This window comes from Megalops cyprinoides, chromosome 14 (genome assembly GCF_013368585.1).
Source record: "Megalops cyprinoides isolate fMegCyp1 chromosome 14, fMegCyp1.pri, whole genome shotgun sequence".
NCBI lineage: Eukaryota > Metazoa > Chordata > Actinopteri > Elopiformes > Megalopidae > Megalops > Megalops cyprinoides.
Window position 1 is genome coordinate 24411941 of NC_050596.1, and position 130790 is coordinate 24542730.

At 43.2% G+C, this 130790-nt stretch overlaps 1 protein-coding gene across 3 annotated transcripts; it reads right to left on the reverse strand.

Annotated features, from left to right (window-relative positions):
* Window positions 1-1049: 1049 nt before the first annotated feature.
* On the reverse strand, window positions 1050-91144 carry LOC118789065 (diacylglycerol kinase beta). Of its 3 annotated transcripts, XM_036545368.1 has the most exons (27): window positions 90636-91144; window positions 68604-68925; window positions 65312-65388; window positions 63093-63113; window positions 61637-61787; window positions 58199-58261; window positions 57347-57607; window positions 56256-56408; window positions 55410-55459; window positions 54438-54512; window positions 53862-53981; window positions 52862-52979; window positions 52024-52112; window positions 48542-48658; window positions 46496-46594; window positions 45015-45122; window positions 44526-44599; window positions 43276-43350; window positions 40030-40115; window positions 38575-38664; window positions 36689-36849; window positions 26952-27016; window positions 18306-18396; window positions 15852-16053; window positions 4481-4601; window positions 3578-3638; window positions 1050-2728 (listed from the first exon to the last, which is right to left on the reverse strand). In XM_036545368.1, the coding sequence occupies exons 2-27, from the start codon at window positions 68668-68670 to the stop codon at window positions 2630-2632; spliced, it is 2694 nt and encodes an 897-aa protein (XP_036401261.1). In that variant the 5' UTR covers window positions 68671-68925; window positions 90636-91144; the 3' UTR covers window positions 1050-2629. The 3 variants fall into 3 exon arrangements, with proteins under 3 accessions (XP_036401261.1, XP_036401262.1, XP_036401263.1); XM_036545369.1 differs by lacking the exon at window positions 63093-63113; XM_036545370.1 differs by lacking the exon at window positions 58199-58261.
* Window positions 91145-130790: the final 39646 nt, after the last annotated feature.

Genomic DNA, 130790 nt, shown 5'->3' on the forward strand with positions numbered 1-130790 from the left:
ATATACACATACTTATTTGAAATCATTCTATCCATAATTGCAAAGTAATTGTAAACATGCACTCTTGTCACTGAACCGCCTCTTCTCGGCACCAAGGACTATAAAAATGTAGGACTAGGCTACAACACAGGTCAGATTATATTATGACCCAACTTCAGGACCAAAATCAGAAGAACGTACGAGAATGTAGAGAATGGGAGGGACACTGCTATCTTTGATGGAAACTGAGCAGTCCGCTCTTGCGTCTGCTGCTACTGGTGGGGGTGATATTATGAGCGGCCTTCTGGTCAGTCCCAAAGGCAGGTCATTGGACAATCTGACCAATTATTCTTTTATAGTTCTTGTCTAACGCTTCCAGTTCAGTGTGGTTAAAGGGAACCAGGGAGAAGTGTTCAAGGCCTTACCCTGTGCACTATACATACTTTCATCATATACAAATATTGTGTTTCCACATATATGATTTATCATTGGACAATATGTTCTACAGTCTATTGTAAATCCTTTTTGTGGGTAAATGTTTTTATCTTGCTACTTTTGCCCTTTCTAGTTTCCAGCCCACGTAATTGGTAAATAAACTCTCAAAAGGTTGACTGTATTTCGAAATATTGCCTTGTCAAATTTTTAAGATACCATGATGTTTACATCTGCACCAAAGACCTTTTTAGAGCCAGTATTCAGCTGCTCCTGCCTGTCTGTTTTAATGTTGGGTAGACCGGTGAAACAAAACGACTGCGTTGCGTCTTCTTATCGAGACCACCTTTTTTCGGTCCTGACTGCTGACTAGAATTTGCAAACCCATGTCTGACGTGGTAATTAGGGGCTATGTTTCATGGGAAGCAGCCTCCCTTAAAATACCGTGTTAAAATTAGATCTTCTCTACGCTATGGTAAATCAGGCGGTGTACTCTGTTCTGACAAACTGCGGCTGGGAGGCACAGTGCAATGCTCAGCTTTGGTGGGTCATTTTCATTGCTTTCGAACCTAGCTAAATTTGTCCAACCACTAAGGCTAATCTAGAATAGGATTACAGATTTATTTGACAAGGGCTGCTAGTAGTCGTCAGAGACAGTGCTGCTTGATTCAACCAACTAAAAAAAACTGCTCATTGCCTTTCATGTTATTGGTCAGCATAAAAGAAGACCAATGTTCTGAAGCCTAGCAATGACAGTTTCTGTAGCTGAGTGCTGGTACCAAATTCATATTGTTTTTGTCACTGTTAAAAATGGGGGACTGGCAAAGACTGTTTGTGATTGAAGAGCACGCTCATCCCTCCTTTCCTGAAACTCGACATTATGCCACGGCCCTTGCCTGTCAGGCCACCCTAGGAGGGAAGCAAGCAAAGCCCAAAGCCATCTGGTGTTTCTCCTCGACCCCGGGCGTGACTCAGCTGGACCGGTTCTCTCCACCAGCAGAACAGCCGAGCGGGACAGGTGGGTTCTTTGGCAATCGGACCCAAACGTGTCCGCGGCCTCCTGGGCAGTGCCCACCTGTCCCAGTGTGATAAAGGAGACATCAGCGAGAGGGACGGCATTGTCTGCTGGAGCCACCTCTGAACACCGCGAGGGGAAACTTGAGCCGGATGTCAGATGCGCGGTGATTCAGCGCATGTGACGGCCCGGCCACTCTTCCGGTTCCTCCTTGCCTCTGAGTTGTGAAACTGGCTTTCAGTTCAACAGAGCTGGTGGGGTAAAAGCAGTGACTTTGGACGCTTTCTATGTGACGTGGCCTTGGGCAGACACTGGACAGGCTAGATTTTATAAACAAATGGTAGTGCCTACTTCCACACCCCTGCCCCCACACCCACAACAAAACCCTCAATAATGGATGGGTTTTCTGGTTGGGGAGTGTGCCGGGGCTCTGAAGAGGAACTGCAATGAATACTCTGATCCATTATTTATTATATTCTTTATAGAGAAGAGCTTCTTCCCTGGTCTCAGTAGGCCAAAACTAGACACAGTACTCTTAACCTCTCTCTCCCTGATCTATATAGTTCCCCTCCCTCATTAAGAACATCATCCACAGCACACATCTCCTGCACTCCCTCTTTCCCTCTCTTTCTGCCTAATAGCTCCTCATCTCTGGGTACTTGAGTGTCCGAGTCTCAGACCTTGCTCTATTCCCTCTGGTTGGTATTTGCTCCGAGAGTGGTCAGAGTGCTTTGAAAGACTATGGCAGTTTCCACTGGTGTACCCATTCTAGCTCTTGATGGTTCTTCTTCAGTGGGTGGGGAGGGCATGTTGTGGCCCAGGCAGTGCGGCACTGGCGGGGCAAGAGGGCTCACTGCATTTGAGGGCCAACAGCAGGTAAAAGGTCACAGGTTACAGGTCACAGTTCAAGGGGAAATTAGGGGGCATTCAGGAAGTGGTCAAAATACTGAGAGTCAATGGGGACAGAGCCCCACCTGTTGGGGTCACGGGAGTTATTGTGGGAGATGTAGTCATTGTCTCTGCAGCAGGTTGCTCCACTGTCCTCCCAAAAAATTATGACCTCTGTTAAACCAAACAAGTTCTATCCCAGCTCTCCACCCCCAACCCTCAGCTCCCCCTTCTGTGGGCCTGCACCAATCAGCTACCAGAGCTGTGGATGACAGGGGGAGGGGTGGGGTGTTTTTTTGCGCTCTCCTTTCTCCTCTAGTCTCGACTCCTGTTGCGCTTCTTGAAAAAGAAGAAGGGGTTCTTCTGCGGGGGTCCTAAAAGCATGGGCACCTGGTTCTTGTGTGTGATTCGGATCTAAGGAGGAAAGGAGAAAAAAAAATCAAGATTATCCAAGAGGAACAGAGGTAACTTGCCAAAGTGAATCTGGCTGCCATCAAGTTCCCCCCTTTTATGCAGTACTTCATTCATTTATGAGGGTGAAGAAATATACACTCACGAGGAGTCTGGATAAATGTAACAGCCAATCCAAATAATTTGTCAAGAACAGGTGTGCTTCTCCCCCTCTAGAACGACTTTCTCCTCCAACAGTGAAATGACCATGAAAAATAGGGCTAGCCAATAGAGTGCAGTAAGAATACCACTCCGGGACATCTCTGCACCACAATGTACTTCATCACACAGAAACGATACATTGAAGTTGTACCATCTATAGTTTCACCTTGTAGTATGAGGAGCTCTGTCCATCTTCATATTTACACTAGAGTAAGACCCTTCATTTCCATTTGGAAAAACCGTTGGATATCACTGGATATCTAGATGTTTGTGCTTAAACCCCAATACACTAGAATTGACCCTGATATCTTAATAACTTGCAACATTGTATTGCAAACACATTAATAAACCTTGCGGATAATGGCGCCAGAGACTGATTGCGACTTCTGAATGGTAATAAACTTTTAATGAAGCTCCAGACAACACTAAAAACTATATATAGAAGAGATGATTGTTTCTTTTTATGTGTGTGAATGGATTTGTGTATGCATTTCCTCCTCCGAAATGACAATCAGTCAGATGCGGAGCACAGCATGACAGTGCCGTGATTAACTGTGCTGCCACAGTGTAGGCTGGAGGAGAGAGAGGGAGACAGGAGGGGGGTAGAGAGGGCTGGGGGGCAGGGTGGGGGGGACACCCCCCTCTCCTCACCGTGCAAGGGGGCTGCATCCAAGGCTCCCCATCGATCTGCATGGGCATGAGACGGGACGTCCTGCAGAGGGAGACAAGGACGGAGGTCAGAACGCGCCTGGAACGGGGCATGAGACTCCTCATGGCCATATCCCGGGACCGAACACTGCGCCCTTTGTTCCCACGGGCCCATTCCCAGGCGGGCCTCCCTCTCTAAACTCACAAAACACACACCCCTCTATCCCCTTGCTCCCAAAGTTAGTTTAAGCCATTCAGTCATGTAACTCCAGCAAAGGAAACAGAGTATGGGGGAATAATAATATGAAGAAATATGCTTTAATTTGGTTTGGAAAGTATTAAGGGGCCGAACAGGTGAGGGAAAACTTTTGGTTGCAGTGAAAAGTTTGGACAGCTTTTTTGGAATGGGCAATGGGGTTCATTGCTAGACATATTATGAATGCTTAATAGACCATGCCCTGCAAGAGAAACAAAAACAGCTGAGCTTATGGCTAAAACAAATATGCTTGTCCCGTATTTAAACAGAAATGATAACAGTACATTATTTGCTTGCTTGGCAGATGCTCTTATCCAGGGCAATTTATGTTGCTTAGCCTTTAAACATTCTTACACCTGCTTTTCCAAGGGTACTTTCATATCCAAGGGTACCTGTCTTTCCAAGTAATCAAAAATTATTTTTCTTCATAATGAGTGCAGTGCCTCTTGCTCGAACCAGCCAATGTGCCTGGGGGTAAAAGTTCAAATGTATCCAAAAACATTTTGAGTTATCAGAGGCTGATTTCAGAGTGGATGGCAAATAGGGGAAGGGAGGGGAGAACCTCTGAGTCTGGGTGACTAAGCTCACTGGTGAAGGTGATGAGAGGGTGTAGGGATATTAGCGAGAGGAGGGGTAGAGGCGATAGCAACCTGATGGTGACACTGGCACACTGTGCCAGCCTGCGGCCGGCACTCTTCAGGCCAGTGTAGATCTGCCCCATCTCGATGGCTCCCTCCAGCCCCACAACCTCCAGCAGCTGGTCACTCAAGTCTGATCAGAGGAGAGAGAGAGAAAGAAAGAGAGAGAGAGAGAGAGAGAGAGAGAGAGAGAGAGAGCGGGCACGTGAGACAAAAAGGGCATGAGAGAGAGGGAGAGAGAGGGAGAGAGAGGGAGGGCACAGGTTAACACTGGCTGGGAGGCAAGGGCATTGTAGCAGCAAGGGAAACTGTGAAGGGGAGGATAGAATGACATCAGAATGAAACGATTCTCTTGAATAGAGAGGCCTCATTCTGGCACATAGAGCTCTGCATAATCTCTTCTCACACACACACACGCACACACACACACAGACACACACACACACGCACATACACAATATGGCCAAATGTATGTGGACACCTGACCATCACACCTATATGAGGTTATTGGACATCCCATTCCCAAACCATGGGCATTAATATGCAGTTGCCCACCCCCCTTTGCAGCTATAACAGCCTCCACTCTTCTGGGAAGGCTTTCCACAAGATTTTGGAGTGTGTCTGTGGGAATTTGTGCCCATTCAGCCAAAAGAACATTTGTGAGGTCAGGCACTGATGTTGGACTAGAAGGCCTGGCTCGCAACTGCCGTTCTAATTCATCCCAAAGGTGTTCAATGGGGTTGAGCTCAGGGCTCTGTGGCCCCTGGAGTTCCTCCACACCAAACTTATCAAACCACGTCTTTATGGACGTTGCTTTGTGCACAGGGGCACAGTCATGCTGGAACAGGAAAGGGCCTTCTCCAAACTGTTGCCACAAAGTTGGAAGCATACAATTGTCTAAAATGCCTTTGTATGCTGTAGCATTAATGTTACCCTTCACTGGAACTAAGGGGCCTAGCCCAAACCCTGAAAAACAGCCTCAGACCATTATCCCTCCTCCACCGAACTTTACAGTAGGCACTGTGCATTCCGGTAGGTAGCACTCTCCTGGCATCTGCCAAACCCAGATTCGTCCATCAGACTGCCAGATAGTGAAGCGTGATTCATCACTCCAGAGAACGTGTTTCTACTGCTCCAGAGTCCAGTGGCGGCGTGCTTTGCACCACTCTAGCCGTTGCTTGGCATTGAGCATAGTGATGTTGGGCTTGTGTGCAGCTGCTCGGCCATGGAAACCCATTTCATGAAGCTCCCGATGCACAGTTCTTGCACTGATGTTGCAGCCTGGGACAGTTTGGAACTCTGTGGTGGGTGATTCAACAGAGGATAGGCGGTTTTAACGTGCTACACACTTCAGCACCCGGCGGCCCTGAGTGGTCTACCGCTTCGTGGCTGAGCCGTTGTTGCTCCTAGATGCTACCACTTGACAATAATAGCACTTACAGTTGACTGGGGCAGATCTAGCAGGGCAGAAATTTCGCAAACTGACTTGTGGAAAAAATGGCATCCTATGACAGTGCCACGTTTAAAGTCACTGAGCGCTCCAGCACGACCCATTCTACTTCCAAGGTTTGTCTATGGTGATTGCATGGCTATGTGCTTGATTTTATGCACCTGTTAACAATCCGTGTGGCTGAAACACCTGAAGTCAATAATTAGTAGGCGTGTCCACTTTTGGCCATATAGTGTATACACAGCCAGACAAATAAGCGGAGACGTCAACCGACAGAAACAATGACAACTACACACAGAAATCATAGCAGAAGTTTTGTCTTCAGAGAAGCAAATTTATATTATACATTTTTATTTAAAGACAATTTTTCTAATGACATATGTTTTACTTAAAATATTTTGTAGTGGAAGAGGCAAGAGATCCTCTCTGAAATACAGTTGCACGTTCACTAAGAAAAACATTTTATTACTAGTACAGTATCTCTCACAACAGCTACTGGATTTACTGGCAATCCTAAATTCTGGAGATAAAGTGTACCAAACATGCAGCGCTGGTTACATATACTATGATAACAAAGTATTATTTTAATATGCTATCTGTGCCACATTCCTTTCTGCACACTGCCTGTGTTCTGCATTCTGCCTTTACGCTATTTGCAGCTTCTTTCATGCAAAATAATATTGATCTATGAGTGCTTTAACAGCACATTATACCACACCACTGCTTTCCACACAGATCATTTGTTTGTCCCATCGCATTACCCCAATTTCCAGCTAAGTGTGACGAGTCCTACTGTGTGTGTGTGTGTGTGTGTGTGTGTGTGTGTCAGATGTAAGTCTAATATAAAATTGATTCTTATCGAAATGTGTGTGAATGACATGCTCATGCCTTTATCGCACTGCTCTTCTAGTTTTTGCGTGTTAACTGAATTGCCTACTACAGCTCTGCACATGCTGAAACATGTATTTTCAAATTGTCTCATTAACTAAAACAAAATGAATTGCATCACTTCTGTCTCCATGGCACGTGCCCCTGATGCTTTGTCCATCCTAGTCTGCGTTACAGGGGGCTGTAATTGCGTTGCACGCCGACCAGCCACTGTAACACGACCCTTCTCTCTCTCGTGCTTTCTCTCCTCGCGATGCGTGACCCGTATTCTGGGCTAATCAGCCGCATTAGGCTCCGCAGAACTGCGCAGCTGTTCTAGCCAGCCATGCATGCAGCTGCACGCCTCCACATCCACCCTGAGCGTTCATTACCACAAACCCCCCCCCCCCCCCCCCAAAAAAAAACAAAGCGTGCCTTCCTGCATTAATTAATCACAAAGCTGGTCGATCTTCAGACCGACTGCATGTGAAATGGAGGCTAATAATGTTAGTGCCCCCAACCCCAACCCCCCCACCGCTGAAAAAAAAAGGGGCTGGGTTTGTGCAAGCAAGCATGAACAGTGCAGGCTTACTGTTCAGTCTGGGCCAGTGTGCCGCAATTTAAGCACTGTTAATAATTTTACAGTGTCATCTGACCCTGTTTGTGTTCTCAGCATGAATAGGAAACAGATGTGTTTTTTTTAAAAAAAAAAAGAACAGACAGCTTGCGCAAGCAAGGTGATGCAATTCTACGCTCTCGATAAGGCTCAGTGATACCCAATTGACCTTTCCTGCTGACCAGTTGGAAGTGTACACAAACGATATGATTAACATTGGGTTTCAACATTTCAATGTTTATCCAGCAGAAAGGAAAACTACAGCAAAAAATGAAAGCAAGGCCATGCTTCTTGAAGTAGTGCTATAATGTGACATTATGTATTATTACACAACCAACACCTTGATCCTGGGAGTCTTGCAATACAGACACACACATCTCACATGTTCCGGAATCCCACTGTTCATCCCCACAACCCTCGGGTGTGCAGTCTCTTGCTCTGAGCGCAACACTCCTACTGCTTACATGAAACACCACACTATTGCGTGGCATAGGAGGCTCTGGCATCAGCTTTCTCTGCATCTGCCAGCTTCAACCAACAATCCCTCTGAAAGTAATTGCAAATGAGATGCTGAATTGAGGTGAAGCTGGAAGTGATATTCAGTGAAACCTGAAGCTGATTCTCTGAAGCTTATGAGGCTTCTCCTGCTGTCAGGTGTGTTACCAAAGAGATGAGGTGTTTAAATAAACTTGATTTTGCAGAAGGACCTTAACAAAGGAGGGCATTGCCAACCTGGCTTCCTCACAAATGAAAACATTATACTTCTGTGTGTAAACAGTGTGGCAGTTTGTGAAACAAATGTCCAGGTGTCAAACTATCCATGTTAGCTTTGAAAAATGAACAAATGTCTGGTATGAAGTTACACGCAACGAACGCAGCAAAGCCATGAATATTACATACTTAGGTAAGTAAGTTAGTGAGTCATTTGGTTTTAATATTTAAGCGGGCAAGTCTCACAGTGTATATCACAGTACAGGGCTGCAGAAAAACATTTGCAGTCTCTGAGCCCAGAGGCACGCACAAGACTGGCAATATGACTTTTACTGCACAGCTTTTTTGGTCCATTGTAAGCCTTTATTAGGTAAAATGTACATATGAGGCTATAGGGAGAGCACACAGGTGACATTGGAAGCATTACACCCACGCCTTTGGATACACATGGAGAGAATTCACTGATATGAAAAACACAAGGCCCGTTGTTAGTTTAAAAGCAGTAGCCTGCAGCTGGGTATGACTCATCCAGCCGTGCCACGACCTCGTCACCACGCCTGGCGAAAGTCGCGTCATGTGACCAGTGTGGCTCTTGTACACACAGTAATGCCAGGAGTGCTCATCGAAGGCAAAGAGGGCCAGCCAGAGGGCTCACAGGATTATATACCACAGACTGACCTAATGTTTGCCCACCACTCTGTGACCACACAAACCTCCATATATCAGGTATTCATATCAGGTCTTAAAGAGTTAGTAGAGTATACGTGGATCATTACTAAAATTATTTAGTGGAAGGTGTGTAAATGTACTGTAATACTATGACATTAGATCCAATCTCAGTAAAGAGAAATCAACAGTTAACAGCTGAGACGTATTTAAAATGGCATGCTATTTTACATTACTTTGTGCAAACAAAAGCAGATCCAGGATCATCAACTAAAGGCAGCTTATTTACCTCTCTTGGATAATTGTACCCCACCACCTGAACCTGGTAAGAAACTAAAAAAGCTGTGATGAACACCACTCACTGCGGCTAACTGATGGTGTCTGCATAGAGATAAATCTACACAACACCCAAACCTGCGAAGGTCAACAAAAGAGATGAAAGCATCCAAAAAATGTGTCTGCAGCCAACATATGCCAGAAAGCTGGTCAAAGCAGACATTATGTTACCAGAGCCCACTCTTATTTGCCGAGGTGTTCACTATATTAGTATGTTTATTACATATTTAACCTGCTAATATTTGTGTTCGTTTTCAGAGCATCGCTTATCAATATCTGCGAACATGGACACAAAGCAAGTGGTGAAAGATGAAATTGGAGCCAAACACTATCCGCTACCTTGCATGTTTGGAGATGCAGTCCAATTGTTCAGCTCTACTTCCCTGCTCCATCTTCTCTCTCTCACACAACCACCCACCCACACACATATACACGCGCACACACACACACACACACACAAACACGCGCACACACACGCACACACACACACACACACACACACACACACACACACATACACATAAACACACGCACACTCCACACCCACACGCCAACACAAACACAATCCCATTTCACACCGACAAGGGTTAAGAATAGATTCGTCTTATATTGTTCCTTATAACCTAATGACAAGCGCATTTGCCAGCAAATTGCAGCTCCAGCTTTGGAAACATTCTCTGCTTCTCCATCAGATCTCTGCTCCGCACTGTTTGTCTCAGTGAGGCAGCACTATTAATAGACTCCAAACGGCCTCTTACATAATCCTACCAGGACGCTTTCTGGTGCCTTTTGCAGGCCTCGCCGAACAATGCTCTGCTCCTACTGTGCCACCGGCAGTCCAACGGGCAGCTGCCAAACAGGGAAGGCAGCAGAATCTGCCTGCGAAGCAGGGACAGGCCTCCTTTGAAACGCTTACTGAGCTGGAGGAGAGGGAGAGAGAGTGAGGGAGAACGGGTGGTATTCAGATAAAGATGAACCGATTCATCGATCAAAGACAAATGCTGCGCTGGGCATGAAAAGCGAGAGATTAAAGTGGCGCCGTGCCGCAGAACCACCCGAAGGTGAGGCTTTAAGAGGGCCTACCCCCGCCGCGCTGGGTTTTTACTTTCTGGAGAAAGAGGGAGTGATGTCACCATTACTGATGCGTCAGTGGGGCTTCGGAATAGACCCTGGAGAGCTTTCACGTTCGAGTGCTTTTTTTTTTCGACATTTTCCCTCAGAGCTCAAAGCCCACTGACGCAGCTCCGAGTTCCTGCAAATGGAACCACCCCTACTGAACCCTGGCCAGCACGTGGCGCTCCGGCAACTTGGTTTGCGAGGTTGCAGCCACGCTAACCCCCTCAATACAACGCTAGAGTTGTTGTGAAAATATCTGAGGCTTGAATTTAATGCTGAGAGGCATTATTCCTCCCCTGCACCTCTGCCGGTGCCGCTGTCAGGGTCGGCGTGATAGAGTGGTGACAGATGGTCCACAGGGACTGGACTGAGCCCTGAGGAAGAGCTGTGGGGGAGGCCTCCTCTGGCACACTAACAATGCACGAGGACCTTGGCACACACACACACACGGATCTTGATAATGGCACACACAGACACACACAGACACACACACACATGCACACACGCACGCACACACACAGACACACACACACACATGCACACACGCACACACACACACTCACAAGGATCTTGATAATGGCACACACACACACACACAAGGATCTTGATAATGGCACACACAGACACATACACGCACGCACGCGCACACACACACATACACACATACACAAACACAAGGACCTTGATGATGGTACATACATGCACGCATGCACACACAAACGCATTCCCCTGGACACACACACCACACACACACACACACACACACACACACACACACACACATATACACACACTAGGCACCTACTATGAGTGTGACTGTTCTGCAGTTTGAGGAGTCATGGCCAAACAGCTTACAAAGGAGCCGTCAGAGGTGTAAACGCGTAGACCGCCCCTATTTCTTCTTCCTCCCTGCACCGCTGCTCCCCAGAAACATTTCCGTTTCTCCTTTATGTCACACGCCCTCCGTTCACCCAAAAACTCATGGGCTCTGTTCTAATGTCACTCACAGAGTATTCAATCAAATCTGCCACTTCTGAGGCAACGACTCACTGCGTTTATCCTGACCCAGATCATGGGAAAAGCACATTTCACGGCATCATCTTAACAATGTGGCAATTAAGCTATATTAGGGAGCCACATCTCTTTGGGTTTTAAAGCTTTTGTGCTCTCCTAAAAATCACAAACATCCTCGCTAACGCGGGACTGAGACTGTTTTGGATCATTTTGTCTGAAGTTAGAACCATTAGCATATGCCAACTGTGCACACCCTTCCGAAACGCAAATTTAATGCATTTGTCTCCCAACTGCCTTTTTGTCAATAGTGGAATTTCATTCTGTTATGTGAGAGAGGGAAATAAAACAAACCCATTTGAGTTTTTTTAATATGCAACACTAACAAGCCCCTTGCTGACAGGGCCCTGAAATAGACCTTGTGGCGTCATGTTGTGACGCAGGTCTATTGTCAGAGGGCAGTTTAATTATTGCACAGGCGAGCGACAGAAAAAGGCAAGCGGTTTGGGAAGCCAGCCAGCCGGGTCGCCAAGCTCTTCCTTAACTTTCTTTGAAGGCGTCGAGGTCCGGGGAAGTGGGGTGAATCGGAAGGGCTCGTCATGTACTGGTCATTGTGGGTTTTCCCAGCCTTCATCCCTCTGTTCCCCGCTCTCACAAGTTCAAAGTTCAACTACTGCTGCTGTATTATCTGGAAGACCCCAGTGGAATGCTTTGAGTTTCATTTTTTTTTCACAAGCTGCTTTAATGTTCTTCTACGCTGCTGCGACTCAGCTGATTCCTCAGAGACTGGCGCAGAATGGCCTGAATGTCATCCACAATCATTAGCTGCTGCAGGGTTCGTGCTTGATCAAAGTCCAGGATGCTTGATTGCATTAAGAGCAGCAGGTACAATTAAACACGTGGTCTTATCGCCGCACTGCAAACAACTGTCGTGACCAATTAGCGAGGTGATCAGTGACAGAGGTCTGACGAACGACAAACCCCCTTCTCTCCTTGCCTGTCTTTCTCTCTCGCTCTCCGTCTTGCTCTAATTGACTTTCCTTCTCTCTCTTTTCTTTGAAATCAGATATGCCCTTCTTTCCACTCTTCTTTCCGAATGGGATTAGAGAGAGGAGAGCTAATTTAATAAAGATTAAATCCCAACCAGACAACTACCACGGCAGCACATTCCCCCACATGCACGAACGCAGGCAGGCACTCTGAATCAATGACACGGTTCATCACATCGATGCGGACACAGCCAGTGCTACACTGACCTTAATGAAAACACACATGAATACAAACATGTGTCTGCACACGCTTGCACACAGAAGCATGCACGCAATATAACACGCCATTCCCTATTTTTAGGGTAAAAAGATGGCACAATGGATGTGGCTTCCAGTGTACTGCCCTTGGTAGGGAGCAGTAATATCATTGTATTGTCCTCTCAGAACTGTTATTTAGTTGTGTGGCTGAGACACTAGCTAAGAAATACATAGCTGGCTGGCAACAAGGCGAAACGTTTGGAAAATAAAACTCTGGGTTTTCTTCTTCTTCTTTTTAGGCAGACTAGATGCTACACTAGCTCTGTTTTTTGTAAAAATGGCAGTCACAAGGTTTTAGTTGGATTTATTGGCCACGATATTCCCACCCCCAGCCCCTGACGTAGCGGTTCCTTGTTCTAGACCAGCAAAGAGTTGGTGCCGTTCTTGAACCAGTTTTCCTTGCCGAGAGCCGGTTCTTTGGCTGTCGAAACACGAAGAACTGGTTCGAGATTAGGCACCGGCTCCGAACCGGCCCTCGAAATGCATTGGTAGAAAAGGGGCATGTGAGAGTGCTGGGGCTAGTAGCAGGGGATGCCACCAAAATGACAGAGATAGAGAGGTCAGGGGGGGACCAAGAGGAACTGTGTTAAACAGAAGAGGAACTGGGCATTGGATTTTTGAACATTATTGCAGTCAGGTTCTCCAGTGGCCACTGCAGTTTAGTACAGCATAAACAGCTAATCAGACAAATGTTTTCTCAAAAAACACACCCCACTGATTTCCTATGTTATTTCCCAAAACACAAACAATTATCCTGTGCCAAAGATTAAACACAACTGTGCTGATGTCACAACCAGCTTTCCCCTGCACACTTTTGCGAGCATTTGGACCTTCTGTAAGGGATGAGAACAGAGGAGGGGGGAGCTGTTTTTAAGGTACGTGGAAGGAGAGGAAGGTGAGAGGGGGAGCCTGGATGGGGTTATCATTACAACCGCCCAAGGGGGGTGGTCTATGACAACCCTCTTCTATGTTTTTTTTTTGGTTATTAATAGCCCCGTCCGTGGACGGAATGTCCTCTTGTGGTTTAATTCTGTGCTGAGTTGCTTTGCAGAGGCACCCTGCAAAGTAATGATTGGAAGAGAATGAGAGTGCATGCTGGGAAATGTGAGAGTGGGCTTGCTGGGCATTTTGTGTATTGCCGTATAGTTGCCTGGAGGGCAGTTAAGGATTACAGATATGAGTCACACAACTGGCAGTTGCCTTTCTCTCCCTCTCTTTTTTTTTTTTTTTTTGCTCCGGCTCTTTTTCTAGTTCAGTAGGACCTAGAGGTCTCCATGGAAACCGGATTCAGCCGAGTTCATGCTGCAGAGCACTGACAAGAAAGGAGGAGGGAGGTGGGGTGTCAGAGAGAGGTGTCAATGAGAGGGAAAATGAATAAAAGAGTGAGAGAGACAGAGACAGGGATGAGGGGACTAACAGAGCGTTTACACAGGCATGGATGCAGCAACACTTTGAATGCGGCTGTGTCTACATTACAATCTACATTACATCCAGCTTTACGCCGTTCCAACCTGGGACCACTTTCTGAAGGCTCGCTGTCCAATACAAAACCCTTACACCGATAAAGTAGGCTGTGGGGAATCAGAACTTTTTGGGAACTTTTTTGTGAAGTGAGAAGCCCGGATTTTTTTTTTTTGGCATATCCCATACAAAAAAAACAGCGCAGCAGGAAAGTGTCTGTATTGTTTCATTGTGTTACTGTGAGACACCTTACAAAATGAGATAAACATATAGAAAACCTTATGAATTACACTATGTATTATTTCAGAGACCTACTGTAATGAATCAGGCTTCCAAAATCCATGCGAGAGCTCCTTAATCAGCTGCTGCAGCTATATTTGGTGGAGGTGATTCAGCCCTACAATAGGTGTGCAGCTATAGCAGTCTGAGAACTGAGCTGCAAATGGATGTAGCTGATTTCCTGCCATCACAGGGCAGATTTAAACTAATTTCAAACCAACCTATTATTGTAGGTGTATGCAAATTTTTTTATTGAACTTGAACGCCAATTACATGATTTCTATGCTGCCAACATAACTAAATAGAATTACGTGTGATGTGTATGAGGCAGAAATAAAACTTATAACTCCAGCTGGTTAAGTGTCCATGTTTCTGTCTTTTTAAAGCTGCATGGAAAAATGGAAAAATGGGGCAGCTGACCTCTGCTGCTCCTGGAAGTGTCTCAGGTCAGGTGTCCTGACTAAAATTCAACAAATTCAAACAGCCATTTTGAATGCCTCCCAGCTTCTATGGTACAAAATGACGTATGCTTGAGCTTAGGTAATGAGATGACAGCCTAACAGAAACCCTATCATGTCTGCAGGTTTTTACCAATGAACAGAAGGCACTGAAAACAAGGTGATGTATTCTTTAAATAAAAACGTTCTGCTCTTCCACCAGTCCCTCGTCATCACTACCTATGGGTGAGGGGAGACAAGCTCCTCTTCCATAAAAGGAGAGAGCAGGGTATGATGGAGAGCATGATGGGAAAGCACTTGGTTGTCAGGGCAATCCAGAGAGGGTTCAGGTTCTTCCTCCCCTCACCCCTCCCCTCTCTATTTGCAATACAGTAAAACAAGCCGCAAGCCCTGTCCCTCATTCAGAGTAAACCCCCGGCTCAGCGGCATTCTGGGTTAAGCAACGGTCCACAGGAACAGCTGCTTGTAAAAGACCTTGGGTTCAATTCCCACATATGCTGCACCCACCAATGACATTTGGGACACAGTCACTAATGACGGGCCGCTAGGTAAAGACCAGGGTGTTTTCGTCTAATGGTGACATTCACCCTTTTGGGGACTTTCAGCAAAACTGTTTGAGTTTGGAGGCATTCTCATCCAGAGCGTAAAAGTCATATTCCCTCATAAGAGTTTCAGGTCATTTGCAAGTTTAAATTCTGGGGAAATTCCAAACCATGACCACTGCCTAGTGGTTCATCATAAACAAATACAGGGCTATATAAATGTTATTAATGATTAACCAATCCTGGTTCTGCCTCAATAACTGGGCTCGATTCGCTCATGTCAAACTTATCAGATTACGAAAAACAGTCTATCTTTGTTTGATTTATCTGGAAAGTTGTGTGGAGGTGTCTATAGACTATATGTGAACATATTTATTCCAGTCAACAGGCACTGGCATCGGACAATTCACACTGAAACTTCTAACAGCATTCCACAACTGATAGCCGTACTACACAACATACGCAATTTCTGAGGGAAATGACCATGAGACCTGGAGGGGAACATGCTCTCATGACAACATAGTTTTGAGCAGTGGCTCAAAGGACCGCAGTCAGGGACTCACCTTGGACGCAGAATTTCAGCTCCTTGGCATCAGTGACAGTGCTTGCCGGGGCTCTCTCTGGTACTTTCTTGCTCATGCGGTTGTAGTTTCGCCTCTTCTTGGTCTCGCCCCACAGGTTGGATCCACCGTGCATGCTGGGAATGTTGAGGACGGCTATGCCCTCCAGGGAGGTGCTGCTGAGGTCCAGGATGATACCGTCACACTGAGGAAGAGGACAGAAGCCAAAGAAAACAGCACATTGTTAAAAATTTTCCCCTTTTCCGCCATTTATAAATCGGCGATTGGACGTTTTAGGCTCATCTTCACTGCAACATCCTCTTGGGTGGGGCGCAGTGAATGCAATCCTCTAATACACATGTATGCCAACAAAATGACTAGTTTTCACAGTGCACCAGAGAGCAAATGCTGAAGCACATCTCCCTGACATCATTTACGTGACTCATGAGTGCTGGGTTGTTATTCGGCACCAAGAGCCATGTACATCTGAAATTCTCTCATGCTCCTGTAAATATCAATTCATTCCTAAATATCCTATATATACTACTATAATTTCAGGCTGTGTGAGAGAAAAACCTTTTTTTTCTTCAATTGATCTACTGAATGTGATTCATGGCGATTCATCATTCGAATGTACCTCCTTAATACAGGTTGGTCAACAGCAAAAACAACACAGGAAAATGTACTCAAAGAACTCCACAGGTTTTGTGGTGCGAAGCCCGACATAAAGCAAAATTATACAAATAACTCCCAAGCCGACCACTCTGCTGGGAAATGGCAAGTTGCAGTATCCAATAAAGATGCCACCACGCAAATGAAAAAATCTGTATTGTGAGCTCATTGCTAAAGAAGAATAGACCTTATAAAACAGACTGCCTATAACACTGCATAAATCCCAGAATCAATCTGAGATCCAAGAACTAATATTAACAGCAAAGGATACAAAACTCTCAAACTTATTTCCCTGGTAAAACACTCACATTACGTGCCAACTGTGCAAGACAGAGACACAGAACTTAGAATTGTATGTGTCGTGACAGCTTAAGCAGTTCTGAATGGTGAGTACAATTATGGTTTTCTTATTTTAGGTGTTATAATCCTGACTACACTGCAGTTTATGTTAGGAGATGCTGTGTAGGAGGGCTTCTCTGCCCAAAGTACAATTAAGAATTCTGTGAGCAGCAACCTCCAAGTCTCAACAATAGAGAGATGGACACTTCTGTGAGAGGCTCGACACTTCTGACACCACCGATCCAAACATTTCTCGGCAGCTCTCCAGATAGCAATCTAGGAGAACAAAATATAAAATCGGTCTTTGTTGGTTAACAGCTGTATTCTGTAACTAATAAAAAGAATGCTTAGTGTGCTCCTAAACAGTTCAACATAAGAGCTTTTTCTCCCAGCTATTAGCTCATCCAGAATGATCTACCAAGAACTGGCATATTTATGACATTCTCAGATGCCAAAGCATAAGGGAAAAAAAGCAAAGGAACATTATTCTGGGAACACATAGCGTGTCTGACATAACAAGCTGTCTGGAAATGGTTTCTGCTGTCAGTTTATTTTTTGATGAGCTTTAAATACTCTCCTTTAATTAGATATAATGAATAAATTGTATACGGTGAATTCAGCTTCACCACATGTCGTAACTCAGAAAACCCATGTGAAATTTGCAAGCCAATGACATTTGGCTTACACGTTTGGCACACTTTGAACACACTAAGAAATGAGAGGGCATTTTGCAGACTCTGACAGAATCTTAACAAGAACACTGGCTAGATGGAAGTTGTAGTCCTAAATTAAAGCTAATTAGCATCTGTGAATCACCACCTCTGAGGTCTTTTTATGGCAGACAGTTTATTTTGCACATATACTTCCTTGTGACTTCTACGGTCATTTTATGGTACGATGCATAAAAATGTGCATATCATTTATCATTTTCATTCTTCAACATGAACTGGCATGCCACACCTACATCTTGACAATACAGTCAAGACAGAGCAGATTTTTACTGACAGAGTATTTCTAGTACGCAGCTCTGACATGTTTCAGCGCAGAGTCAGCGGCTGGAACAGTGAAATGTATTTTGAGGTTTGGTGGAGGATTTGTTGGAAGCTAAGAATAGCTTGATGGAGACGACTTGCACAGACTTCATAAGCGTATTGTGTTTTATTTTCGAAAAGGACCTTTGAATCGCCCCTCGGCTCCAGAATGCAATTTGGAACATGAGGACCTACAGAGACATTTACGAGAAGTAGAAATTCTTATAAAAAGGTAGCAGCATTTCATATTTGCACATTCACCCTATAGATAAGGCCTTATGAAAAGATCACTCATGTCTTTTCATTTTAGAGAGACAAGTTCTGAAGAAAGGAGGATTGTGGCCTGTGAAAGCCCGATGGATTTGTCCTCCTGCAGAACAGTCCTGAGCCCCCAGGCCTGCGGCCCCGCCCTCACCTCCACCTCCAGACTCTCATTCAGCTTCTTGCAGGTGGCTGCGATGGTCTCCGAAGTGCCGAACTCAAAGTACCACAGCTTGTTCTTCATCCTGCAAACACACAGAGGGCGGTAACAATGGGCAGGCCGGGGGCGAGAAAGAGCAGCAGAGCCCTGGAGTCCGGTTGCAAGCTGTTGAATGGTGGAGCTCAGCCTGCCCTGGCAGCTGCAAATGATTGAGCCAAAATGGAAAGTCGGCACACAATGGGTTCAGCACCAAAGGACAAACAGTGCAAGTGGAACACTGTCAACAGAGTGGGTCTTGAAATGTCGAAAGAAAAAAAAAAACTTTGTGTCTGCAACCTTTTTTAAATGAACAGGTTGAGATATTTAAACATAGACGTGACAGACTGGTTTATCACATACAACAAACTTGATACCAACAGCACAATGAACAATGGGCTTCTTCTGCTTGCTGCAGTACTAAAGGAAGTAGTGTCTGCTTCATGATCGGTGGCAAGGTCCTTTGATAAAACTAAGATGCGGTCGTCTTTTTTCACTGCCGGTACACAGACTCTCACTGTCCCAAGCCCGCAGGTTAACAGCGGGGCAGGTGGAAAGGAGTAGGGGAGATATCTGGCTTAGATTGAGTTATCATCGGTTCCCCACTCCTGCCTATCACCTTACAATCACCTGGCACTCACCCACATCTTCACTTCCACCCTGCATGTTCTGCAAGGGCAAGGCCAGCTACCCTCCCCCAACCCCATCCCCCCCCCCCCCCCCCCCCCCCACCCCTTCCCATCCCCTGCTGAAATATTGATAGCTGCCACAGTAATCTCAGTCTAACAGGTGTCGAGAACCTTGTTTTCCATGGACTGTACACCAGCCAGCTCTCTGCTGAGGGGAACCTGACCCCTGTTCAGGGACTTCTGCTCTGATTCTAGGAGTCTGACTTCTCAGGGACTTCTGCTCTGAGTCTGCTCTGAGTCTGATTCTGCGAGCTGTTGATGTTTACGTGTGCATTTGCCTTGAACTGTTGTTGAATGTAGAGTGCAGTATAGTCAATATTCTTGAAGAGTAACTGGATTGGGACTGAAGAAACAGCAATATTCATCCATGTGGTACTTCCAATGATGGTCTATTTGCCTTTGGTAGTGACTACTGATCACTATCCTATACCTTTAATCCACTATTTTTCATAACATGTCCTTCGGCCTTTCAGACTTTCAGATTACTACTGCTGTCATTTACCACTCTCCTCCATCTACACATTATTCAGTGTGAATCCCTGCCAATCCACATCAGATAGGGCTCACAGCCTGCCAGAGATGGATTATGCATGGTGATCACACCCCAGACCGAGCAGCTAACGACAAGAAGACAGAGAATTAGAATATCTTGGGTGAATACTGACAGTTGAGCCTTTACAGTAACTTAAAGGGGTATTACAAATTGCAAAGAGCTCTTTCTGACATCATGATTATTAATGCAACAGGTTATAAATCATGCATGCGGGCTTATATGTTTGCAGCTTGTCAGCTTTGCATAAAAAATATGCTGGAGCATGCACACACGCACACACACACATGTACGAGGGGTCTAGACTTTTAGGACACAATATGTTCCAGGAAACTCCATTGTAAACCAAATCGTTAGCAACAGAATCCTATCTTCCCACAGACACAATGTTCTAAAAAAGGAGTTAAGTCAAAGAACACAGGTTACAATCAAAGTTTTCACAAAAAAAAAATCCAAAAATATGAATAATGTATATATATTTGCATTTTTAAACTAATAATTAATGCGTATACTGGATAAATATTCAGTACTGTGGCATGCCCTGCATTTTGGTTGAGGAATAACAGGACGTGGAGAACAACATAGTACAAATCATAGACACAGTCACAGTCTATGCATTTACTGAATGAGCCAGACAAAAAAAAGAAACAAATTCCTCTGACCATCTTGTGGTTGTAATAGTCTAAGTTTTCCTGTGTTTTTCCCATGCAAATCCTATTGTTAGCAGCATGCAAAGATAAATTTGTCGGAAGTGCCCCATGGATTCACTGAATTCACTGTACAAAAAAATGTACTAAATGAGGAAACATAACACGACAAATTGATGCAGTCTTTCTAAATAAACCGCGGTAAGGGGTCACAGCATTAAGATCACAATTAGGCACATAGCTGTTTTAAATGGGGTGAACTGTCTGCGCTTGTTAGCTACAATAGCTGGAGCGTAGGACCTTTTAACAGTTCTTGTTTCCTTCGCATTCATATTGTCTGCGGGGAAGGAGCCAGTTTCAAATCACTGAATCCATTGAATCCTTTAAAAAAAAAATCCAAACTGGAGGAAGTCGTAAAGGTTGTTTCATCTTCCACATCAGTGGCCTGCATACACAAACATTGTGTTTCTCTGAGGCTCTGAGCTCAGCTGATAAGGCTGGTTCACAAAATTTTAAAGGAATTCCATGACAAAAGGTGAAACACTAGACATGGGCCCCCTGGCACCTGATTGGGGGGTGATAGGTTCAAACTGTGAACAGAACCCTACTACTGCAGCCCCAGGCTGGGCGCTTACCCCCCCAAAAACATTGCTATGAAGCTGGAGAATCATTGTGAGAACGTTATGTGTTACCAGAGATGGGGCTCCAGAATGGGAGGATTTTGGAAAGGTTCCTGTGGTCTCCCACCCCCAGGCTGTCCCCCTCCCTCAGTCCCCTTCAGTCTCTTTGCACAGAGATAACCATCTCCCATCAGCCCATCTCCAAAGAGCCCAGCAGCCTACTGACCTTTCTACTTTACACCCCTTTTTTTCTGTCTCTTGGAATACACCCCGTCTCTGTCTGGACAGATATACCCTTCTATGACAAAGCAAGCAAAGCAAACTGCTCCACTGTACTAAAGCCATGATGAGAGGGACAACCATCAACCCCATACAGAGAAGGTCTAAAGGGGAATATGCCTCCAGATGTATGGTCTGGGAGAGGCAACCTAGTCACATGATGTAGCTTAAGAAAAGGTGAGAGAAAGGCTTCAAGCAGGAAGCCTCGGGACTCTGGAAACGGATGGTGCTGTTGGTACATTCATCTATTTGTTCTGCGGGCACTGCGCAGAAAAAGTATGGCCAGCTACCAGTTCGGCCTTGCCACCTTTCAAGCTTGCTTCTTGACACACAGTATATACTGTGACCTACATTACCTTACATTGGATTGCATGCATTTAGCAGACCCTCTTAACCAGACTGACCTCCACCACAACAGAACATAAGTGCATCAATCCAAGAATGGACATAAAGAGTAATGAAATGCAAAAAAACCTACACGTGAGGCAGACACGGGGACGAGTCCATTCCTTCTCTGTGCCTCTACTACAGTTATGCATTTTCTCACAGCTCCCTCTCTGCCTCCTCAATTCAGCTCAGGGCCCTGTTTACTTCCTCAGCTGAAAATGATGCCGAGATCTTTCCCTCCCTAGGGCTTGTAATGGTCAATTTGCACATCTATACAAAGGGCTGGGGGGGGGGGGTGGGAGACTGGGTTATGAATCTAGTTCATTTTTTTTCGTTATTTCACTGTTTCTAATTCACTCTTCAGAAAATTTTAAGAATAGTAAAAACAGTCTGTGTCTGTGCCTTGCATTTGTTGGTCTGGGGGGGGGGGGGGGGTAATTTGCTCCAGCTGCAGCATTACAACAGTGCAGACAGCATAGCATTAGCTGCAAAAGCGTGCTTTACTGTCTGCATGCTTTGGATTTTTATTCATCTTCTTTCTTGTGGGTTAGTTGTGAAGTGAGGCACGATGTTCCACTCCATTCCCGTCAATGTGGTGAAGTGAAAAAAAAAACATCCAGGCTATCAGTGTTGTTCTCCTCGACAAAATCAGTGGTCTTCTGATGATGAAGCATGTGGTCCCCTTCATTTGCATTGCCCAGCTAAAATCAGAGCTCCGAATAAGGCAAACAAGGAATTTTGACTTTTTTTTTCAAGCAGAGGAGGGGTGAAAGGGCAAAGCTGGGTATACCTCCCGGGGAACTGCAGTGACAATTAACCAGACTCAGGTTGGCCGTGGCAGTCAGTAATACAGCTTCACACTGACAGCAGAGACAGTAAAGACACTCTGGAGTGACTCACACCCAGACAAATGCTGTTCATAGCTTGTGAAAATGAAGCCGTTTCGCAAAGCATTAAAATGTTACGTAACAGCAAAGCCAAACTGATCACGCGGCAATTCAGCATGATGGTCTCTCCGCTGCCTCTAATACAGGATGTCTTGCCATGTGCGACGGGGGGAAATTTGAGCCCTTTCAAAATATCCGAGGTAACGAGTACAGTAGCGTTAAGGGCATTTCAAATTTAGACCAACTGTCAATCACCTTCAGAGCGACATGCTGCTGGACTCTCTGGTGTGTCATGAAAAAGCTTTTGAAACATTTTTTGTTCAGAATGAGTCATCCTCAGCCTTAATTGCACTATGCATGTGGCCTGTTTGTCCCACTTGACTTGGCCTCAAGGATCTCCACTGACTAAAACTAAGACCAATTGTCATTGTAATCAAATCAACAATGCTGCATTTGTGTTTTTGGTGGCAGGACCATTTGACACCTCCTGATACAAAACTTCCTCTCCCATCCTCCAGGCCTTTGGGGGGGGGGGGTGACTACACACCTTTGCCCATTGTCACTCAGATCTGCTGTCATTAGCACATTTGCTACTGAATCCCCCCCCCCCCCAATCTCACCACTGGGACACTCATGCAGATGTAGCTCTGCTGATGAGGCATTGGGACAGACGTCTCTCCCCCCCGCCATTGTCCCATGAGGTGTGGGGGTGGGATGGGGGTACACACCAGGGCATCACAATACCCCCTTTGGTGGACAAAGAAGGAGTCATTGGGCCACCGGGCCACTCATACACCCAGCAGGCACCCTGTCAGAATTCACACATCTGGGACAAAGCCTTCCAGCACCCTCCCCCTACAGTTCTTTGTCCAATGGCTGGTCCCGAGAAAAGGTGAGAATAACACCAAGGTTGTTGCGGGAAAGGTATCAATGGGCTCTTTCAGTCAGTAAAGAGCCCATGGAACTGGAACCCCCCCCCCTAATCACATACACACACACACACAGACACACCCTCCCTTCTTCTTCCCATTTGCAAAGTAGTATCTGCCCAGGTATGAATACAAAACGTAAATCATATCACATACATTTCTCATATGTGTCACATGTGCATGCTAGAATACATGGATACAATTACAAACATAAAAAGGGATGTGCCAATAAGTGATCCATGTGCAATGTATGAGATTTTGATACACTATATCTTTAAATATAGTCCTCCTTAAATTTTATTTCACACTTGAATGTACATATTACTTCTTAGGGGCTTGCAGTGTTAGCAATGCAGTGTTGCCTGGATCAATGAAGCTATTTTTGTTAAGGTCAGGATAAAGGGGAGGAGCACTGCGTTGCCCTAGGGAGAACAGACAGATTGTGTCCCCACTTCAAAAGCCTCATGACACTTCGATGGGGTGATCATGTTGGGGTTTTGGTGCAAACAGATCCCCCTTCGAGCATGCTTCAGTGTCACAGTAGTTTATCTGGCTGAGTTTCAGGGCAATCCCTTGCCTGACTCACAGACCAAGACTGCAACTTCTGCATAACTACACTACATTACTTAATTGCTTAGCAGATACCCTTTTCCAGGGAGAATTATTGTAATATGCTGAGAAATATGTCATTCAGTCCAAGAATATTTTGGAATAAACTCTAGAAATATATTGCAAAATACAAAAATGGCAATAACTTACATATTTTAGATTATTTACTGAACTAGAAATATATTCTAAGAACTATAGTGTCAATATATAATTTTATTGGAGGTCTCAATTCATATGATACAATCTGTGATAACCGTCACTAATTAGCAGTAAGGAGTGCAGCGCATGCAGATTACATTTCCCACAGCGGAGCTTACATTCTGCATTTTGAGAGGTGGCGGTGTAAGGTCCTCTTTGAAGTGGATGACTCACTGGCCGATCTAAGCGGTCGGATGAACCTTGAGGATCGCCCTCCTTCTACCCCTCCTTTCCGGCTCTTTGTCTCGGCCAGTCCCCTCCCTGTGTCTTTTCTGTCCACCAGTTTGCCTAGGCCACTGGGAAAATTCGCCTTCACGCGTTCAGTTGAAATTATCACGTGCCGAGACAACATAAACAAAAATCTCCATGTTTACATCAATCTGTTGCCATCTGGGTCTAGTCTGAAGTTTTCCAAATCTAGGGCTGACGCTAGCGACTCATGAATTAATTATGAAGTCCCAAACCATAAACAAGCTAACAGCCTTCAATCGCTCCCCCCCACCCCCCACCCAACATTAATCTTTCCCTATCTCTTATTTTAGTCCTGTTCTCATCAAGACTAATTAGCACAAATAACTGAGAAAGCTGCAGTATTTCTTCCACTGGAACAAAAACAACATTAAAGGTAATGTATAAACACAAGCCTGTATGAGAAACCCAGTCTTGAATAAACACCAGCACAGATGCGAGACATCCTCTCCTGTCCCTGTGCTTCCACTCGGAGCGCCACAGGCCCATTCGTGCGGTAGGCTGCCACCACAGCGAACACCGATGCCTGGCCTACTTTCTACGCCCGATTCTTGCTTTGCATGTCCCGGTGGACGTTCGGATCCACTCCAACACACCGCCACTGTCACAAATCAGCTTCCACACGCTCCCCCAGGTGACAGGAGTACACAGGTACAGCATTAGTGTGTTAGCCAGGCTCCGTTCACCTCACCTGAACCAACTAAAGGACAGCTCCAGGTAGTTTCTGATATGTGCATGTTGAAACCAAAGAGGATGTGATCCTACCTGGGCACAGCTCCCTACAATCCCAAACACTCTGCTGAAGGCAATATGTTCTGTAACTCAGAACATATCTCACTCAGGGGGGAAACCAGTAGTGATAAACTTCAAACAATCGATGGGGTATGATAAAGATCAGATTGGCGTTTTTAAAGCCTGCTCACAAGAATGTAAACGGGGGTTAAACGTCAAGGTTTTAATGTATTATAGAAGGAATTTTTTCCTCGCACATACTGTGGTGGAGTGCCACTGCTGTCGGGTGCCACTTGAGTCTATGCAGCTTAATTGCCAGATAGTCGTTCTCTCATCAAACTGGGCCATTGTAAGACATAATCTACAGCCGCAGACACGGGACCTGAAAGTCTCTATGGACCTGGTTTGTTAATACATGATAAAGGCTTTGTCTGCGTCATTGTGGCCCCCGTGCCCTGACAGGGGGCCCGTTGCATAATATTTAATTAGGATGTTTCATTCATCGTGAGCTTGCTGTTTCTGTCCCCCTCCCATCTCTCTCTCTCTATTTCACTCTCCCTGTCTGTCTCTCTCTCTCTCCCTCTCTCTCTTGCTCTCTTTCACTCCCTTCCTCTATCCTGTAAAGGACAAAAACATAAAAGGGTGCTTATGACCTACTTTGCGTCAGTCTGACATTGCAATCTTTTCAGAACGCATCAATCATAAAAAAAGAAAAACTTTCTGATTCACTGAGGTTGCTTCAGCCAATAAATGCACTGTCCACAGAAATCACATAAGTGCTTGCAGTGCTAAACTTTCATTACTGCCACAAAACGTTGTTTCCATTGTCTACAATTAAATAGAAATGCTCGGACACTATATATATTACAGCATTGTGAATTTATATTACAGATTATTCCTTTCGAGACAAAGCCTTGTTTCCCAAATGTACGGCTCAAGACCAAGGTTTCAAAACATCCACAGTCCATGGTCCTTCATAAATACTTGCTACAATGGCCCTGCCAAACACATTTACACAGCGCAACTTAAGGGTACAAAATTCTAATGTGATTCCAGTTTATGTAAACAGCAGTATCTCAAAGTATATTCGGTTTTGCTTGACAGACACTTGTACTTAAAATAACTCAGTATGACTTAGAATAGTAAATGAAATATTTATGCAAAAAATATCCACATCAGAAACCTTTCCAATCTGGGATACTAGTTCACAGGCACTGGATATTTTACTGACTCCACTCAGGACATATTTATGCCAGTAAGACATTGAAAAATCTCTAAACCTTGTTTTCACAGTAAATGTGGAGCTGGATTTAGTTGCTTAAGTTTTTTTCTTTTCATTATAAATCTGTTCTCTTCACAGCGTGTAGCCGAGCAACGTTAATCGGTCAACTGTCAAGCAAGCATATTTGCTCAGTCATTGATTTTTGAACCTTTGTACTTTTGCTTTGTAAGTCACTCTGGATAAGAGTGTCTGCCAAATGAATAAATGTAAATGGGAAATGTAAATGAACCTTAGAGGCTGGCAGAAACTTGGTGTTGCTGGGAAGCACAATATCATTGTTGTGTTTTCAATGAAGTTTACAGTCTGTTCTTTCTTGCCTTTCCAGCCACTGAGTGCCAATGTTAACGTTCAAAGTTGTTCTAATTTGGTTGAGAGGAATGGACTCTCAACTGCTTGATAAAGAGAAGGGATAAGCACCTGCGCTATGGTTGCCATAGATACATTGTATTAGTCAGAACAGACAACCCAAATTCGGCCTGCATCACAGAACTGTAGCCTCCCGCCACTCCTTCTGTGCTCCCATTTTTCTCTCTCTCTCTCTCTTACCTGCTGTTGAACTTTTCTGGATGTTTCTCCCTCATGAGGTGGAACCGATGAGCGATGGATGCATCCTGAAAGGGGGCGACAGAGATGGGTGTTACTGCACAAGAGTCACATGGCCGCCGCTCCTCCCATTCTCAGCCCCTTTTCCACGCTGTCCGCATGTGCCAGACCCAACTAGACATCCACAGAGTGATTAAGCGCAGCTATGACCAGGCCCCACAATGTTAGCTTGACCCAAATTCTTAATCACGCATGTAATGGCATGGTTTGGGGTAATTATCCAAAAGGGCCACCCAGAAAATGGTATTCAGAGACTGATGTGTTACAGGCATCCCAAAGGGCAGGGCCACAGAAATGCAGCTATACCCTCTGGGCGAGATCCTTCACTCTGATAGCCTCAGTAGATGAAGAACAGCTGTGGACGAAGCCTGCTCTGTTTATTGACTGTGCTGCACTGGATAAAGGCACTAAGATGAAAAACTGATCTTATCTACAGGATTGTGACTTTCCAGGGCCTGTGGGCCAATAACGAACAAAATCAGACACTGTACTCTGTCACTGGTCAGTGGGTTCAATACCAAACGAACAAAGCCCACCACTTCTGTCAGGCAACAGTGTCACAAATCGCAAGGCAGTAACTACAGAGGGAGGCATCATTATAGTCTTCTGCAGCCTCACAGAAGGAAGCTCTGGTACTCTGAACAAGGCTGGGTGTGGTATGGTGTTCTCAATACTATACGGCCTAACAGATCACTGCTGTTTAAACCACACATGAAGGAGCTGTTTTGCACACACTGAAGAAGTTCCAGTTGGGCAGGTTGAATGTTTGCATCAGAAAAGGGAGGATAAACACACTGGCCTTTCACCTTTATTTCCACATAGCCGACACCAAAACCATTAGCAGTGGTGGGGACCCATGCAAAAAACCCAACAGGGCAGGCTAATTTACCACAACCTTCAGCACCTCCATGTAACATTTCAGCATGAGCTCTGCTTACGTCTACCCATCAGCCACCAAAAGAGTTTGTTTCACACAGGTTGTCACGGCTCACAGTTCACTGAGTGTGCAAGCCATCCCGGTGTTTAGGAAACATTGCTAGAACAAAAAGTAGGCTGTGTGTACAAACTGAGCATGGCTAAAATCAGAATATTCATGAATCAGACATTTGTCTATACCTATTTTTAGAGAGGGAGGAACATAGAGTGCGGATCTGCAGGCAGCATGCGCCCACCACATCCTACATGTTTGTTCTTTGTCTAGTGCACCATAGCGCTAAGCACTCTGAAAGGAGGAAGCTGGGGCAGACTACTATGCATGCCGGCGTGGCTGTTGGGAGGCAGTGTGGTGGCCGTGCACACAGGCTTGCACGATTGCGGCATCTGATTGGACGGGCGATTGTGTCACCTGGCGCGGCTTCCTGCCAGTGAGCAGGTGCTGCGGCAGCCGCCCCAGAGAAGACAGGAAGTTGGGGAGGCAGTTTGATTCGCATGCTGCGCTTTTTCGTGCCTTCAAGCCCCCCTCCCTCCGAGTCAGCCCGGTCCCCCCGTGTTATCTGGTACCCGCTGACGGGTCTTAAAACAAACCGCAAGGCGAGCTGGGACACCTGTCTGTTACGCCCACCTACTGTGGGAAAACGGATCAATCTCTGCCATCATAACAGAGTAAGAACTTAAAGGAAAAAAAAAGTAAAAAGAATTACCTGAATGCCTCTATTCATAGTAAAATGCATGCAAGATCATAAACAATGGGACAGAATCAGAATTTAGGTTCAGATCTAAGCTACAGTGACCTCTGTGAATGTCAGATAGCTTTTCATTTAGAGCACGTCCATCCACAATGCCACCCTGTATTGGACAGTCATGCATAAACTAAAACAGACCTTCCAATCTAGTGATTTTGTTTCTGTGTTTTGCAACCAAACACTAAAGACTGAGCTCCTCCTGTGCTGGTGTAACACAATACAGTGCAATCCACTGTCATTCAGCATGAGCTCTGGGCCGGAGCCATTACCACTGAAGGTTAAAGTGACCAGGAGTGCTCATACTTTCGAGAATTAATATAAACTGAAGCCATATCGACCTTGCTGAACTTGCATCATTGAAAATCTGAAATGTCTCACCCACGAAACATTATCTGAAGCACACAAAGAATACTGGGTTGAGTTCAGGGCAAGAGCCCACGCTCACAAGACAGCAAACTGCTAATGGTGCCAGGAGCTCATTTTGCAATTAGCGGATGGATCTTGTGTGCGTGAGGGAGCGAGTTTTCATTGAATTAAAGCTTTTGTTACGGGGAAGCGTGTGACACGCTGTATCTGGAGCAGAAGGAGCGCATGAGGGCCAAGGCTTCCAAAACAACCACAGGACAAAGCACCACAGCAGTGCCTTCCAGCCAGCACACTGCCACTGACAATACATGACATTTGCAGCCACCTCATCACTGCCACAGTGATGAAGGGTGTTTTGATCTTGCCGTTTGAACTTTTGCACATAAGGGGAGGGGGGAGGAGGGGGTGGGGGGGTAGGGGGGGGGAGTCGGGCGGTGGACAAACAAACTGCCTGAAAATGTCACCTCCAGTCCAACGCTTCTGCGATTCCCGGGAAGAGGAAAAGATTGTCCCCTTTCGCTCGCTGGCCTTTCAGAGCGGTGCTGACTAGCCTGGCATCAAAGCGTGTGGCGGTGATGTCATCACTGGCCTCTCCAGGCGACCTCAGCACCTTCTGAGAGTCACAGTGATCAGAGTGACAACGGTGTCCTGGAACTTAGGCTTGGGCACTGTCAGCGGGACCGGTCTAACGAATGGATCAGTATTACGACCATTACATCTTTCTTCACCAACAACCTCAAAGTATTGTTTGACCAACCAATCTGAGCTGGCTGTGACCTTTTCTTTGACATCCCTGAATGTAGAAACTCTTAATATAAGCCATTTCTTTCAAGCATCGCAATCTTCTTACACTGAGATTATTTTTTTTTCTTTGCAAACACTCTTATTCAGAGCAATTAACACATAAATGATATCTACATACAGTATGGCTGGATATTTACTGGGGCTATTTCAGGTTAAGCATTTAGCTCAAGTGTACAGGAGTGCTGCCTCTCCTGGAAATTACAACTTTGAGGTTACAAGCCCAGCTCCTTAACCACTACACTGCTGCCCTGAGATGGGGTGTAACTTGCCTCTTTCAACACAAATATGTACTTCCAACATGGGTGATGCATTCTGTACCAGAGCTCTCAGCTCACAACATATACATTAAATTACGTTACATTACGTTATGTTACAGTTGCAAGGGGGAAAGGCAGGGCAGTAGTGAACACACTAAACTGGGAAGGGCACAGGTGGCGAAATGGGCACAGATTTGAAAGTCAACCAGGGCAAAAGAGTGAATGTATGATTAAATGAATGAGTGAGGGAAAGGAGGCTAAATGAACCTCGCAGGTGTGAGATGCACATTGAGATTGCTTGAGAAATCCAGACACAGACAGACACAGATGTACACAGGAGCACAGGGTAAAATCAGGAGGCTTACAACAGACTGCTCTGTCTAACACTGTCCCTCTGTCCCTCTGTCCCTCTGGCCTGACTGGACAGCAGGCTGGGAAAAAGCATGGAAAGGGGCAAGAGGGTGCTGTTTTTCCTGGTCCATCTTTAAGTCTGGCCAGGTGTCACTCAGCACGGTCATTCATTACCGCGGTAACCCAGTCCGAGCCTGGCAGCCATGGACTTCCTGTCACTGATACTTCCCCTGACCTTCAGCCTGTGCCAGCTCATAACCCCCCTCGCTGTCCCTCACCCCCCACCCCCCACCTTTTTTTCACCACCACCCCCCATTGGCTAAAAACAGCCGAGCAGAGTGACCACAGCCCTGCTTTTCCCTGAGCCAGCACTGCACTGTAATCGCCCATCCAGAGTCCACACTCTGCTGGCTCTCCAAATCTGGACCCCATTAATAAGTCATTGACATCTGAGACAAAACATCTCGGTCAAGCCAGCACTAATGCACAACAAGTCCCGCCCCCTGCCCCACCACCCTCCCCCCGCCCCACCCTCCGACAGTAAAGATCAGGCCAATGAGAAGATGCCCTGCTGACTGTAGGAAAGTCAGTCCCATTTCACTCTCAGGGCTCCTGGGGAGATCACCTTCCTCACGAATCTGTCATGGCTGCTGACACCAGAACTCCTTTGCTTGTACACTGTATATGTGCATGTGTGAGAAGCTGGTCGGGACTAAAGCCCTGCAACCCGACCCAAACCTCACGGGACCCAACAAAACACTGTGGGTTCTGACTGGTTCAGGCCTATAACTGATTGACATCACTCGAGTTCAGATTGGGTCAGACTCTATGTTTCTGGTTGTCAGGTTTTGAAAGCACTGCTGTCTAAAATCTAGGCTAAAATCTTATTTTGAATGAAAGACATATACACAATGGGAATTAACATTTTTAAGGCTTCCAAACATATCAGGCTTGAAAGGAGGATTAATTTATTAACTTATTTACTTTGACAGGAATAACTTATTTTTACCTAAGAGTACTCAGTTTTCTCAAAAAGAACTGTTTGTACTGTTGAGTTGTTGAGCTGAATTCTTCTGTATTTGTACAGACTTTATTCACTGCATAGTGCACTATTTTCCCAGCAAGGAAGGGCTGTATTGGGTTAAGCTGCTGGAGGTTGCATAGCCTACTGTGATCTTATATTTTTTGTATTGTCCTTTATTCACTGAATGTGCTATATTTTACCAAAAATGAGAGGTTTTGATACTTTTGATTACTGTCAACACCTCTGAATGTGATTTTATTTTATTCTTAATAGTGAGTGGCTGATTTGGTAATTACTAACCTGTGACTGCTCCTCCCCTCTCTCAGTTCAGGTTTGGGGTGGTTCGGGAAAATGGATGAAGTAATCATCTTTGGGCCGGGTTCGGTTCGGGTATTAAAGTGCAGGTTGGGTTAGGGTTTCGGTTTCAGGCCCGCGCAGACCTTTAGTCAGGAGATATCTCAGGGATCAGGGACTGTGGAAAAGGACTGAAACCTGATGCAACCGCACTAAGGTCCGTGTCCTTTCCGATCTGCTGGACTTGTTTACAGCTCAGAGCTGCTCTTTGGCTCTCTGGTGTGAAACGTATATGTCCAAAAAAGCCCCCTCCTCACTCGTTAATGGTTTACTTTCCATTCAAGCTGATACAGTTGACTTGAAGAAAGCGCTGAGACTTAAATTAAAATGAGCACTTATTGACAATTTGAGAGGACTGGCCAATGCAATAAAAAGCTTCACATAAAAAGCTAAAAAGTTCAGGACTGAGGAATTAATCCAGAAATGATGATTTAACACAAAATATTAGCTCTTAAGTGTACTATTCATCTCTGGATGAAAGGATGTTGTGTGCATCTGGCTGCTGCTTCTCACCAATGTTACTGCCGTTTGTCAATTCATCTGTGTTTAACGTTTGTTTAAATTTCCTATGGTAACCTTCTGGCACCTGGATTAAGATTTTTCTGTCAATTACTGCAGTCTTAATATGTGTAAGTGTATTAATTTTCATTAAAATTAAAATGGAGAAAATATTTAAAAGAACAATGAAGGATCTTAAAAGTGTAAATCTTAAAAAATACAAAATTAAAACCTGAATCACATAAAAAGCCACTTTACGGTTTAGGCTACAAAGAGATCACAGTCTGCCCACCCAAAGCTGCCTTAATATTGGCTGATTAATAACCCATTATAAAGCTGCAGGTGTGGAGCATTTACAAACCACCCAATTATAACACTCGCAGACTGTACAACAAGCATAATGATGTGCTAACAGGATAGTCTGAGTAATGGTAATTAAAATCTAGGTGCAGCCTGCTAAACATTTCATGAATTCAATACGCCGTGTTTGAACACTGTCAATACAATATTTAGGCCGTGGGCACGCCAACCTATTTTGTCAACAACAGGTGAAGTAGTCCTTCAGAGGAAACTGAACACTTAATTACAGCAAATCATCAATTTATAAAGGGCATCAATTATTAAAAGCTGTGCTAAATAGTGTGAACTCGTTCTGACATGAAATCATTCAATCTGCAAGTTCAACAGAAATGGTAAAAAGAATTTCGTAATTTCAAATCAATCTTCCTCAGATGTTATTCCTACCGTATTGAATGTTTAGTACTCTGTCTCGTTAATGACTAAAAAGCAAACACGATACGAACACGCAGTGTCGGTGAGTGAGAGGACACAGCAGTGCCTCTGTCAGCATTAGCTGGCTCTGTGACACGCTATACAGGGGCCAGCAATCAGTCTCCAGATACATCGACCCGAAGCATTATTTTAAAATAGGCCTAGAGCAGAAATGAATGACTCAGCTTCAGAACACTCGTTCCCTAAACTGCTGCTGTGAAAGTGCCATGGCAACCAAAGCCCTGTGAAGACCTGAAACCGATTGAAATCGGAACAGTTAGAATATTTAGCCTGATTCAATGTTACTGATTACCTCATCACGAACATGAGTCACTGTCCTAATTTACACGGGAGTCTTCGTCATTCGAAACGTGTGACCATCTGTCTCTTATCTAGAGTCAGGGCAAGAGTGTCACTCTCTCCTTGCAACAACAATCTCAATTAAAGGGCACCTGAAGTATTTATCGAAAAAAGCAATCAATAGCTCGCCCCACTATAATCATTTAAATCTGCATTGAACAGTACATATTTAAAGTTCCTTGAAGCAATTAAAACTAGTGCAAATGTGTGTGTATATATATATATATATATGCGCATATAGGTGACATTTCATACATACGTTTCATGCCATCTGATATTTCTCTGAGAAAAGCGTAGGTGTACTTTAAGTCTGCCATGGGCACCATGTGTTCCAATGGCAACAGCAGTAACATCCCCTCCTGACACTAGCTCCCCTCCCCACACAAAAACACCACTCTGTTGTCACCACAAACCAGGCATTGTCCTGTTTCTCCAACTTATTTCTCTCCCCAAACACCCCCCCCCCCCCCCCCCGCCTGCCCCATTCCTGTTTATCTACAGATCTACAGAGAGAAGCAAGCACAAGCTGCTGTGAATGCTGCCCATTGTCAATTATGCACACCCACCAAGCGAAGTGCCGCCGCAGCGTTACTCTAACGTTGCGACAGCGTTGCGGCAAGATTAGCATTGCATCAGCTGGGCACTTGCCGGTGGTGGAAGGCAATGGAGCCAGTGTAAGGAGTCAGTGGGAGGTGAGATTATATAATGTCACTGCGGTGTGCTGCATTCCAACAAGTGAATGCAACTGCGCCTCCAATCCTTCCTGTGTCTTCCTCCCCCATTGTACACTCCCACCAAGATGTCAGATGGCCTACTTAAGGCACTACATGTATTTTTGGGCCTTTTCAAAGCGTTCCCTGACGTTCCTGGCAGAGAATAATGACTGAAAGCAATGTCTCTTATTAACCTGTGAAATCAATGAAATAAACGCGTGGTCCACAAACACAAGTGGAAACATATTTATAGCAGCCCCACTGTAACAAAAAAAGATTTGTCACGTACGCAATCCAAATTAATTTTCTTGAAAGATATGCTGTGTGTATCAGATGCAGGATTTTGATGATTCAATAGCTGTGGGAGCGATTGTAGAATAATATCCAGAGCGGGTTTACTGCGACAAAGACAAAACTAAGAGTTAACAAACATTAAAGAAACTGTTCTTGCAACCCTTTGACTCTGTGTAATATTCGCACATAATTAAAACAGGGTGAAGAGAAGGCAATGTGAGAACAAATCCTCGTCATCATTATTGTGTGCAACGAAACACACAGTGAACCGTGCAATGTACAGGCACACCGCTGCAAGGTCATACATGTCCTAATCCCTACGCGCTCAGTACACTTGAACACACGCACCAGTAATGCGACCCACAGCGTGGTGTCAAAGGTCATGGGGGGAGGGTGTCACATGGCCCTTGGGCAGGAGCAGAGGCCGGCATTCCAGAGCTTTCCGGCTTTCCTGGTCAGGACCCGGACAGCCAGCGGCCGGGAGGGAGGGGAGGAGGAGGAAGAGGAGAGAGAAATCGGAGCTGGCCCTCCGTCTCTCCCGAGCTGTCACCCCGTCCGCCCCAGCTGTCAGGGATAACAGCTCCGGCACGCTGGGCGTCCAGCGGACAGCTCTCACTATGGGATCTCATCCGCAGCCACAGGGACACCTCCGAACAGCCTCCCACCTCCCCCCCCCAGGTTAAGCACCTCTTTTGGATAAGGGGGTTCCATATCGATTGCAGGCACCTGGTTAAGATCCGTTCCCTCTCACAGAAGGGCTGTGTCTTTAAACAGACCTCTGCTTTGCACAGGATGAGAGCTCTCTGCTCTCAACTAAATCCACCATTTTTAATATACATAGCAGGCCTTCATCTTTTGATCCTACTAAAGACACACATGCTACTGCTTGGTTTATTTGCAATATGGTGTTTATGTATCCTGGTTTTGTCTTTTTTTCTGCATATTAATATCACGATCTACCTGATCGTGCTACACACTATTATGCAGCTACTATGCCTGTTTATTTATTATAATTTATTTATCATTTATTGTCCTTTATTTAACCAGGAAATAGTCTCACTGAGATTTAAAATAAAAAGAGTCCTGACCAAGAAGCAGCACACATATACACATATGCACAGCACACACATATGCACACATACATCTGCTTCCACATAAAAATATAAAAATCCATATAAAAACCCTCAGCTTTGTTTTGGCCAATGCCACGGCCCACTCAGACTATTGAAAAGTTAAATTAGGAAGGTAAATTACCCATAGAGATAGTTCTGCTTGACCTCATCCTGTTTCGCTCCAGCTAAATGTATGTGTCCATTGTAGTTATTGCATTAGAAGGAGAAATAAAGGGTTGCCAAGCAACCGCAAAGTGGCTATTCAGAAGCTTTTCTCTGTTAAAGGAGAATTGCAATAATTAAATTGCCAGTGTGTAATGGGTGGCCTTGGATTTGCCTGATGAATCTGCAAATTGCTTTACTTGAGCCAGCAGGTGTCTGCATTACAGCAAACCCATTTAAGCTGTTACCAGTCCGCGCAATAGCAAACGGAATACAGTAATACTGAAACCCGGCAGTCTGACTAACAGATCCCAGATCCTCAGAACTACATGAGAGATGTGGGCAACATTCCAGAGGTAATGTCACATAAGCAGACCTGCCTAGCTGAACAGCAGGACCCCCACAGCTTTGTACATCTGTCATCCACTGGCCAGACTGCTTGGTCATTGTATTCGGTATATTCAAATCACCAATTGTTTGGCTCAAATTGCCTGCAGTGTGGACAGTCACCTGCTTTATCCTTTCCATTTACATTTACATTTACATTTATATATTATTTTATCCAAAGCAACTTACAAAAGTGCATACAGCAAGTACAGCGACAGTACGGGGACAGGATGTGTACAGTTCCACAATGAGACAGTTCTCAGCTGAGAGCAAGGTCTGTTTGAGGACACATTACTATTAGATTTGTACAATTACAGCCTATAGGGCAACTAATACGATACACTTTCAAACGGCGGACTTCAACAACTTCAAACGGCGCAATGAGTGTCAGGGTAAAGGCGGCAACAAGAAACAATTTAAAAAGCACAATTTAGAAAGCACAGCAATTTACGACAGCACTGATGCATTTAATCACAGTTACACTGAATTTTACATGAAAATTGATACAGAGAGCTGGGCTGGATGCAGCGAAAGCAGGCCCTCACCACTCCGATGGAGAAGTAATTGTTGACGATGCTGTAGGGGACCGGGTCACCCTTCTCCTCCTTGTCATCGGGGATGATGTCAATGTTCCAACGGTCCAGCACCACCTCTGTGCTGTGCTCAATGTCCCGCAGGAACTTAAGCAGGTTCCCACCCTCATACCCTGCAGGAGACAGAGCAGACTTTCAGACACAGAGGACACAGTGGAAGGGCCCACTGTAGCTACTGACGCAATGCCTGGCAATCCATGTCAGGTCCCATGGGCTGGGCCCCCTTGCCGTTGCTCGGCTGGGTGATTAACCCAACTTCTCTGAAGAGCTGAACAATTTTCTCCATATTTGATGGTGCTGTTTTCATCTCTGACACCAGCTGAGCTTAGTAAATTTTCTACAGTAAAAATTTGCAGACTTGCAAATAACTCTACGCTGCGACAAGGCTGTGACCAGCCATGTAAATCACCCAACCATCAGTTGCATAAATCATCCAATCAGCAAGGGTTCCCAGTGTGTGGAACAGAAATCTGTTATCAGATGCGCAGTCATGGCCCTAACCAAATGCTGACCCCCTGACCCCTGACATATGGTCACAGGCCGAGGAAGTAAAGGAGTCAGAGAGCATGCCAGAACTCTCTCCAGTGTAACCCCATGCGAGGGTGTATTACTCACACACCCGCCAGGAGCCTACATGCTCACTTTTAAGAAATTGATGTGTTTCAGGTAGCAGCTAATGGGTGCCACAGTCAGGTTCATGTTGCCATGGCGCTGAACTGCGTGACCTCTGGGAATGTGCCACGGCTCGGCACTCTTCAGGCTCGGAGACAGCTCCTCCAGGCCAGCGCAGCAGGCCCCCGGGAGCAGGAGCTGTAATTACTTTAATGAACCCTGGGGCTGGGTGACATCATCGACTCGGGCTCATTATCAGCTAACGAGGGCTGTCACACTGAGAACCTTGGGGACACCAACACCAGCACTGACACTCACAAAGGAACTTGTGTGTAATGACATCATTTGTTCCCCCTGGTTTGCACAAACACACGCACACACACACATACACACACACACACACACACACACACACACACACACACACACACACATGCACACATACACAAGCATTTATACACACACACACACACACACACACACACACACAAAACACAGCAATGAAAGACTCCCATTATATAACTCCATTAAAAGACATTGGAGTTTCCAGATTTCAGCTCATTCAATGACGCAATATGTTCACACCACCTTTCTCTGCTGTAGTGGATTAACTATTCTTCAACCTACAATGTCAGAACAACTTTGGCAGACTGTTACATATCTGATAAACATGATACAGCTGTGAATAACATTATTATATGATAATACAAATATTACAGTACACATAAAATAAAACACTGAATACTCCAGGTTCTAGATCCATGATCGCAAGATCACGAGAAGCATAAAATGGCTCTCTGAGAATTCTGGCACTCTGTAAGGATTTCCACAAATGTAATTTATGTGAGTGGCTCTCTGCGAACGGTCTGTATATTTTCAAACATTCTAATCCAGGGTAAGTGCTTTGGTTGGCCTCCGCCATAGCACAGGTCAAGCTGGCATAATCTGGATTTTCACTGCTGGCTCAACAAACGCGTCCAGCGCATAGCGGTTGTGTATAACCCAGGTAACACACACTGTTCTCTCAACATTGCTGCTAGAGTGTAGAAAGTGTAGAAATACCAGAAGGGTGCTCCAAGGGGATTCTGAATGGAAAGATTTTGAACTTGGAAAGGCCCTTGACTGATAAGATGAGAAAACCATCTGAGAACCCCAACTCTCCAAGCCCGAAGGGGTACAGGACCCCCAGATCTCTCTCGAGGCCACACCCCGACCCTGTCTCTCACCTCCGCCCCAGCGTAGGCAGCGGGCGAGGTCGTTCCCGGTCCCCAGGGGTAAGATGGCGACAGGAGGGTGTTTGGAGAAGTTAGCCTTGTCTGCAGAGAGTGAGAAAGCACAGAGTGGCGGTCAGAACTGCACAGCACTTGGTCTATAGTCCAGAGTTTTTCTTGCCTTTCAGTAAGCAGGAGTGAGCTGTGTCAGCCACTGACTGCTAACAAAACACAGCCCAGCTGCTACAGGCAGCACAGTGGGTTTTTTTTTTTTTTACATAAAGGCAACATCAAGCAAATCAATGAGTCATTCAGCCTGGCAATAACCATTTCTAGTCTATTAAAACACAAGTGTACAGAATGTAAGAACTGAGTGGGCATGTCAGATAGTACAGAATGAGGAAATCCTTTCACATTTAAATGTAATTATATCTCAATCCATTTCCCCTATGTTCAGTGTGGGGACAGAACATCAGACAGCTACTCTCCCTGTGCATGGTATACCCAAATGCAACAGGGAGCAGCGTAATGCATATCAAGTGCATGCAATCCATCAGCATCGTAACATGAGATGCATGTTTATTACTCTGGTATTATTAATGATATCACAATAGCTCTGGAACACACATCTTCTGAAAGGCATGTTCATCCTATTTGTATCAACCAAGCAAATGGAGAGTGGCAATCAACAGAGCGCAGTGCACAGTATTAGCAAACACGGCTCAGTATTTTCCGCCTTCCTGTTGTTAGCATCCTCCTGCGTTTAGTTGCTGCGCGGGGCAAAAAGCCACTGGGGTCAGATCTGATGCAGTAGGTCTGCGCTGTGTGGTTTACTGTGGCTGTAATCTTCCCAGCTGACACCCGGCCATTGTGCACCACCTGCCACGGCCTGCGTGGGCAGTGCAGTGTGGAGCTCAGCATGGCCCCCATCCCCCTTGCCAGCACTGCCGCTCGAACAGCTCCAGCCAGGGAAATGCGAGGGCCATTACCATCAATCTTTTCCACAGACAGGGGAAAATAAAAAATGAAAATGGAAAAAAAAAAAAAAAAAAAAAAAAAGAGGTCATGACTGCACACGACCTGAGCACGGAATCAACCTACTGCATTGCTAAAAAAAAATGCACGCTCCTTACACGTGAGATACTGCTGGTCCTGGAACACGGAGTGTGGCTTTGGCTTCCCTGGGTCTTACGCTCAAACGTGGGAAAATGTGGCAGGCATTTCACTGGCAGCACCATTTCATATATGATTAGGACCATCGCCATACAACCAACAAGTGAATGATAATAATTGCTTCTAATATTGTTGACTCCTTATATGGCTTTTAGCTTGTGTTGTACTCTGCCTCACCTGTAAGTTGTCTTGGATAAAAGCATCTGCCAAATTAATAAATGTAAATGTAATGTAAAGTCTAATAAATTGTACTGCTGGCAACTGTGTTCAGTTCAGTAACTGATAGGGACTGGTTACCGATGCAATCTAGGATCCAGCCAACAGTTCCATCCCCGCCACACGCCAACACTCGGAAATCGGGGACATCGTGGAAGAAGTTGAGCCTGAGGAGAGAGGTGACAGACAGGCAGGGGGATCACGTGCTGGTTAGCGCAGGCTGTTCAGCCCTCACATTGCAGGGTGTCGTTTGTCCTCGTTTGTCCCTGTGGTAACGCCGTTCCCCCTGCCTGGCCCTTCAAAAGTGTCAACTTCAAAGGACCTTTCATCTGTGGGGGACAGAGGCGGGGATCGAGCCTTTCATCCACCCCAGGCACAAAAGCCTGTGGTTGCCCCTGCAGGGGTGCAATTGCAGCAGAGGCTGCCCTCTGCTGGCGGTGGAGGAGAACTGCACAAGAAATGCGGTCTTAACCCAATGAATGGACTACAGGGGAAAAATACACTACTGTTAAAAACAGGATAAACAATGCAACCATAATTCAGGGGGATGCTGCTGCCTTATCCTGACAATTTTAAAGGCCTCCTTAGTAATAGCCAAGGGAGAAAATTTAAGACAAGATGATCATACTTTGATTAATATAATAATATTCAATACAGCATCTGATCGCATACAGGAAACAAATAATCCAGTTTTCCTCCAGGTGTTTAGTTGGAGAACCCTAAAATGTTGCTTCAATGTTCAGGGAAACTGACCTGGTATATCAATGTAGAATTGGATTAATCCATCTGGGATGCTTTTGTGTATTTCACTTTAATGGCAGAGCTGAATCCTAACCCCAGGTCAGAAATCATCAGGGATTACAGGGCTTGCTGGTAATTCCAATCCTGGTTTTGAAATGCAGAAACTGTGAAAATCACAGGCCTCCAGCTACTGGCTAAAGCTGGAGACATACCTGTGGGATAGTGATTAAGGCTTTTGTGTACAGTAGCTTAAAGCACAGACATCAGCAGGAACTGCATCTTTCCCACAGGGCTGCTATCAAGGGTTAGTGGGTTGAGAATATTCCCTGACCAGGAAACCAGATCCCCAGGTGACCTGGGTAACTAACTCCTGGTGAGCACACTGGAACAGGTGTTTGTAGCAGCGCCTGTTTCTCTGTACCTGTGTTCGTCACTATGTGTCTATGCGCTCCCCCGGCCGTGGATGCTTGCAAGGGCAGAGCTACACTGGGAAAGAACATGTGACCAGCGGGGTTTTCCTTTTAAGGCCATGAAGAGGGCTGCTCACACACGTCAAGACACGGCATAACCTCTACCTCCCCCCCTCTCTTCACCAACTTTCTTTCTCTCCTCCTCCCTACCACTCTCTACCTCCTCTGGCTCTCCTTTCTGTCTAGCTCTCCTTCACCCCCACCCCCCCTTCAATTTTTACCCATTCAGACTCAAACAGCTTGTACTGGCATAAAAAATGTGTTGCCAGGGCAACAGTACTTTGGGACTTAAGTGGGTGCTAATATTAAATACAATGTAGAAAGCAAAACATGAGAGCACTGCTATTAGTTGTAATAATAATCCATCAAATAATCAAAAGTAATTAAAACAAAGTCTTGTTTTAGTCCAGCCCTCCTGCTCTCCTTCAGGAGTTTCCCTTGCATCATTGACTTTCCCATCTCCCTCCACTCCTTGTCTCTTTCTGCCAGCTCCCTCTTTTCCCCTCATCACTCCATCTCTTTTTCACTCACTCACTCTGTATCTCTGTCTGTTGTTCAAAGGTGTGCTGGTCCCTCCCTCCCCAATCTCCCCCCCCCCCCCCCCCCCCCGTCCTCTGTTCCCCTCTCTCCTGCCTCTCTCTCTCTCTCTTAGGACCATGTTCAATAGGCTCTTGAGGCTGAGTGTTGTTCCTGTCGCGATTGTGGCGGTGTGGAGTCTGTGCTGCGAGTAGGTTGGGCACTCTCATGGGAAACGCCACACCTGTTATTCTGAGTTTTTTTTTTCTGAATGAAATGTTCCACTCCACATCTCTGCCAATAGATGTTTGTTACAAATAAGCAGTACATGACATCTTTTATAAACTGAAAAGATAAGGCATTAAATTCAGGCAAATAAGAATAAAAGCAAATAAGAATTAATGCCAACGTGTTCTACAGATGTTAGTCCATATAACAGTCTAAATCTATATATATATATCTATATATTATATATTTTTTTCACTTATAAAAGACATCAGCACTTTTGAAAAAGAAAGTGATGGCACTAATCCCTCAACACCACTTCCAGCAACAACCAGGTCTTTCCCTGAAGGTCGCCCATTCAGGTACTAACCAAGCACATTCCTGCTTAACTTCATCCATCAAACAGAAGAACGTGGCAGGGTTGTATGACTTTGGGCCATAATAATGCAAAAACACCATCCCCCACAGCTGATTGGCTACACAATTCCCTGCATCCTCTACCCTTCCTGTTTACCCTGACTGAAATCTGAAACGAGTGTTCAGTTGACCTGCGTGGATGAAATAGATAAAGCAGAAAAAAAAATGCAAATGTCTAATGAATGCAACTCTCTGTGATATGTAATTCCCATGATGTGTTTTATTCATGAAGGCCTGTATATGATAAACGCATTAGGTTTTTACTACATCTAATGGCAAACAAATATTCCACGTCGCTTCCATTGATCAGTCGCTAACTCAGAGATGACTTTGGAACGTAAGAAAGTGAGACCCCTGATTTTGGCCCAGACACAAAGAAACAATAAGGTTAATATGCATGGTGCATAAAATACAACCTTTGTGTCTCTTCCTGATTCAAAACACTGCTTGTTTTTGCTGTGAGCGTTTACCCCTTTGCCATGTGGGACTGTTGTGGATTGGCTGCTGTAGTAGAGACAATTCTCTGAGGAGACTTTACCACCTCAACGCTAACCGCAGATGTGAAAAGGTGAGAGAGGGAGAGACAGGAAGACAAAGTAGTAGTGATGGAGAGCCTCTTTCTCTGCCTCTATCTCTGCATGGCCTTGAGGAAGCTCTTGGTCACTGACCTCTCTTGTCTGGTCTGAGGCTGTGAGGCTAAAGACTCTACAGGGAAAGAGAGGGGAACCCTAAACATGGACTAACACAGGAATGAACCTGGGGGGAAGTCCATATAAAGAGCCATTCATAGGCCACCAGTACCTCGAGAGATTTAGAGAAAGATACAGACCTGTGGGGGGGGGGACATACACATCATTCTGGGATGCTTACTGCATATACAGGCAACAGTGTAGGTGACCTGTCAGGGGGTCACACCAGTCAAGGAGATATCGGTGTGAGGGGAGGGCATGTGACTTACCCAGCCATGGGTCCGCCCCGGTCCAAACTGTACACCTGCCTCGGGTTTAGCAGGTATTGGAACTTCCTCAAAACCCTACACACACACACACACACATACACACACACACACAAACACACAAATACAGTAACTTCCTCTGTCCTTGACAAGTGCAGCCTGCATTCTATGATGAATGGAGACTCTACAATGCACTTCTGTGAGGCCTTGTACATAGTATTGTGTTCAATTCCGATACATACGCTGCACACAGTAACTGTGGAAATAGTGTCACAAAAAAATAAAGAAATTAATGTTCTGAAACACGTCAGATGGAAACCTTTCAGTCCGGAACCTGGCTCATTACGTAGGGGGATAATTCTGGCTATTAAGACATAATTGACTGAAAGTAGAAGTTTCCATCTTCGGATGAAGTGTGAAGGTCTACTTCCGTAGTCATGTTCTTTTGGGATCAAAGGTTTGCTTTGTCTGTATTTGGCATTTCACACGTGCATTTAATAAAACAAATCTATTAATAGTGAAGGATGAGTCATTTAATGGTATTTTAACGTGTTGCTATAGTGATTCCTTGGCCAAAAGACAAATCTCAGCCTGCAAAGAGAATAAATGCTGACAGTAAAACTTGGCAGACTTTCCTACTTCTCCTCTTCATTATCAAGCACACAGTACCAGTCAAAAGTTTGGACACAGCTACTCATAGAAGGGTTTTTCTTTCATTTTACTATTTTCCACATTTTAAAATAATAGTTAAGACATCAAAACTCTGAAATAACACAAATGGAATTATGCAGTGACCAAAAGTGTTAAACAAATTAACACTGTCTTATATTTTAGATTCTTCACGGTAGCGAATAAATATTTTGAAAAAATTTTTGGACAGAAATTCATACATAGGCATCAACTTCACTGTTTATATTTGTCTAAGAAACAAATTCAAGCATTAAGCATAAGTCTTTAGATCAAAATGTCTTTGAATACATGTTTCCTATTATCTTAATCAGGTATGTCCACACTTTTGACTGATACTGTATGTAGACTCCGTAGCATTATCAATCATATTATCAAGCATATGTAGCCTCATATTAGATGTACGCTGACATCAAAATGCTTTGATTTGTTTTTTATACCCAGCTGTTCTACAGCATTCTTGCTATTTTTCCCAAACTCTGTAACAGTGTGATTTCACTATACAGTAACATCACAGGAAGGTGGTTTTACATGAGTCCCTTGCATTTTAGAGGTGAAACACTAACCTTTCACCCTGCCTCCCACCACTCTTTGGGTTGACCAGGACCAAGAGTGGGTGAGTTCCTGGCAAAGGTGTGATCTGCACAGGAGAGTGGAATCAGAGCAGTATCTCTCTCTCTCTCTCCCTCTCTCTCTCTCTGTCTCTCTCTCTCGCTCACACACACACAGAGCACACTGATTTCCACGCATTCACAGAGGCAATCCAAGACAATCAAGAAAGACCACACTTTCACTCTCAAATGTGGCTCTGCCACTGAATTCCAAAAAGCAAAATGCCATATTACATAATACTTACATAAACTACTTGTACCTTACCAACATGTGCACTCACACTTGGGAGCCCATACATATATGGTTGTAAAATTTGTAGAAACAGCCACAAGCATACACATAGCAAAAGAACACTGGAAGAACCAAACCTACTCAGTGTTTGACTACTTCTGTCTGGTCATGAACTGGCCTTCCTCTGTGCTTGATTACACTGTTCTGCTCACCTGCAGCCCTTGTCCATCACCAGTGAACTTGAAGGTCTGGCTTATATCATCAGGGCTTGTGCTAGGGGGAGACTCTCCCTCACCACGCTTCACCACGGACTGACGGTCCTATAGACAAACAGACAGACAGGCAGACACACACACACACACGCACACAGTTATGTAGTGGTTATGTAACTGACATCAGTAACGTGAGCGACTGTGTGAACGCCTGCTCCAGAAAGTAAAATCACCCCCTAGGGGCAGAGCAAGGCTATAATTTGCTGCCTTTGGCCCAGCAGTCTTTTAGAAGCAGACCAGCTCCATGTTAGAACTGAGGGTCCTGACTCCTGACTACATACGAATCCTTAATTATCCATTTATACAACTGGATACTAAAAATATTACAGTTATTATTATATGTATTACAGTACCATGGATGAAGGTACAACAGTAGTGTTCCACCAGGATTTGCTGCCTGACATATCCAATAAAATAGAAATTTCATGATGAAACTGAAGTCCCAAGAGCATGCTACAACTTAAACCTTGAAAATGTTCCTTTAGCTAGGACTGAAGATGACTGTAATTTCACAAACTTACAATAACACACATCAACCCCCAAATCAGAAAAATCCACAAAGTGAAATAAACCAAACTCAACCAACTTCTATTTACAATTTTGGGACAGTGAAACCAAAACACAAATTAGATTAGATTAACTGCTGCAGGAGACACGGTGAAACAGTGAAAAGGGCAATACTCAAAAAATAAGCAGCTCCACATCTCCATTTCTTACAAAAGACTGACACAAACAAGCTGTCCTGTCATCTTGAGGGTGGAGGGATCCAGAGCTCCGGTAGCTACCTGCCTCAGCCTGACACTTCTCCCAAACCAAAACGTGTCTGCAACAATTCATTTAGCCGTGATGGGAAAGTCTGAGAGGATTCTGAGTGTATTACTACCCTGGCAGGATAGAGGTCAACAATGACAGTACAGACTCAGACTGGATGATGGCACAGATGAGAACTCAGAGTGGGGACAGCGGGGGTGACGCAGAACACTGTTGACTTCAGTGGTATGTGACGATTTTTTTTTTAACTGCAAAAATGGTACATTGGTGTGGGAGGAGCCCTCTGCATTGAGATGGAAAAAAGTGGGAGCTGTCTGAACCAGAACAGTCATTGTGCTGTTTTTGCTGCTACAGTTATTATGACAATTAAAAAAAATAATAATATATCAGTAACCACCACTGTTGCTGTTACTTATGATATAATTACCATCATCAAAACAATTTAACTAATTATTTAACTTGCTTTGGAAATACAACTGTTTCGGCCAGTAAAACACCTTTGAGCAGAAGTGAATATGATTTAGTAAAATTTAAACCGCCTAGCATCCGGTACCTTCAATAAGCATAATGTCTATTGAACAGATGAAGGGAGTGGAGAAGGGGAGAGAGGGGGAGAGAGAGAGAGAGAGAGAGAGAGAGGGAGAGCTCACCAGCACCACAGGGCAGATGTATGAGGGCAGCAGGGTGTGGTCCCTCAGGGCCCCTCCGTCACAGTCGGGCCTCATGTTGGATGCGCACTTGTTATGGAGCTGACGAAAGGAGGAGAAAGATGACAGTCAGCACACCTGCGTGATTCAATACCTGCATACACTGTGCCTTCAATCTCACACCTGTCAGGACAGCACGTGTTCCGGTGGACTCTGTGCAAACCTCATGAAAATGACAGCTTTCACGGCATAATTTTGGCTTCGGAAATACCATCTCATTCAATGCTGATTCCTGCAAAACTGTCGCCTGGTGTAGTATTAGTGGGCAACATGTAACTTTTCACCATGCCCTGACCATTACTATCATAAGGGGATATGGACAGTTGCTAATGGCAATTTAAAGAAAAACAGCAACCATATTTCTAAAAGAGGAGACATGTTCCATTGATTTCTCACAATCAATTGACGTAATAGCTGTGTTATATTTGGCCGTTTCTGAGCAACTGGGATCTGAATAAACTGCCATCCATCATGTTTTGGGTTCATGCGGCATACCCAATAACCATACAGCACCAAGAGTTAGGCCCATCTTTTAGAGATGTCCCATGAAAAAAAGCCCAATCACCCTGAGGTCCGACTCTTGCCAAACACTTACTGCCACTGTCTAAAATCATTTCACCATGGATTTTTTTTAGTTTGATAAAATTAAACAAACAGCTAGTCAGTTGTTGTGTAGTTCATTTGTGTAGTTCATGTTTTATTTGTTTGATTGTAATAACGTTTATATAAAAATGACCAACTATACTTAAGTGATCTAAATGACAAAATAGTACAGTACATCTAATCATCATTCAATATCTATGCAAAATGAAACTGAAAAAAGACAATCAACCTAGACATTACATTTACTCAGTGAAAATCCTTTGACCAGGATGCAATTTATAATGACAAAAGCTAGAGACATTGAACTACATTTTAATAAACATAAAAGAGTCTGCCAAGTTAATGTAACAATGTAAGACCAGACTATGCATAAAACAATGGTTATAACAAAATGCAATACAAACTTCAGTCAGAACATCTAATGTGCAATGTTTAATGCTTGCCATTAGAGGGCAGTGTAGACCTTTAGAAGACAGGAGATCTGATTAGGCTGTGTGAGCCCATAATTTGTGGGCTGTTAGAAAATTCAATTGTGCTTTTTGGCAATTTCTCATTTCTTTAATTTATTCTACATTCAATATGAAAAGATTGGAAGTACTGTGCTGTGCAGTATGGGAGTGTTTCAAGACAGCTGAAAAAGGACTCAAGGTACACAACCTACCAAGGCACCCACACATTTCATGCAGCTAGTAATTAAAATATAATTCAGCTGTAATTCTAAATGAGTTAAGTTGTTTCTCACCTTTACTATTTATAAGTAATGAAAAAGAGCTCATTTCAAATTCTTTTTAGTTTCCTGACCAACTATGGTAATCAAAGTGTCATACAAACTCCAGAATGCACTTCACATTCCAATAGAGAGAACAGGCTCAAATGATTTCTCTAATGCTGTTAAGGACTGGAGATTGAGAGCAGGAAAGAGCAAGAGATCACTGTCTGTTTCAAATGAAATTCTACAGAACAGAAGGTTCCCTGTAAAACTGAATAGACTAATTTGTCTGTTACAGCCACCCAAACATGCTTTGAAGACTCCTATTCGTTACATTACATAACATTTATTTACTCTCATCCAGACTGACTTCTCATCCAGACTGACACTCTCATCCAGACTGACTTCCACACAAAAGAACAGAAGTGTATCCATTCGAGTTTAGTGAGCAACAGTGTCAGACCAGGCTAACAACACTCCCAGACGGGGGAGTGTGAGCATAAGACAAGCCCTCACAAAAAAGGGAACCACAATTGCATCTGTTGTCCATCCGACTAAAGGCTACCTAATGCTCTTACAGTGATGTGACACCAAGCGTGTTCAACGTTCAACAAGTGACCCGCTACCATATGCAGTCTATTTTCGGTGTTCGCCACTAGAGGGCAGTGTATACTCACAGTGATCTGGCACCACACGCAATGCAGGCCCGTCAGGCCCTGATAACATTTGATACTCCTGTGACAGCGATCGCATTTTGTGGGAGAGTTTCCCTCCATCCACACGTGCTGCATGGCCTGGAAAAGGATACAGACAAAGGGCAGAGTGTGAGAATGCAGTAGGACTCACAGAATACAGAATATTTAAAGTTAAATTCCGCATGCACAGTGTTTGCTTAAAAAAACTTTAAGCATTTTATACACAGCTGAAACTGGACATTTCCTGTAGCAACTCCACAGCATTGCTTAAGAGCACAACAGCAATCCCGTCTTTGGACTTGAACCTGCAAAGCCCCACTTTGCAAGAGGAGTTCCAAAAACGCTATGTTTATACTGTTGTAATGGAGAGAACCTTTCTTTCATTCAATATAATAACAGGAGAACAAACCACAGCCCTCCTTCCATTGTTAGACCTGAGTGGTCAGAAATGGTCAGCACAGATGAAAACAGCTGCAAACAGCAATCAGGTATCATGCAAACGCTTTGTATTTGATCTTAAGGATGCCTAGGTATAAATCCTTGAAAATTATCATCACTCAACATTTATATATGTAAACTACAAATCGACAGGTGTAAAAGGTCTGCGTTCTGGTGTTCACACCAGGAAACATCCACACCTTTCACTGTGGTTCACCTTATGGCCATAGATTTTTCTAGGAAACACCATATAATCTCTATATATGGATTATTTGTTCAATGATAACTGAGGGCAACTTCAGGCATTTTTTTTAGACAACCACACATTATGCCCTTTAAGGTGATTTGATTCACAGTTACATATGTTAGTTTGCACAGTAACTAGCATTGTGGTGGACAAAATTTTGGGGGAGAAAATAAATCATAAAGATAGAAATATAGAGGACAAATTGGAATATCTGCTGAATACATTAAGGCTAATGTGCTTTTATATGTCCATATTTTTATATGGGTTTCTAAATGTATATTTTACATACACAAAATTTAACTGATTTCCTTTATTTTACATTTTGCATTAAACACAGAGAATATTATATTAAGATACTTGAAGTGCAACCTGGATTTAGAGATAAATTTAAAACCTCCAGAATTTTTTTGGGACACACAACTTTCTACCTGTGTTAAATGGACCCTATCACACATGAACATTGACAATGTACATTTTTCATTTCTAACAGTTTTAAAACATGCGTTCACTTCAAGTGAATAATGCTTTGATAATGAAAATAACAGTCAGTGTCCAAGGCTATCTTCACTTCTAAATACAGCTCACAGGTAGCTGGCTAATCTAGCAACAAAATAAGAAAGTTCACAGTTGGATTTGGATAAGAAAGCTTTTCAAGCATGTGATTCGTTTAAGAATCAAGTCTGAATATATAAATTCAAATCAATTCCAATGCAGTGTAACTGCTTAAGTGTTGTTATAGGCTATGCAAATCGCATACGTTAACACATTGTGAATACATTTAGTTGTGGGGCAGATTAATTTTTGTGCATTGTCTAAATAATTTGGCTGCACAACAAAAATGACAAAACCCAGACATAGATCACAGCTAGACAGACACATGACAGGAAACCAAATTACAGCTACTGCACATCACATATCTATACAACACTACTGTGTTTAAATGATAAAGCATAATTCTAAGAGTAAATAAAAACATCACAGATGGTATGTTATGAGTAACATTTTAAAATGACATTTGAACAGGAAATTGCACACAATATTCAGTTGATGCTGTACAAAAATGTGCAGGTGCAGAATAATGTTGCAGCATTATTGCAACTGGACCACAAAACCTTAACATTAAAGCAAATACAAAACACTCTGCATTTTGGTGAAAGTGGTTTACCCATTCTGAAAGAGAATCACTTCATTATATGAGACTGTATATTATTATATATTATTGAGAACAATTATTGCAATTACAGAGACCCATCTATAATGCAAAAAGTATAACAATTCACAACAAACTGGTTTTATGTCTTAAAAAACAACTGATATAGGTTTTGTTATAGATTCAAGTTAATATGAATAATAAGTTAAAGTTCATTCAAAATTTCAAGGTGTGAGAATAAATGAAGAATTTGATTTCGCTACCAAAGCTGATTATGTCAGAACAAATGCAACAGATAAACAGGTCAAATGATGGCAAATCAAATGAGTGGAAAAACAAAAACTTCTTCTAAGTAAAAAAGAAAAATGGCAAGAAGAAAGAGGTATCAGGAGCATGCTGAAAGACAGGAATGTGACACAGGACGAGTGAGCTTTTGTAAATACATATACTGAATCAATGATCATACAAAATGTTTTATAGCAACACTGAAACTAATTTAAAATAGACATTGCTGTAAACTAGACATGGTGCACATTGGACACTAATAAAATGAAGAAGGTATTCAATGTTGCATTAATCTACACAAAGTAATTTATCTAATTTATTTAATTTATCCATTTCAGAGAAGCCCTTAACTGCACTAGACTAGGCAAATCCACTGTCTTACCAAAAAGATCAAATTCACGACACCATCAAGCCACCTCAAGGCGAAAGAGCCGGGCGTTTCCAGCACATCCATTTGGAAACAGAGGTATTGAAAACAGAAGCATCACAAAGCGAAACTCCTGTCTGAGAGAGAGTGTTTCAGGTGCTGAGCCGCAGAGATCATTCCAGAGTGGCCTTAATTGAATTACAGTTTAAATATACTCTCACTGACAACATGCTTAGAGCGAGATGAGTACAGTCCTCTCATGCTGTACGTGACCGTCCATAATGACGCTGTGTCTGCGCAGATGCAGGAAACCTCCTCTCGGCATTACAGAAATGTTGGCAGGACTTTAAATGTCAGCCAAGGAGCTCTAGGGATCCAACAGGCTGAAATCTTATTTCAGTGCTAAGTGCTAGAAGCAATTTAAAAATTCTACATGTGAAACTGGCCAAAATTCTATGGGACCTGGTGCTTGTCAGTCTACACAGTGCAATTTAAATTCATACCCCTGATTATACAAGGACATAAACATCATAACAAATGTACCTTTATTACATGTTTTTTTTTCTTGTTTAACAGACATTTTAAATTATACTTTAATCTTAATAGGGTTACACAAAGCAAAGCCATATTGTTCACAAATAAGAATATTTAATGAGGGTCACATTTGCTCACACCTCATAGCATTTTATAAATTCCTCTCTAGCATAGACTGCACTGACAAGATTCTTCTTGTAGTTTATGAAGTTCCAGCACTTCTGAGGGAGGACTTTTTTTTTACCATTGTTCCCTTTGTAACAGCTCTACATCCTTCAGAACCATAAATGCCCACTTGGATTGAGGTTTGAAAATTGAAATGGCCAGTAGAGAGCATTTATTTTGTGCTCAGTTAACGATTTCTTTACACGGTACATGTTCTTGAATCACTGAACACACACACACAAAGGCACGCTATATGTTAATTGGTATATATAACTTACGTTAGTGTGTCGGCGGGACTTGGCGTAGGTGCTGATGCAGGCAGCAATGTCTTTGGACACACAGCGTTCGTGGACTGTGTACTTGCATACTAGAGTGTGTAGAGGGAGAGAGGGTTAGGAAGAGGTGCAGGGCCACCACAGGGCAAACCGTCTCTGTGAATGATAGGTGTCCCAATACAGCTGGATTAACGCTGTCCTTTATATATCTGTTTGTAAGTCACAGCAGACATGTTCATATAAATGTACAGCTGTATATGTAATTTTAAGTTTATAAATAAAATGCATATTAGTATGAAAATTTGTCTTAATCCTACACTGTACACTAACACTGTGCTAATCTATTATAGGCCTTTTCATAAAATTTTCATACACATAAAATTATTTCTCAGTATACATTATTTATGAAGACTTCTGAACAGGTCCCATAATGCATTGCTAGCTTTCCCTTTAGATAGCACGTGCTGTATTTCTGAGGACAGCAAGACATTTGTAATAGCTGGTTAACAAAAGCAACAGGCATACCACAATAAATCTCAGCTAGAAACACCCAGACAGACAAACTGGCATTCAGGCAGACACATAGACAGATATTCAGACAGAAACAGGCAGACAAACCCACAGACAGACAGGCAAAAAGACCCTGACAGGCTCTCAGATCAGCACACAGATGGAAAAACAGATGCAGACAGACAGACGTTCAGACAGACAGATACGCAGACACATACTCAGCCACACAGCCAGTCTCTCAGACCGAGCAAGCAGGCATGAGCAAAAAGACAGACACAAACGGACATTTTGACAGAAAGGGGCAGATGGATGGACAGACAGAATGACTCACGGGAACAGCACAGGCCCTGTTTGCGCACTCCCAGAAGCATGGTGTGGCAGTAGTTGCAGTAGGCTGGCTTGTTGAAGTGCTTCAGTCTCCACACATGCTGCCCATCCTCCTGCATGTTCTGTAGAAGAAAAACAACCAGTCACAGCCTGGTCACCCAGCACTGTAATATCATTACAAAGTGTTACAAACGGCAATAAAACGCCAGTAAAAAACTCTATCGATGACCTTACCATTATCAGTGTATTAGGCATCATAAGCTCTATTTTGACTGACTTTTACAAACCGTGTAATAGTAAATGGTGTGTGATTCAACTTGTCGAGGGTCAGAGTCCTACAGGCTTCAGAGATGCATTTGAATTAGCATCTCGTTTAGATACTGAGTGTAGTACCCTCATATTCAAATAATGACTTCAAATGAAAAATTAAGCTGAGATGGAATGACAACCAGCAGACACTGGTGCTCCGGGACTATATTTGCATCCCACCCGTCAAAGATGAATATTCTGTATTTTACAGGAAAAAAGCTTAATTAAGTTATGCCTAAAAAGCACATTAGAGTTGAATGAAACTGACAATAGAGGGTGGGGTTACACCAGATGCTTGACAGGAATTCTGTTTGGGCCCATACATAATAGGTTTAGACTTCATCATGACAGCGGTCCTGGTCTAGAGCAATGCCTGAATAGGTCAACCTCCATTCAATCCACAAATAGGCTATTGCCATGCAACAATCGTTGGGGACAAACCCAGAGAGCGGTGGCAGAGAGCCACTTGAACAGAGATCATGAGATATTAAAATCAGTAATTCAATGACAATGACTCAATACTGAAATTCTCCTGGTTGGCATCACCTGTCTTCACCTGTTTGCTCCAACAGTGTTGAAAATATGAATTACCCCAAAAAAAAAAAGAAGTGCTACTGATGTCATTGTTTTTGCTCAGCAGATGTGTCCACAGCCCCCTTTGCTGGTGGGGAATGGGCAGCGACTGTCCCACTCACCGTCTCCATGCCAAGCAGCACCAGGAGAGGAATGGTGGTCATGCCCCCTCGGATCCACTCCTCCAGGGTCACCGTGCCATCCCGGTCATAATCGATCTCCTCCATCATCTCCTTCAGGATCTACAGAAACAGAGAGAGAGAAACGCAGACACAAGCAAACAGAGGCCTGTCAGGTTTCCAGTCGCTGTCTCGCTCACTGACTCTTATGGTGTGCTGTGGAAACTGCAGACTCGATGTAGAGCCACTATGGCTCCCACCCTTAGCACAGGGCCACCATATGCTTTTCATCTTGCATGCAGGCACTGTATATGCAGTATTCTGCATAAACCGCACCTTCAGTCCCCCACCACTACCACCCACACCATACATACACACACATATATGCAAGCACACACAGATAAAGACATTGCTCTTGTAACCACACACGTGCACTTGTACCCACACACACACACACACACACACACACACACACACACACACACAAACGCATGCACACACACACGCACACAAACACACACACAAACACACGCACACACACACGCACACAAACACACACGTCCCTCCAGTGGTCCATACCGGCCGCAGCTCTGTGGAGTCCCACTCCAGGTACTCCGCCACATGCACCATCTGATTGATGATGCGGTCCAGCTCCTGGAAACACAGGAAGGTCGTCACCACCACACCTCGGTGTCTTTTTTTATTAAAGGGCTGGTTCTCCTAGCCAGACAGTCATGGACCTTAAGTTATCTATGCAAACAAGTAATTGGACTCTGCCCATGACATTGCTAAACCAAGCATCCCCTCATTAGCACTCCTTAACAGTGGATCTTCTTAACTCCTCAAACTCAACTTAAATAGCAACAGGAGCTCATCGTGCCATCCAGGAAGTTATTCAGAAAGCAGAAAGCAAAGCCTCCCCTGTGATTAACAGTTTCTGGTGAGGCACCTCACTGTGGCAATGATGCCCAGACTCCGCTGACACAATGACATCACTGCTACCAATGATCCCATACACACATCAGAGCAATAATTCTGCACTGTACCCTGAAGCAAATCAATGGAGCTTTTATGGGTGCAGAGACCTAATGATCTAGCAGCGCAGTTTTTGTTCAAAAGGCTGAGAAAAGCTCTTAACCAATATCATCCTACACATAACGTTTACTAAACACGAGGACGGCATGCTGATGTTGGAGAGGGCCTATAGATGAATTTCTTTCCAAAAAAATAATTAATTTAAAACAATGTTTTTTAGATACTTTTAAGAATCTAAAATGTAAGATAGTTTTGATTTGTGTAACACTTTTGTGGTCACTGTATAATTCCATTTGTGTTATTTCATAGTTTTTATGTCTTTACTATTATTCTAAAATGTGGAAAATATTAAAAATAAAGAAAACACCTCTATGAGTAAGTGTGTCCAAGCTTTTTACTGGTACTGTATGCATCAGCTGACCTTTTATCCACTTTGGTCATACAGTTTGGCCTGGAGCCGCTAATTGGACGGACTTCAGCTTAGCATTAAGGAGACAGAGATCTGGGAGGACTTACCGAGCTGTCCAACAACCCGTTGCCGTCCGTGTCGTACAGTCGGAACATGACTGAAGGGGAGCAGGAGAAGAGAGACCCCGTCATTCAGCGCCCACTGGCCCCCACACACATGACGGTCATACCTGGATCTCTCCAGGAGGGGGCAGTGTGAGAGTGTCTGAGAACCCCTGATGGCATATTTGACCGCAGGAGTTAAAACGGAGGATTAGCACATTAAGTGTGTGGATATAGCAGGCTGAGAAAGTGATTGGACGCCGAGGATCAGGCCATCAGGGCTTCACCCTGCTAATGAGAGCAGACGCTGAGCTAGACCGAGTCGTCTGGGGACAGCTTCCCGACGGCACCGGCAGGCCACTCTCACTGACAGAGTGACTCCAGGTGGCATCGGGTGATTCACAGAGCAACAATCCCTACCATGAACCTAACCTCAACACCTGACCTTGTGGTGATTAGGGTCACTTCTGTGAGAAGCAAAACATGACATGGGGTACTTTTGATGAAGGAGCAGCTAATCTTAACCCTAAGTACTAGATGGGAAAATAAGACACTACACCAGGGTCACTGCACTGAGACCATGAAAGTTTTTACAAAATATCCACACTTACTTAAAATACAACATATTGAAACATGTTTTTAAAGGATGTGTCAGATATTACACTTTAACGCAAACCTATAACACATGCCATTTTCTAATATATATGGAAGTATATTACATCCTTATATTACATCCTTAATTTAATGAACAAAGTCAATACATAACTGATCAACAATGAACACAATACAGAACTATACTGTCAAAAGCATTAACGCCCCCCTCAGTGCCCCCCTCTCCCCTATGTCTCTCACACTCCAATTTGTCCTCTGGGGTCCCCCTCTCCAACAGGGACAGGTAGCACACAATGTCCTTCAGAAAGACCACCTGGGGTGACGGCAGGGGGGCCCCCTTCTGCGGAGACGGGCTCCGGCGCAGCGACGTGCGCTTCTCTGCGCTGTTTCGATCTGCGGATCAGAAACACACACGCAGCCGCAGTGGCAGATTACAGCACAGGTCAAGGACATGACTACCGGAGCGTGACGCAGAGGGCACGGAGAGGTCAAATTGAGCTCGTATTTAACAGCACCATGGCTTGCTCAATGAGAAAATAAAACCCATGGAGAGGATTGGTTGGAGCAGCCAAGCGTTATATAATCAGACTTATGGGAGCCATTTAGTAGATGCGCGCTTGACTCTGTTCACAGCTAAACAGGTTGTGAACCTCTCCTGGGGTTCATGTTCAAAAATTAACTGACTTTTTTAACAGGATGCATCAATGTAACTTCAACCTCTAATTTGCTGTAACTGAATGACAATAATATGGTGCACTACTAATGTTTTTTCAAACACCAACTCCATGTGACCTGTCAATTATTGGATATTTTGCCAGTCACCTTAAATGCTCATTAGGTTTGTGTAGCAGCTCATTTGTGGAACAGTGGCTGGTGTACTGGTGTTACGGAGAAAAGAAACAAGGAGCAAGACAAAAAATAAAATCAATACATCAGTCGTTTAAAAAGCAACCTTCTTTCTGGCGTGTTAATAAGCGTGGCAGGATCAATACAAATGAGTCACTCCACAAATCATTATTTCTACTGAAAACAGTGTGCATAAATCATATTCTCTAGAGCCACCGGGTACAATGAAGTCAATACCGAGGCCTTATATTAGCAAGGCTTGTTTGCATTAATCGATAGAAGGCCCAGAACAGCTGTATCAAAACTCCCATTCGTCCTGATGAAAAAAAAATTCTAAAGAAGATATTCAATACGAGTGTGAAGCTTCCTCTTCATTTTGAATTTCCATAACATAGAGGGATACATTTTCCATGGGTGTTCAGAGTTGCATGGTGGTCTATTTGAACATGCAGCTGTGTAAAATCCAGCAGCCCATTCAGTCTTACCTGGGGACTGGGGCATGAGGCGAGGAGAGGCGGGGGACTTTGAGAGGGCCAAGGCATTGTTCCCACCGCCTGAGGGTTTGGGTTGGGCACAGGGTGACCGGTGGGCACCGGCTGGCGTGTGGCCCCCCGTCCCTGAGCGCTGGGAGGAGGAGCGGGAGGAGCAGGGGGAGGTGGTAGCTCCCGAACCCGACGCCATGACTGCGGCGGCCTGCTCCGGTGTGTGGCGGCTCATGGCTGTCAGGATGCTCTTACCGTTCATTCCTGGGGAGAACAACGGGGGGAGGAGACGATCAGAGAGAGAGAGAGAAAGAGAGAGAGAGAGAGAGAGAGAGAGAGAGAGAGAGAGAGAGAGAGAGAGGCACCAACACAACACGGGAGAAGAGAGAACATCGGGTAGAGGATATTTTCACTGGAATGTTACAGTCAAAAGAGGACGCACTTTAAAGTGGGTATTACACTCTCACAGTAATGTGTGAAAGAGAGAGGGGCACAGTGCCAGCGCTTCACTACAGACAAATAGGAGAGAAAGGGAGGGAGAAAGAGAGATCTTTGTCTGCACACAATGGCTTGACCACATGATTCACAGCATTGCTGGAAAGGAAATTACTATTAGGTTTTAGCAGCGTACACACAGGTATAGGATACCGAAATAAAATAAACCACATTACATGAAACCATGAACCACAAGAGTATTCCTAAACTACTGGCATAGACTATTCATATCACTTACACACAACTTTTACTTCACAACAACACACACAAAAAAGGCTCTCAAGGAAATGATGCCAGACCACAGTGACAGGAGAAAGCTTGTCCTTTCTAAGATGATGTCACACTACAATTGTGTGGTACCTGTTATAGGGGCACAGGCCACTTCTGTCTGTATAGAGATGCCAGCATCGATCGACCTAGGCTCTGCAGACAGAGAAGGTTGAAAGACAGAGAATGGGCGTGAGGGAGGGAGAGGGAGAAGAGGGAGGAAGGGGGGGGGGTGAAAGAGTGTGAAAGAATGAGGAGGAAATAGGTACAGTATGCAAGTGGCAAGATGAGTGTATTGCACACAGTTCCATAATGATTATTGACAGGACCCACAGCAGAGACTGCAGTCGTTCCTCCACCAGTCTCTCTAACATTTTCAGTTTAGTGATATTTGTGGAGGCTACAAATTCAGTGTGCTTGGCACAGTTAAACCAGTAGGGAGCTAGGGACCTCTGCGATAAGGATTACTACACATCAAAATAAACCCATCTGCACTAATTAGACCCAAAGGGAGAGGGAGCAGCTATAGAGTGTGATCTGTACAGCAAAACTCCTGAATGCAGTGCTCTGAAAATTCTGATTTCCAAATTCCAAACTGGAGCAATCCGCATGACTTGGACAGGAACATAGCAATACACAAAAGTGTTACCATGGTAAGTGGGACCAATGGGAAAACAGCTCTTGGGGGGGTATGGTCATCCTTTTTCACATAGCAGTGAAAGCAAACCTGGGAGGACTACACTGAGGCCATAGAGGAAGGACAAAGGAAGTCTTGGATCAAGTCTATGAGGGGGACTCATTCAAATACAGGGAGAAATGAGAACTGCATACAACTCAGCCTTTTTTGTCTCAGGTAACATAGAAATGAGAGGGTACCGATCAGACCACTCTTTCACACTCGCTTTCTGTGTCCCTGAATTCCTTTGCATCAGTGTCAGAATGTTGACCAGTTTTAACCCATACACAAATTAAATAATTTGGATTGAATCTCAATGCAAACAAAAAAATAAATAAATAAAATAAAATAAAAAGCAAAGAACTTCTGCATTGGTAGTAAACTTATCAACAGTTTAAAGGCAAAAGAAAGTGTTCATTTTTATCCCTTCCATGGGTGTGTTTTAGTGCCCACAGTAAACACAGCTCTGTGATGCCCTGATTCAATCCCCTTCGGAATACACGTAATTAAAATAAATTAGCAGTCAGCTTGAAAGTAGTCTGATTGTTGTTACTGGATAAACACAAAACTGGGTCAGCATATCCATGGAACGTACACAGCAGTGTGGTATACTGGTTAGGAACAGGGCCCTTGTTAACCTAAACGTTGCTGGTTCAGTTCCCTGGTGGGCACTGCTGTTGTACCCTGGGACAAGGTGCTTAACCCAAACTGTCTCAGTAAATATCCAGCCGTACAAACAGACAACACATAAACACTGAAGGGATAGTAGTGTCTGCTGTGCAGCTGTAATATAATATATTCAGGAAAAAATGATACTCTGAATTGTTCTTCTTATGGTCATGGAAATATACATAACCAAGGAAATCACATGTACCATGAGAGATCATACTTTCATGTCAGGCACTCACAATTTAAAAACTAAAGACAAATCGATACTAAAACATAACTGCAAAAATAAACAATAACCTGTACACACTTGCTTTGTTCAGTTTCGGCACTAGATGGAGACACAGACCATACTAATCAACAGTGCCTCTCTGCATCACTATGGACACCATGTAAAGAGCAACAGCAGGGAAATGCAATATATAAGGCCATTGTGTCCGCTCAGATGGCCATGTGCTGGGATGGAAACCACGCAGCGCCTTTTTATATCAAAGAGTACGACTCTTCCCATCTGTCTCCTCCTTCACCTGCTTTATGGCGGGCTGCGGGCAGCCTGCTTTGCAATGGGTGCCGTGCCAGGGCCCGAACGGGACTATAGATAAACCCATATGGCTTTGGAGGAGATCCAGAGGCTGCATTTGCAACTGACAAGCTGCGGGCTCAGGCGGCATTGATGGAACTAACCACCAAAAAACTTGGCAGGGGGCACCCACTTTATTAAAATCATGATGCTTAGAATAAGTGGTGGGAGGACTAGGGAGGGATATGACTGGATATGGCCAGCCTGGAGGTACTGTTGTAGTAAGTGGCCTTCTGAATTTGGTTTGCATCTGAGAGTCATACGTTACAACATGCTGTTGCAGTGCAGTTGTGATGCCTCACACGAAGACAGACCAATTCTGGCCATGCTGTACATCCTAGCAGGAAATTAGGAGCAGCACCAGCAAGGGAAGATGGAACTTTTACACACTTTCTCATTCATACTGTTCTGTCGTATTTGGCAACCAGCCCAAACTCTTCTCTTCCATTCCTTGGTCTTGTTTGTAAAGAGAACAGAGGTGTTTCCACTATCAGCGCTATCAGGCAGGGGGAACCATGGCCTATGGGCCACAAAGCTGGCTGGGCTCCCAGTCAAATTTCCATTGCATCCCTTTCCAAAGAGCCGCTCCGGGTGACCACTCGTCCAGAGATATTAAATTTCTTAAGATAGGGGACAGTCTCCGGGTACAGTGAGCAGGAGGGTAAATAGTCGATATACTGCCCACACTGAGGCTGATAACAGTATGAAGTGTTTGTTTTTGATCTATTCTCAGATTATATGTACTCATAGCTAGAATTAAAATAATAAAATAGCAGTTAGATACAGAGTTCCCACTGCCTGTGTTAAAACTCCCCTTTTCCTCAGGCGGTGACTCATTGTTGAAAAAAAAGCTCTTGCTCCACTGGCTAAACTTAATGTTGGCTGAGTGACTACGCCAAATAATGCCGAACTTTTAAGCAAACTGCTATTTTAATATTCTAGAGAGCTATCAGTACATATTTAAGAGGTCTAATCAGATGATAAATCAGAGATAAAGTACTTTAAGTTTCTCAGCGTTTAATCAACCTAAGAGGAGATCAATCAGATAAATAACAGCCTTTTGATTCTCTGCCTCTCACCTGATTGGCTGTGTCTTGACAGAGGGTGCAGAAATGACACCCTTGGTTTGCAGTTCCTGTTCATTAGTACTAACTGACTTTACGGTCTTTTGTTCAAAGTTAGCATGACCAGCTCAGCATGAGTGGGAAAAGCTGGAGGGACCACTGCTCTAGTTTGTGGTTTCTGGTTCCAGAAAAGCAGAAAAGCAGAAAAATTAAGGACTGAGCTCAGGACCAGTTAGGTGGGCGGGGGTGTGCATAGTGGCAGCAGTGTAGCATAGTGCTTAAGGAGCAGAACTCGTGACCGAAAGGTTTCGCGTTCGATTCCCTGCTGGGGCACTGCTGCTGTACCCTTGGGCAAGGTACTTAACCCACAGGTGCCTCAGTAAATATCCAGATGCATAAATGGATAACATTGTAAAAAACTGTAACTGATGTAAGTCGTTATGGATAAGAGCGTCTGCTAAATGCCAATAATGCAATGTGATGTGTGCAGGTATAGGCAGGAGCAGTCAGGTGGGCAGGGGTGTGCAGGTATGGGCAGCTCATACCTAACAGCCCTGCCCCTGCGCGTGGCACACCGGGTGAGCTCTCCCCCGTCTTGCTCTTGAAGGAGGTGAAGAGGTGCTGGCACAGCTCCTCGGGAATGTCGTTCTCCAGGTAGGTCTTCATGAAGAGCTGGAAGCCCTCGTAATCGATGGGCTGCGAGAGACAGACAGACGGGGGGAAGGACTGTGAGGAACCGTCAGGTGGAGTCAAGAGGAGCGAGTGACACCAGCGGTGAACTGGGGGCTTGTCTCTCCATAAATGTTACTCTGTATCTGTGGAAAATGGAGGCAAAAGAGACAGCAGTATGGAGTGGCGATTGGGGCACTGAACCTCGGGGGTCCAACCTTGGGCCTTGGGTGGGGGGCGAAGCTGTGGTACCACTCAGCGAGGTGGTGTGAGTAGTGTAGATGGGCTTTAGAAGTGGGGCGACTGGTAAGCAAATGAATAATGTTAAAATATTTGTTAGTTTTTCATGTAGGCGAAACATACAATACAATGTTCAATGTCAACATCTATATCTATGTAAACAGTACAGTTAGCTTCTTTAAAGCCAAGGGATCTTACGTGAGGATGACAATTGAAATAAAATGACATTCAGATAAAAATCAACATAATCTGCTCACTCAGGCAAAGTAATAATTAGGGGGTTCTACTATGAAGTAATAGCTACTGATTTAGAATAAACTAGAATAAACAAATAGCTACTAATTTTCCTAGACAGAGAAATAGAAAAAAATGGTAGGTAGTCTCAAAGACAAAAAAACTGAGATCCACCCACATTTTTTCCACACAGTCACACATGTCCACATATAGTACTGCTGTATTTTATCCGTTTAATTTACGGCATCACATGTATAGTGTAAAAGAGATATTCTCTAAAGACAGGCTGCTTTAAACAAAATGGCAAAACAGAATTTGTGATGAACGCGAGACTAAAATTTCTATGATACAACAAGGAGGTGCAGAACATTCAGATCCATTTGTTATTTAGACACCTTCCCCAACAGAAAGGACAGCCTCCCTTTGGCCTGTTTGCACTAGTGCATCTTCCCAAGGGTGCCGGAATTATGTGGGTTAAAATCCATCTTTTGCGTTACATAGACTGGATGTCAAGTGGACATGGCCAAAGATTGATAAATAAAACAAATAAACGAAAGGAAAATCTGACTACCCAGTTAACGCGTAATACTCTCACAAAGTTGCTGGGATGTCACAGCAACGTGTTCGCAAGGGGGGGGGGGGGGGGTGAGTCCCAAGGAGGCCGAGAGGAGCACAAGGACACATGGCTGACACACATAAGCGCCGGTGGCTGGACATTCGGTGACCTCTGACGCGACCAAGAGAAGCTTTCTCTTCCAAAGGACAACATGGGAAAAAAATGAGCAGGGTCACGTCAGGGCATGCAGTCTGTAGACACAGAAATCACAGGGCATGCAATCCCACACAGTGGTGGCTTACTTGGCTGAGAACGTCTTGCTTCTGTTTGGCAGTTGGGGGATGGGGGTGGAGAGGGAAAGAGGGGGTTAAATCCGAGCGGTCAGGGGAAAGAGGGGGTTGGGAGAGGGGGTGGGGGTAAAGAAGTTATACCTCAGTTCTCATGGCCCGCTGCATGGCCCCTCATGAATCATTCTTCTTGTTTTTTGAAAAAATATTTCAGAAAGTTAAAGTTTACAGGCTAGTGTATATTGTGTCATGTACAATCATGTCGCCAAATAATTACATACAAACAATTTCGTGTAATAATGATGTTAACAACCAAAAGTAAGTATCCAAACAGATTCATATTTGTCAAATGCACTAGTACTTGTTATAACATCTACTGTAAGATCCATGTGTTTATAAGCATGTTACTAACGATTTATTAGTCAATTGTGAAGTGCAATAATTATGTTATGAATAAGGTACGTTTTGAGTGACTCTGTCCCCAGGAGTATGTTGTAAGGATGGTGGTTTGCTCATTCAGGCTACTGTTGGATACACTGGGATTTAGGCACACTGAATGCTGTGCAGCATTGTTCAAATTGCTCTCTGTCTTTTCTCCTTTTTTGGCAAAACCACTGGGTTTAATTTTCTCAGCATCACGAACCAGGCGAATTGAAAAAAAAAAGAGCCACAAGTTTAAGTCATGCTTTTCTCACAATGGAAGAGTATCTAGATTAATTGCATACGTTTTTTTTGTTTTGTTTTGTTTTGTTTCTGGATTGATCCCCTACCTGTCGTTTGCAGAGCAAATGCTATAAAATCAATCAAGAAAACAGAAACCAGGCCAAAACAAATGAGGAGCTAGTACGAAAGAAAACTGTCCTAACTGCCATTGACAGAGATTTATTGGTAAATTTGCATACCGCTGAAGACTATGCATGTGAAGGGTTCAATACTGGAACTTCAGGTGATGTATTCCACCTTGGATACACAGGGTCCCCTTTCCTGTATTTACACTATTTGGTCTAAACACGTTTCCAGCATGCATTTTTTCAGCTGTAACTGCGTGAGTGCTGTTGCATCAATATATGCAGAAGGAGGGGGGGAGAAAGAGGGAGACCGGCACACATGCGCTTTAAGAGGAATATACTAAACCATTCTCTCTGCAGGGCTCCGCAACAGCCAGCCACTGAACCATCTGCTGGAACTGATTACTGCATTAACTAAACCACTTCAGCTTACCGCCAAAATTGTGAAACTGTTTCTACTTGACAGCTTGAGAGACGGAAAACCTGTTACTCTTGGGACCTCTCAGACCAGAGGTGAGTAGCCCCGGGCTACAGGATCTCATGTTAATTCAACCCACCCTATCAGACAGTTTTGTGAGCCGTTCCCCAAACAGACTCACTTCGGGCAAAACCCATTTCCAGTGGTTGTCTCTAGGCCAGGTCCTAAGATGACATTGTTACATCACAAAGCACAAAAAATGTACTACAGGACAGGCCTATTTACAGCTGGGTCAAGGCAATGTGCTTTAGGACATGAGTGATTCCCCAGCACCATACAAAGCAGCTGCTTCCGGAACCTCCAGACTCCAGGTATTTACAACCCCACTATGACATCACTCACCCACGACGAAGAAATAAACCCAATCTCCCCGAGCGATGAACAGGGTGGCACTGAAGGCATGTCACCTCTGTTTTGGGCTCACTCCAGGATGTGGAGGAAGGGGGGGGTGAGGGGGGAGGGGATTTATGAGCTGTAGCTGGCTGATTGACGAAGGCAGCACGCTGCCACTCTGTGATAATCTCAGTGGCAGGTTCCATCTTCTGACACCCCTGACAGTAATTCTACCTGTGATGGAGCTCGCCGTCGGGCTGCACGGCGCCACATACCGTCAAGGTCGTTATTCACGTCGGGGGGGGGGGTTCCACAAAGACAGAGGGAGAGAGCAGTGACCTGTCAGAACCTGGCTGCCCCCGTTGCCACAGTGATGCAGTATACGATGTGATGTCACTGTGAGTCAGGCCCGAGGAGCTGATGATATGGGTGAGAGCTGACACACCCAATTCTCTAAGTCAGGGCGGGGTGGGACCTGAGTAAACCTTTCGAGTGACGGATCACAGTCAGTTTCTGCATCAGTGAGGTCTGCTCTCGGCAGGGTTGTAATGTGGCGTAATGTCTGCCCCTCTGTCTCCTAACGATGTCGTTAATCAGGTGAGCTCGTTAAAGAGCCCGGGTTGTCTGTACTGTACCTGCTCAGGGTTGTACTTGGCAAGGACACCGTCTCCGTGAAACTCCTCCAGGACATCTTTCAGCTTCTTCGTGGAATCTGAGAAAGATGTAGATAAAGGACATTAAAAAACACGCAATATTAGAGTTGCTTTTATGCTCCTTTTAACAGAGGTGTTTTTCAATTCTGTCTGGGGATCCACATATGCCATGTTTGTTTTCACACACCATTTTCCCAGAGCAAAGAGAGCTCATCCACCTAACATTACAACTGGAATGTAATTTGAAAGGCCCGGGGCTGTGGTATCATTACAGTTGGATGCAGAGTGCAGGCCTGTGAGACGCTGCGGTCAATCTCTGTGTAAACAACACAATCCATAATGTCACCTCAGCATACAGGCATGTTAGACACACGGAATACAATCTCAATGTTCCACATCAGTCAATTACAAAACTGTTCAAATTAATCAGCAGAGAAAACAGATTATCGGTGCTCTGTAAATTCTAAAAACAGGAGGCTTATAATTGATGCAGCCAAGATGAAGATCCACCAGCATTTTAGATATCATTGGTTTGTGGATGACGCTGTCTGTGATTCATTTCGACGCCACCTGCCCCTCTTTAGACGGAACACTGCGTTTTGTTCTGCAGAGATGCTAATCCCGCCCCTGTGCCCACCGAAGTGTCATGCTTCTAATGACTACCCATCACATGTCACTTTGCGGTCTCACCATTAGGTGTGAAAACTGCCGCTGACCCCAGTCCATTCACACATCTCCTGCCCCCCAGCACTAAAGACCCTTAGCGTCAATAATGGACCACTAACATAATGATTTCGGGCATTGTCATAACCATCATCACAATCACTGTTAAAGTTTATCTCGTTTTAATGTATGTCAAATACTGTAAATGTCAGATTTGATTTAATTTACTACAGACATACACTAAACTCAAGCGAACTGATCAATAATTTTTCACTGAAATACATCACTACACAACCAGGATACAGTCACTAAGCTGACACATAGTTCTCTAATGGATGTTGACCTTTTGACCCCTTTCTTTATGCACTCACTCACACACACACACACACACACACACACACATGCACATACACACACATATGCACACACACACGAAGTGTTAGTCCAACAGGGTCACTACGCTAACAGCCAGTCGCGATGGATCCCAGGGCTCACAGCTATGTGCAAAAGCCTATTAACAGCTCATTCTAAACAGCGGACGAAAAAACCCCTCTACTTGCTACTCACAAAATGGTGTCATAATAAATAGGCCTGCACACAGCTTTGTCTTACAGTGTGGATACACAGCCCAAACTCATCCAACTCAGTCAGACACATTCATGAATGAATGTGAATAAACAGATTCCAGCGCTTCTGATGACACCGATGTCCATCACTGACAGAACACTTGCCACTGAACCTGAGGAAGAAGCTGCAACTGGTTGCTGTCTACAGCTGCTAGGGAATGTTCAAAATGAATAATGCACCAGGCGCTTCTAAATGTTTAATGTGTAGACACATGTCAAAAATAGCTTGGTGATTTCTTTTTTTTAGCAATAAGCACCCAAGGAAATGAAAAGGTATGTGTTCCTGTATGTGTCAGTGTTGTTCTCGAGTGGTTGTTTTCGGGTAATGACAGATTACAGGAGCATTAACGGATGAGGTGTTCGAGAATTACTAGGCTGAGACTTTGCTAGGCTTTAAAACGCCAGCCAACCAAACTGAACTTGGAGTGCACTTTTCAGATATGACATGCCGCTGTTCAAATGGCCTAAATTGTGCAAAAAGCACAGAGGAAAACAGACAATCAAAACATTTCAAGCACCTACAAAAATAACTTTTTTTCCAGAAGAATGAAAAAACAGGCATGTATTTTTAGCTGCTGCCTTTTAAAATTTAGACTGCAAATATGGGAATGAATGGTCCTCTGAGTTGAGAGATTCCTCATGGTACATCACAAAAAGTCACTTTCTCTGCAAGCCAATGAAGGACAGCATGTTTTCAGCACATCACTGGCACCTTAACTGCAGACCATTCACTTCAGGTTTCTCTTACATATTTTGGGAACATATTAAATATATTGAATATATTAAACAATATTTATTTCTGAAAGTAGATCCGCTCTCCCGAAATAATTCCACATCATGTCTGGTAATCTAGCATTGTGATTATTGGGATTGTTAGAATGTTGTTTAGGGATTTCCTCTGTCACATTTCCAGCTTCGAGAAAATTGTAGTGATATTATGCAGGAAATGACTTTTTTGCGTGAAATATTTATTTTATGTTATTACAATTACAGTGGCTGAATTGGCTTGTGAAATGGTGAGAAGATTCACACAATTCCACAGGTTGTTTTTTTGTTCTACTGCTGCAATGTATACAACCTGATACAATATAAATTGACATTAAAACAGAAGACTGAGCCAAAAAGCTGAGAATAGTAGGTTTTCTAGCTCTCTCAAAATCACTGAAGCTCTCAAACTGAAGCTTTCACCAGATTTCACTGGTCCCTGCAAATGCATCCTGTTAATTTTGCAGTGTTGGAAATGTCAGTTTAGACATGTTTGTTCCTTCACCTAAATTGCGAGGGCGGTGTTACAGCAGCATTTGATGTGTTCAGATATGTGCTTTCTCAGACGTGTGTTTTGCACAATGACAGCAACTCAAAAACTGGAAAACTGATTACCATTCATTTATCACACAGCCAAATTCGAACGTCGCCAACAACATGACAGCGCCGCTGTTGCGAGAAACGTAACAACTCAAACTGGTGCACCTGCAACGTGATGTGTGGAACCAGGATATGGAGCCTGTGCTCAGTCCTGATTTGCTGCAAGTCCTGTTGCTCCTGCCTCATCGAAGACTCCTAGGGTCATTTGCAGAGTGCATTTTATACTTACAGTTGCTTACCTCAGAAGACAAATGAAACAGGGCCAGTCATGGGCAAAAAATGAATGGACTGTGGAGTTATAATCACTGGGGAGTTATAATACTAATGAGAACGGTATATTGTTAATTGCTGAGGTGCAGAATAAATTCCCAGGACCTTGAAAGAGCTTATGGATAACCAGGGAATACGTACAGCCATCATCCATTTATTAATTATGGGAGTTCATACGGTCCATGCGTGGTCGAGTCTCACAGCTTCTCATCATATCTACAAGTTATAACACTCTTAGGAGAAACGTCAGCCTTTGACTGTTTAAACACGACTCAGCCCCGCAACACTGAAACTCGTTTATGGGGAGGGGTACATTTGGAGCCAAAAGGATCAGGGGTGGAGGTACTCACACTCGCTGTACTGCTGCAGCTGGCTGAATTCGGCCGGGCTTAGGCACACCCAGCTCCCGTCGCCCATCTCGACGGCCGCGCTGTTGAAAGGGGGGCGGGGGTGGGGGGCACTGGTTATCCCTGGGTGTACTTTAAAATACCCCCAGAGAGGCCTAGCATCATCCCAGCCCCCGTTTCCTGTGAGCAGGGGGCAGGAGGGACCACGCGGGAGCGAGGCGTGGGGCTCGCCGATCCCCAGACGGTCACGGGAGAGACTCCCACAGGGCCTTCACACAATATCCACAGCCAAGTCTGAGAAGCACCCACTCAGCTGCTCTGGGAACTGGCAGGAGAGAAGGAGAGAAAGAGAGAGAGAGTTAACAAACAAAGAAAAACCAGGTTGCCGAAAATTTACTTTAAAAAGGGTTGGGAAAAGTACATGTAAGCTTGAGCTCTCTTCCCAGTACTCCACTGCGGAAACTTCAAATACCAATGCATTTTGGCCAAACTGTCTGTGAATTGTATGAAATTAGAGGTGACATATTTGATCAAATGTGATTAACTGTACGTAGTCAACACAGTCAAAAAACATTTTATAAAACATTTTCTGACCATCTAGGCCAAGCATTCTGTTTTAATTTCATGTGCTCCGGACTTCTGGTAAAATTGTGTTAAGTTCAAGTGTACAGATGTGGTAGTCTGACAGAAAATAAAACACCTTGTTGCAGTCATTGCCATGCACACTGCCTTGGAGAATCAATGCCTTTTTCAACATTAAATTTCCCTGGACCTGATATGGAATCAGTGAAGTATAAAAACTACAGCAGGTACTTTGTATAAAAACAAACAAAATTACCAGCTGTAAAAAACCTAAAACTGAACAAAAATATTAAACATACCACAAGTGAGACACCACATTAAACAATTGTGTGTTTTAAATGGTGCCCAAACTCTAAAAGCACTGCTTATCTAATGGGAACAGTATATTGTTAATTGCTGAGGTGCAGAATAAACTTCCAGGCTCTTGAAAGAGCTTATGGATAACCAGGGAATTATGTACAACCATCATCCATTTATTAATTATGGGAGTTCATGTGGTCCACGCGTGATCAAGTCTCATGGCTTCCTGTCATAAATGACGAGACAAGAACTCCTACCAAAGAGTGATTATGTCACCAGACTGCCAGCACTTCCATCGTTTCATAAGGATTTCTATTTTGTCAGACCCACTTTGAAATCTAAAAATGGACAGCAGACTAATCCTTATATTCCTACAATGTGAGAAATCTATGCCCGTTACAGGACCATTTCACTGGAATTATTTATGTAAAAGTTTACGTTTTCATGACCTACACAAATCTTTCATTGTCCCCTTACAGTCCTATTCAATATCATAATTATGAAAAACGTGTTTGCTTTATAATACCCAGGTGATCCAATTTGACTGTAGAGGCAAATCAAAACGCAAGTCCATACGCATTAATTGCCATCTCCCACCTTCAAATATTAAAAAGAAAAAGTGCATCTGCAGAAAGGAAAGAAAAAAGCGGAACATGATTTTGTTTTTAATCTATTTTCCCTCATTTCCGTAGAGAGCTAAACTAATTTTAGTGGGTTATTGTAGAACATTCCTGTTTCCACATTTTCCATAATGGATATTTCAATAAAAGGCATATCCGTGTGGACAGTATTGTGTGGTTAATGGAAAATTAAGTACACATTACGTAAGCACTATGACATACACTGCTCCTCCTTTACTGCAGTACTTTATCCCCGCTTCCTTTTAGTTTTGCCTTTTATCACAAAATATCAGACACTGGATTAAGCTCTTTTTCAGAGAATATCAAGCGTTTAAAAAAAAGAGAGAAATGAAAGATCACTCAGGGGCAAAAGGGGATTCCTGACAGCTGGTTTGACTCACTCTCTCTTAGCGGAAGACAATGCTCACGACAGAATGTATTTTGAGTGCTCTCCAAACAAGGCGAGAATCAAGGAAATATTTGTCATTTAAGACAAAGATGAAGGACAAAAAAGTGTCATAGGGGTCTCACAAGCATCTGCTGCTGAGGGATACTATCTGTCAAAAAATTATAGGGGATTGGCTGCACCTCCTTGACCAATGAAAATAGGACTAAAAAATAGGACTAAAGTTTAGAGTATGTCTATGTATACAATGTGGGAAGACAAATTCAATCTTGGGATGGAATTACTGCATCAGAAATATTCTTCCACCAGTGCATCTGCCCAAGAAGGCAACAGATGGTCTGGGCACCAGGGAAAGCGGTCTGTGCCCTCGTGCTCACATGGAGCAATTCTTGGAATCATCTGAAACCAGCAAAGTGCTTGAATGATGGCGGAGGTGGGCGAGGATAAACACATCGTGCTTTCCTTCTATTTTTCTAACATTTGGGGAAGCCTGGCAAGAACAGGGTGTTTTTGGTCACAGCGTAATCAAATCTCCCACATGCGTTTGATTTGGACAGCATCAACGTCTAATTAAAGCATTGGTCATGTTACCGTGCATCTGTCAGGCCAGTTGATCCTCCCAAACCAGGGACTGGCACTCCCTGGGGACAGGCAAGCACTATTCCATGTTTATTACAGTGATATAATCTCACTAAAAGACATAAAAACTGTTTCATATTTATATCAAGGGAAAGCTGAGATTCTTTTCTCTAGGGAGGCTTTTCTCACCATAGTGCCTTCTCTCTGATGCTTTGAGAAATCAAATACTTAGCCCTGTCCCTGCCAAAATCACGTATCCATCACAGTGCCTGCCCAATCTCTTCTTGTGGTTGCTATGTACTGTGCAACAAAATCTAACAGTGGTCCTCTCCTTAAGTGTAACAGTCAGTGTTAATCTACCAACTGTGGTTTGCCAGCAAGACAAAAACACAACACAGCTGGTTCAAAATCTCAGTGATTCAACTGATCCAAAATTTCACTGGTTTAAATCTCTCTATAAAAAAGACAATAATAAACAAAATGGAACATGAAACCAGAAAACAAACTGTGTCACAGAAACCATCCCTCTTTTTGTTCTTTTGGCCATTTTTGTTTAGCAACAAGCAATCCTACTACACAACAGCAGTAGCTGCCCTTCCTCCCTAAAACACTGATGCACTCCACTGTATTACTGAATTCACTAAGTCATATTATTTATGAAATTATTTGGCAGACACTCCCGTCAAGAGAATCTTGCAAAGCATCATGGGTGAGAAAAATGAAATATATACAGTATCACACAAAAAGCAACAGCATAAGAGCAACATTGCAGCTGTGTGTTCACAAGGAAACTGCTACTAATGGATTGGTCTCCTTCTTCTTGCATGCGTCAAACAATCATTTATCTAGTCCTTAAATTGGTATAAGGTCATGTAATCTCACACAGCACACAAAAATAAATTTGGATGCGAAGGAACTAACATATATGGGAAGGAACAAATATCCTCACAAAGGTCATTGAATCCTAAATTAACTCTCAACGGAAACAAAGTTAACTTATTCTGATGTGGTTTTACCACTGGACATAGCACCATAATAGCTAATAAGCTATGCTGATAGCAGATGATATCACAAGTGCCCTTAATAAAATACAACATTTTGCTGCTCTCCTTGTTCATTTATGAAGGGTATTTGACCTCATTGACCATGAGCTGTTAACTAGACTCACCAGTATTGGTTTTGGTGATAGGGCTATTAGTTGCTTCAGGAATTGTCTTACAGATAGAACCCAATTTGTTTATGCAGAGGTCTTTGAGGTCAAAGTCATTCCTCTCTCAATTCTGTCTCCTGTTTTCTATTTTATAAACAATTTAGTAGAAGGTATTCAATGAGGAAAACTACATCTCTACGCAAATGAGCCTGTCATTTATACAATGGCTCCAGCCCTGACTCAGGCTGGTAAAGATCTCCAGAGTCTTTTTGAGTCATTGCAGGCCAGTCTACATGATCTTAAATTAGTCTTAAACACACATAAAAAAGAACAAATTTATGACTTTCCCATGCCTGATCTTAGCTAACTGAGAATACCAGTGTCTCATTCTCATAGGGTACACCAATACAAATCTTGCTTTTCCTTTGAGGCCAGGGAAAATTTAATAAGTACGTATAATAACTTATGTGTGCACTGTACTCTATATGCATGCTGCATCCACAGTACTACAAAAGCTCAATTTAGCCTATTGCGCTTCATTATAATTTGTTCATTATGATTACAAACACAACGTCTCAGTCTTACACATAACTGTATTTCACATCCAATGGCAGACTGGACCTTGCTGTCCGTTTGGAGCCAGTGAAATCGCTACATTGTTATTTACAAGGCATTGCTGAGTTAATTCCCATCATGCATCAGTTATATGTTACTCAGCAGTTGCTTCCCATGTTCCCGGAGCATGTTCAGAGGGAGGGAAAACTGCCATTTCCTATTCTGTTGCATGGGCATGGAGCAACTTGCAACAGCTTCTGAAATTAGCAGAAACTTTAGAACCTTTGGGCAAAATTTCTTGAAGAACGTAATTGCTTTTCATTAGGCTTGACTATTTTGCTACCTGGTCTCATGGGATATACGTACCTCTGAACACCATGAGACCAGGCTGCTATTTTGACTCTGTCTATGTATGACTTTGTATACTGGTGTGTTGGTTTATTGTGTATTGTTCATTTCTGTTTTTTTATTTTTGTGTATATTGCATTCTTGCTTGCTGTCTTGGCCTCCCTCAAAAAAAAGATCTTTTTTTGTCTTAAGAGACTTCCTGGTTAAATAATGGTTAAATAGAAAATAAAAATCAATAATCTGTTATGGTTATTATAAGTAGTATTAGTACCCATTTGATTAACAAAAGCCTGCGTGAAGGGGGATTCTTACTTGCATGTGAAATATGGCAAGGCTATAGAAATGTGTCAGGATGTTTTTGGGATGTGCTGAGTAGTCACTTGTAGTCACTTGTACTTGCCAAAGATACTTTTGTGGTTTAGATGTAAAAAGTCATCTGTTTCATGTGGTTTGCAAAGCATGAACAAACTTTTCATTTTCTGGCTGCTTTTAATCTCATTATTTAATGCCTTACCACTGGGAAGGTTACGAAAGTTTTAACATTAATCAAGTAAATGTGTATAGCTAGCCAAACATATGTTTTCATAACCAGACTCTGTTCCTCCATGTTTCTATGTCACTGTTTTCTTTTGTAGATTTTAGTCTTTAGTCCGTTTATTAGATGCTGTACACAGTGTTGTTATCATCGTGTGGCTACACATAAATGTTTGGATGCAAAGTTCCATTTTTCTGATCAATTTCCGATTACAACTGTGAGTATCACATCACTGATCATTTGTACGTACAGTCACACTGTAAGGAGTAAATGCCAAACCATGCTACCGTTATTTGGCAATCTCCTATCAAGATAATGAAGCAGCCTGTGCCAGTTAGAAAAGGTTGGCAAGCGTTGCCTTTGCTAAACAAAAGTGTTTGGACGAGTAGTCAGCTACACAACTGATGTCGCTTCAAACGACATGACAGCAACCCATATTTTTACAAAACTTCAACTGCCAAATTCAACAAAAAAGCCATTTTTTTGTTTGTGCTCACTGGCAAACATGAAAGCTATGCATCTCCTCACTAATGAACATTACTTGCCAGCAGCCAAGTGCTTACTACAGTATTACTTTGCAAGCCATGCCAGTCACTAAGCACAAAATATGGTAAGCATGTACTGAGTTATACTTTCCATTCCATTCCTACATCAACCATCTACTGAATCATGTTTCAGAAGACAGACACCTAATTATTGAACTAAACTGCAACAGTCCATGAAAAGTGGTATACTTTGCTAATAATTTCTATATATGCCATTTTCAAAATATGTTTCGAATCCAGGATGCATTTACCAACACCATAAGAATACCACAAGATACGATTTGCTTAGCATATGTCAGGATTATATTATATTTACAATGAAACATTGCATTTTGGATGTGGTTACACGGGAATGTGCAAATATAGGCAACTAGTACAACAATTATAGACTGTAGACTTTGACATTATAGGTCCTAAAATGACTCATATTTTACAGTGTGGAACTAAAGCAATGGAATACCTTTGTAAAGACCTCTCTGAACTCCATTGACGTTGACGTAGCATTGACGTTGCAAGAAACAGTAAACTGTTTAAGAAACAGCTGCATATTAAACCTTAAGCAAACGCCTTATCTCAAACACAGTGATCACTGCAGTTGCATTCTTGTTGTTATTATTTTTCTCCCAAATTTTCATATCCACGTACTGGAGGAAACATTAGCAGACAAACAGGGGGAGCTGTCCGCCATAACAGCCACAAGGAGGTTTCCCAGCCCGGAGGAGAGGAGCAGCGTTATTCGATTATAACATCAAGCTTCCTTTTAGCTGTCTGTGTCCCTTCCTCCCTGGCCTCCACTGAGTCAAGGGCTGTAAACCAGTGAGCCTGCAGACACAGTGTAAATCCACCCAGGCACCAGAAAGGTAATCGATGGAACGACTGCATGGATCTGTGAATCTGAGACCAAGAGGAGACGTAAGTGCGACCCAGCCCTCTGGAGATGGACCAGCTCTTCCACATATCCTTTCTTCTGAGGCTGAGACACATAAATCTGTCCTTCCGTGCTTTCCCTGGACAGCACTGTAACTCATGTCAATGCTCGAAGCCAGCACAGCTTTGTGTAGGCAGTGTATTTCTCCCCCATTTGGGCGCCTGTCAAATCAGTATGCTCGCCCAATTCTTATCTACTGGCCTTTAGACTTTCTTGAGCTTCATTTGGAAGACACAAAATTTGCGATCACCCATTCATGTGTAATCAAACAGCTGGGCACAGCCATATGGCCATAAATCTCTGTGACAGATCCACAGAATTATGAAACAAATTTTACATTTGCATAGGTGGGTTACATTGTACTTGTACTATTTTGCACGGAGAAACATCTGCAAACCGAAATTTGATAACCGTTGAGAATGTGATTGCCCAAATTACGTTGCGGATGGATCAATGTAAATATTACAGGTGACATTTAACGCTTGGACAAAATTCCAGCAATGGCATCTGTTCTTATACACAATCAGAAGAAGAAACACTATAGGAAATTTGTGTGTAACTCGTACTGGAAATAATTCCACAGGCAGCTCCCAGATGTTGAATTTTCAATGTGCAAGAACAATTTACACCTTGGTTTCAATGTGAGAGGTCAAGTGAAATCCTCCTGCTATACAAACTGCTACAGCTGCCATTCTGAGCGAATGTGAAAGAAAAGTTATGTCAAACTGTGATGCAAGAGTCATTGTTTATGTTTATATAGTTTATGTGCATTTTTCCAAAAATATGGAGCTGCCTAAACAGAATGAAATATGAATTCAAGCTTACTAGCCTTAACCAGTCCAACTGCCATAAAACCGCATTGATATCTACCAGTGTGAAAGTTATTTTTATACCCATTGATACACTACCAAAATTGTATCTTTTATGCAAATATTAAAAAAGTAAAAAATGTCAGTGCCATAAATGTACATTTGAATGTACAGTAATTTAATGCAGAGCATTAATTTCAATACATATTAACAAAAATGTTAAACATTTAAAATACTGTAAATCCTCTGCTTTGCTTCTAAAGTATTTTCAAAAAGCAGTGTTTGGTATGCATTTCTTAATAATGCACAATCAAGGAATACAGTGAAATACAGTCATTATAGCACTGATGTGTATGAAAAATGAATACGCATGAATATGTACCTGCTGAAAATGATCAAATAGAGAAATTAAATTCAGAGACACTGGAGGGGAAACAAAAACAAACAAAAAAAAAGTTTTTAAAATCTTTTTTCTGTTCTAGTCTCTGAATGCCTGACAGGCCCTGTGAAGAAATGTCAATTCCCGCAGCATGGTCATTCCAAAACTGTGCACACCACAAAGCAGCCCATAGTGGATGCAATCATTTAATTGGGCATCATTAATCTTTTAACATTTGTGGATTTAATCAAATGGTGCAAAGGCAGGCCGGACTTGCATTAAACTTGGAATAGCATTCTGCAAAAGAACGCTTTTGCACCCGATGATGCTTGGGATTTGGACTAATGATATTAAAATTTTCCTTCCGCATCAATTTATTATCAAAAACTGAGGGAAAAAAAGCGACATGATAAATACTGATTGGACTAGAGTCTGTAAGTGACATAATTTGGCGTTTGCCCAAAACGGTTACAGCAGCACTTCAACAGGCTGAGTGGAGCAGGGATTTTTGTACAAGTGCAATAATCTCCTGCAGGTACAGCACTGACGGAGGCAAACCCACAGAACTGCGTCAGAGCGCCGTGGTGGAACAGCACCACTGGGTCTAAAATGGAAAAATGAACAGCGATGTGAAAACAGAGAGAGGGAGCAGTGAAGCTGTCCACTGGGGCCCAAGGTCTGGGATCCATCAGACAGAGTCCGTCCAACTCTTGGGTCAGGAGCCGCGGTAGAGCAGGCGCAAAAAACACAAGCCAGATCATCCTCTCGTGCTAATACCCCCTGCTGTCCAAAGCGTCTGTCCCGGTGCTGGAGAGAGGTTCCCCCTGGCACAGCAGTTCATTCATCACATGTTTTATGAGCTCCAGTCTCATCCCTTCTGCAATTGTCTCCCCCGCTTATTAGTTTCTGCTCCGAGTTGCCAGACGACGTGAGAGAGCTGGAGTGGTATGCAATAATGGGACGACTGCACGGTTATGAGCGTCTTTGGACGTAACAGATGTTAAGATGGAGGGAAAGACGGCTGTAAAGCGAAAGGGACTTCAGGGTACTCCCTGACCTCACCCACTGATCCAGGATCAGCTCGCTAAACACTAATTCCAAAGCAAACCGTTACGTGGAATAAAAGCTTAAGCTGATCTAGGGACAGCGGTTAGGAGCAGAATCTATGTTCATCAATTGAGAGAAGGGTATGATACGTGTGTGTTGGGGTGGGGGTGGTGGTGATGGGGGGAGGGATGTTGCGGATGTTCGGGGCACGTGTGGAGCAACGGGACAGGGCCTCCCCTCTACGCAGAGAGGGATTCTGTTTTCTCAGGTAGTTGCCTGGCAACCTGACGTCACTAGTGCTTGCTGTGCAAAGAGATGAAACAAGGGGAGGGGGGGGAGGGGGAGGGGGAGGGCCTCGTTGGTCAGGGCAGCACTGTGTGAGTGTGTGTGCGTGTGTGTGTGTGAGAGAGAGAGTGTGTGTGTGTGCGCATATTGGGTGTGCTTGCGTGTGCGTGTATGCAAGAGCAACCAGAGAGAAGTGGGAGGAGACCTGAGGTGACTCATCACCACGGTGACAGAGATGTAACAGAGCCCCCCCCATCTCCATCAGGCTGACAGCAGAAGCACATGACAGCACCATGTGCTACTGCTACATCCCAATAGCAATGAAGAGCGAAGCTTTCCACTATTTGAACCTATACACAGGCAATGTGCGGCATTACTACGCACGCTACACAAACCACACTTGTATACGCTTTTGCAAGGTAAATTTCCTTACAAATTATAAACTGCAATGCTCTGCTATTTCCTCATCATTCAAAATGATCCTCAATTAGGAGAGTGATCGATCTCCAGGTTCTAAATTATTGATAAGTGACAAATTCCATCATTTGGAGATGGAGTGCCTGTTATATTTGCAGCTGTAGTCCCCTAATGCACATATAGATTTCTACAGTACAATAGCATCAAGGCGGAAGAGACATCCAGGCAACGCATCATCCCATTGTTTTTCCTGTGTGCCCTGTACAATTAAAAATTGCAAGGCTCTTCCACAACTCAGAATGCAGGCACTTAACCACTTCAAGTCGAAGGACTGCCTTCAACAGACTGATTTACCTCCCTTGCCCCAGATCCAAGTGTATTTGTGGTTGAGGGTTGTGAGGGAGACACTGCTGGATATCAGCCTTGCAGGACTGGAAGACTGGAGACTGTGCAACTCTTGGATTGGAGCTTGGTTATGAGCAGCAGCAGCGCAAAGGACACATCCGAACTTAACAGCTGTGAAATGGCGCTGAGAGAATCTCCGACAATGGGGCACTGGTGAGAACGCTTACACAACACTCCCAGTCTTCCCAGTCTCCCCAGTGCCGTGAGAACAGCTCTATGAGAGCGGTGCTGCCGACGCCCCTTCCACCCTGCATGTCTCCTTTCCCCATTTTCACACCAGCAGAGCGCTGCACGGTTCTCCCAGCCACACGCGCCTTGCGGATATGCCCCTCCGGGGGAAATCCTTGGAAAACGTAATTAAGCCGTGTCCCTTGTCTTGTAATTACCGCAATGTATTCCGCCGCCTGATAGCCTGCCGTCACGCGGAGCCCTGAGCGCGCAGAGCAGATCTCGGGCCGGGCCTCCCTGGCCGTGGAAAAACCGCTTGTTGCCATGCATAGCTAACAGGTGACAAACTCAGGAAGGGACACGCGATTCCGGGTCCAAAGCAAAACAAAACACTTATATTCCAACGTGAGTTCTTCTGGTTCTGTTTTTGGATTCTGAGGTCAACTGCATTTCCTGCCCCTCTATGACTATAATGGCCAAGTGGCAACAGCTGTTGCAGTCGTGAGACAAGGACTGTTTCGCCAGCGGAACTGGACTGAACCAGCTGTCATTGTCCCCATTACGATCATCTCAAAATAGGTGGCCGTAGGAGCATAAATTCCCAGAACATTGTGGGAGGTCGGCTGGCGATGGAGATGGATTTTCAGCCTATGGCAAACCTCATAATGTAGTCTGTCCCACCCCCCAGCCACCTGCCATGTAAGATGCCCCCCCCCTCCTACAGACAGTCAGTGGGAGGAAATAGTTTCGTGGGTGTGGTCTGGCTGTCACAAGCTCCACAGCCTAATGTCCAAAATCAATGTATCTATGTAACACGACAGCTATTGATCCAGGAGCTGCTACAAGGAGGCCAATATAAAATGCAGCTGTCTCCCCTCACACTGGGGGAGATCGGCAGCTCATTTCCTGATAAAGCAACAGCACTGCATCTATGCCACGTCTGTGTCTCTGTTCAAGCAAGCACGTGCATGTGGGCACACACACAAACGCAAGCACTCTCTCTCTTTCTCTCTCTCTCACACACACTCAAACTCAGCCACTGACACAGGCACACACAAACACATGGTCACATTGACAGACACACACACATTCATGCAATTATACATACACACACACACACACACACTCTCCAGTCTCCAATGTATGTGCACACACAAACACATGTACATACATTAATACACACACAACATTTACACAATCCCACATCCACTTACACGCTTACATAGGCATACACAAATTCATTCACTGTCTCATACACAACACTTGCACACACAAACACACACACACAGGCACACGCATACGCACGTGCACGCGCACGCACACACACACACACGCACGCGCACGCACACACACACATCCACAAACAAACAGATAAATGAAAAGCTCTGATTTAGCTCCTCTTCTTAGGTATTCTGTTCCAAAAGGGAAAAAAGCACAAAGAAAGCTAACACTAGCATTTGCCATGCCTCCCCTCCTGGATCAGGGTTATAATGAGTTTCACTGAGTCATCACCAGTGCTTTCAGAAACAGAAGAGTGCCAAGGAATGGACACCTCTCTGTCTTTTTCAGCCTTCCTGCCTGCAGAGAAATCGGCCGGTATTTTCTCGATGAAAGGCCATGTTCACAACAAGGGCAAAAGCGCGAGATGCTGCGCCGCTCTCACTCAGCGACGCGGGTGATGGGGGGGAGCACAGAGAACCTGTCTCCTCACGCTTTCGGTTTCCTCACGCTGTCTCACCTGCTTCGTCGTTTGTCGTTACAGGAAACCGGTGCTTCGCCCTACCTCCACTTTTGGTCAATTAAATGCTCTGCACTCCGCAAGACCTGTCTCGCACAAGCTGTACGCTCCCCCCCCCTTCCCTCTCTGGCACTGAGGCCTTCCAGCCCACATTTATTCTTGTACATGCTCTCTCTCTCTCACTACACAACAGTACACTTAGCCATGTCTTGTTCTTTTCTAGGTCTCAACTAAAACTTTGCTGTTAGAATCCTGTTACACCACGCTTTTTTTACATCCAACAAGCCAAACCATTTTCATTTTTGTCACTCACCTTCCCTACATTCTTAAGCCATTTAGGCAAGCAGGACATTGTTGGAGGGTCATAACCACAGCATACCACCCCCCTCCACCCCATCCCATCCCATCCCATCCCATCCCCACCCAGAATGCAATTTGTTACATTTCTGCTACCTCTTCCCAGTGCTCGGCACAGCTGTCCCAACGTCATGCTGTGTCAGGGGACAATAGTGTGATCACACAGGGACACCACAGGCCTCGTTAGCATGCTACCGAATGATAACCACTGATAGGTTTGTTTGGGCCACACCTCTGACGTAGGTGGGAGCTTTCCTGATTGGATTAGCGTGGAGTGGCAACCCCCCCTGTGCAGTGCCTGATCTCATTTCTGCCTACATGTGGGCCTCGCTCACCTGGGTGATATAGATTACTGACACCAAGCAGATAGTAGGGATGTTACGGAAGTGCAAGCATCCGCAGAGCTGATATTCAAGCATTTACAGAGGAATCAAAGAGTCAGACTTCAAGCTGACCTTATTTCAGCCAGGCCTGTCTTATTGATCAAAATTAGATAAAGGTATTTTTAACAACAGGGGCCCAGAAGCAAATCTGAGCTTGATACATTTACCTGGGTAATTTTTAGCCCAGCCTGTCTTTATCAAATTAAATCTTGTCCTGAAGTTACTTAATGGACAAATATAGCATGCTTATATGAAGTGACCAGTATTTGCCTGAGGATTCAGAACTAGCTGTTGCATCATTAAAGGCTGTGTATTGGCACCGGATATGTGTGCGTGGCACCAGAACTACTTGCCATTATACTCTCACATATATCTGTACATGTAATGTTCCTGATGTTTTTATTTAATGTATTATTATGGTTTTTAAGAGGTGGTAGGTCAAAAGACCCTTGAGAGACCCAAGAGAAATGCACTGCACAGAAAGGTATGTTGAGCTGTCAAGGAGGTTCACTTCAATTGGTTTTCCATTATAAAAAATTATATACTAAATGAAAACCTCAGAATGAGCATAATACACGTTACAGTTAATAGACCTTTTATTGCAGGGCTCCCAAACGTTAATAAAACTGTATAAAGGATTAAGAAAACCTGCAGCACGAACTTCTCATTATTTGACAGATGATCACTTGCAGTGCAGGAGGTGTTGTTTGACATCAGGCCTGTGCACATGCCTCTCTTTCTCCCCACCACAGACTGTCACAATACCAAACAGCCAATCAGATCACAGTTGATACTGTTTATTCTAATGCAGAGCTCCTCCCAGTGGAACCCCATCGCTCGCATTCCACAGCAGCCGCTTTGCTTACATTCTGTTATCGCTGAGATCCACAGAACATTACGCTACTTTATGATATTTATTTGCAAAGCAGACACCCTTATCTAAGGTGACTTTTACATACGATATTTATACAGCTTCGTATGTGCTAAAGTAATTCAAGGTTAAGTGCCTTGCACAAGCTTGTAATGCCACTACCTCAACAGGGCTTCAAGTCTGCAACGTTTTGTTTGCTAACCACTACCACACACAGCTTCTATTATGAACCCATTATCAGCCTTTCCAAAGAGTGAAGCAAAGCCTTTCCTCAACTTAAAATAAAATTTGTAAAACTTAAAAGTAAACTTAAAAAAAATATGTGGGTTTATGCACTCCTTCCACAGCACAGATCAGGGCAGACAAGTGAAGCTTCCTAAACCGATTTATGGGAAAAGCCACGATGTCTATTAGTGAATGGACTGAACCAATCAAAAAGGTTTGGTCTCAAAAGCATACCTCTGTAATAGGTTCAAAGCAACTAATCTGCAAGTGCACATGACAGCTTCTTCATTTCCTCCCTAAAATCATTCATTAACCTTCACATAGCTCAGCGCTCATCATTGGTATGCACACGTGAATGTGTATGTGTGTGTGTGTGTGTGTGTGTGTGTGTATGCACACCTGCACACATGTGTATGTGTATGTGTATTTGCATGTGTGCATATGTTTGTTCCCTTGTCTTGGGTTACCTGATTTTGCCAAGCTGCTCTGGAATGACTGCATGGGCTGTATATGTTCACTCCTGTACACAACACACTTTGAGCGTCTGGTCCAGAGTGCGTCAAAAGGGACGATGGCCACTCCCAGACAGAGACCAGACACCTAAAGGAATCGCCAATGTTTCAGTGTAGAACAGTGAGGAACTAAATTTTTCCATCTGGGGCTCAGAGAATGCCATGCAAATACAGGTGCCGATGCCTCTTAAGACTCAATAGCTAATGAAGGCTCCACAAGCAGATTAAAGGTAAAAACAGGATACAGACTTAGAACAGGAGGCCCTTGGTATGATACTGTCGGGGCATAATCTCAAGAGTCACGAGCACTGAAAGGACTCCTGAGAGGGTCCTTTTTTTTGGGATAAATTAGTTAGAAGCAAGCAAAATGCACCAAAATAGTTCACATGCACTCACAATGAACAGACTGCATTAAATGCAAGTTCAGATGAGTTCTAATTACAGGCCCTGCTTGGAGATCAAATAATCATGGGAAGCTGGGAAGAAGTCAGCCTCTGTGCCCTTCGTTTTGCCGCTTATTTGTTTTACTTATATAACGGGCCTCTATGGTGAAATGGCAGTCTCCACTGGCTGCGCTTATGTTAGCATTTTAAAGGCAGCTAAGATGGGAAAGCCCGATGTTGCTGCTAACAAAGTTAATTGTTCAATTCAAAATGAGAGACTAAACTGTACTAAATACTTCAAATTATTCTGTAGCATTTTTCAGTTAATAACAGTTTATATCCTTGTTCAAACAGATATCAACCAATAGTGGGGAATTCTGTTGTTGTGTGACAGAAACATAATTCAGCTAAAACATGCCCGATGTTGAAATTTATCATTCTAGGTCGTAATGACCTTAGGGGCTTGCATGACTGATTCTCACACGTACCAGAAATCCCGAAAAATAAACTCAGAGCAATATTTATTATCCATAAATCCACACTGCTACCATTGCATAGCATGGTAGTGGTTTAGGACCGCGATTACAAAGCTGGACTTGTCCCTGGAATGTTACAGGTTCATATCCCAAATGAGACAATGAGGTTGTCACAGTAAAATGGGGCAACACCCATGTCAAAGGTGAACTGACCAATAATGATGGCTGGTATGTGAATAACAAAATGTAACACAGTAGTGCGCCGTGCTGTCACTTACCACAGCATGTATATACATGGCAGTACTTTGTAGTACTGCTACAGCTGGTATTTAAGGAGAGCTGTGTAGAGCTAAGCTCCTGTTCTGGGGAGCTGCAATGCAGCAGGGCTTTTACCATCTCTTTAAACCACTAACGCTCAGAACTGGGAGAGGAGGCTAAATTGGTTCAATCAAGACAATGATTAGCAGAATTGGGAGGCTAAGTGCCAGGCATGAACTGAAGCGTACAGACGCTGTGCCCTTCCAGGAAGAGGGGTGGAGAAAGTCCAGGTGTAAAGTCTTCAGAGTTAGGAGTTAACAACCGACACGTTGAGCTTGGGTTCTTCCTGTGCACGTGTTAAATGAAACAAAGAGCCTCAGATAGAGCAGAAAAGTGATAACGTGCCTCACGCGCTCCCGCAAACACTGTTTGCATGATCCTCTTCCTCCCTCTTCACTGTCTCTGATCACACAGAGAACCCCGGAAAGGGCATGCGGTAAAGAATTAGCTGGACTTCTGATGTAACATCTTTAAAAGAGGAAGTATAACTTTCATTCATCGGCATGTTGTGCCATAATGACAACACGCCATGTGGTACCTTAGTGGTCATGGGCAGTATGTGTTTTGAATGCCGCTGCAGCTCGACCAGCTCCTAGCATGTGTTGACCTTTCTGTGCACCTTATTTGGATGCATAAGGAAACCCTTCCCACAACTTTAAAAATATTCACCTGCGGCACGGTGTGCGGCAGCAGTTTCCGCTCCGGAGGGATTAAATGGCGAACCCCACTTCAGTCGTCTTCGGACAGTGCTGCATGCTGGGAGAGGGAAAAAAGGGGTCGCATGCCCTCTCGCAGCTCTCTCACATCCTTACAGTCCCCGACGTGTGCAACGCCTTGCAGATGACACGCCGACCACTTGATGTACTTTCGCTCTGCAACGCCCTCCAGCCAACATCCTGTGTGTCAGCTTCACTTTCACAGCGCAGCCATGAAACAATGTACAACAATCATCAGCACGCATTACAGTACTACAGGATCACATGATAGCGAAGGGCCCTGTGGTACCGAGTTGGAAAACAAACGCGATCAGAGCCACCGCTGCAACTTAAAAGGGCACTTGGTGCTATTTCCCCATGTCTGTTTCTGGGGATGCACTCTGCATGCTGGTTTTCATTCCAGTTGAGCTCTTAATTAGTTTGGTTTGATTGAACCATTAACGGAATGCTGATCTGAGCTGACATTCTTTTTCAGTTATCAGCTCTCCCTTCTGAAAGCAATGCTTTGTTTTGGTAACATAGTTAATGGACAGTAAGCATTTTTCGATTTTTGACCTGAACTGAACAAGTAGAGGATTCCTTCCACTTATTTTCGTTTGCAGACTCTAAACAAATTAGTAGCGCACATTTGTGTTAGCAGCAATATGTTGTTCAACTGTAGCAACTCTTTCAGGACTTAAAGCAAAAAAGTTGGCTTCATCGAGGCAGCTGCCTCAAGTGCTTTTTAAGAGGTACATATTTACAACTTATGATGAATAAACTCCTTTATTTGTACTTCTTCTATAATTACACCCACACATCCTAAAACACATTTATTTCTCAAAGGACATATAACAGATAAACTATCAAAAGATTTCAAGAGATGAAAATTCAGGTTCAATTAAAAATTAAAATTCAGTCCACATCTCGATCAAACCTAATTCATTAAAAGAACATCGAACAAAACCCAGTACACTCAATGCACCCTTCAGACCAGGGTTAGCAAATGCAGCTTTACTTTACGGTTATCCTTTAACAGGGGAATCTAAATGGTAGTAATTGAAGGAAAACAGAACCTAATGAAAATGTCTGGTTGAGTGTACCAAGCATTTATCAACCTGTTATTCTGGGCCCAGCTGTGTGCCTGGAATATCCCAATTATCATTTTCCCTCAGAAAAGTGATTATTTTTTTATTACTTATTGACTTCTTCAGAAAACTTTTCTTAATTTCCAGCATATTCCGGCATATAATGTTATTGTATTTTTACAGAACTGTCCTTGCTGATCTTATAGATACGACATCCAAAGATACCCTATCCCCTCATGTTGCTCTGATGTGCTGTAAGCGTGTCTATGGATGAAAGGCTCCTATTTATTCCTATTTATTTTACCCCTGCAAGTTAAGGCTCACCACACAAAAGACACGGTGTGCAGGCCTAATCAAGTCTCTTGTGGGGAGTTTTGCTGTATGGCCAGTTCAATGTTCATTTGGATCACACCAAGGTCCAAGTCATAATTAATACCTGTATCTGCACCCCTTCTGCTGCTGTGCGGGCTATGGTCAGCACATGCTATGTGAGAATGTTTCAAAGCGTCAGTATTACTGGTTCAGATGAACACCAACAGAGCCTTTCAATGAGTAAAAAAACTCCAACCAAGACAGATAATCCAGCAACTCTGTGGGATAGAAAACCCAAGATTTCCCACGCTGTATGGCTTCCTACCTGTTTATGGGACCTACAGCTGGTTAAAACCTCATCTTACACCAATAAAGGGGATTTCCACAACCACTTTAAGGGGGTCTCCACTTGCTGCATCATTAATTCACATTTATAAAAGCACGCATTGGCCATGATCATTCATGCACCCCACACAGTACACCCCAACACAGCATCCAGCTGTAAGCGAGGTTAGCTTTATACCGAATTTTATTGTCATTTGCATGTAAAGCGCTCAGATGTTACAAAGATAATGTCGTCACATTAGACACAGGTAATAAAAAAGCTATCAGCAGCGGCTAAGCCTTCTTTAAACGGGCACACTTGTTAATCATGTGAGTAATGACCAAAATCAGGTTCTCGTCTTTTAACAGTTTGGGTTGTTTTTAGCCTCTGCTATTTCAAGTTCACAAGCCTCTGCTGCCTTGTCAGTGCACAATGAAACACTGATAGAGAGGAGCGGGAAACACTTCCCTTTAAGGGTCTTATGTAGACAATCATATCTACATAATACAACTGACAGACTGGCACCCAACCACTTTCGCCAGTTTGACAACTATCAGTTTACAGGTAAGATATTAGCCTCTTCTGTTTCAAGGTTAACAGAGTCCACAATGATGAGGATACAGGGAGGCTGGTCCCCATGCCTTCTTTTCACGTCAGACATAGCATCAGCGTTTTTCATCTAACTGACCGAAGTGTAATCGCCGTCCAGATCTCCACTTCAAAAGCCATGACGGAGGGGTTCTCTGTGTAAAGGCGAGAACTTTATATAGACCATGTTCCACCATTTCCCCTGCCTTGTTCAGCTGAGAAAACAAGAGCTGAGACCAGCCGCGGTTTCTATTCTATTCTCCAGGGGGGGAAAATGCGTTAAAAAAATACTGGAAGTATTTATAGAGGGCCGGCCGTCATGGCAACGGTTTTTGTTTTAAATTGCAGTGCAGCGGTGAGGCAAAGGCAGCCCCGTTCATGTCACCAGTCACTGGTGAGCCATGGTCAGTCTCTGAAACTCTGTCATAGTGAGTGGGATAGGGCGGCCTAAACCGGGGGGTCTCTGAGTACAGAGCATAGTCCTGTATTTAACCCTCTGACCACACCTGAGGGAGAGAACTGCAACTGAAAGGTTAAGAAAGCTAAAATAGCCTGGCTGAGACAGAGTTTCACTATCAACTGCCAGACAGTGAACCAAAATGCTCATTATGCCCAAATGCAAAACCCCAGTAACAAGCCCAGTCAAACCAAACTTCAAAGCAGTTCACAGAGTTTCCCTCCAAAAAAGTTATAAATCATTTAAGCCTGATCCAACTGGCCACTTTTCCAGTTTTATTTTCTAACATAAGAACCCTTAGCACCTTTTAAAATAATGGACATGTGTGTTTCTCCTAGAGGAGGATCACTGAGCTGACATACCCATTAACCGCATCAACTAAGATGGCATTTGTGATTTCCACAATATTAATATCCAACCAGCACAAACAAATAAAAATGAGTTTAATGAAAAACATTACATGACTCACGCAAGCGAGAACACATTGAGGTGTTACGGTAATTTTTTGAGGGAAAAAACAGGTGTGAAGTAATTCACACAGATTCCTCAGAGACACATGTCTGAAGCCCTCTCACACAGTTAATTTACATATTGCTTGACACCCCTGTGGGACATTCAACAATTGCTCAGTTGTTTACACCTCACACACCACCAAACAAGCGTTGCATGTTTAAAGCTGTCTACCAGTGACTACAACATATTTCCGTTTTCAGCAGTGAGTGGGTGAGAATGCTGAACGTGTCTTAGAATCACCTAACCATAAAATACAAGTGTTGTGTTAATGCAGATTATTAAAAAAGTATAGGGTATCAAAACTGTATATAATATTTCATATGAAAGATGTATTTCATGGAAAATGGACAGTGAGTAAGAATTTACCCCCTTTTTTCAGAAACTATTTACCACTCTCCTAAAAACTTCCCAATTGTTTTGAAGATTCATTTAGATGAACATGTTATTATAATCATGATATTATAATTGGGGAGTAAACAGTTGACATCTTTTCGGAGAACAGCTAAAGATGCCCTTTAAAACTTATCGGAAATACTCGTGTTCGCACATCTGCGCTACCACATTTAACAGGCAAGGACAAAAATAAACACCAAAGTGACATATGCTGTGCTAATCCAACTGAAAAAATCGTTTTAATCTGAAGTGGGATTAAATTTGTGTCAGAATAAAGCCAAATTTTTTGGCTCCTGTTTGAATTTCATCAGTGCAGTCCTACCGACTTATGTTACAGTCACCTGCAAAAGCTCATCTTAGTTTTTTTTCTAGTTTTCCTGAAGATGCGTGCTATTCTTCTGTCATTTTGTTGCACATGAAGCCAGAACCCCAGAGAATCAGAATATGAAATTTTGCTGCTGTGGTTTCATTATAGTGACAGAAAGCTATAAATCTTTCAGCACAGCAGAAAGACTAAAAAGTGTTTTTGCTGTGCACTGTAAATCCTTTCTTCTTTCTCAAACAGCACCTTGGGTCATTTATTTGGAATGTGTAACATGGGATTCAACATATTCAATAGATTGTACCAAATGATCAATTATAATATATCCCTTCCACAGACTCATTACCAATCAAAACTGTTACAATTAAAAACACATATATAATAATTTTTGATATATAATTATATATATTAGTTCAGATCTTGCATACCAAATAATTTATTATCATTACTGTTTAAATAAACAAAAACAAAAAAAAGCAATCAGCTCAAAGGAAGTTATCCCTCTGAGAATCAATTCCCAAAGAGGACACCAGTCCTCATGAATGATCATCTTAATCCAGTCGACCCACTTTCAGGCAGGATAGAGATCAGTCATGTATCGATCTCCTGCAACAAAGGGGAAACGAGTCAAGCTTTGCTCCCGATGCACAGCAGCAAAGACACACACAGTGGTGAGCTGTCTGGCGTGCAGAGCAAGCTCCCGTGTACAAACGCCAAACTTTACGCGTCTGTTACGTGTCTTTTGAAAAGAGTATGACTGTCTTCACCTCTCTGCCAAAATCGAATACCCTTATTATTTGTATTACTTTACTATTTAATACCGTCATTAGCAAGGTTAATGTGATTTCAGCCACTAACATGCTCATCCTCTATTTTATTCACTTCATGCGGCAGTCTCTTTTCAAGTCTATATATGAATAGAATATATGGGCAGAGCAGGCTAGCACGATATGATAAATAGCCTCCGCTGTTTAAAGCAGGACTTGGAAGTCTCTATCAAAAAAAAAAAAACGCATTAATGATTTTTCAGCAACTAAATCAAGGATCGCATAAAGCTATGAATAACCAATGCCACTAGTAATCTGATAATGGAGGGTAATTAAGTGTACTGATTTATAATTAATCAAGCTCAATAACCTCATGAGAGACAGGCTGCGATAGTATTATTAATGACCGCCTTTGAATCAATACCATCGATGACACATAGCAGCACATGTCTAATTGGTTGTCACAACTGAATTGGAATTTCGTCCTACAGGCCCTGAGTATTTGTTAGTGTGACAGCAAATAGATGGATTGGTGAAATGTCCTTCCATTTTGTACATGGGCAAATCATGCATGCAGAAAAGTATAAGAAACACTACTGCAGATAGCATTACAGTATGTATACCAACATACACAGGCACACACACACAAACACACACACACACACACGCACACATATATAAAGAGAGAGAGGGCGAGAGAGAGTAGGTTCCATTTGATTCTACTGATATGATCCACAATCATAAATAATGGGATGTGAAGTTCAAATAGTGAAGACAGATGCTGGGCTCCAGCTGTAGTATGTGTCACAGAGGATGCAAGGGCAGCGTTAAGTGTTCTACAGGGGACAAGCCATGTTACCCCCCCCCCCCCCTCTGTGACATTCACTAACAGCGCTGACAGGCAAAAGTAATCAAGAACAATTCTGAGATGGGAAGCAAGCGAGAGAAAAAAAAAAACAACAATTTCACAGCGATAATATTAAAATCATCAGTCAGAACTACAGCGCCAAAGCCAAGGCAGGTAGGACAGAAGCTGGAGGGAAATGGGTGTGCTCCCCGAGACCGGCTCCCAGCAGAAACAAGAGGTGAAGGAGATGAACAGACAGACAGACAGACAGGCTGGCAGGCAGACAGCAATCAAGGACTGCTCAAAAAAGGGTTGATGAATGGGTCCTCAGTGAGAGAAAGAGAGAGAGAGAGAGAGCGGGAGAGAGAGAGAGAGAGAAATCTACAGAGAGACAATGTGGTCCTTACCTCCACCAGTCCTGGTGATTGGATCCCTGTGCCCTCGTATTAAAGAGGAAAGCTGGTGGACTGGACTGTCCCAGGCATACAGGACACAGAGGCGTCTCTCTCTCTCTCTCTCTCTCTTTCTCTCACAGGGAGTGACCCTTGCTGACAGGCTCCACCTCGGCGGTCCTGGGAGGTAGCGGTGTTAGAGTAAGCTGGGAAGTCGCGGCAGAGTCCTCTCCGACAGAAGCGGCAACATCCCTCCCCTCCAGCATGAATAAATTAAACCTTCTATTTCATCCCCCTTCTCTCTCCTCTCTGCTTCTCTCTTCCCTTCTGGCTCTGTCTTTTCCTCCTCTTCCTCTCTGTACCCCTGTGATCGTTCGTCGTAAATTGCGTCTGATTCTGTCCCCGGCTCCGGCGTGGCTAAAATGCCCCTGCACTTTCTTTTTGACAGACTGTTTACACAGAGCCTCCCTCCCTCTCTCTCCCTCTCTCTCTCTCTCTCTCTCCCTCTCTCTCTCTCTCCCTCACCCTCGCTCTCTCTCATCAACAGTGCTATGTCACAACGCTCCTCATACGCCCAGCCCCCCTCCCCACTGTAAACCACCAGAGCTCGTGCCCCCCCCCCCCCCTCTCTCTCTCGCTCTCTCTCTCTCTCTCTCTCACGCACGCTACATCCTGTGTGTTTGGAGCTTCTCACTCAGAGACATAAAACAACATTGCTGCTGTTTCATTCCTCTTCAGCCTGGATGGATTTTCTCCAGAGACAGAGAAAGATAGAGGGAGAAAAAGAAAATGGCGAAGGGAGAGAAAAGCATCTGGATCCCCCCCACACACACACACACACACCCTCCACTTTGTTCATGTCATTGCTTGCACCTGAAACTAGAGATGATTTACGGTCAATGGAAGACACAATATTGTACTGACACAAAGGGAATCACATCTTTCGATGAGTCTGGAATTTTTTGCCAAATTTAAATACAAATTGAAATATACTCCATTTGCATGATAAGAGAACTCCCTCTCTCTCTAGCACAAAGCTTCCAGTTCCTTCTTTTCAGAACCTATTCGACCATCTCTATCCACTGTTTTATTCACTTGTGTTTTTGCCCCTTTACCCAATTGCACGACCTCAGACAAAGGCTTCCAGTGACACAATGCAACGTAACCCCCACTCAGAGGTGTGCCAGCAACAGAAAGGTCTATCTTATTAACCTTGTCCACTATTACAGTCCCATGTGACCAAAAACCATATTACATCACAGAATCTTTTATGCTTCTTCTCTCAGTGGAGAGATCAGCCAGCCAGAGATCAGTGAAACAGAGTTATGCACATATTTCTATCAAATGAGCCATCCAATAAACCCATACTCACCCGCACAATAAAGAGAATAATTGTAATCCATGTAGGGAGGCCATGCATATTTCACAGGGATGGTTTCTATAAGTTGTTATGATTTTATATCATAGATACAGAGTTATCAATGGTAGGCCAGTTCATGTATGTCAGGTATATTGTATTTTGTGTTATAGAAAAATATATGGAGAAGTATATGACTGTTTTTAGCATTGTTGTGTGATCCTTTTTGATACATTCTCATTATTAAATGTCATCAGTAATGATGTATCTCAAAGGTATCTAAAGGTCAGATTGACACAGACTGGCCACAGTGTTAAAAGTAAATATCATCCAGCTGATATCAGATTTATGGTTCACTTATACAAATTCAGTGTATTCAAATTCACTTCTTTCACAAGTGGTGAAAATAGCTTTAAGCTTTATGTAAGCTCAGAAGTACTCTCTTCTTCTGTACTGATGATCAAGCACATGTTTTTCAGCAAGCATGAATTTTAAAACTGCTGTTAAATTACAAATCTCCCTTTTTCATATTTTCAGTTTTAATCAGGAGGCGGGGGGGGGGGGGGGGGGGGGGGGGGGGGTGGTGTCCACATGTTTTTAAAGTAGAAAATCTACTCTGTCAAAAATCCTGCACTGTGATTACATGGCACAGGTCTGCCTGGGGTTTATTTCTGACCCTTTTTTTTTTTCACGATACGCCCAAGAGGCCCACGCTTTACCCTTGTTCTCGCTTTTTTTTTTTTTTTGAAGTTGTCGGAATTCAGTGCTGATGTCAGGGCGGTTGGTGTAGGCGTGCTGGCGGGTGCGTGCGCGTGAGGGGGGCTCCACCATGGCCCGCCATTGTCTGGGCCCTTTTGTCTGCCTGCCTCGCAGTGCATTGTGGACAATGTCAACAGGTGAAGCCACCAATGCCGCCTAACAGCCACCACCGCTACCACTGTCGGCCGTACATGTCTCCAGTGTTACGCTTAGGCCACTTTTACCGTGCTATGGGTTTGTGTCCAGGGCACAGAACTCTAGTTCCAGGGTGGGCGATGGACTTTCCCCAAAACGTGTCAGTTCAGTACTTCGTTATATGGAGAATGTTCTGTATAGGTCACCATGGAAAAGGGTATCAACACAGCAAATGCGTAACATCATAATAATCTGCGAAGCTGCTGTGAGCCAGTTTCTCCCAGCCCCCTGCTGTTGGCCACTTCCATCATGGTCTTGGTTCCCAGGGACTTTCCCCAATGGTGTGGAAAAGGATGTGGGCGTCTTCGGTTGGCCCAGGGGCATGAGGTTCAGATCGTTTCAGTTCCTCTCACGTTCCTGCTTTCACCCCCCCCCCCCCCACCCCCCACTGCCCCACTTCAATTTGAGACATTTTTAGACAGACTGGCGATGGGTGATACCAGGCCAAATCCCTCTTTGCCATTCCCTTCCTCCTCTTCCTCTACCACTCTGTTATTACTAAAGTCGGCCCACTTCTCTCCATCTCTCAGTATCTGTCTCCTTCCAGTAACACCCCTCTATCGTTCGCCTTCTCTGCGTCCTACTCTTTCCATCTGTTTATTCACACTTGCCTCTTTCTTTTTCTGTACCCTTATCTGTCCATCCAGCCCTCTGCATTTCTTTGTATTTATCTATCTCCCCCCCCCCCATTTTCTCATCGCCCCCATTTCAGTGAATCATTCTGTCTGTATTCACCCTCCTTTCTCTGCATTTCCCGCTGTCCTGAATCCTCCTTATACTTCACTTTTGGTGTGTCCACCCTCACAGTTCTGTATATCTTGTACGGTATTGTATTATATTTCTATGAATCCCACTCTTCTGGTTCATCGACCTCCTGTTTCTCTGTCTAACCCCTGCATCCATTACAATTCACTACATTACTGTCATTTAGCAGACGCTCTTATCCAGAGCAACTTATATGGGTTACGATTTTTATGCGTTATCGATTTATATAGCTGGATATTTACTGAGGCAATTCTGAGTTAAGTACTCAGCCCAAGGGTACAGCAGCAGTGCCCCAGTGAGGAATCGAACCAGCAACCTTTCGGTTACAAGCCCTGCTCCTTACCACTATGCCACACTGCAACCCGCATCGGACTCTTTAGACTCCAACTTCTGGTGTCACCCTCTTTGATCGCTCCTCCTCCCTCTGTATCCCCCTCTTTCTGCCTCTCCGCCCTCTGCTGTCTCCCTGTCCCTCTCTCGCCACCCCTGTCCTGATCACACAGAGCAGTGAGGAAATGACAGGGTCATTTTTCCCTGCCATTCAGGCGAGGGGGAGGAAGCGGCGCCCTATGTAGGAAAGGCTGCGGAGGGGTGGACTGTCAGCGTGATGAGTGGAGCGGTGTGGTTTAAGGGGGGTGGGGGGGGGGGGGGGGGGGGGTGAGGTTTGGGTGTGTGTATGTGGTGAGGGGGGTGGGGGGGTTATGAGGTTCTATTTTTACAGCGGTCCTATGGAGCCAGCGGAAACGGAAGGCCACCCATCACTGATCTGTTCCCTGGCTGGAGGCTGAGTGATGTGGACCGCACCGCTGGCTCTGACACACAGTCAGGACTCTCTATCTCTCTCTCTTTTTCTCTTTCCGTCTCTCTCTCTCTTTCTCTCTATCCGTCTCTCTCTCTCTCTCTTTCTCTCTTCATGTCTCTCTCTCTCCCTCTCTGTCTTTCCCTCTCCCTCTTTCTCTCTCTCTCTCTCTCTCTCTCTCTCTCTCTGCTGCGGCCCAGCCCTGACCTTCCTCTCCGCAGGTCTCAACCTTCTCACAAAGAGCCCCACTGACTCGCCAGCGTCCCCCGCCTCACGCCAGTCAATAAACCAGACTGTCAGGTACAGGCAGTCCTCCCCAACCACACCCCCCCTTCACTCTTACACAAACCGCGAAACACAACTTTAAAGAATCAGCAGGGGATTCTGGGAGTCTGGGGACGAGTTGCGGCGGGGGAAGGGGGGGAGGAGTTAAGGACGGCACATTGACAGAAGGTCTTAATTCTCGACGGCACATGGCAGGTCGGCAGGGTTCCCCAACAGCTTGTCTGGCCAGGCGAGTGGACGCATGGAGGGAGCAACCCCAGAAACATCTCAATGAGACAGTGAAGGGCAGGTCACCTTAGGACAAACACGCGCACTGCCGCTGACATCGCCGGCGTGTTTGCGTCGGTCGACGTGTGGAGAAGCGAGACGCGATTTTGACGCAAGAGGTGAGAGGTAGGCCTGGCCTTAGTCTTCCTTGCAGCCCCCAACGTTCCATCGGAGAGCATTTTCCGATTGATTATGTCATTGAACAAAACAGTCATTCAGCTCCCTGAAGGCTGCCCTTTTCATGACGCATTGGACATCATGACTTAAACAGAGAAATGCCATTGGTGGGGCCTGTCCCCTCTGAATGCCTGCCAATCATCCGCTGTAATGTATGAGCCTGCAGGTAAGAGACCCACCACACAGATACATAACAACTCAGTCAATATTGAGTTCCAGGACTGGCACATTCATCGACAACGGCACACCATCCCACAAAGCTGATTTGCTGTTATGCTATCATGCATCACCGAAATCCATATGGTATGCAAGCAATATATTTAATGTATGTATCTAATTAAGTTTTACACAAGAGTGTACACAAGAATCACTAATAAAGTAATCAATGATTTTCATATGTCAAAATGGATGTTTATATTATGGGCCCAATTCAAATCCCCCACTTAGAATAATTGACTGTGCCTACAAATTTAAAAAAATCATGCTGTAAAATATGATTATTATGGAATGCACTCTACTGTATTTTATGAAGATTAAATCCCATATAATATATATCCCCTTGTGTTTAGATATAGATATATGTATTAGATATAATATATATCCCCTTGTGTTTAGTTGAATATATTGAAATATCTCGCAGAATAAGTTGTTCCCATAAACTGAACAGGAGAGATTGTTCAGTCTTCAAAACATTAAAATGCTTTCATATGAGGAGAGCATATATCCACATTAATGTCCTTTCTGAAATTGCTATGCTTTTGTGATAAATTTAGTTAAAAACAGGTGCATATTGCATACAGACTGTAATTCACAATAGAAATATACACTCACAATTAACTATGAGGCTCAAAAATTCAAAATTTCTTTCACCTTCATTGGTGAATACATAGCTTTGTTGGTAACCACATATATATATATATATATACATCTTACAGGGGCCCAAAGTTTCGAACATATCTGTGCTTTTCAGTGCTACAAACAAATGTCAGAGCTATTGTTTCACAACAGGGGCTCAGCCTCCACCTTTTCACATTTCCCTGCAGGGTAGTTGCAAGAAGTGAAGCCGGAGGTTCTCGTTTTTTTTTTTTTTACTCGATGCGACATCTCCGGCACAGTGCAGCTGCACAAGCGCCGAGGCGAGCTTCAGCTACACCCACACACACGCAAAGGACTCTCCCACCGCGCCCCTTAATCTTCTGTGCTGCAAGAGCTCAGCCGCTGTCCTGGTGACAGTTCCGTTAGAGACCTCCATCCAACCTCGCTGCACTCAGCAGACAAAAGGGAGGTGATTTCCTCTCTGACATTTTCAGCGTGGCCCATTGTCTTTAAGTAGAAGGTGGAGAGACTGACAAAAAAAGGGGTCTGAAATCTGTGGATGGTAGAGTAATGCTTGTTTAAAAAAATACATATATCATGAAAAAGGTATATGTCGTACTGGATATTAGGGGTTTCTCGCAACAAAGGAACAATTGCCAATGACTGTAAAAGTCATATTAATATTCCTCCAGAAAAGGTGAAATGACTTGTCAGCCCCAAGAAAAAGTGGCAAATACTGAGTCATCACTATCATTGCGCAGGCATTTGCAAAGGAAAGTGTGCATTTTTCGAAGTTAGCACCTCACTCTTTCACTTGTGCACTTCCTTTTCCGTTGTCATCACAACAAGGCAACGCTAAAAAATTTTGAAACATTGCCTCCTTTCCATCAGGCGAACACGTCAGATTAGCATTCTTTGTTTATTTACTGTTTGCTAGTCATTTAGAATTTGACTAATCTCATCACTAGACGCTACACTGGTCTGTTTCTACCTGCTCTTGGACAGATCCTAAAATGTAATTTGAATTTTAAGGTGCAATGCTGGTGAGTAGCATTCTCTGTTTAATCAAGTTGCCTAATTCTTAATGTGGAGTATTCTTTTGGCTCTATCCAGAAATGTGTGTAATCCCTCGCCTTTAAATTTTAAACTGATGTTTCCTTCTTTTCTTTTTTCTTCAATTCCAAGGAAGAACAAAAGAAATCAAGTCAGTAATAAATGTCAGTGAATCAAAACTTATTTCACTTAAAGTTTATACAAATCACTTATTGACATTTTTATTAAAAAAAAAACAACAAAAAACAAAAAAAAATTACTCTTCATCTTGCTTTTGAATAGTAATAATCAATGTTAACAGTGTTACCATTGCTCACGACTCTTCCTCCAAACTGAGCAGCAAAGGGCTTCAGAGAAGCTTTCATAAAGAAATGTGTTAATATTAGTCTCTCCACATATCTTTATTAAAAATAGGCGGCCTTATTCTCCCTGTGATTGCTCTCATCACATTTTAATAATTCAGGAGGGAATTTTAATAATTTAATTTTTAATTTAAAAATTCAAAATGCGATTTAAAAAATTGAAAAGTGTGAGACCTTGGGGGGGTGGGGGTGGGGGGGGCAGTGGTGATTCGACACTGTGGGGGCTGTCACGACACGAGCATGGGTTTTCATCACTTCTCGGAGAAACACTCTGCACTGCTCACCTGATTAATATGATGGATGTCATGGACAAACAACCACCCACAAGTCTTTGGGCAAATATCCTTTTCTCATAATTTTGTAGTGATGACTGCACATTACTCTCTAGAACCATTATTTCATATTGCCCACATGAAAAACTCAAAGACATGTCGGTCAGTATACTTGACAGTAATATTCCTTGCTAGTCATTACTGTGAAGAACTTCATCACTAACCGAATAACCACTGTTTAGCTAAATAATAAAATGTACCATTGACGATTATACACTGTGTCATATGATTGCTTTTTCCATGGCTGGAGTCTTTTTACTGCTCCCTCCATCTGCACTTGAAATTTCCATTCTGTTTGTTCGCAGGGCCAGAGTATCTCCAGATAATTATTTCATTTGGGTTTGTGTATTTGCATGAAGCGATTGATGGACCTTTTGTTTATTGAAAGGCCCCTGTGTGGTGGAGGGGAAAAATAAACAGCGTTAAGCGCAACAGGGAGGAGGGGCGAGGGGCGGGGAGGGGGGGGGGGGGAACGCTGGAGGGGTGAAGGAGGCAATGTCCAGCTTCACAAGTGGAGTCAGCGATAGACGAAGGTACGCCTCCGTCGTGCGCACACGCACGCACACTCACACACACACACACACAGCATTTAAACACACGGGGCCTGGTTTGATAGGCACGGCGGAGGAGGGAGAGGACGAGGCGGCAAAGTGCATTGTGCGAGCACTGAAACCTGATCATTAAACCGCCTCGCGCCTCAGGAGGGGTACGCTTTTAATACCAAAAGTCACTTTCAGGGGCAGGTTTTTAATTACAAGCCTCTTTGGAAAATAGGCGTGTGGAGGAGCTGCAATTTCCCATGTGAGCCGGAGAAAGAAGGAGCTGCTTTCACATCCTTGGAGCTGAAACGTTTCAAAGTTGCTCCACAGAACAGGCCCTCTCCTCCATCATCTCTGTGCCCCCCGACTGATACTTTCATGGCACTTCTGCTTGCCTTTCATTTTGTTTTTTTTTTTGTTTTGTTTTGTTCCCTCTCGTGTCATGCATTCTTTATATAGTGCCATAACATTTAATAAACACATCTCTCTTGGCTACTGTGACTACAGATACTTTTAAAAGCATATAAAAAGAGTTGTATGAATTATTAATCCCCAGCTGCACCTGCCTATTCAAAATGTGAGGTTTCTACCTCAAACAAGGCATATGGACTTTGAGGGAAGTGGCAAAATATACCCCCCAGGCAACCTGGAAGACATGGAACAGAACTGTGAACAGGTGGACATTGTCACATTATATAAATGATGCCCCCTGGTGGTGAGGTGAGTGAACTTTTGGGGCACTTCTGCAAGATGTTGTGAAAGCATCCTTTTACTGTCATGGGGTTAATAAACCATTCAACAGATGAAGGAAATCCATTTATCTATGTGCTAACAGAGTGTCATTCTAGTCAGTATCTTTTCCTTATAAAAGAATTATTGTTCAAAAGAGGTTTGTGACCAAGGACCTGAAATCACTTCACTGTGAAATGGTAGCTAAAAGCACAAACTAAACACCTTAAACTGATCGTTCTTCTGAATGTGCTTTTGATTGGTCTGCATGATCAGTATCAGTCTGAATAGGGATCACCTATGAGTAGTTTTTGTCTTTTTACGCAACTGAGTATTACGTGGTGGCGTTATCCTTGTGCACTTGACAACATTTTAATTCTGACACAAAGACCTGGCCTCACTAAAACAAATTACATACAGGTAATGCCTGCACATGAAACACAATCCCATAAAAGTCACGTGGATATGGGTGATCCTTACGTATACTGGCACCTTCTTTTAAAACAACTAGGTTGAGGACAGCTATTGGTTTAAAGACCCCTGTTGAGGCTTAGAAGCCTCCACAGCCGGTTCACTTCAACTGTCACCAATGTGAAACTCCCGCTTGTTTAACAGGCAGTGGCCATTTTGTTCTGAGCAGTTCAAACACACTGTTATCCAGAGAGTGGAAAGAAGGGTGACTGAGGTCAAACTGACACAGAGGAAGACTGAGAATCGAGTCTGTGGAAAAAACTTAGTATCAGATACTTTGAACAAAATGTTACGAAAGATTACATGCATGCAATTACAGGTGTGACATTACAAACCATTCATATTCTGTAAACAGGTAGTTAGTGTCCACTGATATGGCAATCATATAGCCTCTGTGGTTCTGCTGAGGGATTTCTAATCATGATTTTTTCATTAGCAGTTGATTGTGTGTTTATTTAAGCCTATATGTTAAAAACATAGGTGTGTTGATCACATGAATTTCTGGAACATTTAAAATCTCAAGGTTTTTGTTTTGTTTTATTTTGTTTCATTTTAATGATGCTGAACAAGTCAAGCATTTCAGCACACTGTTTTCATCAGGTGAAATGCTGAGTGTTGAGTTGAGTTAAATGTTATTTATTTCATTTTATAGGTCGCCCCACCATACACTCTATGATCATAGCTTAATCTCTGTCCAAACAAAGATGCTGAGATCTACAGACATCTGTATAGTATGCTTCCTTTTCTCATCAATATTAATACAGGATCAAATGTCCTCTCCTTGGATTTATTCTAGGAGAAAAGACATAGAATTCATTTGTTCCTTTATCCCATTATGGTATGAGTATGTCAAACGGGTGATTAGATAGTTAATCTCCAATTTAATGATAACTAAATAAACATGGCACACGTGCTTTGAACATCCTACAGGCATTTCCTTGCATTTGCCCTCACAATTAGAGACATGTTCCAGCTGCTCCATACAAATATGCACCCTGTACAGCTCCTTCCATCCCCGTAAATATGCTCATAATGTGATTAGCATCGTAGCAGGGCTCATTATGGGGGATTTGATTACTAATTAAGGGGAAAAATCAAGGGAAAATTTGCCCCCCAAAGCCATTTGTATGTTAATCTTTCCTTAAGTGATTTACAATATTGTTAATCCAAGGAGAAAGACAACAGGAGCTGATTTTTCAAAATAGCCCTTTCATGATGAAGTCCTCACCAGCCCACCGGCGTAACGCCGGGGAGCAGTAGGGGAAGTAGAGCCTAGCTTTCGGCCGAACTGATTGGCAGATGATGTGACACGAGCAGCACGTGGTATCCATGGCAATGGTAATCTCTCAGCGCCATAGCAGTGAAGGTGAAGAATAGACCACTTCACTCGCACACACACGCGCACTTCTACATCACGCCTTAACCAATGAAAACACTCACTTAGGAATGCAGAAAAAAATGCAATTGTTACCCAGCAATTTTTTTTTCATGGATAATTCACACAATACCTTACTGATGTAAACACTCATGTGTAAATGCAGGAAAAAAATCATGAATGTTAACAAACATATATATTCATGAAGTAACTTCAAGAACAGCATACAAGAGACAAAGTGCAATGTATATCATACTACAGAGGTGTTACAGAGACGCTTGAACAGTTGGGATTTTACATGAAACAATAAAAAATACAACGGGCAATGCATATTCTACTTGCAAGATACACCCAATACATAAACATTTACTTATTTACTCTGTGGATGCCTTTATCCAGCGACTAACAGAGCACATTATTTGCATGTTGTCCATTATATATGATTGTTTGCTATTCATTCATTTCTAGTTGTTTATCTATATATGATGTCATTTACTTCAAAATATTACACCACAAACTGACATGAAACTCAGACAAAGTCACAAACTGGTATGAGATGAGCTAAAGACAAACTTCCAGTTTATGCAGAACCTAACCAACAATCAAAACTCTTTTTTGAATTTGAATTTCCACAGCTAGATATTTTCTGAAACAAGATGCCTTGCTAAATGGGTAAAAACAAAACAGACCTCCTGCAAAATTTTAACCTGCAACCTTCAATGCTCCTGGCATAAGTACAGTTCCCTAAACTCTCTGTCAAACCATGCTAGTCTGTCCTGAGAACTCAATGTATGAACTCAATACTCCACATGCTGAGTGCTTGCATCTCTTAAAAATAACATTTTACATTACCACACAAGTAAATATTTTTTAAAAAAGAAATTCACCCACACAGATGTGTGGGGAAAGTGTGACTATGGTTTGGATACGGATAAGGGTACCTGAGACAGAAACAATATTATCATGTGCCCAGCTGCTCCAAAAGACAAATATCTTGTCTCTTGCAAAGATCCCGATGTACCGAACCCTTTCATCCCCATCACAAATGTTAATGCGACGTGGATTTGGAGTGGAGTGCAAGTCCCCAGATGTTTGCGCTATAATAAAAGCCAGAACACTCATTGGAAAATGTGTCCCGCTGAAGGTGCCAGTATTAGTGCCCCCTCCATCACCCCCCCCCCCCCCCCCATCCCCACTTTCCCAGCTCCTTGCTTAATGGATTACATCCCACGGTGCACCTGTGACATGAGAAAGCCGGGTGCACAATCTGGCTCACGTATAAACCAATGAGGTAACGCCTGATGTCGTCAGCGGTTTGAGAATCCGGCAGGCTGTACCTCTTTATAGGTCCCCGCCAGGACCGGTGGCCAGCTCTGCTTCATCTCCCCAGTGTTTTTGCGTCCGGTAATCCCAAACCCCACCCCCCCAACCATCAACCCCCGAACAGCACAGTCCTAATAGATTTTCCAGGCTTTTAAAAGCCGAAATGTCTGTGAGTCGGTGGGGCAGGTGAGTTAATGCAGACAGTGGGACGGGACTCGTTCACCGAACAGAGGGAACACGACGTAGGACGGGCAGTCAGAGGGGCGACCTTGGGGTGTCCGAGCAAACAAGTGCAGCGAAACAATATGTCACAACAACGCAGCAAAAATCACACATTTATGTGCCACTTAAACATACACATAAACACTTTTTTTTGTTTTCATCAGTAGACTTATTAAAACATAGCACGAGTGAGTTCTACAATCTTTGCGTCTGGAAAGAATCGGCAAGGAGTCTTGCTGGTTCAACTAATGCATAAGCTGTGCGACTTGGCCACGTTTTTCACTCATTTTACATCCTCCCATTTTTTCCAAGGAGTGACATCTGGATGCCACAGGTCAGGATCAGAGGGGGTCTTTAGTTCGTCGGTGTGAGAGGGTCTGTTTCCTCTCCATGATGGCCTTTGCAACTCTACAACATACTAGAAAGTCCCAGTGAAATTCTGAAATTTCCTCCAAAATAGAGAGTGAAACGTGCTATGTAGGGGTCAGCCTGAGTCCATGCATAATTTTTTTTGAGAAAATAACCTGTCAGTTATATACCACCAAATCCATTTCTATCTCGATTCAGATGTCTAACAGTGAACATTGGTGTGTCCATATATTACAGCAAACTGTGCACATTCTGCACATCAAATAAGCACATAAAATGAAGTTAATTTACCTTTGAAGCTGATAATACAATAGAAGTGAGGGTTTTAAGCAGATACTTTAAGTCGGGCAATCAAATAATGTTAATGACGAAATTCTGCTGCGTGATTAACTCAGATATAATTTGATAAATGCCATATTACCTACTGACCCTTTTTAATTAAAGTATACTGTATTTAAATTTTACACTGAATTATTTTCACCAGTTCTGAAGGTTGCAAATATTAGATACATGAGGAAAAAATAACTGATGAAAGTATATATGCAAATAAAATATGTATAATCTTCTCAGCCCCTTCTGACTTGGCATGACCTATAGCTGCAATGGTGCAGTAAGAAAACATAAATCACATAGTGTGTGTACTTTCCTAATAAGAAGACCCCACAATGTGGTGTGCTATATGATTCAAGGATGGCAAAAGTTCAGTAGGAGTATTTTTTTCATTTTAATTCCACTAGTTTATGTTTGTTATGAATGTTTAATATTTAAATTGCATTTGTTAGCTGCTAACAGATATCACTTGAAAGATATGGTGCGCATTCAAGCAGGCATGCTTGTGAGCAACTTATAAAACATCTCAGCACCAGTTTGTCAAGGGAGACACTGGTTTTAAAGGATAACTTATTGTGCTCTCAGTCAAGATAGGATTAGTCCATGGAACATGTGCTTTGAATTGTGACAGTGAAGAGCTTTTATTTTCTTTGCCACACCTTGCAGCCCTGAGAATCCAAGAAATCCTTTTTCCTCTTTATATCCCATCTTCCCCTAAGGCTACGCATACATGGCAATCTGGCAGTTCTGCCTGCTATTTTTAATAAAACAAAACAGCCCGGATAAAGCAGCTCTTTGGATAATAACCTTTCACTCCACACGCAGAGGATGACAAACAGAACCATGCCGGGTAATGGACAGAACAGCTCCATTCAAACCCCTTCAAGGGCACAGTGCTGCTATAGCCCTCCTTGTGAAGGCATATCACCCCTTGTGCAGTTCTGCAATGATTACAAGATTTAGGGGGTCCTGTTTTTGGACTGGCGTACTCCCAAAGAGAGAGCAGCTCGTAGCATTAGCGGCTGACCGATGCCGTGGTCTTGCAATAGCTCCTCATCCACTCCATACAAAGGCACTCAAAGGAGATGAGGGACTATTTATACTCTATATTGTCATGGTGACAGGTTCTTGCCTGCCGTTGAAAGCCTGTTCTGGAAGTGAGTCTCTGTGAAGGCACATTAAGACACCGACATGAAAAAAGGAGGTAAAGCATCCACCCCCCTCACCCCCCCCTCCCACCCCCCACCCCCTGTTCTGCAGAGGTGATTATTTTAAATGAACACAAAGTACAGCATAAACATGTGCTGTCATCTCTATTCGGTCACCCCCCACCCCCACCCCCCCGCCCCCTGAGAGGTTCCCTGCCAGAGCGACAGCAATGTGACTTGCATAACGCAAAGGTCACCACTCCTGCTGTACCCACACAGTAACGTGAGCTGCGACAGAAACCTCGAGATCCCAGATAAGAGGACGGCGGCGGAGGCTCCTTGGGGGCACGTGTTTGCTGTTAATTACGAGAGAGGCGAATCCCAGGGCAGGAGAGCTCCCAGAGGAGGCCCGGGGATTAGCAGCCAACCGTTAGGACCCCCTTTTCGTGCCAGGCGAGATTAACCCGTGCACCACAGGGAGGGAGCGTCCGCCGGGGAATGGCAGCAGTTAAACCGCGCCACCGCTACCGGGGCGAACAGACGACTGGGATGGTGCTGGCAACCAAGCTCCCGGCCACTCTGTGGGTTTAGTAGTTTGGTGCTTGAGGGGCCGTCCCGAAAAACATGCAGTCAGGTGGTCCATGCTGGGTGCCTCTCTCTGGCGCTGAGGCCCATCTGTGTTCAGTGGCCACATTCCAGTGTAGGCGGCAGACCTGGCGAGCTCCGCCACAGGCCTGGCTGTGCTCAGGTCCTTTTCAATGTCGAGGGGGGAAACAGCACCTCCCCCCTCTGTCCATTTTATTACTTTTTTATTTTTCATATTTATTATTTAGCCAAACTTGGGAGCGCACATGCAAAGAGACAGGATATGGTTCTTTCATGTTGCCATCTGGTGAAGTCGGCAGACTGCAGTCGTTTCCACCATGAAACATAGGCAGTTGCTTTGAATTGCTTTTTTAGGCTCTCAAGTTAAAACAGTTGATTGTTCTGTGCTTGTTTTTAAGAACAGAACGGAAAATAGAATGCCTGAAAGTCTACAGTTCTCTTCTATTTCTTTTATTGGCATATTTATCATCCTTGTGCTGTAGATGTTTTCAATTTGCTAATCATGGGTCTAAGTCCCTGGATACATCCAGCCACAGCCCATGTTGTAAACTGCACTGCTATCTCTAGATGTGCATTGGTAAATTTCATAAACAAGTTTCTTTTTAGTTTACTCATTCAACTAACATTTGCCACATTTCTTAAACATTGTCTCTTAACTTGCTCTGAACCAGAGCTCAATTCTGCTCGCAAGCCTCGTGGCTCCTTGCAGTATGCACTGTGTAAATGTGATTGTGTCGTTCCGTTTCAGTAAGGTTAGCTGCATTGCGGGAAATCTCGTACTAACTCTCACCAAGAGTCATGTGAAAAACAGGGAGGATAAATTCTGGCCAATGTGATTAACTGAGTTTCTTTTTACATTTTGGTGATGAATCACGAGCCCTACATTTGTGTTGGAAATCTTGGCACTGGCAGCGTCTCCCCTGATCACGGTGCCTCAGCAGTTTTTAATTAAAGCTCTCCATTTGTGCCACCTACCTTGGCAGTAAAATATTAGAGAATACGTTTCTGTACTTATCTCCAGGCAATTGGCTTCCCACTCCCCCCTGGCACCACCTTTCGATACAGTATATTAAAATTCATACCGCTATAAAAGAAAAAAAAAAATACGGGCGTCATTTACTGCCACGAAAATGTGTCCTGAAACTAGCAGAGCAAAGTGATGCAGTAACTATCGCATTTTGTCAAAATGAATAAGCATTCATTCAAATAGATGAAATGACGCTGGATGACGCAAGAAACACCAAATAGCATGCAGTTGGGAGTTACCGTTACCGGCCGTGTCACTTGCAGACAACAGACAGAAACTGCTCACCAATGTAAAAGGCGTTCTTCAGACTACCAAAAAATCCAGATTAAAATTCTCTGATCCATTGCCACCCATCCGGGATTATCAAACCCAAAGAAACAAGATCGCCCTGCTGAATGCAAACTCTCTTCACCACTGGCCCGTTTGTAATCTGCACTCACAGAGTGGATTACAGCTCTGATTTAATCCTGTCTGGAGTGTCCTCCAATTGCCTCTTCTGCCACGAAACGTAATTATTTTTCTTTGCTCTGGGATAAAGCCAATCAATTTTCACACCTTTGTGTCTCGCACTCTGCTCACCCCCATTATCAAGCGGTAAAACATGAAGTCCAAATATAAGGAAGATACCTCTGACATCTGTCAAAATATACGCTGTGCAATAAATCCACAGAACCCAATACAAAATAAATCTGTTGTTCCTGTTTTAATATAGACACCGTATGTGTATATTCGTTTTTCATATGGGAAATTTCACTAGCAGCTCACCTCTCATCTGAATGGAAAGTTAGGTTCTCACAGCAATACCATACTAACCCTCAGTGAACCCTTAACGTCTACACAGTCCACGCTCACAGACAACAAAACAAACCAGACTTGGTTTGTGCAGATACGTGTAAACGGTACGTCGCTATCTGACAAGATAACGTGTCAAATCTTTTTCTCTTATCTCACTGCAGAGCTGTATCGGATGGTGGGTGAGGCTGTTGTTTTTCAGAGCACAAAAACTAGCAGAAACGAGTCGAGCCTCTGAATACAGTACCAGAAAAGCACTGTAGGTCTGTCACGGCAGAGAACAATATGGCTTATTAATAAGAGGTGGAGAGGCCTCTTCAGTGGAGACTCGCACAGCAAAATGAAGAGATACTCAGCCTCTGGGTGTCACCAACAGAAACAATTTAATAATCAGAACCACTCTAGTCCGCCCAAGACCAGAGCCACGGCAATTACTGCTGCCCGGCCCCTCATTCAGAGAGGCAACCGCGAAAGACGAGAAGAGAATCAACTCCCAACAGCACCTCCCACTCAGACAAATGTAACAGAGAAGAGTGAGTCGCCTGATTGGCTATATTTCTGAGCAGCTTCAGGCTCTGACCCAAAACGAGCAGTGTAGCAAACATCAAAAATTCAGCCCATGCTTCTCTGGAAACAATGAATGAATTCCACTTTGAATCAAAAATCTCTCTTAGTGAGTCATATTTGCTGGAAAACACAAGTGTTAACTCAGAGATGACTGGAGAAGTTTTCTGTCAAAATTTCACTCAGCTTTTTTTGCGGGGGGAGGGGGGTCGGGGGGCAAAAGAAATATCTTGTTTACCTACACAACATGAAGATGCTGGTGTTTAGAACAACTGGACAAATAATATTTTTATGACTTAATGCCCATTCACAAATACCATTTGTCTAAAATGTATCACTGGAACATTATATAAAGTATGACTCTGAAAATGATCCCAAGGACAACTATTTATATCAATCAAGCTATTGCAGTAATTTGACCAGGTCCTGTCATTTTAGTTTTTATCAATATTGTTCTCATCTCAGATCTTAAATCTCACAACACAGAGCAGTTTCACACGCAGCCCTTTACTGCGAACAGTTGGAGAATCTGATGTTAATACATGCTAAGTGATAACAGTGATGTTAACTACTGATAATATCTCAGGAAACAGCCCGTGGTGCCATTTAAACCACGTGGATGTGTCAGACAAAATAATTGCATCTCGGTTTCTGCACTGCACTCCAATTTTCCGCTGGGCTTTCTGCTCTCTGTAGCACCCCACCTTCCCTGCCTCTCGGCTGGGCTATAATAACGATAATGCTAACAATGTTCTATTTTTATCTGCCGCTGGTCTCACTGTCTGTACCTGGGGAGCTTGCCTCTGCCATTATCTCCCATCAGAAAAGGTCATCCTTTCCTCGCATCTCCCTGTCCTTTCCCTTGCTGGACAAAACATAGCTACACAAGGGCCACATTTCCCACAATTCCCTTCTCATCCCCACCACCTCCACCATCACCACCCACTACTGCTTGGAAAGGGGTCTCTGTGGGGTTCAGTAATCTCAGGGTGCTTCGTGGTTGAACAAAAAATCCAGGATCAGATCACTCAATCCGAGTATAAGCCACAACTATGATGTAAAAAAAGATCAAATTTATCCAGGGTTAGTGCTTGAGAGTAGAACCCATCTACACTGGTTCAGCTCCATGGTTTGTCAAAAAATGTCTCTATAAAAATGACTGTCACCTTGGAGAGTTTAAAAATTCTTTTAAGGTGAGAATTAATGCTGACTCAGGCTGCTGATTGAGCAGAACTAATGAACAGGTCACTAATGACCAAGGTCAGTGGTTAGTGAGCACAGCTATCAATTTATTGCAATTTGCTACTGGAAAACACTACTTTATAAAGAGGAAGACTTCTCGATTCAAAAATTACAGAACATTTAGTTATAAAAGGTCAATGGTCTTAAAGTTGAAAATTCCAAAAGTCAATTACTAGCATCAAATGAACCAAAATAGCATAGGCCCTTCATTCATTCTTTATGGTGTGGAGATCGTTTTACTGTTCACACACTTTTTTTTTCTTGATTTTTACTCATCCTTGGTTAACTCAAAGGCAGTCATATGCTGAAGTGCAATGGGGACAACCATCGGGTTGTGACGTTAACTTGTCCTGGGTGCTGTCGTCACCTTGTGCCCCACAAGTAACATTTGTTTTAATTAACGAACTTGTAATTGATTTACTAAGTGGGGAATTGTATTTAAATTCTTATCTCAAGTTACATCTACAACAAATAAAAATAACATTGATTGACAATTATCTGACAACACAAAGAGGGGTAAAAACTACTGATTGCAGGGTTTAGATGAAGCTCTCTGCAGACAGGCTGCTATTGAGACAAGCCTCTGAAAGGAGACTGAGTGGGTGTGCCACGGCAGGGAGCTAAACCGAATTGTTCTATTTCCTCATCAAAGTGTCACTCTAATTTGTGCACAAAACCTAACAAAGGTTGCGCATGCATGTAGAAACACCAACAGAGGAAGAGGGTTGGAGACGAGCTACTCCCTCGGTATGCCAACAGCAAAATCCGTCAAAATTTTTTTTGACCGGCTGGTCCTTTTTGACCAAATTTTGCTAAGTGTCGCGAGCAGACAGAAACAAAAGAAGTCTTCCAAAAAGTGAAGACCTCACCGTTTCCCTGTAGAAATGTTTGCATAAGAGAACGAATGGCTGGCTTTAGGTAATGTGCTCAGTTCTTGGCGTGTACCCAGAATCCTCTTTACTCACCTTCAACGAATGGCCTGCTTTCCTCTGCAGGGAGTACCACACCTCTGCAGCGCTGACACCTACGGTAGTCCTCCAGGCAGGGGCTCGCAGCTCTGCTCTTCGGGGACCACTGTGCAGCAGGTGTTGAAGGCCTCTTGTCTGAAGTCGAAAAAAGCTAATATCATCCAGTAGGTATTCCCAGCAGGGCAACACTCAGGATCTCTCTGAGTTCTCTACAGCGAAAGGTTGCACCCACACATCATGCTGACTTCCTCCTGACGCCCCGCCCACGCCACAGGAACTGGCCTACCACAACCTACATCCCATACACCCAACAGCATAGTTAACCTCCAGACTCCTCTACACAGACTATTCACAGCACAGCTGACACCCCCCTTCCTGACTGAAGAGACTCCTACATCTGCTTTTACTGCATACACACTGGTTACAGCATAGCCAGTCCCCCTGAAGAGACTATAACATCAACTGGCTTTGACTCACATGAATGACCTCACTCAATAGGCCAGCTCCAAGTGTCATAAGGCATTCAGTAAGCCAAGAGGTCTTTCCTGCACTCCATCAAAAAAAAAACTCTGTTCTCTTGGATTCAACAAGCTTGACAGTTAGGGGACAACCCTGGAGCAAGGAGGGGCATCCAACGACACATCATCATGGCTATGCTGGATCTGGTCTTTTTTTGCAACTCAGCTTCAAAAGGCATTTTATAGATGGCCTGTCCTCTCTGTGCTTAGACTACTCTCTGTGTAGATTAAGATCAGTGTGCCAGTTTTGGACGATGAGGTAACAAGCTTCTAAAAAACCCCAAGGTCTGGTAAGGCCTCTCCCCACAGTGGTCAAATACTACCATATATAAGCATGCCAGAGGCACATGACAAAACATCTCAGCGCAGTTCAAACAGTTCAAGTTAAGTTATCAACTCCAGCCATTTTTCCACCACTCTACAACAACTCAGGGCATTGGCTAAGATGCTCAGCTGAGGCATTTCATTGGTGTACTGAGGGATTGTGTGGTGAACAGTAAACCAACTTAAATTTAACCTCCATGAAAAAACTAAACCTTTAAAAACTTATTCCGCTTCATTTTGGCCCACTTTGCTATCCTGTATAGATTATATATACACAAGGCATAAAGAGAAATGTTAGAAACATTATCCAGACACTGCATTCTCAGATGAATAATCAAGGGACTGTTTCTATCACCTATAGCAGGGGTGTCTGGTTTTCATTACCTCCATCAGTTTCTCCTTCCTTCTTGAATTTAACCATTGTCTTGTTTGGAAGAACCTGGGGACATCATGAAATTTTCAAAGGATTCAGGAATGTGGCCATTTGAAAATTAGAGCTGGATGCCAGGTATCAGCCCAGGACAAACCTGCACAAGGCATGACAGATGAACAAAAAAAAAAAAAGAAGTGTCAGCTTTGTCCTTTCAAAGCCTGCTTCTCCACACAGCTTCCTCAACCCAGCAGCTCATTATTCCTGGCTTGGCAAGCACACCACAAGCTCTGTTTTCAGGTGGTGGAAAATCTCGAATGTGTTTTGAAGAGGTAATGCAGTTATTTATTTGGCTTTTGCCGCTGGGAACAGCATCCATCTCAGCCCCCCCCCCCCCCCCCCCCCCCCCCCACTCCTCCACACCAGAGGGGTCAAAGAGGGGTTTATTATTCTCACTGCCACATGACGTAATGAAACAATCCAGCACCAAACATTTCAGGAGGCCCAAACTCAATTAGGTTTCCAAGAATAGTCTGGCACCGGCATTCTGTAAAACCCATATTTAGACCACAAAACAGATGCCTGAAGTTTCAAGACTTGTCAGAGCAAAAGTAAAGCAATGAGGGAGACTTCAAAATATTCCGCAGCACCTCTTAATCGGGCAGTTTGCTTTTACAGCAGACGATAACGAGAGAAGGCTTGCACGCTTGCTATTTGCATCCATGGCATTTTCAGGAGTTGCACTTCATTTTTTGTGTTCAGACCATATATGTATGTGTATGAAGCAGTGCAAACAGCATTGTGTAGAAAGGTATTATAAAAACTATGCCGCTGTCCAGTGAGAACAGAATATATCCAATGCTCTAGATCACTGATTCCTGAATCCTGCTCCTGGGGCCCCCCTGCTCTGCATGTTTTCCATCTTTCCCTGCTCTAGCTACCTGAGTGAATACAGCAGTGGCACTTTTGATTAGCTGAGCACAGCTTATTTAATCAATAATACCAATCAGGTGTGTTTGGAGTAAGGATAGATAGAAGATATGCAGGACAGTGGGGCTCCAGGAGTAGGATTTAGAAACACTGCAATATTCCTCCCTACCCATCCACGAGAGGGAGCTCCATCCTGCAGGATTGGTTACTCTGGGAGTAGAGCTGGGAGCATTGCAGTGTATTGCAGCTGCTCACCCGATGTGGACATGGTGGTCCTGGCTACCTCAAAAAAAGGGGAAAGAAAAAATTGCCATGGCAACAAGGGTTTAGACCTGCAGGCATATGTAAATCTTTATCTGCAAAATGTTTCCATAATGGATCCATTACCCTACTTGGAGATGACCACCCTGTCCCTGGAAAGGGAGTGGTGAGGTGCGTGTGACTGTCAGTCATGTGTTTGTGTGTACATGTATAACTTTTATACGTATATTTTTTGGGCATATTTTTGCCTTTTGTTACACATAGTGTTGACATGTGCATGTTTGCTTCAAGGTGAACTTTCATTAGTCTCCTCTCCTTTGTTGCAGTAGCGACCGACTTCAGCTTACAGTGCATCTTGTCTCCAGCATTAAATGCATAGTAAATACATGTTTAGGCGATGTTCCTGGTTACCTTCTGAATTTGCATATTCCTCACAGTATATTGCCTTACATACACAACATTAAACTACACACAAGGCACGTATGTCATGGGCGCAGTGAGCACGATCAGATTATTTCACTGTGTTTTGTGCACAAGAATCATTTGAAGGGAAAAAAAAATCACACATGCAGTAGGCATAATGTCAAATGCAGATTTGAACTGTTCGTGTGAACACACCCTTAGTCTCGTTCTGCTTTCCTTCTTTTTCTCAGAGGTGTACTTACTGTAACCCTAATCCTGATTTCAAAAGTGATCTTCCTATTTATGATGGATGGAGAACACCTGAGCCTTCTACCAGCTCTGGTGTCAACACAATGCCTGTAATATTTCTATTCCTTAAGGATATAAATTTCCAGTACTGCTCAACCTCCCCAGACAGCTTTTTTGGGCCTTCCAGTCCCGGGTTTGGCAGTTACAGATGATGTTTCTCTGTACTTGTTGATTCTGTTTGGGATACCACATCGTCACTCAGAGTTTCCCCTTCTTTATGCAGCAATACAATGCAATAGAGATGTTCCTATGGACAGATACACGCACACATGTATAGGAACACATGAATGTGTCTAAGACTTCTGAACAGCAGACTATATACATATAAACTATATGTATATATAGATATACAGTGTATATATGATTTTTACAATGTTTTGGCAAGATGGATGGAAAGTCTTACAAGGAGATCGAAGGTCACAGCTTTGAGATACTCATCACACCGTCCCTCTGTTATGGCAACCTGGGGAAACAGTGACAATCAGAACATGGAAAAATAAGAGACGACCTCACTCCTCCCTCACTTAGGCACTGTGTTACAGACATGCAATTACTAGATTAATCTAAAATACACAGGACCTTTCATCTAGTTTATATATTAAACTAATCTATCCAAAAATGGCACCCCAAATGGATGTGCACACAGGGCAATATTACAGTCACATTAGCCTCCAATGCTACAAATCATGTTTAAATTCAGATATTGAATGTATAGGATTAACATCAGTCCTTATGCCTTATGCAAATATGGGCAAATAAGCAGTTTTTACATCCAAACCAATAAAATACAAATGTTGGGGATTCCCTGTGACAAACCATTGCTGATTCATGTTGCCAGGATCTTTTTTTTTTTTTTTTGCTCTTTTTTGGATCCAAAGTTTTTTTCTGTTGAACCCACTAACCCACTGAAGACTCAGGAAGGTACCTGTGCATGTATATAATCTAATTGGATGGAATCCCTCCTAAAATAAATTGTATTAATAACATCACCTTTTCATTGTTATAACGTACATAAGAACTGAAGAGAATGTTACATATCAGCTGGGAATGTGAATCAGGTAAACACCTAACACCAGCAATTTCATTTATGTGATACCCTTCTCACTGCAGCTTCCTGCAGCAGCACACGTCTCCAGGCCAGTGACAACCCAGGACATGGGTGGCCATTATCATAATTCATGCTTTTACTGCAATTTCAGCAGAATGATACCTTTATCCATTTTTTTAAACAGCGAACAGAACATAAAGACAGCAGAAAAAAAAAAAATGATGTGAACAGGAATAACAGTTTTGTGACTTTTTCCTGAAACTTTCCTTCTGGTCCTCCCTGATTTCCAGCAACATTTACTGCTGTAATAAAGAACAGGGCCCTTTTCTGGGGGTGTCATGACAATCCAGCCTACAGTCATTACCAGACAGTCAGCAGCTCCTCTTTAGTGCAGAGGAATGATAACAGACAGGGCTATAAATAGAAGTATCACAGGGTTCCCCTTGCACAGCATTATACTTCAAGCCAAGACCATTGCAAGCAGGCACTTAATGTTCTGCGCAATACAATTCCCAGAAAAAAAAAAAAAAACAATAATATTTTGATTTGCTCCAATGCACAACTTTATACAGCAGATTAAAAGGTTTAATGCCCCTGGTGATATATGTTGTATGGATTTCGGATTTTGCAGCAATACTTTTTGTATTGCTGGAAGTTAAGAACGCCACCTTTCTTTTGGCATCCGGCCAGATTTCCTGTATCAGTTTCTTCTTCCGCACTACTACTATAATAAGGGTTCCTGCATCAGGCCCTAGACACAACTGTTGACAATATGCTAGTGAAAGTTTGGCATTCCTTGATGTATGCCCCAAGATCACCTGTGTGGAGACCTTAATCAGCTTATAGCTGTATCATTCTTCTCCTATTTAAGGAAGAGATGCTGAATTCTGCAGTCACAGCCAGTTAAATCACTTGTTTCATGCCGTACATCCACGTCTCGTTTTTATTGATATTATTGTCACCCCAAAGAAAGACGTGGATTTTTACAGCACTGGGCTTAACTACTGGGACTGAGAAACCAGGAAAAACAATAAAGCCAACATTAAAGTAATGAATATATAATAAAGTTTGTTGTTCAAGAAGTAGTTGAGACTTGGGGTGGTTGGACTGTGACGACCGAAACCAGAAGCAGATACTGTATGTGGCCAGGCTGGAAACTGCTAAATTGATGTCATTTATTACTACACCACAGCCAGACGAAGCGGGACAAAATACCTCCCTTGAGACAAGCTGTCCTGAGATAAACCCAGTGACCTCCTTAGGAACATGCTGGCATTAATAACAATAATAAAAATTATTATAAAAATATTCGGATCAGGCCAGACCATCAGGTTCCCTTTACTGTAATAGTATCCCAATCTACCAATGTAAATAGGAGAGACAGCAAAAACATGAGATTAAAAATATATCTCTAATTGCATTTTCTAGATCAGGCATACCTCATACTGCAGGGTTCTGATAAGAAAGTTTGAGCTATTTAACAGCACTTCACTGCCCTTCTTCAATCGATAAGGACAGGTTTCATTAACATAAATCATCTTACTGTAGATAAATTTCTAAACTACTTTATCAAACGTAACGAAGGCGATTCAGTCAATGGCCTTATCTGGATAGGTTCCGGTGTGGTTTGACTTCTCCAACGTCTATCATCTATCTTACCAAAACCACAACACGTGTTCAAGGATCTTCTCAGACGCACGGTACTCAAATTGCAGCAGCTACATCAGCGCACTGAGTATTTATTTATCTGTGGTTTCTATCTCAAATATGTTGGCGCTTAAATTGGTTTATTTATTTTCGTTTCCGTTCCAGCTTCACGACGATTCACAAACCACCCCCTGTGTTTCCTCTTGTAGAGGAGATGTGTAGCCGGTCACGTGCAACTGAACTCGCGTAATTGGGAATCACCGCAACGATTTTGCCAGCGTCTTGCAGGTTACTGAAGTGCTTTCTCTTCACAGCAACTCACTTTATAAATAAATAAGGTCATTATAAACAAATATTACACCTTCAGTCATGACGGAAGAATACAATCAAAACAAGTACTATCTCTCCTTTGCGGATAAAAGTAACTAAAATACAGTTATCTAATAGATTATTAGATGACAAATAATAGCCAGTAACGTCTGCTACAACAGTATTTTCTCATAATGCATTGAAAATTGTAGAATAAGAATAAATATAGCAAAATTGGTGGCTTTGATTCTAATTAATTCTAATTAGTCACTATTTAAACTATTTAAATTGATTTTTCACAAAATTGTAGACAGAAGCACTGTGAGCGAGACCTTCAGGTCTTTCCATTGTTCAGTTTTTTTTCCTTCCTGAACTGCTTGCATGCTTGTAGTCTAAAAATGTCTGAAATATGTATACTGTGAACACCCTTGTTTAAGAATGCAAGTTATTTGATCCTATGACATAAGGATGCCAAGTATTATTGTTATGTACATACATATATTGGATATGCATCCAGGGAGACTTATGGAGCTATGTAGTATATAATTTTATGTATATGTTAGATTAATATTGTCATCCAATTTTATCTAACTGATATGTATCTTGCTGAATACAACAGCAGTACCTGACAGAAGATTTAAAACTGCGTTTGAGACTTTTTAAATACAAAGTCTAAATCAAAACAAAATAACATAAATACATGAAGAGAATCTGATGTTAAATCATCTGTTTTAGGCGGTTTGACACACACACCGAGAGCAACTCAGTGCATTATATTTTGCTAAAATGAAACCCCTACCTCAGAGGAATTGTACATGTGCAAAATGAAGTATGCTAGCATCTGATTCTGAGACGTGAGATTCTGGACAGGATGGCAGAAACTGAAGCAGAGGGGTTTCCATGGCGATACTTATTTCCATGCTGACGTCACAACAGCCACCCAGGTTAATCCTGTGCACCAAAGAGAAAGAGGAAAAGAGGGAGAGAGCAAGAGAGGGAGCAAGAGAAAGGGAGAGAGACAGCACTGTAAGATGCTGGAATGAGGGGGGGGGGAGACTAAGCCAATCACGCTAATCAATACCAGCACTAAGGTGTGAATGACATATGTTCACTTGGCCTGGGGAAAACATTCCTGACACAAAAATGCTGTACTGCTGTGGGCAAGGATACTCTTGTGAACAATTATAGACCTTTTCTTTTGATTAAATAGAAAAATGACCACAGTGTTTTCGTAAACAGCATCGCCTGTGGTAATCACAGCCATTTCTTTGGAGATAACCCTGAGGAAAAATATTAGTAGGGCTAATTCTTTATGATGCAAGTCGTTGCACTTCCTTAATTCATATACTAAGAGTATACAAGTAGTAAAAGCATTGCTCACAGGGGGTCATGTGCAATCCAACATGGCATAAATTACACCCTTCCATGTTTTTGCTTATGGTAGGTGCAAGTACTCAGTGCACTGGGAACAGATGCAGACTGTGAGCAATGCTGCCCTCTGGTGGCAGATAAGGTAACATTTCTGTAAAATCCCTAACCAAAGAGTAAAACTGAAATGATATATCTGCACACCATAGATTCTGGTTGTATCAGCATTTGCAGAGGTTCTCAAGTGTAGTTTCTTGTGACAGGAGACCAGTCTGTGCAACAGTAGTGCATCACGGTGATGTTATTTGGCCTCTGTTTTGACTTTAGATTCCTGTCGCCGTGCACTGTCTCCTACAACCTGCCCTGCCTCCTCCCCCTGTCTGCAGAAGAGGGGGTCGTGACCAAAGTGCGGCACGGGGGCCAGTGTGTGATGACTCATCATGCCTTCATGGGGCGGGAGGTTTGGGCAGGCGGCGGGGCGCTCTCTCGCGCGCCAGGGTGGGGGTCTAATTAAGGTCCCAGCGTGCCGCCCGGTGCCAGGTGTGTGAGGGGGAGCTGGAGCGGCGGCGAGTGTCACCGCCAGCCGGTGGAACGATGGGCAGACATCCTCGGAAAGCCACTTAAGTTGGCATGGTGACACACCAGCTTTGTGGCGGTCACAGCGATCCTGCACTGCAGATGGGCTTCTTTGTTGGTGTCAGTAGTGAGAACTGCTTGGTGGGGGGAAAAAAAGGGAGAAGGAAATGTCTCTTTCAAAGCTGTAAGAATCGGTAAATTCAGCCAGTTACCTGACATCTTGAGCTAATCATAGCATATATTTTAAGGGAAGGGAGGAAGGGAGAAAAGGAAGGAGAGAGAGAGAAAAAGAGAGGAAAAAAACAGATAATTAATTCATGAGAACTGGCAGAAAGAAAAATCGTTAAGTTAATTACCTCACTGCACTTCAATGAATTGAAGCTTATTTTAGCCTCACTATATTGGATCCAATGAAATATATATTGCACTGATTTTTTTTTGTTGTTGCTTGAATTAAAAACAAACAACAGGGGCCATATGGTTCAGCTTGTCCATATTTCCTGACAAATCCTGTGGTATCGATTTCCATAATTCTAAAAGTCATGGCCATGTATTTTTCTTCAAAGCCATTTTATCTGCAATGGGATCTATCGTTGTGCAGTTCCAGCCTGTAAAACTCTTTGTGACATTTTGACCCCAGAGCACTGTCTGTGTTCACGAAGAGCCTCTTTAAGGAGATGTTTACACAGAGGGCCCTGCCTAGGTTAAAAGCACTACTTCATGATATCAGGCACTGTGTAATATGGGAAAGTGATTGGCCACATTAACATATAATCTTTAAAAAAATGCAAAGCCCAATTGGCACCCAAGGCTCCTTGAAGTAAAAAAAATGCAAACAGAAAGTAAAGTTTAGTGGTAATAGATAGTGTGACTTTTTAATTGCTTGATTAACTGTTTCTAGTAACCATTTGATTTTTTTTATTGTATGTAAAAGTTATGGATATCTGTTACTTTGTGATTCCTCCACTTCAGTGATTTTTCCTGAGGCTATCAGTAGTTATTGCCAGTGAAGAAACCTACTGACATTCAGCCATCCTCTAGTAATTAGGATCAAATTACCAGCTTTTGCTTTATGCATTTTGAGCAGATTCAGTTTTATCTCAGGGACAGAGGCATGTCGAGAAAAAAACTGTGATGGACTTCACAGAGGTATTGGAAATTTAGGTCTGTTTCAGAAGTGTCCAAATACTGCTGTAAACATGCAGACTATCAAAACAATCAACATGAAAGCTATGATTATAAATGATTATGATCACAAGTATTAGAGAGGACAGTCCCGTGTGAAATCTCCTTACAGTGAGTTTTTTTTTTTTTTTTTTTTTAAACAAGATTCACGTTTGAAAGGTCAGTAAGTCACCACTTGAAATATTTTCCCTGGGTCATGAAGCAAAGCAGCTACTGATCATACTGAAATCATAAATAACCTGTGTGTGTTTGGAAGACAGATCAACAATGAAGTTTGATGGAAACTTTAGTTGCATTAGTACAGTATACTAAGGCTGACATTCAATCTAACTGTGACCAGATTAGGCAAGTGTGACTTTTTTTTCTCTCCTATACATTTTTTTCCATTAACTTCACTGAACCAGCCATGATTCCTTACAGAAATTAAGAACAAAGTGCATTGTATTTCAATTGAAATGTGTCTAAGTGATAACTGGTGGTAACTGTACTGTACAATGGGCGTAGCACCCCAGCACTATGGGACAGAGGACCTTACTTCTCCACTGTAGTGCCACTCACTAACGCTAAGCAGACATCACACACCAAATCAAAATAAAGGAGGACCTCCCTGTGAAGCTGGCAGTTGCCATCTTAAATTAGATTAAGTACACACAAAGAGTACAAAAAGTACATAACAGCTAGTGCAGGCCAGGTAGATTCTTTTTACAATAAGTGCAATGCAGATCATTATTTATTGAAGAGTCCATTAAGTTTATTGCAGAAGAGGACTGCAGAATGCAGACATCAGCAATGCGTGTGTTGTGTAAACTTGTTCCTCTTGAACATTTAAATGAAGCACTATAAACTTGCGCACATCATTTATTTTGGGGTGCCTTGTTGAGGACAGTGCTGTGGACACTTGCATTCATAAAGAGGGATATTGAATGTTTTATAGTCAACTGACTTAGAAGATTGATTCTATGCTATTACAACGCAGTAATGAGCGTAAGACTTTTTGGGTCATTTGTGGGCATCATGTGGTACAGTGATCAGCATTTTGCAAGAGATGTGAAATTGTAAAATTTACAGTGGATATCAGTGCTTGTAAGGTTGATAAATGAAATAATATGACAGCAATTAATATTAAGAAGCCATGTTATGGCTCCTTAATATTGACATCTTACTATATAAAATGATTTCTTAGTATTTTTTTAAAGGTGTTTAGTTAAGGATGGTATACTCACAATGTAAAAAATTAAACATGCATAGTTTCTGTGTTTATCATTTGAATCAGATTTGTCAAACTTGAATCAAATTTGTGTGCCACAAAAATGTGTGTTTCTTTTTTTACACTAACAAGAGACTGTCCCCATAGTATTTATGTATTTTTCACTCACTGGGTGTCCACGCCATGCTTAAGCGCTAGAGCTTCCATTTTCTTGAGAAGGTTTCATAAAGGTTTCCATAAAGCATCTGTAACTGTAGTTTTTGTTTATACCTACAAGTAAAGTGTTTGATTTTTTAAATTTAACATTTCATCAAATTACATCAACAACTTGCCTGTAATGGATATTTGGTTTTACCTGTTTGTACAGGAGTTACTTTGGATGGCCCTCACAATGGCCCTCACAGTCACTGTCAGCCTGTTCTGAGAATGACAAACCCTAGAACATACTCTGCCCAAAGTGCTGCCTCTGGATCAGGTTAAGTTTTGTAGTTGGATCTGTAAGATGATCTTCCATGAGTTATGGGGGCTCTTTGCACCAAAAACGGCCAGAATCCCTCCCACACCACTGGGCCTGTACTGTGCTTCAGTGTCTGCCCTGGAGAAAGAACAGACTGTATGGAGTTAATACCGATGATGGGCAGTCTCTCTCCTGCAAAAGCCTTACATGGCAAACTTCCCAGCTGGAAAGTTTATTTTGAATTCTTTCCTTGGGGATTAAATTAATTCCTTGCAGCTGTGGGACCCTATTGCTGGCCCTTTGGGTTAAAAATAGACCCCCCCCCTCCCCTCCCCTCCCCCTTCAGCCTCAACAAGTGTGCAGACAGACCTTTATCATCCTGGGAGGTAGTGGGCATTAGGGTTTGGCTTTGGGTGGCAGGAGTACAGAGGTGCCCTGTGCATCTTATCACCATTCTATGTGAACCTAGGAACCAAGGTGTCCCTGGACATTCCTTGATGAGCATGGAAGACCATCCCTCCCACACAGACACTCACCTGCCCACACACACACACACACACACACACACACACACACACACATATGCAAATCATTCAGCTTTAAAGCAAGATATATGGGCTGATCTAGAAGCATAAAGGACACACACTTCCCTGGCTCTCCTCATGTTGTTGTGCACTGAAAGTGTACTCCATCTCTCTGTTGCTCCACTGTTATATCTCATTCTGTCAAATGTTTAGTCTCCCAAGGGGCGAAGTGTGCCGCTTGCCAGCATTGTACATCTAATTTCATGCCTCTCTTTTACTTTGCTTTTAAGTCTCTCTTATAAAAAAAAAAAAAAAAAAAAAAAAGTTTTTCCCCCTAGACTAAGTTGCATGCATAGTAATTGTTTTTCTGTTTCACATCAGAATCTAAGGGCCCTGTATCCATGCCAGTGCAACAGAACAGTTGTGAGGTACTGTACAGTGAGTTGCTAAATTCTTGCTGGAAAAAAAAAAAAAAAAAAAAAAAAAGTGCAGATCCAAAAATGCCTCTCTTGCATGAAGTTTGTAATTTCTTTATCCAAAACCCTCAGTGCTAGCCCTTATATGGGTGTAGAGCACATGTCTGGTGCAAATGAAGGTGTGGTCTTGGCCCTCAACAACTACCTCTTAAAACAAGTGCAAAACACTCCAGTGCAATTGAGACAGCATATGGCACTTCTGTGCAATTAATACTCACGCGATGATAATACGAGGCGGAAAAACATATGCTCCGTCAACGATCATGCGTTTTCTACTTCATTTCCCAATGCAGTGGAATAACAGTGTTATCACACACTGTTACTGCTAAAAGCTTTTTAAAGAGGTGTTAGCACACATCAGGTGATGTCCATAAGAAACATCAACTTAATTCAAAATGAGCTGTGAAAATAGATATTTTAATGATCTGTTTTTATGTTTTCGACATTTTCACAAGAATTAACATGTAATACATTGTCAAAAGGTCCTCCTTCTACTACCTGTGGGAGGAGGAGTGTTGCTATAAATAATATCTGGCCCGGCAGGTCGTGTCTGACATTCATTGTCTCATCATGCTAGGTCTGGAAGCTGATGCACAAGGTCTTCATCACTTTCTGGTTCTGTCTGTCTCTTTCCGTGTGGCTCAACCCACCAAGTGAACTTTTACCCATGTACTCAATATAAATGTCAATAGAATGATAGTTTGTTAATGTATGTACAATATATGTCTAGTTTTGCACATGGAAATACACTTACCAGTACAAACATTACAGATGATGAAAAGCTGAAATATTTTGAAGAAACTGGCTGATACTTCTCACAAAGAAACAGTACAATTCTAATAGTAAAAGAATACAAAAGAATAATATATTGTTTTTAAACAAATAATAAAGTAATAAAAAGTCAAACAAACTTAACACAACCATCCTGAGGACAGCCATAGCCTGACTACTGACACAAGATGCCCCCGATCTGCGGCCACACACCTGTTTTTATTCACTTGCCAATCAGACAGGTGTGGCTCTTTAACCAATGGCTGCCATAATGCAATTAAGCACACAGTTAGACCAAGGCAATGACAATTATCTGATTTAACTGATTTTAAATGGAGCTGATTGATAGAGTACTGCTATTGTATTTCTGGGGGACAGGTGAAGGTTATCCTCACAAATATGTTTCTTCAAAGTAACTAGCTAATGCAGTGGAAGTGGCTTTTCAGGAAAGTTGTAAAAATCTCACTCCCTTATTCACTGGGTTTTCTCTCGGTGTTGTTTGGTGAAGATGCCCAAGCATGTTCAATAACATAGTGGTTTGACATGGTACGCATAGCAGTTGACACATTCACCCTTAGTAGAAATAAAACAGTAATTTATGACGGGTGTTATATTCTAAGGACAGGTCATTCTTTTCTCTTTACAGAGTTGTGAATGCCAAGAGGAATGCTCACCTGTCATTTAACCAAAGTGACAGCTATTTAGACAGACAGCCAGCTAATTAACTTTCTGTGTCTTTCCAAACAATCAGCTACAAACACCATACATCCTGATCTGACTGAGCTTTGTCTCCCATATGAACTAAGCACCCTGTGTGAACTTGCATTGTCATGACTACCAGCGCACCACTGTCCGTGCGGCCGGTAAGCATAAACTGAGCACACATTTGTATACATTAGCCAGGAAAATTACTAGCTGACATTATATGTTTTTGCTAGCTAGGTACATTCTTGGAAGAGGCACTGAGGGACAGGTCAGCAACTTCCCACCGAGGGGCACCTGTCTGTACATGGGGGTTGCAAAAGACTGCTTTGCACAGCTCATTTGGGATATCGAGAGGGGAGCAGGCTATTAGCAGTGGTTGTAATTCATGGTTCATGTAAAGAGCATATTCAGAATAAGACTGCATATGAGCGGTATATGCATATAAAAGTTCGTGTTGTTCGTGTCATGTCTGGACCTTTTTCACAAGCACCTGTAAACACGTAACACCAGCGCCATTAAAACACCAAATTTTCGTTTCCTCGACCCACCAAACTGTCCCATTCCCTCTTGTGCCTAGCACTTGGTCAAAGCACTGGGTTTGTCTTCTTGGAGCCCTGAGGATGAGGCGTAACTCGCCACCTGTTTCACTCATGCGACCCTGATCTGGGTAATATGCTGCAGCCATGCTTTGTGCCAGGACCTCAGCTGCACTGAGGAAGCAAGTGATTTATCAACTCAGTAAACTGTAGATTGATTACTTTGGAATAGTGATGACCCAGATTCAGCCAAAGGAGTGATGGTTCGACTAATAGAAAAGACTCTCCGTATATCCACGATGTGGACTCTAGACAGTTCTGGCCTGTTATGAAGTGATTGTATTTACAATGGAATGTTTACAGCTGTAGAACCAAGAGTTGCATCCCAGGCAAGAGTAAGTCTTCGCCATGGTTGCAGCTTTAGGAAGAGGATCACGTGGCTCTTATATCTCTCCAAAAAGCCTACCAGTCTGGGTCTATAGTCTGAAACACCACTCTCGTTAAACACGACTAGTCTGGCCAATCAAGGAGACTTCCTCCCATACCAACCCCACCACCCCCCCCCCCCCCCCCCCCTCCAACATGCTGCCCACTGCCATTGTTCTTATTCATATTATTCACACGCTGCGAAGACTCACTGAATTATTAAGGTTGCATATGTGAGGGTCATTAATTGAGTGCCAGTGAGGCCGGTTCTAAATTCACACTTCTTGTTATTACCCCCCTCAGACCCTTATTTCCTGTGGTGTGCAGGAAATAAGGAGGTGTCACTCCTACAGCTTGGAGGTATAATCATCCTGCAAGAGGCTGTCATTATTCTGGTCACATGTATTCATTTGCTATTAATATCACATCAGTAGCAGCAGGGTACTGCATGAACGACCTTGTGATGCTGGACCCTGGCGGCTGGATAATTAACGTCTGAGCTCACGATGCCAGCCTTTAACCAATGGCGGTCCGGCAAGCCTCGGGTTTACTGACCACAGCAGGGCTGATGACAAAAATGAGAAGAAATGATTGCAACTGCTCTCACAGACAGTAAACGACCCATTGTGTAACACGAATGTCAAATTGTGCAAAAAGTCAGGCTATGTTAAGTGATTATCAACCATTACCAACACACTGTTTTTGCTAAAAAAAAAAAAATCAGAATAGTAAAGTAATAAAGTATAAGTGTAAGTAAAGTATAAATATATTCATAAGTTATAAAGACAAAAGGACTAATTCCAAAACTTTTGCAGTGTGTTATTTCTGTGTGATGATGTGGTTTCTCCTTAGGCTCCAATGTATTTGTTTTACATGAGCCATGCAAAAGAGCATGTGCACTTAAGCAAGTATTACATGTTACATTTTCTGAATGTATGCAACACGAGTGTCCCTCAAACTGCATTTTCAATAACCAGCGACCTTACATAATAAAACTCAGTGCTTGAGACAGTCTTTAACATATGGAATCACTCCCCCTGCTGGATGGAGGCCATGGTCATTACAAACAATGACCCCATTTGAGTCAAATACAAGTTGCACTGCATATAACATGCAGGGTTTGTTGATAGGAGACAATTCCAAAAAGAAAAAAATGAACAGCACGCTCGACTGATTTTTCACAAATCATAAATGTAAAGGGGGGCAAAGTCTCAAGTCGCATGCACTGTAGCTATTATAAGATGCACGGTAAAATGCAAACACAGGCCTCATTTCTCATTGGCTTGTGTCAACGCTCCGCTGCTTGCTCATATTTGTGCGTCGGTGCCAGAGAGGGCTGGGTAAACACACGGGCCCAGTCAGTTGACCTGTGGCGAAAGTGCTTATGGAGGACCTTTGTTATAAAAGACTGTGTTATTTCAGTGACCTCTGGCCCCTCCAGCTGCATCAGCACAATACTCACTGGCATGCCCTGGATCCTTATTGGCAAATCCCCCTGATTCATCAGCGGGGCTTTGGGCCTTTGTTTTGAGGTTTAGATGTGCCCATTGACCAGTGCCAGGCCCTGCACGTCAATGCGACCAGCTGGCCTCTCCCCCGCCCACCCGGCACCCCTCCCTCCCCATTTCCCCCCTCCCTCCCCTCACTGCATTGATGTTCAGAACCATCAGGTGGCTTCTGCAAAAGGATTAATGAAGAGATGTATAACATTATGCTGAATCTCTATTGTATGCCACTAAAGCCAGCCTTGTAGCGGAGCCAAATCGGAGGATTTGATGGGTCGGCTGTTTTAATTAATTCAGTCATTCATATATTTTAAACATTTTTTTCATAGCCGAATTTCAGTTACAGTTGGAAAGTTTGTATGTATACAGTATGTGAGCACGTGTATGTGGGTGCGCATGCGTGTATATACGTGTGCTTGAGTGTGTGTCCGTGATGGAAGTCAAGCATTATTCAGGAAGATCCTGTAAAAAAAAAAAAAAAGCAAGAGATAAAGTAGTTTCCATGCAGCCCAACTGAGGGGGCTAGTGAGTAACTCAGATGTGCTTGCCTGCTAAAGGACCATTACTAAGCAAAACGCAGCAAAATGCAATATAGAAGAAACAAAATATTCCATTAGTCAACGTTAACATTAATATTCATACATGTCATAAGGGTCTGTTCTAAATTAGATTTCTTATACATGAATGTTCATTGAACACACAATAAAGCTTTTGTTGACTTGTTTTGCAGTGCCTATCCAAAAAAACATTTATAAGGGGTGAGTGGTGTGTAGTTGGGTCACACAGTGCATTAAGTGCAACTACATTAAGCATGCATAAGCACTGCACAACACCTGCATTAAGCATTTATCATACATTATGCAAAAAACAATGCAGTTCATCACTTTATAAATGTGTTATATGTGTTATGCAAAAATGAATGACACATCCAGCCCTGACAACAGTTTCACATGACACATAAGACAGCTGGTACGAGAATGCTCTCAGTTGTATGATACTAGCAAAGGGGTTGGATGTACCATTCATTTCTACATAAAACATGTTATTCCATGTCATAAAGCATATCCTGTATCATGTATCATATGTTATGCCATGATTATGTATACTTTATGGGCGGTTTATGTAGTTCTAGGTAATATTTTACTAATTTGTAAATTCACTGTCAATTAATGTACATTAAGATAAAGTGGTAGCAATAAAAAAGAGAGAAAAAAATCTTAACCTGATTAGGATTAGAATTACACTCACCACATTGCCTCACCGCTAGTGTGTAACTAATGCTATGCCCATTTGTGTTCCATACTACAAATTTTTTTTTTTTCTTCTCAGGAGGGTCATCACAACACATCTCAAAGTGTCATCATTGACGATGGCAACACTGAGAAACATATGGAGGTAAAACCCCTAAGAATAATTTGGCTTGAGAACAGAAAAGTAATTACAGTTATACATACCCTCATCAGTTACAATTATAACCTGAAACGCAATTTCCACCAATGGTTATTGTTTAGAAAAGTGTCCTTGCATTCATTGTCTGTGGTACTTGCTTCAAAATAAGACAGATGAGTTTTCAGTTCACTTCTGCAAATGTGTTATTAAAGAAGAAACATTTCCCAAAACAATGCATTATGTACTGTCTATGTCTATGGCTACCTCAGTAGTGCACATTGTTACCATGTGTGGAATTTTTCTCAATCTGGTAATGCTGGCCTCACCCTTAATAACACATTTTCTGACATATATTGTTGGACTAAACACCAACATGTCACAGTGCCCTCCATGTTAGTTGAAACCCCTGATTAAATAGTAACATAGACCATAAATCTCATTACACAGGTCAAATTCCTGTTAGGGCTAATTCAGATTTAAAGGCTTTGATCTTTTTTGCATGCCTCATTTGCAAGTTTTTCATGTCATACAATGTTTTTGGCATTCAGACTTAAGTGTCTGTGTGTCTGTTAAAATGGGTGGGACAAAGATGGATTTTCTTGCAGAGTAATTAATCCTCATTGCAGAACACACTCTCAAGATGCTCACTTTAATAATGAAAGCTGAATAGACACTCAGAGAAAATAAAGCAATTCTGGAACTGAGACGAACCTTTTCAATAATTCAGCATGAAATGGTACAAATTAAAAAGGTCAGGATCAAATATTTTTATTTTAAAAAGGAAAAACACAGCAGGGTGCTTCGTTCAAAGTTTTTGGTTTTATTCTAACATTATTCATCAGATAACGCTAGATCAATAACACAGTACACGCAAACCAGCCATTAGGATTACAGTGTTTGAACATGCTGTTAAATTCTTCATGTGAAACAGTCAATTTGAAATTAAGTGCAGAGGAATTTTAAGAAGGCACCTGTGTATAGTAGCATCCTACAGGGGATGTGCTTGAAGCACATTGACACCGATAGATAGGATGTTGTTTGTGCTCTGATCTAACAAGGACAGTGCGCTTTTTCCATTTGGGGCTCTATTTATACGGTGGTTCAGCTTGGCTCGACATTACATCACATTACATTATTTGCAAAGCACATTCATTGCAGTGTGAACGGGCCCATATGCAGCCTTGCCTGTTAGAAGTTTCAGCTGTAGCAAATGTTATAGAAACTGAATTGACATGTTTCTTACCCCTTTCAGGCATGACACGAAGTAATGTATTACAATGAAATGAATACAACTTGCATTTGCTAGTTAGCTACACATAACCACTTTTTACTAAATAGCTACACGAAATATTTCTACTGTTTTTGGGGCTAAATATTTGGAGATATGTCATGATGTACCCTGACACTAGCTGGAACTGCATGGCGAGGACCAAGAGCACTGTTTTTTTTTCAGTATAGCTGAGGCTACAGTGTGGATTCAAGGTCTTCCAGGAGGAGTCATCATAAATAACTGCTTTATCCAGCCACAACCACTGGAAACAGTGTCTGTCAAAACCATACCATGTAAATGAGCCTTGGGATTCATTACTGCCTGTTGGATTTGCTATTACCCGAGACAGGAGACTGTAAATTTTTCTCTCTAGACTTCTAGCTAGATAGGTAGTTAACTGGTAAAGTGGTCTGAGATGTTTTCTGACTGATCCAACTATGTCAGCTGTTTCACAGTTCTGTGCCCTGTTTGTAGCTGCCTTCCATTCAAATCATAGGGAATGTTGCTGTCAAATAAATGTTGAGTGTTAAAGTATAGAGTGCTAATAATAATAATAATTTCTTTTTCATTTGCTTAGCTACTGTACCTGAGATCTTACCGCAAATTCACTTATCTCAGGAAAGTGAGACAGTGTAGTATGGGACACATGACGAGAACAGCATATGATAGGGAAGATTATTCGTAGGTGCATTGTGACTGATTCTACCGGATTGTCAAATGGGGTGAACTGATTCAAATTTAAAATTTAATATAACATCAAATAGAAAGTCAGTTTTTTATGCTATCCCCTGGGCTTTGCCCATCTAGGTACCAATAATGTTGTTATTACACATGATGACCACTGCAGTGCATAACTTGTTTGAATTTTTCCTGAGCAGAAACATTGTGGAGAGAAAACAATCTTGTCAGATCAAGCAAAACACTCTCATTCTGGGCAAACTCCATCCCAAATGCACATCTCCTACATAGCAGCTTAAACTGAACACGCAGTCCTCCACAGAAGCACTTAAGTAGGGTTTATCCACAAGTATCTCAACTCTGATTTGGCTCTACTGTTACTGAATAGCAATTTTTAGTCTGGATAAAATGAGGATCACATTTAATCAAATCCCAGTAGTTATACTGACATGGCTCTTCCAATAGAGTTTTATGAGATCCTGACACTTTTGAGGGATGAGTTTTGACCGTTCCTCCTGGCAGAATTACTGATTAGGTACTGTTCTTTTATCTGATGACCAAACAAGCTTCCAATTGTCATTCAAGTGTAATTTGTTGAACTCAAGGTACCTCTTTAAGTGGTGTGCCGAGAGTTCTTCCTTCCAACCCAGCCAGCAATGACGCAGCCATGCAAGTAGCTTTGAAAATAACTGTCTGACACTTTGTATTTCTAAGATGCCAGTTTGTTTTGGACATCTCCAATTGTTGTCTTTGGGTTTACGGTTGCTCCCCAAACCACTTGTCTCACAACTCATGCATGCAAGACACAGTTGTTTCTTCATTCTGGAAGGGTTTTCACTGTGCCACTAGCTTTAAATTTCAATAGATACTACAGTGGAAAATGTTGGATATAGCTTTTTGTGATTTTTGTGATCTCATAGTTTGTCTAGGTCTATGACTTCTTATTTCCATTCTTTGGAGAGTCCTCTGACGTTATCCTTATTAATGCACGCTACTAATGAACTTCTTCAGTCGTTTTTTTTCTTTTATACTCCAGGGAAAGAGGATATCTGTCTATACCTCTATAAAGTGTTAGTGGGGGGCTCCTGAGTGGCTCAATTAGTAAGACAATTGTCTTGAATGCAGAGGCCTTTGGCCTAGGTTCAAAACTGTCCATATTACTAGTCAACAGCAGTGGAACAAATTATTTTCGTTCCACTGGGGGTAGGAGCGGGTAGGTTCATGAGGGTTTTTTCAGCTTGCTGCTCTTAGGCACGCTGTGATTCTTTGGAGGTAACCCAGTTTCTTGGATGACATCAGTGGAGTACTGTCTATCCTCAAATGAGGACCACTTCACCTTTGTTCACTGTATGACTTGTAGTGTGAAAAATAGCCATCAGAGTGAATTGTGGAATTGCATTCATGCTACTCTATTGCTTTTGTATGAGCACCAAGGTTCTCATAATGAGACAAGCCTAATGTGCATTTGGCTATTCTAAAACAGGGTTACAAGAAGGGGAAAAAGGGTTACTAAAGTCAGGACCCAATATGGCAATAAACACACACACATCACTTCTGTTATAGTATACTTTGTGAATCTGTTACAAAATATTCTGAAAACCATCTTAGAAATACATTTATGTGTATTTTATTTAAATGAAAATTTGCTGTATTTAATTAAAAAACTACATTTTTTATTATGTATATGGTTTACTGTTGTGGTCAATTTGCTTGAAAGCAGCAAACCTTTTATTGGGGATAATACTGATGTGCCGGCCTCCTGAAACTGAAGCTTATTCAGTGAAGACCTTGGACAACACTAGACGATTGGGCAAGTACATAGTTAGGACTGGAATGAGGAATAGTATAATATTGCAATTTGCCTGAGAGGCATATCATGTCCGTTGCAATATAATGGGTATATAATTCCCTGTATTGTCATCCTAGCCATTGTCCAACTTTCAAGTCTTTGGAAATTATAATTATCTGATTATCTTACTGGGGGAATGTGCCAGTGGTTACGGTGCAGTGGTGGCTAGCAGAAATATGGGAGGATAAAATCTTACTTTAAACTCATCTTTTCTCTCACATTTTTTCTCACATCCAAAAATCTGTTCTGCAATTTCAC

Bases quoted from the DNA above. Each gene is read 5' to 3' on its own strand.
- LOC118789065 (XM_036545368.1), bottom strand. From the start codon at position 68,670: ATGGGCGACGGGAGCTGGGTGTGCCTAAGCCCGGCCGAATTCAGCCAG. The intron at 43,351-44,525 runs GTTAGTGTTTCA...GTGTGTGTGTAG, and splicing joins GGTGGGAGGCAGGGTGAAAG to GGTTTTGAGGAAGTTCCAAT. The intron at 40,116-43,275 runs GTAAGTCACATG...CTCTCTCCTCAG, and splicing joins CGGGGCGGACCCATGGCTGG to GCTCAACTTCTTCCACGATG.